General features: G+C 39.3%; 1 protein-coding gene across 3 annotated transcripts; it reads right to left on the bottom strand.

The window, feature by feature from the left end:
• Window positions 1–44652: 44652 nt before the first annotated feature.
• Window positions 44653–120323, bottom strand: TMEM245 (transmembrane protein 245). Of its 3 annotated transcripts, XM_061344281.1 has the most exons (18): window positions 119598–120323; window positions 110065–110182; window positions 108722–108823; window positions 107723–107830; window positions 103598–103810; window positions 98757–98926; window positions 93840–93863; window positions 87018–87122; window positions 85602–85684; window positions 84362–84452; window positions 83482–83580; window positions 80027–80158; window positions 73179–73301; window positions 65203–65348; window positions 51005–51105; window positions 49455–49629; window positions 46721–46915; window positions 44653–45772 (listed from the first exon to the last, which is right to left on the bottom strand). In XM_061344281.1, the coding sequence occupies exons 1-18, from the start codon at window positions 120219–120221 to the stop codon at window positions 45727–45729; spliced, it is 2655 nt and encodes an 884-aa protein (XP_061200265.1). In that variant the 5' UTR covers window positions 120222–120323; the 3' UTR covers window positions 44653–45726. The 3 variants fall into 3 exon arrangements, with proteins under 3 accessions (XP_061200265.1, XP_061200266.1, XP_061200267.1); XM_061344282.1 differs by lacking the exon at window positions 83482–83580; XM_061344283.1 differs by lacking the exons at window positions 87018–87122; window positions 93840–93863.
• Between the last annotated feature and the right edge of the window lie 6990 nt (window positions 120324–127313).

A 127313-nucleotide genomic window follows, 5' to 3' on the forward strand; every position in this document is an offset into this window, starting at 1 on the left:
TCCCCCCTTTAGCTATGGAAAGTAAAATAAAACTGAATTTGGCTTAGTAGCCAACTGAGGATCGAGCGAGGCCAGATAAAAACAAACTGGGTTGAATGGAGTGATCGATTTACACAACTCAAACACAGGCCAGGCAGACAGAACAACTGGAAATTACCAGTAAAATTTTCAAAAGCACTTTCGGAGCAGACACATATTCTTCAGTCATTTGCATGCTCTTGTGGCCTGAATACAAAGCAGCAACTTTAGCTAGAGACAGAAGCAGCACAAGCCAAAGATTCTGACACATCACATATAATAAAGGCAATACACAAGCTAGTCTACTTTTTCTTTAGAGTAGGCAGATTTTTATGCAGTGTGCTGAAGGAAGTGCTGTAGGACCTGAATTAACCAGGTACAAGAGAGTTTTCAATCAATGTGCTCTCTCTGAATCTTCCAAAGAAAACTGCAGGGACACTTTTTAATGTGTTCTTCTGATGTCAAAGGAAAGAAAAACCCCAGAAGACTTAAACTGAGGCTACACAAATGAGAGAAATAAAGCAGAGTACCTCTTCCTACAACATGTAAAATCTCTATAAAACCAAACTGCTGATGACTGGAAATAAGACCAAGACAGTAACTGTGAGTCTGTAGAGTGCTGCATTGCCTAGCAAACACACAGAAACATTGTAAGACAGCAGGATTCCTGGGGGCCTGAAGAGCACTGCAGCATTTACAGTGTTCAAGCAGCAAGGCACACCTTTGGAGACACAGGCACAGTGACATCTTCGAACAAATTTACCCTCAGCTGGCCACAATTAGCCTCTCAGTCAGAGAAATGGCTAAGGATAGAAAATGTTGACAAGGAGGAAAACAGTTTGGAACTTAAGACAGAAAAGCTGTACACATCAACAGTCTGAAGGCTGGATCTGATAACAGGTTTGGGAGTGCATGTACTGTAAGTTACAATCTCTAACTTCTAGCACCTGGTTCTCAAATTGGGAATGAGAGCTGGACTGAGATTTGACAATGCATTTACAGACCACAGTGTTGCAAAATGGCCTGCCCCTCTACCACCCTTCCAGAGGTTCTCCTCTATACAATCACGTGTTCGCTATTTCTACCTGATCTCACAACAGAATTAATAAATCTGTGATCACAGTCCAATAAAAATCCATTCCTACCACCATCTCCCATTTGATTTCCTATCAAAACAAGGAGACAACACTAATCCTCACACATTAATATCACTAACTATATTAATAGAAGGAGCAAAAACCTACCTGAACAGAAGAGTCAGGGAGCAGCAAAGGCTGACAGGTGACCCCTGCACAGGCAGCATCCTCACCAGCCATGGCCACATTCCCACAGCATCTGAACACAGCAAGCAGAGAGCCAGGTTCTGAACAGATTCCCCTGACAGCCCCAGACACACTGAGGGAGCAAACTGGGTGTAAAGCCTGTGTAGGGATCCAGACAAAACCCAAAAGATGAGGCACAGTCAGGTACACCTACAACATAGCTTAAAACAAGCGTAAAAGCCCAGGCCTGAGCTTAAATGGAGTGTTGGGTGGAGGTCCCAGGTAAGGCAGGTGAGGGTAATTAATGCCTGGTGATGTCCTGAAGGCCCTGATAAGGACTTGTACAGCAAAGTCTAAACACCTGTACTGCATCTTGCTAGCAAGACTTTGATAGAGGGAATGCAGAGGTAGCCTCTATCGAAAGATGTCAGGAGCTGCCCTTGTGCTGAACACAGCCAGCTCTGCCATAGCCTCACTCCTGGCCAAAGCTGAGCCTACCAGCTGCATTTGTGGTGCTGGGAAAACATATTTAAGTAAAGGTAGAAAACATCAGGCAGGCAGCACAGCAAAAACAAGCCAACAAAATAAAAGTGAGAAAGAAGAGGGGGAGCACCAAGGTCAGAAAAGGAGGGGGAATAGGCGCTTCATGGTGCTGGAGCAAGTACCATGACATCTGTGGAGGACAGCCCACCAGCACAGGCGTCCACACTGCAGACCATAGGGGACTCCACATCAGAGCAGGTGGATACTTCCTGAAGGAAATTTACACCTGGAGATAGCCCATGCTGGAGCAGGTTTTCCTTGAAGGACTTCAGCCCATGGAAAAACCAGTGCTCGAACAGGTGAACAGTGTGAGGAGGAAGGAATATTAGAGACAAAGTGTTATGCGTTGAACGCAACCCCCACACTCATACACCCTGCACTGATCAGGGTGGAGGGAACAGGAGTTGGAAATGAAAGACTGAAGTCAAGCCTGTGAAAAGGAGGGGGAAGGTGTTGTTTTAATATTTGTTTCTTGTTTTTCACTACCCAAATCTCTTTTAAGGGGAATGAATTAATGTTCCCCAAGTTCAGTCTGATTTGCCTGCAACTGTAACTGGTAGGTAGTCTACCTGTCTTTAGCTCTACCCGTTAGCTTTCTCATCTTATTTTCTCCTACAGCCTGCTGAGGAGGGGCAGTGAGTGAGCAGCTGGCAGACATTTCACTAAGACACCACAACACCAGAAATCTATTGTCTCTTCATCCCCAAATGCTTTCCAAACTTACCAGCCCTCTTCCCCAAAACCTACAGTTTGTGCAAAGAACTAAAAAGAGCTAGTTTACATGTAATGGTGAGCAAAACAATTACTCCCTGGGAAATCGAAATAAAATGTAATTAATTGAAATAATTAGATAGTACCATTTAATGTGTTAATGAGAATAAAATTAGGCAACAGGATTAAGAGCTCTGAGCAACCATCTCCCTCCTCAATCTAGAGTCCCAAATCCTCTCCTGCAAATGATATATAGCTACAATTTGAGAAAAGAAAAAAGAACACTGAGCAAAGCTCGCTGGTTTCTTTGGAGAAACAAGAGAGAAAGGTGTCACAGTGGGCTTTAATTGCCTCCTGAAAACAGTAAGGCAGCAAATAGGTGATCTGAGGTCAATGCTTCACTGAGCCCAATGGGATTCAGATTGATGTGTTCTGCCTCCTCAAGGCAAATCTTACCCACTTGATTAGTATAGCTAAATGGGGGAAACTGTCCAGGCACTCTAGGCCACAGTGCAGAGCAGAAAGAAATAATCAGCCTCTTATGTCCTGCTGGTGACCATGAGCTCTGCTTCTTCCTCCTGCGAAGTCACTGAAGCAAAGAGAATCATAGTCCAAAGCACAGAGTTTAGTATTTTTCTCTCAACTGTATGCCCCAGTCACTACAGGAATGTTCCCCTTGTGTTCTCTCTTCTCATCTAAGTCTTTACATTCTCATTTATATACTAGCCTTGTTTATGGGAAGGCAGCCTGATTCAGGCTGGGAAAACAGCTTCGACTCAGCACTTCCTCTGCTCTGGCAGGAGAGTAACAAAAGTTAAAACTTCTCCAGAGTGAGGAAGGAATTTATCCTGGTCATGCACTCTCTCAGTATGTGTTCTAGCCTGTTAGGCTGTAATAAAAAAGATGCGTAGCTGGACTGCCACAGCACTCTTGCAGCTTTGGAAAGGATGTTTTCAAATCTGCTTCTTGTGAAAGATTCTCTGTAAGCAGGCATTAACTGAAATCTGCTTGATTTCATTAGGCTCCTGAAAGTTGGAAGAATGACTGCCCATTTTCTGAATCTTTGTTACACATAAGGGACCTTGGTGCTAGCAGATTCAGGTTGCTGACAGCAAAGTTCAGAAACAACTCTGTGTCCCTGAAAGTGGCACATCAATGGGGAGCTACCTGTAGGGAAATATGCCTAAACGCTTAGCTCTGGTGGGCTGTGCTTTTGAGAAGGAACTGGCCCTTATGATCCATGCTTCTGTACCACTGATCTGGATGATCCTGTTCAGTTTTCAATCTGAAAAACACAGCCTAAACTCTTTGACTGGTCTATAAACCAACTTGCTTGCAGCTTTATCCAAGTATAGAGATAGTTTATCAGCTTTCTTGTCTGTCATGTGCTAACCTTTCTGCCAGGCAGCTTGACATTCAAAGCTCTTTAAAAAATGCATAGTCCTAATTCAGAAATTAAATTATACTATGTGAGCATTCATGATAAGCAGTATACCCACCCGCATGAAAAAAACATCCCAGGGTTAAACAAACAGCTCTTTAAATCAAAGAAAAGAGCAAAGAGTGGAAACTCAGAATGTCCAAATAATGAACGAGATACTTCAGCAGCAGGCCTGACCCTGGCCATTCCCTCAACATCTGTTGAGGGAAGTTGCTGCTAGGCCAGTATTAGTAGTTCATTAAAAGTCTTCTCTTTATTATACCCCATTGACCAGGCTTGAAAGAGTCTAATTGCAGGCAGCCCTTTCCCTTGATACAGGGGAAGACCACGCTTTTTAAGTATTCTACTTATGCCAGCAGAAGCAATCACATCTCTGATATTGACCAAGAAGTCCCTTGTATGCAGAATGTTCTTAATGATGATGGTATAGGCAGAAGGCTCAAGGTCTTCATAGTAATACCAGTCTCTTCAGGCCATTCTCCACTTGAATCAGAGTCCTTTCACTTCTTCATATGCCTGTGACTTCTAAATGGTTGATTGTCCCTGAACTGTGGGAGAGGTGCATTCCTTTGATATTTCCAGCAGTTTTTGCTTTCCACAGCTACATTCTCTGCCCATATCCACATAGCACATCAGGATGAGACCAGGATGCACATGCTTTCCTCTAGTTCCCTGGTAACCCTTGAAGAAACTCGAGGGCATAAACCAGGAAGGAGCCATGTGCACTCAAAGAACTCTCACTTGATCGCCCATAGGGTGTTTAGGGATCTGTGTTCAACCATAAGTGCACTGCAGAAGACAGTCCAGGACAGTACATCTAACGTGCCTACTGGCTGTCAAAGCATCTTCATCCCATCATCTCAGCCTGTGGCACAAGGGAGGAGCTCTCCACTTGGGTATGTAAAGAAATCCTAGGCTTCCAGCAACCTTACCTTCTAAATTAAAGTTTGAACAAGACTGTCCCAACTATCTAAATCTACTAGAATCCTAAAGGACATCTAATACACTCCCTCTGCTCCCCAAGCTGCTTCTTCATCTGTGTTCATCTGAAAATGTCACTACTTCTTGTCCATACTCACTATCAAATCTCAATGTTGAATTCCCCAGTTTTTTCCCACCTGTATTTTAGAGGAACATCATAGCCCAGTCAAAATTTGCTGAGGGTCTGTTGCCCATGTATTTGTCATGATTTTACTTGGAATAGCTGCTGTTCTCTGCATAAGTATTTAGCTTAAACTAGCCAGTAGGTTCACATATGACCAGAGTCTAACAATTAAAAGCCAAGCTGCTTGTGAGCTAAACTGCTAATTCATTATTAAAATTAGGATGAATGATGGGGAAGTTTAGATTGGATATAAGGAGGAAATTCTTTCCTGTTAGGGTGGTGAGGCACTGGAATGGGCTGCCCAGGGAGGTTGTGAATGCTCCATCCCTGGCAGTGTTCAAGGCCATGTTGGACGAAGCCTTGAGTGAGATGGTTTAGTGTAAGGTGTCCCTGCCCATAGCAGGGGGGGTTGGAACTAGATGATCTTAAGGTTCTTTCCAACCCTAACTATTCTATGATTCTGTGATTGTTCCTGCCTCACTTCAGGTTATCTTTTCATACAATTGCATCAATTCAGGAAGTAGTATATGGATAATCAAAGAGAGCAGTAATACCTGCAGAGCCTGAGTACTGTGAAAGACAGAAGAGAACATGGTGCAGGCACCATGGTGGCTGTATGCAAAGCCAGCATGGGTTCATCAGAATTCGTCTGTCTGCACTATGCACTGACCCTCTCACACCTGGTGTATCTCTGCAAGCCACAGTGTTGCCTCTGCCCCAGACTACTGAATTTCTCCATATTCTAGCAAGATCCATTAGCTTATGCATGGCACTGGATGAGCACCTTAGCTAACAGGCAAACCAGACAGTGTATGCAGAAAGAATGAAGAGCTCCCTTTTGCGCTAGTAGGCAAGCAATTATGGTAACCAAAGAGTTAACCTGGACAGTAACTTGCTGAAATTTTAGGCTGCTTCCAGACAGCTAAAGAGGAATATGCTGGCTTATTTCTGTTTTCTCAAGCTTCCTCTTTTTAATAAATAATTCACTGCTTGGACAGTGTTCAGCAGAAATTAGTCTTTAATTAGGATTTAACAAAATACATTCCTTATACTGGCTGGCCAGCCTTCCCTAAACAGTCTCATTATCCTTCCTTGATGGAGTAAACAGCACAGTACAATTTACAGGAGCAATTTCATATTTTTGATTTTACTACTAAAGGTGCCTTCATGTTCATTTCCTAGCTTAAAATCAGTGCCTGCACCACAAAGACAATGCAACTTTCCTGTAATAAGGTTAGTTGTCCCTGTGATGAATTACTTTTGGCCCTTAATGATTCTCAGCATGGTGTTTCTTTTCCTCCTGCTTCACTGCTTGGAACATTTGAATAGGGCTTTTTTTTCCCGTTTCAACTGATGTCAAAGATCACTGCTTTGGATCTTAATTAAAGCACTTAATTGTTGAGCTGATTTTGTTCCTTGCTAAGGTGGGACAAGGCAATGTTGGCCTGTTATTATTTCTGTCTTTCTTTTTCTTTTTTTTTCTCTATCTTTTCCCTTTTAAGAACTTTTGTGTTGCAAACTTTTAACTGGCTTTTTGTCTACTGGGGGTGGTTGTTATCACATACTCTTTTCAATCCTTCCACATATATTGTCTCTAATCTGCCATTTGGCATGTCTCAATCCTCTGTTTGAATCACTTCAAAAAGGATTCCAAGCAGAATATTCAATTAGAATGACATGACTGAAAAATAAAAATGAAAGTTTAATGGTCTACTTATAGCCCATGTCTAGCTCAGCTAGGCTATCTTTAGTCCTCCTTTTTTGAGCCCAACTGTATTCAGGCATTTGGGCCACAAGCTACTCTTGGTATGATCAGTTCATTATTTTAAAAATAGAAATAAACAAGAGAGAATAAAGAAAATAAGAAGCAAGACGTCTGATCACTAATCTAGAAAAAGCTGTCCTGTTGAAGCAGCACATCCAGTCATAAGAAATGACAGCAACATGGGGAAGGGGTTTTGCATTGATCAGTGTTTACGAGACTATACGGGCTCTTTTAAATCAGCACAAATGAATCGCTCAATAGTCCCTGTCCTAGCACATGACACAAGTCACTGCATGGATTCTAATTATGCTTAAGAAAGGAGAGAACTGAAACACTGCTCACCAAAATTAAAGTAGATGGACCCCTTCTTACAGATTAGTTCTTTTTTGTAACTTGCAACCTCAAATGATGCAGTACACAGACACCCTGACCTGCTTATCATACAGACAGTTGACTTTCATCTTACAAGGTGGTTATGATTATCTACCAGATTATACTCTGGCAAGAAACCAGGATTACCCATCCCCGGAAGTGTTCAAGGCCAGATTTTGAGCAACCTGATCTAGTGGAAGGTGTCCCTGCCCACGGCAGGGTAATTCAAAATAGATGATGTTTAAGGTCCCTTCCAAGCCAAACCATTCTATGATTCTATGACAGTGCAGAGCTGCTCACTTACAGGGCTTCTGGCAACAGTTTGCAACAGGATCACCAGAAAGAACAGAAGCACACAGAAATACAAGAGGACTTTCTCCCATGACTAACAGCACATCTTACAAATATCCAGCCATCATTAGAAGCTATAAGCATGACTACTCAAAACAAAAGCAGAAATGTTCAACGTAAACCAGAAAAAAACCCTATCTGTTCAATGTGTTGGTAGTTACAGAATAGACCAAATCACAGCAAATTAAATATTGGGTAAGAGAAAATTCATTAAGTGCCTAAGACAGGCGTATCATCAAGTCTGTGCTGTGCTCCTGAGCTTTCCTGAATAAGGTGGAAAAATCTCAGCTAAAATAAAAGTACCACCAGGGTTTCTTGCCAAATATAACAAACAGTGAAGGCAACAGTGGGAAAATCACTCTTCAACAACAGGATACGTGCAAAATGTTCAGGGCATGATACCAAAAAAGCTGTACGCAACCAGGAAAACCACAGCAAAAACAATCTACCTTGTTAGAAAATGTTAAAATGTCAGCCTTGACAGAAACTTGACAGAGAATAATTATTATTAAGGACACAAGAAATTGCTTGACACCATCTTTCCCACTGCACAAGAAAAATACCTAGCCTAGCCTTGTTTCTGACTTTAATGCACATTGGTTATTCACAGAAAACTGGTTAAAGTGTTAATCAGGACATTGCACAGGTAGGGGTTCAAGTGATGGGACATGGGTATGTATGCCAAGTCAAAAAAAAAGCGGTGGTGTTGCCCGAAGGGATGTGGGACCAGAGTGAGGAGTGAGTAGCACTGAAGACTGAGACAAGGGGGGGGCATTTTCTCCGAATCAAGACATAGTAGGTAAGGAGAAAGTACAAGTGTATGTCATAGGCATTAGCAACTCTCGATACAACTCTGTTTGATGTAAGCTCACATGGGCTCCCAAAGAATTTACATCGAGGAGGTGAAACTCAGGACTGAAGGAAGAATTGGATGATAAGGCTATAGTAAGCAAGAACTTCCTGGAAATCTTTCATTTTAGCACTACAGTGGCAGAACATATCATACATGCTATGGCAGAATCAGTTTATAAGCTCAGGAACTTAATGGGATGAAAGTAAGAAGAACCTGCAACAAAATAAATCACAAAACATTATTCTGCTGAGTGGCTTTTATTACAGACATTTGTGTACATGAACAGAGGACAGCAACATCACTAAAGTGGAGGAAAGGAAATAAGAAAGAACTTGAAGGCCCTGGCATTCAGTCATTCGAGATCAACTACATGTTTCTGCCAGAATATAATCCATGTTGCAGTCAATACAGAAATTTATACCATCTGATTCAACAGCCAGACACTGACCGGGGCAATTCACCATCAGTTTCAGGCTGCACTATGAAAAAGTACTTAGTATGCATTTGTCTTTTTTTGCTATACAGATTTTGTCCTTTTGGGGTTTTTTTAACTCCAAAAGTGCAGTTTAGAAGAGGGGAGCAAAATAATTTTAAGGAACTCCTGCTAAACATGGGAACAGTTTTGGCAGGGAGAGGGGCAGAAGCACATTCTGAGCTCAGTTTCTGTAGCAACTTTAAGAAATCACAGCACAGACAGACTTGTTCAGAATGGATCTAGTTTTGCCTCCCAGCAAGTTTTGTGTTTTCCCCTTTACTGACACTCTGAAATCAGTTGTGCCTTCAGAAATGAGCCTTTGTCCTGTTAAGACCTTGCCTACTTCTATTTCTTTTAAAATGCAAGATTTTAAATACACATTTGACTTCTCTGGCTGTAAATTCTGTTCTTGGCAACTTCTTTCACATTGCTGCAGAGCATAAGAAGCTCTAAGCCTGAGTGGCAAAATATCTCTATTTTCCCTAATCCTTGCATTCAGAGGGGATAGGTCACACTGTAATGATGCAAATGTGCTGATATGTAGGAAGCCAGCTATGCTAGAGTTAAATTAGAATTCATGCTCATCCTCTCTGGAGCAGCCTGACAGCTTCTTTTCTCCTTCATTAGCAGAAAGACACTGAAAAAGGAATGTAAGTATGCAACAATAGAATTTAAACAGCAAATTCGAAGAGGAAGGAAAGTGATAAACAAAAGTAACCATTATAAAATGTGATCATATTAAAAATGCCAGCATGCAGCTGTTTCATAGAACAGCTGAAGTATTCCAGCATTAGCTTTCAAATTTCACACTGTCTGCACCTAGGGGAAACCTGAAAAAAATAATAGCAGACTTCTTCCTGTCTAAATCACCTACTTAGAAACCAAGATATACAGCAAGGGACGTCTAGGGAACACAACCGCACACAATATTTATACATCATCTGTTAATGAGAACTTATCTTTAAGGAAAAGGGCACATTTCTAGATCATATTTTATTGTGAACTTTTGGCATCTCTGATCCCTTACAGTGTATGAAAGGTTGTTTGCTGGGAATACAGAAGATTGCCTTCAAACAGAGAAAAATGATTTTGCGCACAGATCTGAACATAAAATGGTGAAGCCCAGCATGGAACATATCCTGAAGAAATTCTTGGAAGTCTATTAAGAAGCCAACACACCTGGCCTGTTCAAAACCCTCTCCTTTTCCTTGATCTCTGTAGGAAACCCAGAAGTCTGCTGGTAAATACCTCTGAAGGCCATACTACCAAGTGTCACAGTTGGCAGCTGTGGGCTTCCTACAGGTCCATTAGAATTTGAGCCCAAGCTTGCTAGATGCTGCATAAAAGGCCATTATCATCTGTCTGACCAGCACGTGGGTCACAGGGCTTCTCACCTGGAAAACAAAAGAACAAAATTACATTTTTAAATGTGATCTGCCACAGGCTTTTGGAGTAACAGCTTCTCTGATGTGCGAAGCAGAACTAACAGGATAGCCCTCATATGCTCTTTTCCTGTTGCATTTGTTCAGTGAGAAGACAGATCTATGTCTTGTGAGAGGAAGAGGGAGAGCTCTGTAAAGTATCACTGTATTCCCATCTGTCACTAGTTTTCAACACCAGTGCCCTGGGTTAACCAGAGGGAGGAACTACTTAATAAGGGATATTTACATACAGTTTTCAGGTACGAGTATGCATCATTTCCCACTGGAAGGATGAATACTTCCTTCAGAAACGTCATGAATGCAGCAAATTGAAACCTCTTAAGTAAGAGCTGAATAGCCCTTTTGTGTGTTCTCCCTTTTCACACATACATATATATATATCACAGAATGGTTTGAGTTGGAAGGGACCTTAAAGGTCATCCAGTTCCAACCCTCCTGCCATGGGCAGGGACACTTTCCACTAGACCAGGTTGCTCCAAGCCCCATCGAATATGGCCTTGAACACTTCCAGGGATGGGGCAGCCACAGCTTTTCTGGGCAACCTGTGCCAGTGCCTTACCACTCTCACAGGGAAGATTTTTCTTTGCTAATATCTAATGTAAAACTTTCCTCTTTCCATTTAAAGCCATTCCCCTTTGTCCTGTCACTCCATGCCCTTGTAAAAAATCCCTCTCCAGATTTCTTGTAGGCCTCCTTCAGGTATTGAATGACTATATATGCACTATATATATGTTATATGTGTTTTTAAAGCATACATGTATGTGTGTGTATATATATATGTTGCTTTGTTGTTGAACTACTACAGTTGATTTAGTCCCATAGTACTTCTTGGACAAGAGACAGGATCATTATCTGTATTTCACAGGCAAGCTAAGCATCTGCCCAAGGTCATGCACAAAGTCAGGGCTAAAAACTCAAGCTGGGCATAAAAATAACCTTTGCCTGTTGAGGGAAACCCCAAAACATTCATTTTCTACCTCTTAGTGAAGAACAGGTGTTTCACTAATGTAGATTTGATAGAGCAATCTATGCCAGGAATTACAAGAAGACTCAGATCCAGGCCAGGACAAATCATGTCCTGCTTACAGTTGTCAAGGTAACAGTAGCCTTAGGCATTCTAGCCACAGAGGAGCATTGATAACTCCAAATTCTTCCCTTGAGGATTTACTTCTTGGCTGGTTTACTCTCACTGTCCAAGGTGAACGGCTGTGTGGTATTTAGCTGCCAGCTGGGGTTAAATCACAACAGTCACACACTGACCCTGCTCTGAAGACACTAAGTATGTTCAGTACTCCAAAGAAAAGCAGCTCTGTTGGAAAACAGCTCACAGAACCTACAGCATAACTCAAATATCCTGAAGTGGAGAGTTACATGTACATTTCAGAAGCAGCACAAATGAGTTCTGAAACCTCAGAGTGGAGAAAGCTCTCCGAGCCCTAGCGCTGCCCTGTGTTTCGTTCCTCGTCCCATGACACAGACTCAGCAGGACACAGATCAAACAGCAGCTAGGACAGAGCCAGGCTACAGCACTGCTATTAACCCTGCAGCAAGATAAAACAAGACCAGGGCTGACTGTGGGATGATGATGCTCATGCATAACATATTGCTCATCCAAACCACATGGAGTATGGGAGAGGTCTACACCACAGATAGGGCAGGAAAGGTTTTATTCAGAAACTGCCATACCCCACATTCCCTGACACCCATACAGTGAGACAGGACAGTGATGCTACTGGAGAAGAGCAGTGGTTTTCTAGGTCTGTTACTCTCCAATGGGTAGTATTTTCTTATTTTTCTTTTCTTTTAAATTATCATTATTTTTTTACTTTTAAACTCACTGCATTCATCAGACACAGAAAATTAATTTCACTTCTGTTTCCACCTACAGTCAGCTCCCTCTGTGCTTTGGGATTTGGGTTTTCACACCATCCAGGGACATGCCTGCGTATTTTGTTTATTTTTGAATGAGAAGATTATTTTGTCCCACCATCAGGCTTAATATTTTTTACAGCTTATTTATACAAGATGTTAATGATGGGTGAGATCTAAACTGACAATGTCTCCTTAAGTTAAGGCCAGTTAATTCTACAGTCTAATAAACTTCAGCATTCCTATAAATATACGAACTTCTCCTTCATGCCAAGACTACCTTGACTTTGACAGTCTTTGAGAGAAGGTCATCAAGTCCCTTCACAAAGCTGATACAGGAATGAAGAGCCATACAAAAGCTGGACCATACTTTGAAGAGGATTTCACTAATATGATGAAAAGGAGCTGCTTTCAACTCACATTAGCATGAATGTCTCCTCCTCTCTTGCCAACACAATGGTAGTAATGCTAGCAATAACGTTCTTTAAATGGACATAGCTCAGCAGACCAACAGGGAAACAATGCTGAAACAAAACTGGCTTAAGATCTAGCAAGATGATGACTGATTAGGCATACAGTTACTAAGATAGAGCTGCTGTTTAAATATGCCTAAGACAAACTTTCTGAGAAATACCTTTATACTGCTTTCTGTTAACAGACTCTTAGTTTACTAAAATCATCACTAGCAATGGCATTATTGCGTTCATCCTTCATTCATGCACATTTGACAGAGTTAGAAACTGAGACAGATGGTTCATGCAAGGCCAGCATCAGCAATATAACCCTAAGTACCTTGTGTCTTCACTCTGTTCTCCATCTGCCTGGTACACTCTATGCCTCAGGTAAGAGCAAATAGGAGCCTGAGCAGGGTGGAGGGTGAATTGCCTTTCTTTGCATCCAGTCACAAAGAGCAGAAAAGCTACCAGGCAAATATCAAGATGCTCTCCTTGGTTATTTGGGCATAAACTCTTCAGGTGACAGTGCTCTTTGGCTGAGACCTGATGTTTTTGCATTCATACTTGTCATTCCAGTCTAAATCTTATGTGCAGCTGCCTACTTCAGAATGAATGGTGTATTTTAACTTTCCAAAAATAAGTATTCACATCCTTTAAAAACACCTAAGTTGTTTGCCCTGCCAAGGACTTTCCCTGTCTCCTTGACATGTCTTCCTGCATTGGGATGCAAGATGAAATTCTCTGCTCCTTAGAAAGGGTTGGAAAGAGCTAAAATGCAAGGAGAGGAAAGGGAGTTTCATCTTGTTGCTTTAAAGGAGTGCCCCCCAAGTGTCTGTAATTTGTCCTCTGGTCTGTCCTTGCTCTTTGCTTCCAGTCCCCTTTGGTTTTAGCAGAGCTCTGCTGGAGAGCTTCCAATCATTTACAGGAATGAGAAGTTTAAAAAAAAAATAGGAGCTTTGATCAAGAAAGAAGTTCAGCTAGGGAGGAAAAAGGTAAATACAAGCACTGACAGCTCAGGCAGAAAGCAAAGCAAATGCAGGTTCATTATGAGCTGAGAGACATTTCTATGCCTGCTTGCAAAGCCAAAACCTTCCCTGCTGCTCATTCTGCTTCAAAATGCTCTGCATTAACAGTGAAAAAGTAAGTTTTGTTTTCACCTCTGGCTTTCCTATATGTGCCAGCATTCTTTGCTTTTTTCCTAATGGAAAATATTGTTTTGCAGGAGCTGCCAACTGTACCGAACTCTGTGTATGTGCATGCACATGTATGTGTATACACACGTGCACTACAAGCATCAGTTCTTCAATTTCTGTTTATTCGTAGCCAACTCTCCCCCCCCTCTCCTCCATATATTTATGTCTTGGTTTGCAACATCCATACAAGCTGCTGCTAATGAAGATACCTCCTCACTGTTTTTCTATTACAAAGGAGGTAACAAAGCCAACATGAGAAGCTAGAGTACGAGCCTCCTCCCAAGTTTTTCATGATACACGCAACCTAGCACATTTTGGATGACAAATTCTAAACACCCAAAGCAACACACCTCCAAGCATCTTGTCTGTGTTATAGAAAAAGACTGAAAGAGGCTGCTCGATACATGCAGTCTGCATCATTCATGACCTCCAGAAAAAACAACCAGTGGGCAGGGTATAACATCACTGCCACGTCAATTAAAAGGACAAGTGAATCAGAGGAATATTTTCCACAAAGTCCTAAAACTACAGGGCTCACGTGACAAATTCTTTTTTTCTTTTTTTCTTTTTTTTTTCTTTTTTGTAACACTAGAAATTGTTTTTTGATATTGAAAGGCAAAAAGCACACATAATCCAAAATGAACCCAGTGCCTTTCAGAATCCTGGTCTTGAGACCCTGGAAGGGGGCCCTTTCTTCAACTTCAAACAGATGATTTGAACTTTGATTAATTTTATGCTTAGCTTTGGGTTTTTTTACATTGCAATGAGAAATTTAAGTTACAGGAAAGCAAAACTATGGCAAAAATATCAAAGAAAGCAACTACAGATGCTGGAAGCAGGTGCTTTTGAGCAAAGCCACATTTCCATTTTGACAATTACCTTTATACCCCAAAGCAAACTCTCGTTACTCCATATGTAAATTAAGTCAAAAATTACATGTGCCTGCTTTTTTGGGGAAAAAAATGTTAATTATTGTGGAAGTATAATCTATTTATATAGTTCAATATTTGCTATTTTAAAATCACTGCATGCATACATATGGATGAAGGGACCTCTCATGGGCACAGAGCTCTGTGTTTTAAAAGCAGAAATGGCCACTAGATCATTCACTTCTATCTGCTATACAATAAGAATCCATCAAGCCTGCTTCAACCCAACCACTTACATTCTGCTATGATATATCTTGCAACAAGGCATCACATTCTTTCCTGAAAACTCCAAGAGCCTGTCAGTTTATCCCAGCAGTTAATCACTCTCTCTGTTAAAAACATGTGCATTGTTTCCCAAACTCAGCCGGTTCTCTCTAGAGCAGAGTTTATTTGGCTTTAACTTCCAGCTTCTTGTTATGCTTCTCTCTGCAAGATTAAAGGGCCTTTTAAGAATCCAGCATTTTCTTCTCGTAAAAGTGCTTGTGAAATTCACTCATCTAGTCAGTTCTCTGTGCAATAAAGCTAAGTGAATGGAGCTCTGAAAGTCCTTCACCAGAAGATGTATCTTATAGTTTTCCCTTTGTGCTTTCTCCACTTTCTTAACGTCATTCATGAAGTGTACACAGAAGAACCAAGCATGCCATAACAATCATCTTAGTATTAAGCCATTATAACTGTCCATATGTCAATACAATCCCACCTATTCTAAAAGTGAAAAAACGAAGTCACTGTACAGGGTTGGCTCAACTCTTCAGCGCAAGTATTAGAATCAGGATAAGAATAATCTGCTCACAGACCTAATTTTCATGCTTTTTATATATCTAAAACTCATGTGTCTTCTACAGCAGCTACCAGGTAATCAGGTACAGTAGTGCTTTCCAGCATTTCATGGGTCTGTATTATGGACAGTAGCAAAGCATTCACAGAAATAGGGATTGAATGACTTTCCCTCCTTACTAAGCTGCTCAACAGAGAAATGAGAGACCACCTACATTCACTTGGAGTTCAGGAGCAGTTAAAACAGGCAGTTAAAACCAGCACTTTATTTCATCCTCCAGCAGGTGCCAGTCTCCAGCCTTCCCCTTCTTGTGCACTGCTGATGAGATCCTCAGCACCTCCAACTTCCTGCTCCCCCAAAGCAGGATAAGGCACACCACCCTGTCACATTCATCTTCGTGCCTGGACCCCACCAGATTTAGTCACCTATATCTAATCAAGAGACAACCTCAAAACACAATGAAAGCAAGCCACTTTCAAGGAGATTTGAATGGCAGTCATTCAAATCTCACCCTTATCTCAATTTTTCACACAGTACAGAGGAAGTTTTCCTAATAAAAACACAACTAAATGACTTATAATTCAAATATCAGAAAAATACCAAGTAGGAGGGAGGAAATTGTGAATGGGAAAACTCCAGCCTAAGTAAGTATCCATTATAGATAAAAGGGAGGGAGTCGCAAAACACATCACAGACTGTCATTAGGCTCAACTCTATTGTGTCTAATTAAGGTAACACGGAAACTCCATATGTGTAGACAGTTGCAGGCAATCCTGCTTACTGCCTGTGTGTGACTATCCAAGGCCTGGTTACATTCACATGCTGTTTCTGTTTGGATCTGGTGGCTTCCACAGGAGACTGGAGGTCTGCTAGAGGAAGCTTTCCCAGCTGAAGGACACTACCCAGCACCTGCACAGTGTTATGTAGGGTCACTAATGCAGCATGTCAGATTCCTAGGGCAATAACGCTTGATTTTTCATGTCTTTCCTTCAGCAGAAAATGATAATCAAAGGTAACAGTGCTCTGGTGCAGGAATAGCCAGTACATCCACCCACTGCACTGGTGCTTTCATTTGCCAACAGAAGTGATCACACCAAACAGAAATTAATTGCTAACCAAGTATATGCTTGCTGGCTACAATGTTTTAATTCCTCAAGCTGAGCAGCCCTAATACTGATGGGGTTGCTTGGTGTTTGGGTTTAAAAACAAACAAACAAATGAAAAAAACCCACACTTGGCCAAGTTTTCGTTCCATAACCAATAACACAAGAATGTACATAATATTCTCACTACCTTTTTGCTACAGGCACTCACAGTCTGCGTTGGTATTTGTGGCTGTAGTCCAGAAATTGCTCCTACAGCCTAACCATCCAACTCCACAGAGAGCTGATATTCAATTTACTTTCAGCTCACCCTGGAGGATTCTTTACTTATAGCTATAGTAATTGCTGTGCAAAAGCTAGAATGGACCTTTGCCTCCCTAGATGTCTACTCCACTCTTCACACACACACCTCCACACCCCCCCCACACTCCCCCATCTCTCTGGCACATAGAGAACATGGATGAATCAATTTAGAAAATGTTATGACATGGTCTGTAGGTTTTGGGGTGTTTTTTGTGGAAGTGCATCTGAGTGGTGGATATAAAGGCATTTAGAAGACCATTAGCTTCCTCTTCCTTTTAGAAGTCACAGAGTCATAGGAAAGAGTCTTGGGAATTCACTACTTGCAACCCTGTGATGGGACCAGCACTCCAGGATAGTGATAAAAATATTTGTAAGGCAGTACAAGCCATGAAAATCCAACCTTCTGTCAAACTATGTGTGAGAAATATTTTCTTAGGGGTCTTCAGAGAAGAAAATAAAGCATGAAGCAGAATATGCCACTGCAACATGCTATTCAGCCTCTGAGAAGCAAAAGACGACCCATTAAAAAGAATGTCATGACCATAATGATGTTTCAGTTGAAAGTTCACCATTTAAGACCTATCCCTGGATGTTCTGGCCTCATTGGTACTTGTTCACAGGGTTCAGTAGTCATAATACTCGATGGAAGAAAACAGAATCCTTCAGATGTGTTTGAAATTACCTCCCCATATAACTACCTCTAGCCTAGGGAGGAAGCCATGTATTCATTCCCAGTGTACACTACAGACATGTATAAAGGCCTCTGCACAGCTCATGGCACTTACACAAATAAAGGCTTCTATCTGTAGGCCAAGCCTACAGACCTGCATATGCTACTAGTCTGTGTGTGTGCCCTGCTCCAGCCACCACACTACACCTCACCAGAAACTGAAGCTATTTTTTATGTTACAGTGTTCAAAAATATGCTGGCCATCAGAATCCCTAAACTTAGAACCTAAGTTTAGAGATACATCCTCCATGGGCACCCCACATATGACAGAGAAACCCTGACCTGCTACCATAGTTATGTCAGCTCAAGCGATAGAAACCTAGGACAGCTATACAGTGGAAAACCATGGCATATTCTCCTAAAACCAAGGGCTGTGACTATGCAAGTTGATCCATGTTGGAGTAAAGATTTACAAGTAACATTTCCTCTTGCATTCGCAGTGTTCAACTATAAAATTTCAATGTTCTTTGAAAAGTTATGGTGTCCTGAGGACACAGTTGTCACCTCAGAGTCAAGTGTCTATGCTTCACCTATTGGATTAAATTGTATTTCCATTTAGGCCAGGTAGTGGCATATGGATGCAGTATATTTTCTCTGTCTCAAAACTAGCTCATCCTTGCACTTTGCAGCAATTAGCACACTCAGCAGAAGAGACCAGACCTACATGGACCATGAAGATTAAACTAATTAGTGCTCCTAAGAAAATTCTGTAATCTTTCTCTTCCCAAAAGGCATGCGTACACATTTGTGGCTGAGAGAAACTCTTCTAGTTAATCTTTTTCCACAGCGCTATCAAGAGGACAGCTCTCAACAGCATTGCATCCATACTGTTAAATAAAAAGGGACAAGTGGTGGTGTGTGCAAGAATTGTCATCAGTGCAAGAAGAATATTATCTTCTCATTTTTAAACCATATAACAAACAGCTGCACAGGAGCTGGCAACCAAATTACTCAAGGAGTATTATTTTGGAGCTTGAAGTTACATAAAGAAGTTCCCAAAAGTTCTGGAGGTGTCCTAGAGCAGCTTCAGAGACATTCCAATGAGATCTGATTAGCCAGAATCAAAAAAGAGAGACCATTACAGGATATAACCATCACAAAATACATTGACTAGGAGAGATATATGCCAATGTTGCAGGTTCGCCTTATTTTTAAATTCACTGCAGAAAGCTTTTTAAAAAAAGAAAGTTTTGCCCACCAAAAACATCTGACTGTTGTCAGGCCTTGTTTCTTCTGTAAGATCAACAAAAGACAAATCATAGAATCATAGATTAGTTAGGGTTGGAAAGGACCTTAAGATCATCAAGTTCCAACCCCCCCTCCCCACGGGCAGGGACACCTCACACTAAACCATGCCACCCAAAGCTTTGTCCAACCTGGCCTTGAACACTGCCAGGGATGGAGCATTCACAACTTCCCTGGGCAACCCATTCTAGTGCCTCACCACCCTAACAGGAAAGAACTTCCTCCTTATATCCAATCTAAACTTCCCCTGTTTAGGTTTTAATCTGTTACCAATTGTCCTATCACTACAGTCCTTAATGAAGAGTCCCTCCCCAGCATCCTTGTAGGCCCCCTTCAGAGCCTTGAAGGTTGCTGTGAGGTCTCCACGCAGCCTTCTCTTCTCCAGGATGAACAGCCCCAACTTTCTCAGCCTATCTTCATATGGGAGGTGCTCCAGTCCCCTGATCATTCTCGTGGCCCTCCTCTGGACTTGTTCCAACAGATCCATGTCCTTTTTATGTTGAGGACACCAGAACTGCACACAATACTCCAAGTGAGGTCTCACAAGAGCAGAGTAGAGGGGCAGGATCACCTCCTTTGACCTGCTGGTCACGCTCCTTTTGATGCAGCCCAGGATACGGTTGGCTTTCTGGGCTGCAAGCACACACTGATGCTGGCTCATGTTCATTTTCTCATCGACCAACACCCCCAAGTCCTTCTCCACAGGGCTGCTCTGAATCTCTTCTCTGCCCAGCCTGTAGCTGTGTCTGGGATTGCTCCGACCCAGGTGTAGGACCTTGCACTTGGCATGGTTAAACTTCATGATGTTGGCATCAGCCCACCTCACAAGCGTGTCAAGGTCCCTCTGGATGGCATTCCTTCTCTCCAGCGTATCAACCGAACCACATAGCTTGGTGTCATCGGCGAACTTGCTGAAGGTGCACTCAATCCCACTGTCCATGTCACTGGCAAAGATGTTAAACAAAACCGGTCCCAACATCGATCCCTGAGGGACACCACTCGTTACTGGTCTCCAGCTGGATGTTGAGCCATTGACCACAATTGTGTGCAGCCATCCAGCCAGTTTCGTAGCCCCATCATAGAAGGCCACCAAATTGGTCAGGCAAGATTTCCCCTTAGTGAAGCCATGCTGGCTGTCACCAAGCACCTTGTTGTTTTTCATGTGCCTTAACATGCCTTCCAGGAGAATCTGCTCTAAGATTTTGCCAGGCACAGAGGTGACTACTCTGTAATTCCCTGGGTCATTCATTTTCCCCTTCTTGAAAATGGGGGTTATATGTCCCTTTTTCCAGTCATCGGGAACTTCACTTGACTGCCATGATTTCTCAAATATGATGGCCAAGAGCTTAGCAACTTCATTCATCAGCTAAGTATATTAGCTGAATAAATATATTCAGCTTTCTTTCCAGAAAGTTAGCTGTAATTAAAAAAAACAAACAAAATCCACCACTGTAGATGAACTGCCATGTTTTAACCTAATTTATTTCTATGGTCCCTAACAGTAAGTTAGACTATCTTCCATCCCACCACTGATCTTTTTCAGCCTGAAGTACCCCAAAGCCTTCAGGAATATCTGGCTGTTATTTTGTATTTAGTTTTAAATCTATTGTTTAAGTTGCAAGGTGGCAGTGAAAACAGAGAAGTTACATTTCTACTTACAGGTACAAATTGCTTAATGATGTCGCAACATTTCCAATACATTCATAACTGCTCTGAGGTAGACATGATTTAGACATGAAGTTCATTATCTCACTTCCATTCAACTAAAAGTATGAGAGAAAAATCAGCATACTTCAATGGAAGATTGGTGAGTGGTTCACTAAGGGTTGTTGCAGTTAAACTGCAAAAGCGCCAACCTAGATTTACACATGACAATTCAGAAAGTAAACAATATTGATTTTAGCTCAGTATCTTCTTTCCATCAAAGGACAGAGAGAAGTGAGACTTGAAAGATTCTGACCAAATCAATTCAATGCAATTAGCCTTGAAACATCTCTTTGCCGTCACAACTGTGTCACGATCGTGGGAAAATAAGACTGTAAACCAAAAGGGCATTAGAGGAAAAGATGGTCATGAAATACAGATACTTCCATCACAAGCAGATACAGCACTCGAGTATGCACTTTTAAACAGCCACACAGTTATCTACCTGTCAGTCCTCTCCAGAATAGTCACAAACACCTTTGGAGACAGTGCAAAAATATCTGCAGAGTGTTTGCAAAAATTGATGCTTCACCCACCAAATTTGCCAAATGTTGGAAATAATTACTGCTGCACACCTCTTTAAAAATGTATGATAATAATCTATGTCCCTCATTCTGACCTTGCTGTAAGAATAATGCTCTAGACTGCAATAGAAAGTGAGGGGGGACAAAAAAGGATTTATTTTTATTTAGCTCTAATTTAAGTATGTTAAGACCAAACTAATACACGAGTCCAAATACACGTGCATGATAAACTGAGAATTCATTTGTCTTCATTAGAAAAGTCTGTCACTGATCACTTGTCTTCCCCTCCACTTGCTAATATTGCTTTCCTTAGCATGCATTTCAATCATGCATGTCATCCCAGTATCCAAGTGTAAATGCTACATGCAAAGAACCTAATCCTAATGGCCAGTGTCGCAGAAACTGGGTTGCTGAAGGAGGAAACTTAAGGCCAAATCTGTCCATAATGATTCTTAACTTTTGCCACCTATCTTCAGAGCAGCAGCAGGCTTGACATTCAGATGTGAAGGTATGGGGACACTGGAAGAACCTGGCACACAGCTCCTGCTGTTGAGCATGTTGCTGTCTGCAGAGCCCCACTCTAACTCAGTGGCCTCACTGCCCCACTCGCAGAGGCAGAGCCCTTCTGAACAGACAGACATTACAGCCATGTGTTCACACAGGGCAAACATGCCCATTGCTCCCAGCTGAGCTTCTGAAGCTGAATTTGCAGTCACAGAGGGACAGTAGCAGCTTTTTTCCTGTCAAGGGCAGGATCACCCTGATGACAGCACTGCTTGCAGACTCCAAGGGAGGTACTCAAAGACACAACTGATGACAGAGATCGCTGTTTGGTTAAATATTCTCTTTCTTCACATTCACTGCAGTGCAAAATCACTCCCCCTTGCCTTAAGCTCTTTTATCAAGTGTTTCCCTAGGAAATATTTCTAATTTCCCAGATCAATATCTACTGAAGTGGATTTAAGAACTTTAAAGGCCTTGATGTTTGCTATTAACAACAACTTCGATGGCTACTCTGTTAAACGCATATGCTTTCAGCAATGATGCATTTGCAAGAGTCTGTGTGACCTGGCTAGTGAATTTATTTTCCATCAGAATATTCTGTACCAGCTTCTAGAAGGTGTCACTGAATTGTCACTGTCTGTGGCAGAGAATTGTTTTCTTAGTATCTAAAATGTTTGCCTGAAAGCATTAGGCTTCTTTCACCTACCCTCTACCATCACCCTGAGACTCCTATCTACTTTTGAGATGGTGGCATAAGCAAATCATTGACACTGCCTACTGGATCATCATGAAGCATTGAGAATAAAGAAGAAGGTCACAAACATTTTACATAAGGTAAATATCACATCTTTCTACATTTCAAATGAAGAAATACCTCAGAGACCTCTGAAAATGTATACTTCTTTCTTTGTAAGCTTCTGTTTACCTGACAAACTGGATTTGTGCCTATATTTTCTAAAAAAAACCCGAACATTTTAAAGAATGTACACCCAAAACCAGTATGCCTATTAACTCTGCAAACTTACGCTAATAATACACAACACGACTAATACCTAACTCTAAAGTCATTTCCCATCAGATGCATGCTGTGTTCACACATTTGTGCATCTTTCTTTCTTCATCAATGAAAAGACCTAGCCACAGAGGGCTTGACCTAAAATCTGAACACTCCTGGCTGCTACTGAACTCCCACGATTGCAGTGCTCAGTGTTTCACAGAACTGAGATCTACATCTGTATCAATGGTTTTAACAAAACAAATGCATCTGTGACAAGGCATCAAGGACTAGCTATATACAGGCAAGCACACACTGAGGCCATTCTATAGCTAGGAAAACTGTATTAAGCTATATACATGAATAAATACTACTTAAAGTGTATATTAAGAGATTTTTTTGTTGCTTCTGACTGTACTGTGCCCTTTTCTCCTGCCATCAAAGGTAATAAAGCAGGCTGGATGACAGGTCACCCTCTTAGTTACAAAAGGACTACCATGCCCATTTACCTCTGCATCACGTATCCCAGGCAAAGGTGTCTCTGCAGAAAGAAGCTCATTACTGAACCAAGGCAGTTTTCCTTTTTTACCGGTTTCATAATATAATCTCTAGTGAAGGGATATTTATAACTTACACATAAGAGACTCTCAAAGCTAAAATCTTTAAGTAGAAAAATCTCAACACAAATGTCATTACCTAGATGGAACTTCAATAACTTAAAATCAGGAGCAAAACATTGTTCTTCAATTGCATTGATCTGCTCCTTCAGTTCAAAACCTGTTCTAAATGAAGAGTTGGGCTACCCAGTAAACAGGTTAAAAGAAAATAACAAAGATCCTGACTGCAAAAACACAATTTCTTATATCAACAGTGAGCTCCCAAGAGAAAGAAAAATCTGGAGTGATTGTGGGATGATTCACACACCACCCCCTGGAGAAGGAGCCAAGATTGAAGTACCTCTCAGTTGACATTTTGTCAGGCAGCGTGTAACTTGGTTAGTCCTACAACCACAAACCGCATTCTTATACTCCAAAAACCTAAGCTCTTCAATATACTGATTCAGAGGGATGATTACAAATAAGCAGTTATAGGTCCCAGCTGCATTCACTGAAATGGAAAATATTGCATATGTTTGATAAACACACAGATGTAGTTATCACTTCAGATTTTTCAGCTAAACCTGAAGAAATTCTTTACTCTCTCTGCAATGCAGGCACAGATACACAATAGCTCTGATATTCCTCGGACGCTGTCCTCTGTTTGCTCATCTAATACAAAAAATTACTTTATTATTTTGAATAAACATACTTGATAGTTAAGAAATGTTTTCTCATTTATTTCACTGCAAATAATGCAAAAAAGAATAATCCAATCTGTGCTGTTCTTAGATTTCTTCTAGTACCATAACAAGGCAAGAGGAAAACAAAGCGAATTAACATATATTTCAATTGAGTTCACTTTTGTTCCACACCTCAGAACACCTCTTCACTGAAGTACAGGCTGAATTCTATGTTTTCTGAAAGCATTACTGAGACCTCAAGATTACCATACACAAAGGACATATGTTAGCAGCAAAAAGCCAACTTTCACATACAGTTATAAGCATACACGTACAGCATACCACACAGCTCTCAAATAACAGCACTAGGACTTCATGGGGAACATTGCAAGCAGTATTTAGAAAAGTCAAAGATTTTAAACTTTCACACTTTTAAAACCTAACTATTACAAAGCAAATCCAGTGGTTTCTTAACTTTTCCTCTTTATTCTTGTTAAAACAGAAATTATAATGCAAAGTTACTGCCTAAAGCATCTATATTTCTGTGCTTTGCTATCCCTGCAAAATATACTTTCCCTCTGTCTTTTCCAAAGGTAACACCTTAGGGCTCAAACATGCAACCAAATTACCATGGGTCCTATAAGCACTAAAAGAGCTGATGGGCATGCTCTAATACAAGGGAATATGCAAGGTAAAGAAACTGCTGAAACACCTTTATTAAATCAACTTCACTTGCATTTGCCCAGGGCTAAAAGCACACATGGAGACATACAAAAATGTCATAAATTGGTCCTAACCCTGAATGCTTGGCCTTGACGGTGTGACTATCAAACAGCACCATGTTAACTGGAATCAGAGACTGAGAATAAAAGGCATATATCTCTGTTCCTGCCCTCCACCAACAACCCCATCAGCAAACAGGCTGAGGTCTCTGTATTTCTCTACTGCTTAAATTAATTGTTGGACAAAAAAGCCAAAATCTGTAGCCTGTGTCTAAAGCAGAGAAGGACCACAGTACCTGCCTGCACAAAAAATTCTCCCATACTGTTAGGCTCAAGCACACAGTAGGACTCTGCTCAGGGTTAGGAGAAGCAGTGGTTGAAGAGCACTTCCCTTTTCTCTAGTGGATCTTTCTGTAAGGATACATCTAAACATGCAGACAATGTTATCTTTTATATTTCCTTGTTATAAATCCAATTAAATCACATTTAGACATGTACAATCTTGCTCTCACTTACTTTCCTGAGAGGGCCATCTATAGCTTCTGGAATCCTAACTTGTCTTCCTCAGGACACAGCTAAGCTCTCCAAAGGTCATCCCAGATAGTATACTGTTCAAAAGAAATTTCTCTGTATCCTTTCAAAACCACCTACCAAGCAGTTCATGTCTTCTCTCCTTTCTTCTGGCCAAAGACAAGACAGACAGCATAAAACAGAGCAGTAAAAAGTTGCAGCAACACCCAAAATTCCAATGAGAACTTCAACAGTTAAGCAACCTTTCTTTGACAGACTTAATGAAACTGGCAACAGTGTCACATTTTCTATGAAAAATGTGCAACTTGGGGCAGAAATGTTCAGCTGCCAAGGGAATATATGTGTCTGCATGAAAAGCTGTACAAGAGTAGACTGAACAGCTGCCAGCTCCATTATGTACGTGAAAGCCATAGGTTAGACTTTTAAAATACTTTTATTAAGACAAGAAATAAAAAATTACTCAAATGCACACCAGCATTATCTGTGAAATGCTAAAGCTTTCCAGTGACCTTTACTTTTAGACGTTCATTATGCACCAGAAAACACAGGCTCCCAAGTTTCTGCTAAGACAAAGCAAATCAATACTGATACTTCCCCCAAGAATAACAGCCTTACTTTACACCAGTGTAAGTTTGCTGACAGCACTGCATACTAAATTCTGAAATAATCCACTGGAAGTAGCAGTTTCTCCAACACTGTTGGCTTAAGAGTTAGCCAGTAATTGAACCTGATGAGGGTAGCATACTCAGCTGTTCCCAGGAGGAAACTACTTGCTGACACTGAGGATCATGAGATTATTAGTAGTATTTATCAAGTGGCAGTAAGATAGAACTGTAATATATGCAAATACAACGCATCTCCCCCGAGGTATTTACAGTACGTGTTAGAAAGATAATACCACAGCGAATAAATAGATAAACTCACTTCAAATCAGGATCTTTTCCTGGGGAGTCACTGTTTGTTCTAAAAATGCAGACACCAGTCTTGCAAACCACACTTCTCCTGAACCAAAGGAACTACCTTTATTTTCTAAGGTCACTTACAGAAGTATACTAAATAAATAGTAGACTTGGAAATTCCTAGCTTGGTAGACTACTACAACAAAGACTATATTCAAATTGTTTCTTGTTTTTTTTCCAAATAATCTATTTGTCAGCTAAGGATAAGATCAATAATAGCAATACCTTTACGCAAAAATAAACCTCTGTTTACAAAGTTCAAAGCCTATTTGTTGCTTTGCTGATCCAGTATCTTTTCGCTTCCAAGATTATATTGGTTTCCCCTGCAGCACAGTTCTGTTTAGGAGAAAAATATACCACAACTGCAAACTAAGGTAGCTTTTGATTTATGTTATCAGAAAGTGATAATACTGACTGGCAGTAAGGACTGTGCATGTGAAACACAAGCCTTAAGAGGATTCTTACAACATCACTTGTATCTGGTTTTATTTACTGAAGTCTGTGCATATTTCTCAATATACATTTCTATAATCAATTACGTTACATACACTATTTCATATCAAATATTCAGTTCTTAAAAGGGGCCTATAGAAAAGATGGGGAAAGTCTTTTTACAGAACCTGTTGAAACAGGACAAGGGGTGATGGTTTTAAACTAAAAGAGGGGAGATTCAGGCTGGATGCAAGGAAGAGGTTTTTTTGCAATGAGGGTGGTAAACTACTGGTACAGGTTGCCCAGAGAGGTGGTGGAGGCACCATCCCTGAGAACACTCAAGGCCAGGCTGGATGTGGTTCTGGGCAACCTGATCTAGCTGAAGAAGTCCCTGCTCATTGCAGGGGGGTTGGACCAGATGATCTTTGAATGTCCCTTCCAACCCATTCTATTCCATTTTATTCTATTCCTTGCACTAATCATATGCTGTACTTACAACCTTTGCTTACAAGAAACTCCACCTAACACACATAACTATTCATACTTAATTTGTAATTAATTTATTTTAACAGTTCACCTAAATACTTCTTTTAGCCTCTGTTCCAGGCTGGTCTGGAAAGGAAGGCAGTCTTGAATGAATTTGCTGATTTATAAGCATATTTTAATTCTTTCTTTGCTTGACCATACAGTCTTGGCCTAGGTCAAAATTATCAAGGTGGAGTAAAGCAGGTACAGAGTCTTGAAATTTCCTTCTTTCTTCAGAGTCTGCTTTAGATTGTCATTTAAGTATGAAGCTGCATGCAGAGCATCTCTCACATGGTCAACAGCCACTATAGCAACACACAGTACCTCTGCCTAGTGCTGGCAATGGTACTCTTCCTCTGCCTTAGAGGAATACTCCTCTAATTGAGTCATCTTAAGGACACACATAGTAGTCTGAAGATAAACAGACCCAGAATAATCCCTAGGATCTTCCTTACCACAAAGGACAGGAGAATCAATGAGAGGTTTGACTTTCTGCTTCATGAAAGAAGCAGCATACTAAGAAACTCTCTTCCACATCTGAAGGGGGCCTACAAGGATGCTGGAGAGGGACTCTTCACAAGGGACTGAAGTGATAGGACAAGGTGTAATGGGTTAAAACTTAAACAGGGGAAGTTCAGGGTAGATATAAGGAAGAAGTTCTTTACTGCAAGGGTGGTGAGGCACTGGAATAGGTTGCCCAAGGAAGCTGTGAAAATTATCCTCTAAGAAACTTCTTAACTGTTGTAACTGTTTGGGTTTTCCCCCCTCCCCAACAGGAACATGAGAATTGCCAGTAAACATTTCAGATACCTGGTGAGGAATATTCAAGTGATAATTATGGGTTCAACGCAAATATAACTTCAATATTCAGCTTGAAGAAAAAAAAATAATTCCAAAAATCAACGACAGATGAAAGCAACTTTAAATCTAGTTTTCAGGAAAAACACATTTTTGTTTTGCCATTTCTGGTGGAAAATGTTTGCATTTTCACTTTGTTCTGTTTTCCTTTGGTTTCACTTCCTGTTTCAATTAAAACATCTTGAAACATCTAAATTCTTTGCAAAAGCATCATTTATTCTAAAGAACTGCAGTTCCTAGAAAGAGCACAGTCATCAGCACAGCTGCAAAAAGCACCATTAGAACCTGCTAAACACAAAGGTCTTGACAAGTTTTTGCTACAGAAGTTGCCAAGCAAATCTTCATTAGGAATTTAATCTTTAGCTGTGCAGCCTCACCCCACTATAAGATGTTTTAGATGTTTAAATAGGGTATGCTGCACAGCCACAGCTACCATGCCATTGCTCTTTTGGAGAGACGGCTATTATTTGAAGAGCAGCATCTGTTTTTCATGAGGTTTTATCCCATTCAGGAACCTACTAAGCAGATGTTCTGGAAATGAAAAGTTAAATGGACAAGTGCAGATTTCAGAATCACACCCTTAAGGGCTTTTTATTCCATTCTCCTCCAACACAGACAGATACCCTGAGCACTACCTACTGGACATTCATGGCAAAGATATGTTTTGCATCTATTTTCACTGGTGCTTAAGCACCCTTGCTTGGCACCACTGGGGCAACAATATTTGGTTTAGGATTAAAAGCTTGGGACTTTCACCTAAAACCTCATTTCTGATGGAGACCAGCAAGGAATAACTCTTTTCTTCTCAAGCAGCCAAAATGAAGAGGGTTGTATCCAGCCCCCTTTTACCCAACTGCCAAGGTTTTGAAGACCCGGCTGAGAGGGTTCAGTACTGTTTTCTGCCTGAGACTAAAATGTTACTCTTTCCTCCTCATTGCCTTCTCCATCTAGAACTGTGAAGGCTGAAGTTGTTCTGTTGCAAACTGAATATTTAAATAGCAATTAAATCAGAGCAAGCAGCAGCCTCTAACCTAGGTATAAAAATAAGCTCACTTACTTCATGTGAAGTTGCTACCAGAGCAGCAGCAAGCAATTAGGATCCTCTTCCACACAGGCTGCTCTCAGGAAGACGTGTAAGGTGAACTTGCATCCCCAGTGAATATGTAGGCCACCGGGCTAATTTACAAGCCAAAAAAATCCTGTATCTAACGCTGATATGGGCTGAGCTTTACAATACTATGGTAGCTATTTCTCTCCCGGACCAGGAGCCCAAACCCAGATATGGAGAGTAGGTCTGCTGACAATAGGTGCCCTTAACAGATGCAGAGGAGCAACACGTAGCTACAGGTTCAGGAGAGCTCAGATACACCTCTGTTTCTGAGACGGGTTTCTAGGCTCATCCCAAGAACACTGTAATAAATCCTACAGACTCTAGCTACCCAGAGGATTAAAATGAACTGAACAGTTCAGAATAGTAATTATGATATCTGGCATATAAATCCCAGCTCCCTTTCCAGAGCTGACCTTTAGCCTGTGCCTCCATTCTGTGTCTCTGTGTGAGTTGTGTGTATCAACACACAAATAACAGCTTCCAACACACAGATCGCAGCTTCCCTTACTAGTCAGTGTTTTATACTTGTTGGCACTCAAACAAGAAGGGTTGCCTGGAAAGAGTAATGAAACTGAAAATATAATTAACACCATCAGTGGTCAGAATGGGTGCCCAAAATTTCCAGCAGCTGAAGAAACCCTGATGCAGCAACAGGACTGCCAGCACTGTCAGCACAGCCATCATTACATTTTAGCCTTTCAGTGGGGAAAAGGCAGCTGCAAATGCAATCTGCAGTGGGCAGCAAAGGATATTCAGTAGTTTACAACCAACGTGAACTTTTAACAAGCCCAGAGAAGTTACAAGGCCGCCCACTGAGCCAAGAGATTAATCCAGACCAAACACAGGAGGGGGATATCTGCTTCCTGCAGGCTGCTCCTACTCCACAGAGCAGAATGCCACAGGGGGGCAAGCAGACAGTGAAGAGGAGGCAGCCTGGTACCCTTCATCACCCACTGGGACCACTCTCCCCTCAGCTACACACCCTACACAATGATAACACCTCAGGCCCTGGTGCCCTCACTAAACCTGAAAAGGCTTTAGTCCAAATAATCCAACTGAAAACTAATTAGAAAGTTAACTAGCCATTAGTTGAAGCAGTGCAAGCTTCCAGGAGGGCAAGGCAGGACCCCAGGGCCCCGTGGCCCTCAGGGCAGAGGGAGGGCATGGGAAACACCTCCAGCCACACACACCTCAGGGGAACAGCAAACATTGCTCAGGGACATGGAGGTGGCTGGGCTTGAGACAGAGGCTTCATCCTGTTACAGCTGGTGGGCTCCTACACCCCCAGCAACACCAACATCACTCAGCTTCACCTTCACGCAAAGCCACACTGTTGGAGAGGTAACGTCCCAAAGGATGTTTTAGATAGGGCAGCTTTGGTGGTAGCAGGTACACACAGGTGTAGCAGACACATGATGGACCCTATTTACAGGTAGAGCACATGGGGAAACAGAATCCTTGATCCCTTTTACTGGCTTTCTCGTTCTTCAGTGCAAACCATTCAGGGTGAGGGGTTTCAGAATCACTTGGTACGTTGGTTTGACTTGGTTGCCACTAAGTATACAGTTAAACTCCCACTGTTTGTAGTGAAAGCACAGCTAGATCAGCTCTGTTTATCCCACCCAGGATTTCCCACCACCTCGCTTTATCTGTGAATAATAAACAAGCAATTATCAACAGTCTCCCAGTTCTCAGTAGGCTGAGATCTGTTAACAAGTTACCCAAACAACCTCCTTTGGAAAGAAGCAAAAGAACCATCTGGCAGTAGGAATAGCCATCATTTTTCATTAAGAACTCCATCCATCAGCAAAAATATTCATTTGTATATACACATATATATAAAATACTGGGATTATGAGGGGAAAAATGTTTTTAAATATTAAAAATTACTCATGAGCAAACAGGACATGAAAAGTCAATCTGCTTAAAAACATAGCACCAATGCCTTGGTATCACTTAACTATGGTAAAGAGACTGCAGCCAGCAACAGTTCACCCAGTTCCTCTTCTGAACTGGATTTCATAGGGATAGAAACACCAAAGCCAACAACAAAAAAAGCAGTCTGTGCCAGTGGGACTTTCCTGTACTTTCACCTATTCAGCAAAGCTGCAGGTCATTCTTGAGCACCCTAGGGCATTATGGATTAGCTTGCTCCTCGACTAAAGAGCAATTAATACTCAGAGGATAAGCGGGCACTGCATGCCATTCCAGAAAATGTACCGACTCTGGAACAAAATGAAGAAGCACTAAACAAGAAAACTTGTCAGCATTTTCCAGCCCCAAACGTTACAGTTAAGAGAGATCAAGGCCAGGCATCGTTTTGTTAAAAGCAAGGCAAAAAAAGCAGGATGTTTTTTCACTCAGCTTCACAGATACTCATTTGGAAAACGTCAGTCAACAAACTAACATCAAAGTAAAAGCACACAGGGCAGAAAAATTCATCCGGCTTCAGCATGGCTCGTGAACCCATTTCCACTGCTACATCCCCAGTAAAATGCCTTTTTGCAACCATCACTTCTGTGTTATAGTAAAAAGACACATTAAAGGACAAAGATCAGTAGAATGCAAGGAACACAAAATGTCAGGTGCTGGTCTCACAGCTGGCAAGACAGCAGGTGTTGCTTATCTTTGCAGACAACTACAAATGCTTTAACTACATGAAGGGGTTCAACAGAATGAAACGTTTCCTATTTCAAGTATTCAGAGAATTTTGTGACAAAGGGATTGTTCTACCCTGTATTTTCCATCCTACACAAGAGAGGCCATTGGATTCTTTCATTCAGAAACTCAGCTGCCCTAGGCAGTGCAATGAATTATTTTAAATCCTCAAGGATGGTTAATACCTTCGAAGGTGAGAGTCTTCCAGTGGTTAATTAGTGTTACAGCATGTACCTTAAGTATAGAGCACATTTGTTTAGAATCAACTTCCAGCCATCCGATCCTGACAGTTTTTCCTACTTGAAAGGAGAAGCCTTTGATTTTTAAATTTGCTTTCCTTGGTTTGATCAATCCACCATCAATAACCTCGTTCTTGGCTAAAATCCAAAGATGGAGTTTCTTTAATCTCTCATTAGAAGGAAGATTCGTCAGGCCTGAATCACCCTTTTATCTCATTTCAGAACTTCTTCTACTATCCAAAATCCTTTTCCTTGAGCCTCAGGACTAGCCTGATTATTTTATCAGTTCTTGTATTTATGTCACCCACATATACCTGGTGCTCTTTTTACACATCCCACAATCATATTTGCTTTAACCCTCATCCAACAGCAGGGATTTTCATCGTGTCACATATCTAAGCTAAACCATAAATGCTTTAAGGAACATTATAATCCTCCTAGCAGATGTGTAATTCTGAATGCATCACCTTGCATTTGGCTGTATTAACATATACATTGTTAAAATGAGACCAGTTTGACAAATAACCAAGATTTCTGAGCATTTCCTACTTGTCATTGCAAGTGCTGAGACTTATTACATTTAACCTTCAAATAATTACAATTTTTCTTCCCGTCTTGATATACATCAGCAATACTGTGACAGACCAAGAACAGTTTTTCACAGGAACATACTGCAATGCTGTCTAGAACCAGTATTCTCATTTATGCTTTCTGCAGGCACTTGACTAGTTTATAACCTAAGTTTTCACCTGTGTGTGTTACCAATTTCTCAATCTTGATGTTATTTTGACAGCTCTCACAGGAGCCTACCAGATCAACAAAATTCTTCATGGTCCATATAAATGGAAGTATTTCCTTTGCTAAGACCTGCTGTGTGCATGCCTACCCAGAACCCAGGAATCCCCTTTATCAAGGGAATGTTTCTGTTTAGCTAGGGAATGACTTTTCATGTCTAATTCTTAAGAACATTCAGAACTCTTCTAATTCGAAGGATAGGCTGCGTGGAGACCTCATAGCAGCCTTCCAGTATCTGAAGGGGGCCTATAGGGATGCTGGGGACTGACTCTTCATTGGGGACTGTAGTGGTAGGACAAGGGGTAATGGGTTAAAACTTAAACAGGGGAAGTTTAGATTGGATATAAGGAGTAAATTGTTTCCTGTTAGGGTGGTGAGGCACTGGAATAGGTTGCCCATGGAGGTTGTGAATGCTCCATCCCTGGCAGTGTTCAAGACCAGGTTGGATGAGGCCTTGGGTAATATGGTTTAGAGCAAGGTGTCCCTGCCCATGGCAGGGGGGTTGGAACTCGATGATCTTAAGGTCCTTTCCAACCCTAACTATTCTATGATTCTATGATTCTATAACTGTAGAAATAAGCTGCTGTATCTAGGAAGAAGCGAGTGTCTTTGCTCTGTGGCCACAGATATGAAGGGTTTTTCCCAGCTGGGAGAACTTAACCTTAAACAATTTTCCTCAAGTGTTTATTCCTGAGAGATAAAGAGAGTAACATTTGAAAGTGCACTGAGAAGTCTCTGTTTAGCTGCTTAATAACTACCAGTGCAAGGTAGCTCACTCTGACCAGAAAATTAGATATATTGGAAGACTGTCACCACAGGACATTCATTTGCTCTCATAAGAGAGAAGTGCTTTGAAGGCAAGCTTTCTAATGCTTGTAAACCAGTGGCGAAGGCAGGCAGAGGTCAGATTAATTGCCATCTCCACAGTTTTATTAGGAACCCATACAATTCATGCTTTCTCAGATAAATTTGGCTAGGAGAATTTATAGGGCTTCATCAATTTGCAATAATTGGCAATAGTCAAAAGAGAAAAAACAAATCTATTTCATCCTTGAGACAAAAAAAATCTGTAGTTTAAATCTCCACAAAGAAATTGACTTTACAGCATAGAGGTATCTTACAATTTGTCAGGATGTATCAAAAACTGGGGGTAGAATAACCACCACTAAAATGATTGCAATAGTACAGCAATGAGAGCCTATCTAACAACTATCTGCTAACTGTATTTCATAAAGCAAAGAAATAACTTATTACACGTCAGTTACAGATCACCGAGAAGCATACAAGAAAATACTTGACATTCCTAGTGTGTAAGCTTCTGAATTCCCCTGCCACTGTCTCAGGTCTTGAAAGGCTACAGCAAAACCAGCATCTGATGAAAGCCAGCAGCCTTGCTCTTCACCAAACAGAATTTCTTTCAAAAACTCTGTAGATTATTAAGCTGAAAGGAAAAAAAAAAATCTATCTAAAGAAATTCTGACATTGCTGCCTCCTGGCGGGGATGGATTCTGCTTATAGGCTTTTACTCAGACATTTGAGCAGGAAGCCGTGATTTTTACCTGGTTGAATTGAAATGAGTAGAACTGAATGCCATGACTAAGAAAAAGTTCCAGAACACCTCAGGGAAAGATGACTTTTTATAGACCTCTTCTTTGACAGGGATCTAAGCAACTATTTCCTTTGATAATCAGATCTAGATTCCCTTTCTGAATTGTACAAGCTGGTCTTTTGAAATGCACCACATTTAAGCAGAATCTGATAACAGTAACACAATTCTCTTGGAACATCATACTGTTCTCACTGCAAGACCAATACCCCTCTTGTCACAAAGTACTGCAGCAAACTCCCAAACAGCTAACATAAGATGAAGTTACCCTTTAACTATCAGTCAGCATGACTTAAATCTTTCGTCCTATTTTTGGAAATCCATAGACTCATAACCTGTATGTGGACACTATTTGGAAAATGCTAAGCCTTGGACACGTTATCTTGACACTTAGCCTATAAAGTCTTCCTGTCATCAGTCCTATACCAACATCCCTGGGACGGTTCTGGCTGCCAGGGCTGCCATCTTCTGGCTTTGCCACCATTAATTTCAGCTCTAAAGCTACTAAGGGTAGGTCAGCTCTTGAAAACAGTCCTAGTTTGATAAACTGACCTGGATAAAGTCTCCCTTAAATAGTAATTATACACATAAACATCATTACATCTCATTGACTATGATATCTTAGAAAAGATTAATGATTTTAACTACAACAGGCCAGTTACCTGTGTTGGTAAAACAGAGGCAGTAGAGAATTATATGGAAATACTTCTTTGCCACGGTGCTTCTTGTTAATCAGGTGATTATTAACCTGTTTGTGCCATTTGGTACTCATCCATTTCTAACACAAATTGAAGATTCAATTATCAGTCTTCGTATCAGATGCTCTTAGCCTTTCAATCTGTAATCCCAGACTGGGGACAGCAAGTTTAATTCACCAGCATAAGGGTGAATGCCCTAAGAAACTGCTAAAGTTCAAGCAAGCCCAAATTACCCATGTATGTCTTTTCTAAAGAAGCCCAGCTACATTCACAGCCATTACAATGAATCTTTTTCTTCTGAAAACTAGAAATACAGATTAAGACACAGAATTTGCAACCGAACCTCTCTCCAGTTCTTAGCGCAATCAGCTTGTGGTCAGCAACGGCAGTGCTTCAAAAAGGATGCGCTCTGAAGGCCATGCAAAGATTTTACATTCAACTTTTTCTCCCATTAAAAAAAGAAAAAAGGCCTTAATCCAAGCCAGCCAAGGCTATGTGTGAGCTTCCCTAAAACCTGCCAGACAACTTCATGTGAAAGATACTTACCAACAGATTATGAAAGCATCAAAGGTTAAGTTTTATCACAATGGTCTTTTCTCTGTTGTTTATCTTCTGAAGCAAACAAAAGCAGGTGTTTGCCCAAGATAATTTGGTTTTAACTATTCCAAAAAAAAAAAAGGCTTCTGGTAAGAAAGGCAAAATGAAAGCAAACAGGCTGTTTTAGTTATCTAAGTCATAAAAATCAGATTCCTTATGCAAGAATGCAAGTGTGTGCACTGTTCTCTGTCTACAAGAAAGAAAACCCCACGAACCCTACCCCACACAGTTACGGCTTTGCCTGCTTAAGGCAGTTGCCTGTTTAAGACAGTTTCAGCCCTAAATGAGTCTGTGCAGCCCACGGCCACCAGTAAATGAGTAACCCTTGTGGCTGGGTGTAACTTTCAGAAATACACCCCTCCTGTGTTGAGCAGAGCCATGAATTCACTGTTTCCTACCACTAGGCACCTGTTAAATGCATTTCTTGTGTCTTCTTTAAGCCATCTTGCACACACCAGCCTGACCAAAATGCTTCCGAGTGAGCATGCTCAGATCATCAGGAGAGCGGAACGAGTTCCTCGAAGAAGCTGTTAAGATCTATCACAGCACAAATGGCAGCATTAATACAGTAATTTCAAAGATTACCTCATATAAAGGAAAAAAAAGAAAGGAACTACATGCTATGTGGGAAATGTGAACTTCCTTGTGAAAAGTGATTCGCTTGGCACAGCCCTGATATAGGATGGTGGAAGAAAGCTATTAATTATTTCATACAAAGCCATGTCAAAGGATTTCAATATCCCACAGTCAAAGGTAAGAATAAACTTAATGTTTCATTTGGAAGCTCAATTCATTTTACATTTGATATGTTAGGATTACGTTATGTATTTCAATCACAGCATGAAATTCTATACTGCAGCATGAGATACCATCTCAGTGTTCTTCTGAACTGCTTTCATTCTTCATACTACTTTCTTTGATATCATTCACTGTGTGCTCAGATTTCTGTCAACTAGATACACTTGAATGTCTAGGGTATTTTTTTTTTCTCAAAAAGCCAATTGCTATTTTTGTAAGTGGCAAAGCCAAAAGACTGCAATTGCCTTGTGAACAAGGCACTTTACTGATCATGAGAGTAAAAAAAATAAATGATCTTACCAAATATTACTTTTCAGATCTGTTTAACTACAAAGCAAAACTGAATGGTATCACTACAGTCTTCTGAAGCAGTAAGAATACAAACAATTGAAAGGAATCTTTGGGAAATGTGCCAGTTTCAGTGAAAATTTCTGGTTTTTCCAGACAGAAGGCATTGGCTGTATGTAGTCACTGCCGAGGAAGATACTCAACCTTACAAAGCAGACATCTACACAGCTAACTGTCCAGGCCTGGAGCTTCATAAAACTGTATCTTACCATCATCAATCTACTCAAAGTAAATGCACCTGAACTATATACTTCTGACTGTACATACACATAAATATCCATAAGCATACAAGAGAGTGCATTTTGATATAGGCACGCATGGCATTTGCTACAGCAGTTGTTGGCTTTGGCCTCACTCAACGGGTAGAGGGAAGTCATGCGTTACTGCTCATCTGGAGAATTTTAAAAAGATCATAAACCAAACTAAAATAAAACTTTGTTCCAATTTATAACACATACAACAATAATAATTTCCGAATAGGTGAAGAAATGCAATCTATGGTAAAGACTACTCTTCCAGTTTTAGTTTCTACCAGTTCCAAAAACCTGACAGATTTATCTTGCAAGTAGAAACCAGCCACTTGCCACAGATTTCTCTTCACATTTTAAATGTTAACAGCTGAAACCATCTGATGGAGGGGCTTTCACCACCCTTTCCCCAGCAGGATTTCTTAACATGCTAAAGAAATTGCAACAAGCAGAACTGAGGAGGGAATGGAAGTGTAAGGCCTTCAGAGTCTTACATATATTCAGTGACAAAGTGACTCCTCAAAAGCGACAAAGGAGTTTAACAAACACAGCAGCCCCGAGTAGTTAAAGCTGACTCTGCTCTGAGGCTAAAGGAGAGTTGTAAGGTTTATTTCTTTTTAAAAGAAGGCCATCAGGAAGATAAAGAAATTAATCTCCAAAAAAATTTACTACAGAATATGTATCTGTACCAGAAACACCTTTGCTTAGATTAACAAGTCAAATGAATTCCCCAAAGAATAAATCTGTAGTCTGGAAGTCATGATACCTTCCAATGAAACAATTATCTTTTAAATTAGATCTCTCATCACGCTCAAAATACATAGGTAGTGTAATTCTTTCAGTGCATTTTTTGCCTATGTATCTCCCAGTAACTCTTTTGTACTCTCTACCCTTCCACCCCCTAAGTATTAATGATCTACATTGTAAATGCAACCTCCTGAACTGCTCTGAAGGAATAGTTGAGACTTAGCAAATTGGCTTCACTGGCGCTACATCCTTATAAAGCTTTACCTGCTGTGGGTGCTGAACAACTACTCATTTTCTATTAATAAAAACACTCTATCTGCACATTAAAACCACTAAACCACCCAAATGAGAGCAAAGGAGTTCTCATAGAAGCACAGGTGCTTTGATCTGTCTGATTACAAATGCATTTACTTTGGTTCCAACTTTAGAGGAATTCTGTGCATCTTGGAAGACCAAGATTGCCCCAATTTAAAAATAAAAAAAATATTATGTTACTGGCATTAATTGCTGAACCTCCCCCAGCACGGATGAGCTAAGCAAGGTTTGATCCCTTTGGAGAATGAAAGCTAAGATTGACTGTGCTGTATGAATCACTTCAAGGCGATGATCCTGGTCACAGAACAGTGAGAGGGAGGAAAAGTTGAACATCAGCCATTTATCTCTCAAAAGGTGTGAGCACTCATGCAGGGAAGATTTGATCACTTTTGCTTTATAGTCAATAGAATGATCTAAAATTATGCTCACACACTAAACAAGCATTTCCATTTCAGAGAGTAAGCCATAACGGAAGTAACTTGAATTACCTACAGCTGCCTCATGTAAGCTTTTGCAGGGTATGGATGCATGGCTGTGGTCCTGGCAGGCAGTGTAGCCAGTAGCCAGATGTCAGCTGAACCATAATTACTGTTGAGGCCCATGCCCTTCCTTACCCAGTGGGAAATAGCTTCTCTCAGTGAAGTTACACACAGGGTCTGCAGATCCACTGCCACGTTTGTACTTCGTCTGCAGCAAACCTGTTATTTCACCAGATTAGCTGCAGCCTTTGTGGTTCACTCCAAAGATCCCATCATTCAAATTAAAGCCAGTTTGCTTTACGTTAACAGCATTTTATTTCAAAATATATTAAACATTCTGTGCTTACAAAGGACTGCCGTGTGAATACAATGTTAAGTTAAAAGCTTCTCAAACCTGCTACAAAAAAACACATTTTTATTAGGAAGAGGACTCTGCATACAATCAAAATCATTTAGTTTAAATACCTCTGCAGTCCATACAAGCACCTCTCAATTTTAACTCACACGTCTTGTCCTGCCACAGATAGACAACAGGGGTTATATGTTCAGTATTTTACATGCAAAACCAGGTACCATACCAAAACCAATTATAATAACACCAATTTTGAACATAGTTCCACTCTGAAGATATATCACATGTACAATTAAAAACAAAATTTGTGTTAACCAACAGCGGAAGTTATTGCTCCAGATTCCCACAGGTCCTGGGTCGGAATGCACGCTTTAGAACAACCCGTGCTCCATAATGCAAAAGATCTGCTGCTGGGTTTGAGTAGGGTCTACCCAATCTTAGGACATGGTGTCAAAGCTTTCTTTGGATTCGGTTTGGTGAGATTTACCAAAGGGAAAAAACCCTTCCCTATTATTATGAACAAAACATCAGACACCAGTTAACATATATATATATATATATATGTATCTGTATAGGTAAACACCTAACTATTAGTATAAAAAGTTGGTTTCTAACAATCATTGAAGCATAGAAAACTTGTTTTAAAGGTAACAAATCTGAATAAATTTTATGCTTGCAGAACATACCAGTGATGACAGATGTTAAAAACTGAAAACATTGACCTACACAGCAAGGAAGTTACAAACAACACAAAAATATTTTTTACTGATACTTCTTGAAAAAGCTTCAGTTTTCCAGCAGAGACTGGCAGAAAGGGGCCCAAAATGTGGATTTTGATTCCCCCCAACCCCTACCCTTATGGCCTGGATGTCAAGTTTTTAAGCTTTGTAAACTTTTGTTCTGTGGCTACTTTTTGGCTTTGTGATTCCTCTTACATTTGATCTACCCCAATATCATAAAAAGTTACTCTGACTTTAGGTCCTCATTGGATCATTGTATGTAACAGTCAAGTGACAAAAAGTGAGTCTAGGAAAAGAAATTATCATTTTTGCTTCATACTATCACGATGAAAATTCTTCTGATATATGTGGATTTTAGAACACTCACTCTGTCTTTATGAGCTTACAAATGCTTCCTGCTGCAAGCAGATACACTTTGCTTCTAACCCAACTCTAGCTTTCGTATCATCAGTGCTGTATTCAAAGAATAATCTCTAATTCAATGCAACATGAATTATGTTTATCCAAGTCCATCAAAGATGCATTTACTTGCCAATTAGCAATTCCTTCCTGAACTGGACATACCATTTCAGTACAGACTTTCAAAGCATGCTTTTCAGGTCCTGGAATCCATCCCAACAGAAGATGAAGCAATACTCTCATGTACTTGTATTAAAACAGATTTGAAACAGAATACTAGACAAGGTGCAGAAGAGCTTAAAAGAATAATGAAGACATTATTTCATGACCCATAATTTTTGGCAGCTCTTTAGTAGATGTGTGCAAATACTTCCAGGAAGAGTAATTACTTAGCAATGTACTACTACATGTAACAACGTCTTTTCCCAACTTTGTATTAACTACAACTAAACAGTTCAAGTCACCCTACCAGTATTTGCTTGGCCTTCCCCCAACCTTTATCACGTATCCATTTAGAGGAAAATGTTGCTTATTTTCACTATATACAGGAACTATTTTGTTCTCAGATATCTTAAAAAAAAAGACAAAATTTCAGTTGTCCGAATAGGCTAGAGATTGCTCGTATTTATGTAATGCTGTATATCAATATATACATATACAAACCCAATGTAGAATCCCTGGATATGCTCATCACTTCTGACTGTTTGTTAACAGTCAATTCTAGTTTTGTATAAATAGAAATGAGAATTGCCAAAGTACACTTTACAAAAAGTGTAAGAAATAATGGTATGGGGAAACCCTTTGAAATACAAGCCAAGACAGTTCATAAAAATGATGCATCCATGGATTTATGAGATGTCAGCTGTCACTCAATAAACGTTATTCAACTGGGAAATCAATTTTCTCTTGTAAAACTGAAAACTTCAAGGCAAACAACTGTATCTCTAGAAGAATGCTACCTCCACTATTGGACATAATGAATACTAATGCCAATTCTAACACCTTTCAGCACCTTCTAAAGGAAGTTGTGGCTGTTTTCAGATGTAGTGTCCACAAAGGTGGTGCTCTCTGCAATGACAAACTTAAGCACGGTAACATGAACACAATGTGTGAATAAAGGCAGTTGTGGGATCATCTTCTACCACTGATACAAAGCTACGAAGTCAGTAGAATAATGGTATTTTCCCATCCTTAATCTATCCGGTCCATAAGGGAAGGCAGCAGTCTGCAATATTCTGTCACCAGTATAGAGGTTAGCAGCACAACAATTCTGCTGCTGCTTTCACTGGGGAACAATTTTACCCACTTTTGTATTTTTAGGCTTTCTGAAAATAAACATTTAACGTGGCAGCCATACCCCTGTTTCAGAAGTTACACTGATACCCACAAAGTACAATACTGGAGACAGCATCCAACTTTCCTACACCATGATTATTATTTTAATTAAACAGATTAAGGATTTCCTAATCTCGTAATCACTGACAAATTATACATAACCTTCTTCCCCAAAGTTTTCAAGAGAAGCCACATAGGCCATGAAATCATCAAGCCTACATGTACCCTAGGTGAGCTGCAAATACATACCATTGTACATGAAAGTATCTGGGTGTTGTCTCTGTTATTACATATGTGGGTATCAATTTATGAAAAATGTGTGTTGTATGCATAACATTAAACTTTATTTTTTTAAAAAAAGCAGTCTTCAAAATAAGCCATTACTGCTCCCAAGTGGTCGTGGAGCATCTGTGCTGAAAGTTACCATACTGCAGTTACGCTGGCAAAAATAACATGTGCCAGATTCTCACCCATTATAGTTTGTTGCTTCATGTATTCAATTAAGCCAGTATTTGCAGTGACCCAAAGTTAACATGCTGAGCTGTAAACTGGCACACATGCACTTCTGCTAGTTCTGCTATAGCACAGGAACATTCAGCTAAAGTACAGGAAGGGGGGGAAGGGTGAACTTTGACTCAGCACAAGAAGCAGTTACCACTTGCCCTTTGGCACTCCACTACTTGCAAGAAGACTGATTTGATAAAAGAGAATGGTAAAAACCATCACAGTTGTATTTCACAGTACCATAAAACCACATTGTCTTGGTTTACTACAGGCATTCCCTTCTGAATTCTAATTGGTTTTGTTCAAATTAGCTTTGTTCAAACGGAGTGCTAAATATACTAAATACACTAAATACAAGTAAATACCTGCTCCTGGAATGATTCTTTACAGTAAAGCTGAAGGCCACCAACTTCTTGCCTTTAAGCATTATGACAAGATGGTCTCTCCTAAGAAAACTGTACTTTAATGCCACTGCAGAAAAGGGGGTATGAGGAGTTTCCCATCTTTTTTCTTTTTTTTTTTTAAACCCACAAGCCATCCACCAAAAGCTTATGCCGCAGAGCTGCTGGTTGCTTTTGCAGATGGAGCCATATAACCAGGAACTGGCATGTTACAGTGACCGCAAGTCAAAACGACCAGTTTGATTATTTTCAAATTAATCTGAGATTGATCGATTGATCTAAACTGTTCTTAAAGAGGCTAAGTCTTTTCAGAAAAGAATACAGATTGTTAAATATGCAAGGACAAGTTCTTCCATTTCTACTGGTAATTACAGACTTAAACCCTTTAAATAATCAAGGTATGCTTTTTCATAAGGTAGGATTTTGTGGGGTTTGGGGTTTTTTTGTTGTTTTGGGTTTTTTTTTAAAGCATGGCAAAATCCAATGAATATTTCATATTCTAAGAAGGTATTATTGGTGGTTTTGTTTCTTCTTTAGGACAGTATACTGTTAATGTACCACCACTGAACTATACAATTGGTTTCTCCACCAGGCATGGCACATGGCATGAGCTCCTTAAGCTACATTTACTGAGAAAGATTGTACTATGGATGGCTCTTCATGGCAAGACTTAGAAGAATTTGAAACAGAAAGTGTCAATACGAAGCCTCACGGCAAAGGAGGGAAAACGAACATGACTACATCAGATACAAATTCTCCATACAAAATGGTTTCTCTTTATGTTGGGAAAGGCACATTTCATAACAAGAACATATCTTCTCAGCTGATTTTACTGATTTGCCATTACTGAAACTAACTGTGTCTGAAATGCCATTTTAAGTTTTCGCAGCAGAGACCCTTCTTTGATTTAAGGAGGTCAAGTGAAGTGGGAGGGGCAAGAAGAAAATTTAAACACAAACAAAAGAATGCTTTAAGATGACATTCTTAACTTACTATATTGAGCACTATAACAATCTGAAAGATTGTCTCAGATATAACTAGGATAGCAAACGTGGACAATACAAATGTCCTGACCAGTGAGTAAAGCGGAGCAATGGAAAACTGGAAATACATTAAAGATGCCTATTTCTTGCTAGTAGTCTTCCTTAAATGCTGTCTACAAGAAGCTATAGTGAGAACACAACATTTCAGTGCAAAACTGTGAACTACAAAGAAGTAATATAACAAAGAAGTTTCCCAAGTATCACATATTCAAGCTGGCTAGAATGTTGCAGAAATACTTAGGGACACCCTCAGGCTCTTTGTCATCCTTCATCCTAGCCAGCAGCAATCATAAGAATGCATTTCATTGAAGATTCTACATAAGCCACAAAACCAAGGAAATAAATAAGCACCAGACAGTTACTTAGTTCAAGCAATAAATCCTTCCTATTCAGTTAGTTGGAATTGATGTGTACGTCTTTCAGAATTTAAAATATTAAATGGTATGTTTCCATATATCAATGACTTGAGTCAAACCACTAAATTAAGCCCGAGTCTGTCATCCAAACGCACACCTGCAAGTTTGCAGGTGTAAAATCATCATACTCAAAACCCCTCATTTAAACATAAAATTTCATCAGCGAAACTGCAGCAACTAATTTTGAGAACTGTAGGAGTTGGCTATTTGTGTCTTAATAGGCAGCCTGTTTACTGCAAACCTACAGCAGCCCTTCCTTGCTTAGGAAGTATCAGAGTACTGTCCAATTCCTTTCTATGGCAATGCATTTTCAGAAACAATGAAAAATACATGTAATGTAATTAAAATAACAGCCTTCCAGATCTATCAGCACTTCTGCAACTCAATTAAAACAAACACCCACATTACCAAGAGCTGTTTGTACACAAATCTTAAGACATTCTTATCCCTAGATGACAGATTTTTGCTCCAACAGTTGCATTACCACCAACAATAAATGCAAGACTTGCCTGGATCTTGTATAACTCTTTATCAGTCAAACTCTGACATAAATTGAAGAGACATTACTAAAACTGGAAGGGAGTTCTTTGGTTAAGCATGTGTGTCTGCTACTTTGTACCCATGGCCCTCACTGGATTTGTGGAAAAGCTGTTCAAGTATGAAATTTCTACCAACCCCCCTACTTCCTATTCATAGGAAGCACACATTTATAAAGATCCATTGTGTCAAAGTATTTCAACAATCAATACAACAGGCCTTAAATGTCACTGAAACTGCAATTTAAGCAAAATTACATATGGAAGAAAAGCACTAGAGGAGTTTGATGCTGTGACCTAGGTAACACACCATTTCAGAACTTTAAGAACTCCATTTATTATTGAGATTTGTCTTAATATATAAGATATATCTTATTATGATATTTGGCCAGGGGCCTACAGGGGAAAAAAAAACCAACTCAAACTAAACTAAACCAAAATTCATGCTCTTTCCCCTTCCTCTTTGGAAATAAATTTGAAAAGTTTGACCTCTGCCACAGAACTTCAAAAACAACATTCAACAATCCCCATTCAACTTCTTCCTACTATTGGAAGCAGATGTGACTTCCAGATGAACAGATGAGGTACATTACCCCTGCCTGAAACATTTAAGGTCTTTAAGTTTAGTTGACCCGATGACTCCACTGGGATGGTGGGTAAACAGCAAAATACTAACAGATTTCACTGCAAATAAGGAAAAGATTCAAACTATTTAAATAAGTCTTCCTATTGCAATATGAGGAAAACTCACATTTAACAATTTGCATGTCTACTCATTTCAGGAAAATATTAGAAATATCAGCCTCTAACAACATTAAATTTCAGTGCGTATAGTGTTATTATGAGTTACAGATGATGGTCAAAGCCTCTAAAGAGAGGAGCAGCAAATAATTATACTCTCATTTATCAATAGTGGTTTACACCTTTTTTTTGCCACCAGATTAACTGAAAATAAATTACTTTGGAATTAGCTTTCTTTAAAGCTACTACAATTTAATAACACAAATAGCCCAATAAATAAAAGCCAAGTTAGTCATTTTTGCAGACAAGATTACTACTCCAGTGGATATACCTGTCCTCTTTAACTATTCTTTTTATGAAGACAAAAGTCTTCAAGGCGTTCAACAAGGCAGCTGAACTGTGTGTTGGTATGCAAAGCCATGGGAAGTAGACATTCTCTCCTGAGAAGGCAAAGTGCACAATAACGTAAGGCCAGCTCAAGAAGTTTAAGAAGTACTTTCTGTTAAAACCCAAGCTATGCTGCTGTGCTTCCTTGTGAGCTGCCCCTAGGCACAGCTGGAAAGGGACAGAAGGCCATGACTGTTGGAACTCCAGACAGAAGACAGTGATTCACTCATGCTGATGAGATGCAGCACAGCACCTTCATCACTCTGCAGCCATTTTAATCTCTTCAGGACTCTCTCTAGATGAGCTGGGGGGGAGGGAGGATAAAGAAAAAAGAAAAAATCTGTTCAGTGATCTGATCTAGTTTCCTACGAATTAAACAGGAATCAAATACACACGCAATTTTTTCTACGTACTTTGGGAAGCTCTATCTACGCCATCTTGGAACATAAATTCTACAAGTCAGAGACTACAGATAGTTCCAATTAGTATTCTTCCTCTTAAGTTACCCGTATGAGAGATGGCAACATTATTCATGTGAATAAAGCAAAGGATCATTTTTGACAAGCACAGAAACCTCTTTAAGATGTATGTATAATGAGCTAACCTATGTAATTGAACAAGACAGTAGAGACACTAAAATGGCTACTGTCGTTAATAACTTCATGATATGAATTCCAACTATAATTATTCAACTAGGAGTTTATTCAGCACATTCCTTAACTGTAGTTTAAAGATATACATCTGTATTCCACATTTGGTAATTTCAATAAAGGGGCTAATCAAGACCATACTTTTAATAGAATAATGCAATATAATATCTCATTTGTTAAATTCAAGTATGCTTATTTAGATTTTACAGTATTGTACAGTAACACAGAAATGCAGTATTTATAGGCAGACCTCTTAATAATAACAATGAGTACTGACTACTAGATAGCCATTCAGAACAGTTTTACACAGAAAAAAGGATGTTCTGTTATCTCCTGAACTTTTTGGAAGAGCGTTCCATAAGAAGCTGAGTGACATTAAACAAACATTTCAAGTTTACAAGTTCCAGTGAGTATTTTACTTTACCATAATTTTTATTTCTAGAATATGAGATAGCTGAATCCTCTCCAAATACTTCAACAGGCATGTACATGTATATGCACGCTTTTATACAAAACTCAGGCATACACTCTCTTTACCTATATGTACACATGCTGATCTATGTAAAAACGTAACATATACATGTAACACATTTATAACTTACCGGTAAATCTGTAATGGCCATGGTGATTGTGATGGAGTGGGCACTGAATTTGTTGGGCTCACCAACATGGCACTATATATGTTGGAAGCAACCACAAGTATACAAAGTAGAATTGGTCCTATAATGGCTCCTTCCAGCCCCAGGTAGTATGCTCCACCAGCTACTGCAAGACCCGTCAGGTAAGGATGGCCACCTCTGGAATGATGGCACAAAAAGAACAGAATTAAATTAAGAACAACAAACAATACTCTCAATTATGAAATGTGAATTAATCACAAAGTTTTACTGAGCTTAGAAAACTACATAGCTAGCTATAGATACCATAGTTTCACTTATCTGCTGTTTGACTAACAGCACAAATATTCCAAGCTGTAGTCTGTGTTCTATTTGCACAACAGATCAAACAGTGTATTGTAGCACATAATGCTGGTAAATATCCACAATGGAGCAGCTACTTTATAGACATCTGCTGAAGAATGTCTGAAGGAGTTAATGGCAAAAATATTTCCATTTTGAAAATGGAAAGATGATGATTACAAAGACTGTTCATGCCTTATGGTCAAGAATTGTTAAATTTTTAAGACAACTAGAAACATGCACTATGAATGCCCTGAGAAAACACACTAATTTACACTATGATAGCAACTTGCATTGCACCTTTCAAAGAACAGCATACATTATTTAAATACACAGTCATGTCTTCTCATTTTGTTATAAAACACCCTCTCAGACTGAGTGCTTGTTATCATTAGGCTTTTAATGTTTTCAGATGAAAAACAGACCCAGATTTTTATGAATATATTTACTGGAAAGTTGAGGCCAATGGAGCTTTTGGTATAAGCTATTATGGCAGCAAGTAAGCCATGCACTGTTCTTTTCCATGTTATCAGTTCGGGTGAGTCACATGAATCCTATCAAGAGCAGTTACACAAAACCTGCTTATCATGCTTAATCTTTATAGTTAAAATAATTATGCTAATATGGAATTACATAAGAAAAGGTACAGTTGAAACTTAGCACCCAATTTTCAGGAACTTACTCTAAATTCTGAGCGTAAGGGAGTGAAAATACCAGCTAGTATAGACCTACAGCAGTCTCAGCCAGATTTCTACTATGGTCCTGACTTCTATTCAACTCCCACACTGGCAGTCTTTGCCTTCATTGCAATTGTGTGTGGAATGAGACCTGTAACATCATATACACCTCAATCATATCTTACCTAGATCCAATCTAACCTACTGGTAATGCCAGATTGTTTTTCTGAGGGAACTGATTTCTTCAGCAGTAGACACATGATTCATTTCTAAACTTTATCCAGCCTCTGCATCAGTTTAAACATTCTTCTGGCTAGTTTGCTAAATTAAACAACAGATCATTCGATGAAATAGGACTACAGTATAAGTTTAATGCATTTGGAAAACCCTGCATAACCTAATTATAGCTATTTAAAATATATTTAATCTAATCTACAAGACAGCATGATGCTTACTGTTCTATTTAATGAGAAAAATACAATTTTGCTCCACTGTCAGAAAATCTATTCCTGCCACATGTATTTTCTGGACAGTAAACAGAGCCTGCATCCCCTACAGTCAAAAAATGTATTCTAATAATAAGAAGAATTATTGTCTGGTTAAATAGCTACTAGCCTTAAATGTACCTACAATTTATTGTTGGAAAAAAGTCCTAATTTGATTATACTTCACCCATTAGCTTTAATTCATGCAAAAGAACTAGTGTCACAGTCAATGAAAATTAGTATTAATATTGTACATATCATTAGGTCTATCTGTTCACTGTAATCATATCTTGTGAACAAAAATATTAGTTTCAAACAACACAGAACTGAAGCACTTAGTGTCCTTATTCTACATTAACTCTACTGTAATAAAAATCATCACAAATGAAGGACTAGTACTGGCATATAACTAAGTCTGGACCACGAAATCCTCAATTCAGTTTACCAGAATTGTTTCTGATGATCAAGACAGTAAACTAGAGGAGTACAACTTTCCATCTGTTCTGTACATGGCTGTGAACATGTCTTGCTTTGCACAGTCTGGAGTTCGTTTTTCTGTGTACAATCTCAAAGCTGAAACTAGGAGACATTTAATGCCAATAGAGGCAGTCAAACACCTAGCAAGATTTTTTCAAGCAATCTGTGCCTACATCCCACAACAGGAAAACAGCACTGGCTTCTGGCTCTGCAGAAGCCTGTCTCTGGTTTTGCAATTTTATCTGTCTCAACACATTTAAATATCAATCCATAATCAATAGCCTCTTACACTGGGGTGCGGTGACACAACACAAAGGCTGGTTTCAAACAAATCCTCACATTTCTCACAATCCAGTCTGAAAAACTGAAGTGTTTTTTCTCAGGTCCCTAACTAGCTCATGGATTTCTTGTTTGTTCTGCAGCATCACCTGGCTATAGGTGAGGTAAAGGAAATACTGCACACCTTTAGTCAATGACTAATTTCGAAGGCATTCTTAGAATTACTTTGCCAACCAAAGCAGTTGATTTTGCTGACTTTGAGAACAAGTTCACAACTTCAAGTGACAAAGTCCACAGAAAAGAGGCCTGGCAAAGTAAAGGCACTTAGGAAGAAGGACTTCTTACTATAAGGTGATTCCTATGCTTGGAGACACCGTCTGCATGCTTCAGAAATTAAAGTGTCAATCACCATTAATCATTTTTACAACGCTAACTTTAAAAAGCCTCCAATGTACTTACCCTGATATATCTGAATAAATTGCTGTGTCTACAAAGTAGGTTGGCAAGAGGTGAAAAACCAAGAGCAAAATGGCTTTGCACCCCTGTCCTTGCACAAGCCACAAATCTAGGACTGCAGGGATGGCTGCCCAGTATGTCCCCAGAAACGGCACTGCTCCAAGGATTGCTGCTAATGCTAGAGCACACAGAAGCAAAGGTGAGAAAAAAACAGAGAAATGTATTTCACAAATACATTTACAGTTAAATTCTGATGCTTCTGCCACACCAGTAGTCCCACTTCTATCAACTGTTGTAAATAAGATACTGAAGAAGTGCTACATAAATCTCTTGGTATTTTATAGCTGTTGTTTAAGGAAAAAAAAGAAAATTATGCTATTCCCCATACCAAAAAGCTTCACCAACTGCCAGTCATAAGGAGTTACTTCCAAAAGAGGCACCAATTCAGAAAAAATGACAGCTATACCAGTCATACATATTTCAAACTTTTATACAGTTACAAATTATCAACTGTGTGCAAGAAAACATACAAGCAGAAGTCTCTTTATACTTACCACATCCCCTGCATTAAACCATAACAATGCAGCTAGGACTGGGAAAAACCACACAAATCTAAAATCCATGACACGTATTTCTGTATACACATGTACACACAGGAGTATGCCCTTCTAAACATACAAATTATACAAATACCTGTTGAAATCTAAAGTGATGCTGTACTGCTGCCATTCTAATTTAATGCAACAGGAATGAACACAACATGAATAATTAAGAGGTTTTTTTTCTCATTTTTGGTTTCATTAACCAGAAAGCAAAAACTTTTAAGATTCATATGTAGCTGAAAGAAAAAGAACAGCTGCCTTCTAAGTAGGTGTAACAACAACCAGTGCCTTTAAGTAGTTGCACTTTCTAACAGAGCCATTTCTTATTATCCTGGGTTTTGTTGCTTTATGACTTTCCTTCTTGTTCCCTTGTACATGAAATTTCAGCATTTCAAATTTACTATTATTAGATTATTTTTAGTGGAAGAGAAGCAAAAGAGGAACAGAGGAGAAGATTTTCCAGTGAAAACTGTTCAGCCACTTCTAAACCTAAGATTAAAGAACAAAGGAAAACCAGAGGCTGGTAATATAGTCAGGCAACAATACTGAGAACAAGCATCACGCCTCCATCATGCATTTTCATGATACCATGTCTTCCTGAATTTAGGCATCTTGAAAAATCAGCACCTGTCAACTACAGAAGAAACAAAAAACAAGGCACGCAGAATGAAGTTAAAACCTGGAAAGACTTGGACTGAACAGAAGGGAGAATTATATCCTACAAAAGGAACAGACAGGAGAAGTAAAATAGCTGGTAGGGGACGTGCTGTGAAAACAGAAAAAGGCAAGGCACAGGGGTAGGATAGCAATCAGTGACTTCACTCTGCACACGGCCACTCCTAAAAATAACTTCAAGACTAATCTTATCAGCAGTATTTAATCACACTTATCTTGTACAATATGTATGTAATCATATTATCTAAAAATAATTGTAATTGTTCAAATTCTTACCAGATGGTATGAAGACTATGTTAATCCCAAATATAGTGTGAGTCAGCCAAGTGTAGAGTCCATAGAACCCAGCCATTTTGAGAGAAGCATCAAACACACCTCTAAAACAATTAAAGAAACTCTGTTAAATTTTATGGGCAATAAGATCCTAGGAACTATAAAGATACACACAAGCTGTTTTTGAAAACTGCAAAGCCATTAATGCCACAAATAACACAGCTGAAAACATAACTTCTGCTGCACTAAAGACACATTTGTTCTCACTAAACCCTTATGCTTTTGTCAAGCCAACTTCCATTGTCTTGTTGGTCTCTTAGATCTTAGACCTGTCCCACAGAAATCCCTTTGCACTATAAAGAAGGTATCTCAACTTCTGAAACTCGTCATTGTTGACACCAAGTTTTCAACATTTTAATGCGACTTGTCAGGTCCTTTCAAAACAAAACCAAAAAGAGAAAAAAAACCAAGCATATCCAGAACAACTTGTTAGAAAGAAGAATTAAATCTACATTTTTGAGTAAATCTTTTCCCTATCAAAAAACCAGGAACTGTGGCACAAATACATCTCAGTTGTCAGAAATATATAAACATATCCTTTTATGTTGTATCCTTAAAATATATAAACCTGTCCTTAAGTATCTCCTTGTATTTCCCATAAAGGTGTTTTCTCTACTGCAGTTAAATTAACAGGGTCTTAACAACTTCTGTGAGAATGCCCCAAAAATACACATCAGCATACACGAGGTGAAACAGGCCTCTGGCTTGAGGCAGGTAAATGAAGCATCAGCTTCACCTGAAATTAAAATATGTATCTACAATCACAGGAAAGACTTACTTTTAATCGGTTATTTTAGATTTTCCCCCAGAGACTATAAAAGAAGGGAAGACAGTCTCATTATTGTAACCAAAAGGAAGACAGCAACCCAAAAAAAAAAGACCAACAGCCAGAGAAAACTGCTGTGAATTTAACTCTGTTAGGGTATAACTGCAAAACTGTTTCTCATTCATAAGAAAACATCCAAAATTGACTAATTTACAGTTTTCACATTTCATTTCTGACAAGCATTATTTTTTTTTACCCTTAGCTGGATTCTAGTCAAATTTAAATTCAAGTTCTGCCATGTCTTTTGCTGCTGTAGTCATGCAGCTTTGTAAGAAAATTTTACACTGTTAAGACCATTACTCATTACAGATGCACTAAGTGAGCAACAAAAAAATTCATCACGAACCATCAGGGATGGCTTGGTTTGATGTCATTCTGCAAGTTGATACATAAAATATTTCACTAGCAAAAAAGCATGTACCTCTGAAAGACGTAGAACAGTACAGCATCTCTCTAGCTCCTTGCATCTAGCACAAACAACTAGCAAGCTGGAAGGAGAAGGCATTACACAGCACTGAGCAGCTGTGAGGTGCCAGTTGTCAAGCAGAAGCGAAGGGGCTATACCTAATTTCATTTTCCTCCTCTCTTCACCTTTGTTCCAGCTAGCCAGAAAAAAAAAGCACAGGGGATCCTAATTTGTGGCGAGTGTGGCCCAAGAGAACTCCCTTAAGTCTCTCAAGACTCACATTTGTTACTTCTGTAGGAAAAAAATTAAGAATCATCCCTTAAAGTCTATAGACTGAAAACACTAACCAGAACTTTCATCAACAGCATGCCTCCGCTACTCTACATCTTCAAAATGATGTAGTATGCTAGTGCAAATGCTAAATGAATTTATTACCCTCTGTAAAATGGAGACCTTCCTGGGGCAATTATGACAGTAAATTCATTCCATCTCTTAATACATTATTGGCATACATGCAGCTTCCTTTTATATACAAGAGTAATTGTATGTTCCAGAAATCAGAAAATCCAATTGCTGCTCACGTCTCACTTTGGCACTGTATCTGGATGAACCACTTTACCTGCAGGAACTGTCATCTGCAAATGTGTAATTTATGAGCACTTTGGTGTAAGGCATACTTACACATACATATTCCATTTTACTAAGCTTTGAAAAGCATATAAATAAAATAATAAAACAACAAAAGAGGACAAGGGTCATACTTCACACTATTCAGATTAAAAATTAAGAAACTTCTGTAAAATTGCCAAATGTTTCTGCATAGCTCGCCTAAGTATTTTTTGTTGTTAAATTTCTTTCTACTTCACTAAGGAGCTAGGGAATTTTCTTGTGGATTTCAAAAGGGAAAGCAACACCTCTTCATTTTATGGGTTTTGTGAGTTTTAGTGGATTTTTTTTCCCCTCTTTTACTGATATCCCATAAAAAGTCTACAGCTTCCCCTCTGCTTCTACTGAAGTTTACATTCATCTGTGTCCGCCTGAATTCAGGTTCACTTCACAGAGCCTGCAGGCAAGGTCTGTTCACACTCAGCAAAACACAGTGAAATTCCCAAAATTGCAACCTAATGCTGCAAGAAGCCCAGGTGAAAAGAGCTCTTCAACTCACAGTATTCATTTTTTGACCTCAGAGTTAATCTGATTTTCTGCATCTCTCTGCTCTCTAGAGCAATGGAGAAAAGCAAAGCATATGGGCTTAAACGATGAGAATTGGAGTTTCCAGAAAGATTAGAGTAAGCATATAATAAGTTCAGAAGAGAGTTACTGGTTACGATGCAAAATTTATAATGAAGGCATATTGACCCTGGCTGCTGAATACGCATTAGAGTAAAAACTAGTCAAAAGCAGTATTTGTCTTTGGAAATGTTTGCAAGAATTAACGTTTCCCTAAATACCCTACAAAACACTTCACAAGCCACACAGCAGTTTGCAATTCAATTAAAAGACAAGTCTGGTAACAGGAACACTCTAGGCCAAAAATACTATAAAAAAAAAGACAATTTCACTTTTTTGTCACCTTCTTTACACAAGTCATGTTTGTTATTCTCCCATGTTCTCTAAGTAGACATTACAAGGGTTGTACCGTATCTTTGTTGCAAAGTTTTCCTGTATATGGAGCTAACCAATTTGAATTGATGCTGTAAGCAACTCCATTCAACTTCTTTTGAAAATCATAAAATCACAGAATCCTATAGCAGGGAATCATCATAGTTAGGGTTGAAAAGGACCTTAAGATCATCTAGAATAAAACCCTTACATCTTAAAAGTAGAGGGCTCAAGGTATAAGGGCAAATACAGTGCGTTCCAAACTTCACAGCACAGTTTCACAATTTATTTCAAATCAGGTTAATTCAAAGCTGCCACAAGAAAAGAGCCCTCCCATTCCCCTGTTCTTGAGCATTCATTTCTGCCTCAGATCACCCTTCCTTTGTGACCTGACACCATGATCTCTTTTACGTGCCATGAAGTTATTTACAACGAATTCACCTGATAATTGTTTTTTGCTGGGTTAGTTTTAACTAACCAGCTCAGCTCTCTACTACCCATCCAACTCCTAGAGCAATGGCATAAATAGCTGTGCTCCCACCAGGAAAGAAGCCGGCACATTTGCGGCTGGAGGGCAGGGACTCATCCTTGGACAATAGCATTACCTTATCCTAACTGAAACTAACAGCCTCTGCCACCATAACTTCAAAACCAAGTAACTCATTTTCTTCCTTCAAACACCACCAAAATCCACTGCAAAGATGAGCTGCCACTGACAATCAAAGGACAGCTATTATCTCAAAAAGGACTGAAGTATTCCTCTACAACGATCCCCCAAGTCTCAAGCAATCACTGGGAGAATGCTGACAAATTAAATGACTCAAAGGAGTCCTGTTGCAAAAAAACCCTTAAGCTGTTGATTCTCTTTAAGGGTTCTGTTCTTTCAGGAATAAAAAAGACCCTCATTATTTTTTAGTTTCAAACTATACAGGAAAACAAACAAAGGGCACTAAGATATATTCCAGCTACGAATAAAGCAGAAGTAACAGTAAGTGTTTCTTGACAGAGCAAGATCATCTCAGGAGCAATATAAATATGCAAATCATCCTCAGAGATTACTCCATGACAAGATTTCAACAGTTTTGCTGTTGAAATTAATTTCTCCTTAGGAACAATACAACTGAACAAAGACAGGTAACAGCTCCAACATACAGAGGCCAGCAATGACACTAATCAGATCAAGTGATACAGTCTTGAACAGAGCACAGGTCCTTGAGATGCTGTAAATGATGCAAATATTGCACCTCTCAAGGAAAGACAGGGCTCCAGCAAATGTACAAAAACTTTAGACCTTTGTCCTTTGGCTAGTCCAAAGGACACAGCAGCAAACAGGCTTGCTTCTCTAACAGAGAAACATCTATATCCTCTGAAAAAGAACAATTAACATTTAGTCCAAATTGTAAGAAATTCTACATTTGATTATTTTTTTGCAATTCAATTGCATTTGATTTTTTTTTTACTCATAATATCTGTAATTATTTTTAATGACTATTTGGGCTCATTGCAGTCACACAGACCACATAAACTTACAATTATTCTTCTGAGGAGCATGTTTGAAAGCATTAGTTATTTGTGAATCAACTGTTTCTAACATTTCCAGTTTGTTACCATGAGGAGACCATAATGCTTACTAAGTGCGACACCTAACTGTTCTTAAAATGGTTCTTGGAACATAACGTATGAAAAACCAAACTAGTTCAGACCAATGGTCTGTCTAGCCAGCATTCCATCTTTAGTAGAGATCAGAAGTGGACATTAAGGCAACAGAAGAAATAGGACAAACATATTGAACAATCCCTCTGAACATTTTCCCGACTCTTATTTCCACCTTAGGGGATATCATAAACCCTATGCAGGCTGTCTGAATCATAGAATCATAGAATAGTTAGGGCTGGAAAGGACCTTGGGATCATCTAGTTCCATCACCCCTGCCATAGGCAGGGACACCTAACGCTAAGCCATGTCACTCAAGGCTCTGTCCAGCCTGGCCTTGAACACTGCCAGGGATGGAGCATTATTCTTAGCCCTGTCCAATTCTGCAAGTTACTGCAACTTCAACATTCTTTGGCAGGACCTCCCCATGTCAACTGCCTGTTGCATGAACCAACACACTTTTCTGATTTTTTTAAACCTTGCTTTTAATGATCCCAAGATTTTATGCTGGAACAGACCATGAGGAATCATCCTTTTCATCCTTTCATTCTCAGTCATCCTTTTCACACTGGTTCTGATCTTGCAAACCTCATTTATGTAACATCCTTTTTCCAGGCTGAAGAGTCCTAATCAGCTCAGTCATTCCTCACACTTAAACTGATGGTTAACTTCATTCTTCTAATCAGTTATGTTACACTCTTAAGCTTTCTGAGATGCAAGAATCAGAATGGCATGCAGTAATCCAGGGGACAGGCAAACCACAGATTCACACAATGAAAGTAATATTGTGTATTTCTGTTGTCTGAGTCTGTTGTAACAAAGCTTAATGATTAATATACCTGCAGAGGTCTTTTAAGTATAACCAAGCATTGAGCCAGCATGCCTACCTGAAAATACAGCTCCCAAGTGGTAACAAGACAGCACAGAGGCCATCCGTTTATGTGTGAAGTTAGGCTTGGTTTTCACGCTCATGCATCACTTTCATCTACATGGTATTTCATAAGTCATTTTATCCCCCAGCAGAAGACACTGCTGTCTTCTAACTGAATTTATCTATAATCCTGCTGCAATTCCACAATCAGCCCTTATCTTTACTAGCTCAAACTAGTTTACCAGCATCAGTGAGGCATCCCTTGCTACTTCTTTCCCAAGGCAATTATGAATAGATGCAATATCAGAGGCCCTTACCTCAAAACCATCATTTACTGCTGTCCTCTGTTTCTTATATTTTAAATGATTATTTATCCCTGAAGAAACCTTCCATGTTATCTCATCACTACTTAATTTCCTTGAAAGTCTTTGGAAAGAGATGCTGTAAAATGCCTTTATGAAACTTCAGTAGAACATAGTAGACAGATCAACTTATGAGTGGCCTTGCTTGCTGAACTCTTAAAAAAACATGAAGAGTAAGGCAGACCTCTCTCTGTGGAAACTCCAACTAAATCATATTCACCAGGTGCTGGTATGTCCTTTACTGCTTACTAAGTTGCACTGTACTGATGTTCAGCTGACATGTCTGTACTTAACGGGCAGAAAAAGAACATTGCTTTTCTTAATTTTGGCCCTGAGTTTAGCTGGGTGAGTCAGTCTCATCCCCTCTCAGTAATTTCCTATTGCTCATTTTCTGTCTGTTTCTTCTATAACCTCTTACACAGCCACTTTAATTTCTGATCCTGCTGCAGCTGGCCATAAGAAGGCCTTTACAATGTGACTCCCTCCACTCACCTTCACAGCAACAAACAACACAGCATCCATTTACCCCCCTGCCCCGCAACAGGCTGCAACAGCCTGCAACAGCCCTGTGGTTGCTGAGTATTCTTGTCATCCCTCAGCCCCCCCGAGTGCTTCTGGCTCCTGCTGCATATGGAAAAAGGTGTTTTGGTTTAATAACATTTTGTGGAGCTTTCAGCAACTGAATCACCTCCCCCCTGCCCTCAGCCTATTTTTATTTGCTAAAGTTGATGATCCATTTTCTTCATTTAGCTAAAATGGCAGCTTTTGAAAGGGTAGCTTCTCATTTCCTTGGCCTTTGTTACTCTGCTGCTCAGCTATACAGTCCGTCTTCCCCTCTTGCCTTGCTCAAGCCTTTCTTAGCTTTCAGCATGCAGTGGGCACAGTACATTGAACATTTATTATTCTCCACACTGCTTGTAAGGATGCAATTCTTTTAGATCCCCATTTTAGCCTGAAAAGTGCATGAATGAGAGAAACAGCTACCTGGACTCAATAAAGCTCGAGATCCATTTCAGTCTTATCCTAAGAAACTACCAGTCTGTTCAGATTTTTGCTATTATAAGATTATGAATCACAGGCATAGAGAAGAGGGCATTCTGATTGCTTACGCTGGTGGAGTGAATAAATAATGGATTGACCTTATAATTTGTCATAATATGACAAAAAAGTAAAAAAATTAAAGCTGTGATGTTAAATCTTTAAAATGTCAGGAAATCCTGCAGCTTTATACTGGCCTCCATGCTGCTTTATTACATTACAATAAATCTGTATTTTAAATAGCAGAAACCTAACCAAGTTTATAATAATATATACTCCAATCTTACATATACACAAAAAGAGTTATTTGATACACGAGCATAGAATCCTGCAATACGTTATACTAAAAAGAAATCTCATAGCATCCCTTTATTGTTAGAAAGGCCAGGTAGAAGACCTCTTCCCTATACATGTAACAATTATTTCAGCAACCTTTGTCTTTCCATCCCTCCCAGTTACATTCTAGGCCTGCCTTAGAAGCAAAGAGAGAAACTAACCGGCTCAACCGAATCTGAGATGCAAATTAATTGTCACTGGTTTTACTGATAGAGTCTGTGTCACACCAACTAAACTTTAATTTAAATACAGACTGTAAGTTCTGACATACAAATAACTGTTTTAAAAAGTTGGTGTTGTAGAAGCAGCAGCATACATATTTAATTCGTAAGTGCAACATGTAATTAGAGGACTAGTATCTAAGACACTGTAGTTACGTTATTTGTAAAGAGTGTGGGCAAATGTGCGCATACACAGCCAACCCACATCCTCTATGTGTTTACAGACACCTTCAGTCTTAAACAAACTGGACAGTCACAGAATTACGAATTACAAAAATGCACTGACAGAAACTGCTGTTAGAATATACAGAATGCGCCATCTGCAATATGAAAGAAGCAAACAGCAGAATATTGGCACTGCCTCATATAAAATAAGGAAGCCCTCAATATCCTGTCAATGTGTTTGAAAATACACTTGCTATATACAATGTGCATGGCACAGAGAACAGACTGTTACAGCATCTGATTATGCACTTACATAATCTCATGAATCAAGAGTAGTAAACTGTAAAATTCCTACAGACTCTGTGATATCCTTGACTCAAATTATGTGTGTACAATAATGAACATTTTTTCACAGTTTCAGGTAAATTCGGAAAAAAAGAGTGAAGATTAAGCATGAGCAAATCCATTATTTTCTGAAGTATTCTTTGAATTATTCTTTAACTTTTAAAAATCATTTGTATGTAAAGCAATACACATACAGATGTGTTTAGTAAGAACAATTCAGTATAAAAGAAAAAGGAAATACTGGTAAAGGCAAATCCTTTTTCTGCAGAGGACAATATTTAAGACTAATACAGTGCTACAAGCGAGTCATATGGTTATTGGGTTATTGCTACTAAAACATTCAGCCGATAAATACTACTATCTGTCCCACTAGGATAATCAGGTTACAGTTACTCTCCGTTTGGTTCTGCAAATGTACTGAAATATTGCAGCATTTCCTCTAGATTTATACACTACACTACCTTTTTTTTTCTCTCCAGTAGCTCAGTTGAAGCTTTCCTTTCCTCCACGTAATTAAAAAGTACATGCAATTCCCAGTTTTACACTAGAAAATTATTTCATTAAAGCAGAATAATTTTCATTTCTATTCCCATCTCGTAACATATGTGATAAGTAGAGCTTATAAAATTTCAGGAAGGTCCTGTTAAATGCATTCCTGTGACAAAGGAGATTTCTGCAAGAGATACTCTTGCTGCTAAAGAACATACACTGCATGCAAAAGCTCAGTCAAAAAATCCAGTCAGTTAACAGTCATCTTGGAAAAATTAAGCTGAAAGACATTATTACTCTTGCAGTAAAACAAACAAAATCACACATTTTGCTTTTTTTAAGCATTAGCTTAACATGCTGGAAGATTATTGTTTTCTGTGGGAATTGTATCACCATCTCATTTTCTCCACCACTACTGCTGGGGTGCCGGAGCAAACCAGCTAGATGCTTCAACAGCTTTTTTGTTTATTTGCATGGTAGCTCATTTTAGATCTCTTTAAATATTAATACATAAAAGTTGGAAATGCATTAAGAACCTATTTCAGCCATCAAGGCACCATAGGTTTTCTTCATAATGAATCTCTCTTTGACTTTCTGGAAAATTTCAGTTAAGAATATGAATACTGTGTCCTCTTTAGAAACACCCAATATTTGAAATTACTTTTATATAACCAATGAAGAATCTAATCAAGTTTGAGGTGTATGTGGCAAATGAAGAAAATGAAGCAAATAATGATAACCCTTCTCAAACTGAAAACAAACAGTACTCATCTTCCTGGCATTACAGAACAAACTTCCACTAACACATGTTTCAAGACACCACTCAAAATACTGCTCTCGGTTTAAGACTATTTCACAATGTAACTAGGCCCCACCAAAACTGAAAGCTGCAGTAACTTTAAGCCACAGCCATACCCGTGTGCATGCACTCATGTGAAAGTATCGCACACACTAAATTGCACCGAAGCCGTGAGAACATGCAACTTAGTAATGTGCAATATCTCCACCAGAGCAAGCAGAATGGGAGCTTCAGGGAAGAAGGGTATGGTGCATTCAGGAAGCGAACGACATGCTGCTTGGGGAAAGGAAAATGGTTCAGGCAAAGGTGTGCATGCCACTACGTTGGAGACCTGTGAATCGGAGGTTTATAGTGGTTCATACATTCGGGGAGAGAGGGAGGAATCCAGACAGGGGCACCACCTCCCTATTCCAGGGGTAAAGGACAACAATTTGCCTTCTTATGAAGTGAGGTAGGTGATTTATGAACTAACTTGATTTTACAGAACCTTTCTGAACAAAGCAAATCTCACACTGATATGCCCAGGTAACAGCTCTCTCCTGACCCTCAAAATACTCATTATTCATGCAATAATGAGTATTTTATACCCTCAAATACATACTCAAAATACTACATTATTCATGCAATTATAATTACCATGAAAATTTTCACTAACGAGTACTGAAACTAAAATCATCTAAATAAAGTAAACCTGTCCAAGTGCTTCTCACATTTCTAAAGGAAGTCATCTTCCTCACCCTGACTGAGTGCTGCTGTAAAAAATTCCTGCAACCTACTCTAGGATAACCTTTCTGCGACAGTAACCAGTCCCCTTTCCAACAAAGGGATTTCCTTCCAAATTATCAGCCTCCCTTCAGTGCCAGGTAAAATTAGGGAGGTCATTCTGGGAGTTATTAAAAAATACCTGAGAGACAATGCAGTCATTCGTTGTTGCCAGCACAGGTTCACAAGGGGAAAGTCCTGTTTAATTGAAAACAAACCCTATGGACTTCCCACAATGCTGGGTGTTCACTAAAGTCACCTGGTCCTTTAAGGGCCTCCAAGTGATCTGTCTGTCATTCACTGCTCTGCCCTTGCACCATTAAGCTACCCAAGCAAGCCCTCAGGTCAGGCATGGCATGATTTGCCCTTGCCAAACACCTGTTGGTTTTTACTACCTGACATGTGCTGCAGGCATTTTGCCTTCCCCTGTCCTGGATGAACAGCTTTCCTATCAAAGGTATTTCATACGAGGGCATTTCATCCCATGGCTTGAAGCAGGTATTCTCCTATTCCTGAACTTCTTTAAAACTCCTGCAGTATCATCACATAGTATTACCTTTTTTTCTCCCTCTACTCAAGCACAAATTAACATCTGAGGTACTGTGACAAAAAGAGTCAGAGTCGACACCTGGCCCAAAATAGGCTGGAAATCTGTTCTTACCACAGTACAGCTTGTAAATCAATCCACGTGCACAGATAACAGTCACTGTCTTTGAAAACTCATCATCAAGGGAATTAGAAAAATATTCATAACATCTATAGCTACTTACAGTCCAACACAATAAAAATCACAACAAAGCTGCAATGACAGAAACTGCAACAGGAAAAGGTCTTGGCTTGATTAGGTACTTGCTGGATAATAGCTTTAAGTTAAAGAATTTCTTGTGTTACAGAAACAGTTTGCTGATTGCCCTTCTCTTCTTCTCCCTCTCCATTCTCCTCACAGGTAGAACCATAGAATAGTTAGGGTTGGAAAGGACCTTAAGATCATCAAGTTCCAACCCCCCTGCCATGGGCAGGGACACCTCACACTAAACCATCTCACCCAATGCTCTGTCCAACCTGGCCTTGAACACTGCCAGGGATGGAGCATTCACAGCTTCCCTGGGCAACCCATTCCAGTGCCTCACCACCCTTACAGGAAAGGACTTCTTTCCTGTATCTAACCTGAACTTCCCCTGTTTAGGTTTTAATCGATTACCAATTGCCCTATCACTACAGTCCCTAATGAAGAGTTCCTCTTCAGCACCCTTGCAGACCTCCTTCAGAGCCTAGAAGGTTGCTGTGAGGTCTCCACGCAGCCTTCTCTTCTCCAGGCTGAACAGCCCCAACTTTCTCAGCCTGTCTTCATACAGGAGGTGCTCCAGTCCCCTGATCATCCTTGTGGCCCTCCTCTGGACTTGTTCCAACAGTTTCATGTCCTTTTTATGTTGAGGACACCAGAACTGCACACAATACTCCAGGTGAGGTCTCACAAGAGCAGAGTAGAGGGGTAGGACCACCTCCTTCGACCTGCTGGTCATGCTTCTTTTGATGCAGCCCAGGATATGGTTGGCTTTCTGGGCTGCGAGCACACACTGGTACTGGCTCATGTTCATTTTCTCATCAACCAACACCCCCAAGTCCTTCTCCACAGGGCTGCTCTGAATCTATTCTCTGCCCAACCTGTAGCTGTGCCTGGGATTGCTCTGACCCAGGTGTAGGACCTTGCACTTGGCATGGTTAAACTTCATGAGGTTGGCATCAGCCCACCTCACAAGCGTGTCAAGGTCCCTCTGGATGGCATTCCTTCCCTCCAGCATATCAACCAAACCACACAGCTTGGTGTCATCGGCAAACTTGCTGAGGGCGCACTCAATCCCACTGTCCATGTCACAAAGTAAGTAGCAAAAGACACAAAGAACAGACTCCCCTGACTGTATCCAAGTTGCCCAATGCTTGCCATGAACCCATTTTAAGTAAAAGAGCAAGAGAAGTAATTGACGACATGGAAGAAGAGTGTTTTCATGTCATATGGTCCCTAAAAAAATAGAGATGTAACTGCATCTCTTGTCAGAAGGATCCTGTGCTCTGGAGAGGACTAGCTGTCCTAGAAGTAGGACTAATAGCCTTAGCCTTGTGCACATGCTATGTCCTGCTGAAGAGTGATGGGAACTGGAAAACAGCTGGTGACTTTCAGCATTTATAACCTGGTCTTTCTATACTTTTGGCCAATTTGGATGCATCAGTGTTTTGGGGCTGGATTCAGGTTGTGCAATTATGCAACAGTCTAATGATAAAATTGACTACAGAAGGTTCATTATTTGATAATACATGAAGAAACAGATGGCGCCTCTTCCTCCCATCACACCACCAAGCATTAACATCCATTTTGCATACCTTTTATCGATGAGGTGAACAAGACATTTTTAGGTTCCTGCCCCTCTAGCAACAACTTATCTTCAAAAACAAAGGATAGCTGTTGCTTTGTGACAAAAACTATGGCTTGCAGTGGCAATTGTTTTTCATATGGCACCAAATTCTAATTAGGCACCAAATACAGGCTAACACCAAACAAGTAAGAATGAGCGATTCAGGCTACCTTAGTGAACACAGACTGAGTTCTCTTGTATATGACAAGTAGCTTCACATTCCACATTCTCCAGACATTTGCTTTTTCTCATAGTGCCTGCAGTTGCTGATGCCTGCTGGCTCTTTCCTACTCATTTTCCTGTGGCTTCTCTAACATCTTTTTCTTTTCTTTCCATCATTTGAAAGTCTAACAAATATCTTGGGTCACTTGTGGCCCAGACCTATAAACTTAAAATTGCATTTAATACAATCTTCCTTGCAGAGTACCTGCATCCACAGAAGCCATGTCCTATTTCTGCCACTGTCCTCCTCTACCAAGGTTAAAAAGAACAATTTTTCAGACAGTTTTAGTTTCTAGATCTGCTTGCATTCTCCAGAAGAGACAGAACTGAGATATTAACCATGTAATCAATAAAAACTCAACAGCAGTCACTCAAGTGAAGGGTTATTAACATTTTGGCAGATTTCCAAATCTGTTGCTTTGTACCTGGATTGCCCCTTCAATTCAACTCACTACAGCAGTTACCACTGTTATTCAAGATCTTTCACAGCATGATATAACCTTCTCATTGTCAAAACATACCCAGAAATAGCTTAATTCCAGTAACTGATAACACCACTTTCTTGTAAAGCGTAGCCAAGAACAACGGCGAACATTTGGCCATGAGTTTGGGAAGCAATACATTGTTGGTTTAAAGTCTATTCTTGTTGTGCATGTATGTGCAAGAAGACACAGAAAGCAGCAGTGTGAGACAACGGCTGCACAGAATTTAGTATGGAGTCTGCTGTCTTTGCCCAGTCCATCAACTTTTTCAAAGAAGTGACTGATGACTTAAACACCGCATTTAAAATCCATTTATCACGTTACCAACATGTTAGTCTCAAGCTTCTAACAGGTGAAAGCTGACGGTTCATTCATCTGTGATGAACGAAATACATTACTGTACCACCCCAAAAATTGCTTTATTGTGAAATCTCAGTGAACCATACTTAAACACGCACACACAAAAATCCTCCTTCAATTACTGTAGTAGTTTAGAGGTGAAACATAATAGAAACTAAGCATGAAACACTGTGGATGCACTCTGGAGGTGTAGTACAGCACTGCTGTAAGGGGGATAAGGAGAGCACTCCCCTGTTGCTCCCTTTGGTGTAATTTGGTTCATGGAGATCATGAACTGGATTTCTTTCAGATGAAACGAACCTGGAAAATGCACTCCAGGACCATATTTAATACACTTCAGCTGCAAATGGGTACTTAGTCCCCAAGATTAGACTAAAATTAGTTCAAACTAAGTAACTCTGAAATGTGTACACCACAGATGTCAGGTCTCCATTTCAACCATTTTGCTGTATGAATTTGCTGCTACTGAGCTGCGTTAGTTGTTAATACCACACAGCTGCAAACACACTGTAGTTAGGGATATCATGAAATACTAGCATTCACTAGTACTAGTTTTATGAAATACTAGTATTCACTACAGCACAGACCTCGGAATTTTTTTTAAGCAAGTCCAATCAAATTGCTCTTTTAACAACCAAGGGGTAAAATAACCAACACTAGGTTCTTGAAAATCTGTCAAGATTGGCAACTCATCTGTGAAACACAAGTTGTTGCGATTGCTAAGTATTTATAGGCAAACTTCAAATTTAAAAAACCAATTTTCTGGAAAGGGCAAGAAATCAACAACATACCTTATTGCTTCCTCCACTGATTGACCCACTATATTTGAGGAGGGACCTGGCTGAGACAAAGGTGTCAGGCTAATCACCCACTTTACTGGCTTGTAGTACTCATCACTGGAACTCAACAGGTAGAACAATGTGGTCAGAAAAATCACCTGCAAAAACAAATTGGAGTTTTAAGTTAAAAGGCAATAAACACTTTCCAGAACTACAGTATGCAGCTATGCTTCAGATACTGGACATCATTTGAAAGCCACAAAATACTATACCACAAAGTTGGATTTGGAAAAACACACAACAGTTAGAAGAATAATTTTCTCCCTTACTCCACAAAGGACTTAACAGCTATAACTAAACATTATAAAACTTCCGGCCCTGTTCAGGCTCTTCCCAAAGTCACATGAAGATCAAACAAGTAGAATGCTGTATTGTCTATTATTTTTCCCCAGCATGTTTAGCAGATTGAAGAATTGCTGAATAGTAACAACAAAAAAAAAATAATAACCCCAAAACCCAAACCAACACAATTAAAACCACTGCTATCACTGCAAAGCCAAATAAATCAGAGTTGTCTCAAGAATCATTACGCAGCTGGGTATCAAGATATGAATTAAACACAAACTCACAAACAGAAAATCTGTAGTATTTATTAGGCTGGCAATCCTGAATGTATTCCTCTGAGTCTGAAAATGAGTCTCAGCAGCAGTGATGGCAGTTCCACTGTTTCCATTTAAACACCAAAAAAAATACAATCAGATTTTATTAGCTTCCTGTATGTTGCAGTCCACTATATTGTCCTTATTTTTCTCTTAGTGGCCTCAGCAGTTTATGGGGCTGAGCCTACATCAATGCGTCCATCCTGAAACAGAATACCTCAAACAAGGAAAATCCATTCCATATGCTCTAGTAGTAAACTATGGCTTGTATTTGGTTCATCTGCAAGCTTTAGATTTTCCTTCTTCCCAAGATTAAAAAGAATTCTTTCACTTGCCCTACTTCCAACCTACTTGTATGCTACAAACCACATCTTAATCTTTTGATAAGCCAAACAACCTGGCCTCCATAAATCTTAACCTTCAAGCTTTTTATCCAGTCTGCAGACACTTCATGCCCTTTTTCTCTCTGAACACACTCAGGAAAAAAAACCATGCAAACACCACAGCATGCAGTATTCCACCACCAGTCTCAAGAATGTCATCAATTTGTGTCTGTCCCCGATTCCTTTCTATTGAGTAAAATGTTATTACTTCTTCCCACCATGCTTCCAGCCTTTAACTTGGAAGTCTCACACTGTTGTTTACCTATTGTGACCTCTTTCCAAAATGTCCACAGTCCAAATGTGACTGTATTCCATCTTCCCAGGTGTGTAACTTCTGCCTTGGGTGATAAACCAATCTATGCACTAAAACAAGTCACATGCTACAGATATTACTTCCTACTGAATGTTTGGATGGAAGACATATTTTTCAAAATGAAGACTCTGAACAAAGTGTCCATTATTTCTATGCTTTAAAGCACATATTTTTAAACCATTTATCAAGTCAAAATTCACCGTTTTAATTTTTATTCAAGATGACTAGAACTGGGCTGAAATGAAATCAGCTGAAAAGCTAACCACTTCAAAAATTATCTTGTTGGCAAATTTAAATTAGTTTGTGATGCTTTTAGCTAGTAAAAACCTCTTCTGAAGCAACTTAAGAATCCTACAAAACAAAAAATGCAAGAGTACAATTAAAGCTGGAGCAGTGCTTTCTTTTAAACATGGCTCTATCTAGACAGAATTTAAACAAGCTCCTTCTGTTTCACATTTAGAAAAAAAAAATAAATCCTTCCTGAGGTAGCCCATTATCTTTTTTAAGAAGAAAGATGTGACATTTTCAAGAGAGTCAGCTTTCTCAGCTGACACTGCTGGCTGGACCACAGCAACACACAAAATGTGCTCAAACGCTGCCTACCTAGCTTTAGGGTTGTCTATTCAAAATGTAAAAATTCCATTCCAAACCTCCATTAAAATACAGGGAGATGGGTAAGGATATTAGGCCAGGCGGCAGCCAAAGATGCAGCAATTAAACTAGATCAAAAACTCTGAAACTATTTGCTTTCACATTCCAAATTAACTCTATACAAAAGCTTTTCTCCTTACCGGAGAACAGTGACAGTTCTCCCAAGGAAACTGTAAACTTCTTAAATTAGGACTTTTCAAAAAGAGAACTTAAAGAAAAAATGGACTGTTAAAGATACCCATCTTTGGAAATCAAATTATTGAGAAAACATCTCAATGCAGCAAAAGACCTAAGTATGCTTTGAGACCCCAGAAGAACAAGAACTGTTAAGGTCACTTCTGGCCTTCTCCTCCTGACTTGAAGGATGCTTTTCTTCAGCCCCAAAGGAAGGAACGTGAATAGCAGGTAAATCTAACAATGACACAATACCAAATGGGATTCGGTAACAACGCACATCACAATTTAAGAAAGCTGCAGTGATTTATCCTAGGGTCACATCTGGATTTTCTTGGCTTATTACATTAAGCTGTTGCAACAGGTTAAGCGAAAAAAAGCCCCAAGGAAAAATTACGAAGCAGTTATATTATTTCTACATGGACTTCATGACAGTTCAGTTAAGCTAACCTAAAAAGTACTTTTAAGATTCAACCAACCAAATTCTCACAGTAACTAGCACTTTTATTTACTTATTACCCCAAATAACAGACTGCATTATCTTAATTTAGTGCAGGCTATTCACGGAATGTCCTAAATTTACGTCCTTTCAGTCATAAGCTGATAACAAACACAAGCTAAACACCATTGAAACAACTTCCATCAATTTACCTTTTTGTGTATTAAGAAAATCTGTTCAGATTTTGTAGCAAGATACTTTGAAAAAGACTTTCATAAAGATAAGAAACCATGCCTCTGAATGGACACAACAGCCTATGAAATACATAGTGCAAACAGGACTAAGTTATAGCACCTATAATAAATAAATGCTCGGAGCAATGCAGAGATATTCCGGCTGCTCCAGCCAGTGAGCCGGCTTCATTTGGAGCTCGGCTCAGACGCCTCTATACAAATGCCCGTAGCATGGGGAACAAATAAGAGGAATTAGAGATGTGTGCTCGTCTATGGGGGTATGATATTATAGGCATCACAGAAACATGGTGGGATGTCTCCTATGACTGGAGTGTTGGAATGGAAGGTTACAGACTCTTTAGAAAAGACAGGCCTGGCAGGCGCAGAGGGGGAGTTGCCCTTTATGTTAGGGATAGGCTAGAGAGTATGGAACTCTGTCTAGGGACTGGTGATCAGTTAACAGACAGCTTGTGGGTCAGGGTTAAAGGGAAAACAGTGATGGGAGACATTACTGTGGGGATCTGTTATAGACCACCTGATCAAGAGGAATCTGTGGATGAAGCACTCTATAGGCAGATAGGAAAAGCCTCACATTCACAGGCCCTCGTTCTCACGGGTGACTTCAACCACCCTGACATCTGTTGGAATGACGGTACAGCCCGGCACAAGCAATCCAGGAGGTTCCTCAATTGTGTGGAAGACAACTTCCTTCTGCAAGTAATAGAGGAACAGACAAGGAGAGGTGCCATGCTTGACCTTGTGCTCACAATCAGGGAAGGGCTCGTTGGAAATGTGGCACTCCAGGGCAGCCTCGGATGCAGCGACCACGAGATGGTTGAATTTGAGATCCTTAGGACAGTGAGAAGAGCATGCAGCAAGCTCACTGCCCTAGACTTCAACAGAGCAGACTTTGGCCTCTTCAGGAACCTGCTTAGTAAGGTTCCATGGGATATAGCCCTAGAGGGCAGGGGGGCTCAAGACTCTTGGTTGGTCTTCAAAGATCACCTGCTAAAAGCTCAGGAGTGTTGCATCCCAACTAGAAGGAAGTGCAGCAGGAGGGCCAGGAGACCTCCTTGGATGGATAAGGAGCTGCTGAGGAAAATTCAAATGAAAAAAGAGGCTTATAGAAAGTGGAAGCAAGGACAACAGGCAGCTTGGGAAGAGTGCAGGGATGTTGTCCAGGAAGCTAGGGACCAGGTCAGGAAAGCTAAGGCCCAGTTAGAATTAAACTTGGCTAGGGATATTAAGGATAACAGGAAGGGATTCTACAGGTACATAGCAAATAAAAAACAGAGAGAACGTAGGCCCCCTCAGGAAGCTATCGGGAGAACTGGCTACCCTGGATTTGGAGAAGGCTGAGGTTCCGAATGACTTCTTTGCCTCGGTCTTCTCTAGCAAAGGCTCTGACCGCACCACCCAAGTCTTGGAAGGCAGATGCAGGGACTGTGAGAATGAAGACCTTGGGCCCACTGTAGGAGAGGATTTGGTTTGAGACCATCTTAAAAATCTGAATGTGCACAAGTCCATGGGTCCTGATGAAATCCATCCGTGGGTCCTGAAGGAGCTGGCAAATGAAGTTGCTAAGCCACTGGCCATCATATTTGAAAAATATTTGATGGACGGAACACTCGGTGGATAAAGAACTGGCTGGATGGCCGCACACAAAGAGTTGTGGTCAATGGCTCAATGTCCGGCTGGAGACCAGTAACGAGTGGTGTCCCTCAGGGATCGGTCTTGTTTAACATCTTTGTTGGTGACATGGACAGTGGGATTGAGTGCGCCCTCAGCAAGTTTGCCGATGACACCAAGCTGTGTGGTTCGGTTGATACACTGGAGGGAAGGAATGCCATCCAGAGGGACCTTGACACGCTTGTGAGGTGGGCTGATGCCAACCTCATGAAGTTTAACCATGCCAAGTGCAAGGTCCTACACCTGGGTCGGAGCAATCCCAGACACAGCTACAGGCTGGGCAGAGAAGAGATTCAGAGCAGCCCTGCGGAGAAGGATTTGGGGGTGCTGGTCTATGAGAAAATGAACATGAGCCGGCTTCAGTGTGTGCTTGCAGCCCAGAAAGCCAACCGTACCCTGAGCTGCATCAAAAGGAGCTTGAGCAGCAGGTCAAAGGAGGTGATCCTGCCCCTCTACTTTGCTCTTGCGAGACCTCACCTGGAGTACTGTGTGCAGTTCTGCTCAACATAAAAAGGACATGGATCTGTTGGAACAAGTCCAGAGAAGGGCCACGAGAATGATCAGGGGACTGGAGCACCTCCCATATGAAGATAGGCTGAGAAAGTTGGGGCTGTTCAGCCTGGAGAAGAGAAGGCTGCGTGGAGACCTCATAGCAGCCTTCCAGTATCTGAAGGGGGCCTATAGGGATGCTGGGGAAGGACTCTTCATTAGGGACTGTAGTGATAGGACAAGGGGTAATGAGTTAAAACTTAAACAGGGGAAGTTTAGATTGGATAGAAGGAGGAAATTCTCTCCTGTTAGGGTGCTGAGGCACTGGAATAGGTTGCCCAAGGAGCTTGTGAATGCTCTGTCCCTGGCAGTGTTCAAGGCCAGGTTGGACAGAGCCTTGGGTGGCATGGTTTAGTGTGAGGTGTCCCTGCCCATGGCAGGGGGCTTGGAACTTGATGATCTTAAGGTCCTTCCCAATCCTAACTATTCTATGATTCTATGATTCTATAGTGCTCTCCCACAATATTTAACAGTATTAATAATTACTACTCCAATTCAAATTTTAAATGTTTTCAAAAAAGGTACCTCGTACAGTTACAAGAACACCAATACTTAAGAGATTACATTTTCTGTGCACAGAAATGGAAGGCAAGCATATCCCATTACCTTGGTGCATTTCAAGTATAGTACAATACAGGACAAACACGTTCAGTATTCCTAATTTATTAGTTCTGCTGTTTGCATTTCAAAGACTACCATTATGAAGAATCTACAGAAAGAACCTGAAAATGTATTAAAACAAATATTTCCTATATATATAAGATCACTTTCATACTCTGCCCAAAAGGAGTTCAAAATGGAAGTCATGGTCAAATCCAAGAGACCAAGAGTACAGGACTGTCATGTTTTGGTAGAGAAAGCTTTACATGATCATTTTAAATAACATGTTCAACCTACAGTAGAAGTAGAGGAAACACATTAGCCTTTAGGGCGTCTAATCTTTAAAAGGATTCAAACACAGCGATATACCAACTAGCTCTGCTAAACCAGCTGGCTGCACAGTGCCCCAGCAAGTGGCAGAACCCTGCCGACAGACAAAAAGGCAGGATCATGCATCACAAACAGCATGTAATGAACTTGGTGTAAATCATTAGGCATCTAGGGCTAAATTTTGTGGCTGAACAATTAAATGCATTCAAATCATCCACATTTATTATCCAAACTTGTCATTTTTAATGTCTTCAATGTGTCATCATGGGTGAAGTTGTGGACTAAGGAAGAAATTAAATATTCCCATGCAATCTTTATTAACTGAAAGATAACTAGAGAACTACAAAATTAAATGGCAGTGATTTTCTTCAGCTCAAGACAGATGTTCCATTAAGTCTTATTGTGAACTGCTTGTTCTTAAGTATTGAAGACAATCCACACAGCTGCCTTGAAATGTTAAACATGATTTCAATTTTGCAGTTTGGTCTAAAAAGACCTCCCTCCTGAGCAGGCATCAGTGAAGGCAATGAAGTCAAACTGGCAAAACACTTTGTTCTCTAAGAAATGTTTTTGGATCCTGAATTAAAAACCAGGATGTAGATTTCAGTCAAGCTTCCAAGATTAGTATTTGTTTAGTTAAAACAGGAAGAAGTCACAGGCCAATGTTTTAGATTTTAAGTAGTAGCTGCCACAGTGAATTAGATGAAAGAAGCTACCTCCACCATTATAAATTATTCCAGACAAGCTGTGGCATTTAGAAACAAAAGAAACTATAAACTATGTAGCTCCCATAATACACTAAAAAGAGACTCATAGAATAGTTTGGATTGGAAAAGACCTTAAGATCATCTAGTTCCAACAGCCCTGTCATGGGCAGGGATGCCTCACACTAGACCATGATGCCCAAGGCCCTGTCCAGCCTGGCCTTGAACACTACTAGGGATGGAGCATTTACCGCTTCTTTGGGCAACCTGTTCCAGTGCTTCAACACTCTCACAGTAAAAAATTTCTTCCTTGTATCCAACCTAAATCTCCCCTGTTCAAATTGGAACCCATTACCCATTGTCCTATCACTACACTCCCTGATGAAGAGTCCTTCAGCATCCTTGTAGGCTCCCTTCAGCTATTGGAAGGCTGCTATGAGGTCTCCATGCAGCCTTCTCTTCTCCAGGCTGAACAGTCCCAACTTTCTCAGCCTATCTTCATACGGGAGGTGCTCCAGCCCCCTGATCATCCTCATGGCCCTCCTCTGGGATTGCTCCAACAACTCCATGTCCTTCTTATGTTGAGGACATCAGAAAAGTGTCTGAACCCCAAGTGTGGCCTCAGTAATAACACCCTTTAAAGAAAGCACCTTTAAGAAAAAGGTTTCAGAGCTACTCTGTGGGCAATAACATTAATAAGAACTTTGTGTATGAAGCATTCTGTTATTAAGAGCTCATAGCAGTTAAATGAAAACAACCCAACAACCCTTTTATACAGATTTGCTAAAGACACATCACTAAAAATGGGAATATAAGGAAATCCTTGTAAAACAAATACTTCTGCTGACATTTCCCAGTAACAATTTTTTCCATCTTCTGAGAGTACTGGCTTGATTATGAAGACATGCCATAAGATTTCAGTGGCTGTGTAGGCTATTGTTGTGGTTTAAATTCCCAGCAACTAAGTACCACACAGCTACTCAGTTACAGCTCAGTATCTTCAAGGCCAGAAACAAGAGTTTTCCATGAACAGAATGGTAGGAAGGCTGCAGCTCCTTAACATGGAAGTTAAGGACACAAATCTTGTCCTTTGCCTAGAATGCCCCTCAAAGCACAGATTTTAAAGTTTCAGAATATTAAAAGAATTTTGGTGTTAGATAAGATTAGGAGATCTTTTCAATGCTTAAGGTTTGATTTGTTACAATACGCACAATTGGGTTCCTTCAGTAAAATGGACCATGTAAACCGATGACATACTACTTACCACTGAAAGCACAAAATTGAGAAGAGCTGTCCCACTATAGAAGAGGATTGTCACTAATGTTGTAACTGTAGTAAACAAGAGGCTCACGTTGCGACTCATCACTATCCACAAAGACTCCAGGATCTGGAAAAGGAAGGGAAGTGAAGACAAAGTCAGATACCACTGGTCTTACGAGGAACGGCTGAGGGAGCTGGGGCTGCTGTCTGGAGAAGAGAAGGCTCAGGGGCATCTTATCACTCTCTACAGCTACCTGAAAGGAGGTTGTAGTGAGGAGGGGGTCAGTCCCAAGTAACAAGTTACAGGACCCAAGCTAATGGCCTCAAGCTGCACTAGGGGAGGTTTAGATTGGATATTAGGAAAAATGTCTTCACCAAGAGGGTGCTCAGGCACTGGAACAGGCTGCCCAGGGAAGTGGTGGAATCACCATCCCTGGATGTGTTCAAAAACCGTGTAGATGAGGCCCTCAGTGACATGGTTTAGTGGTGGTCTTGGTAGTCCTGGGGTAATGGCTGGACTTGATCTTAAAGGTCTTTTCCAACCTAGCTGATTCTACGAGTTTATGGTACTAACTAGGACAAAAAAAAAAATGCTTACAGAGTGATGCATCTCCATCAAGCCAAATCACAGCAGGTAGTATCAAGTGAAAATGTCCATTTTACCAGAGACAAGTTTCTAGGCAGACAGTTACAAGGGTTTAGACTTTTTCTCCCAATCACTTCATTATGCAAAATCACAAAAAAATCTAGATGTGGTGACACTTGTTCATTGTGATTAACATTGGCATCAAGTGAAAGCAGATCTTGGGAGAGAAAACTCATCTTTTCAAAAGCAGAAATGCTAAAACACAAAGAACAAGGAGTAACATCATAAGGTAGAAATAAATCTGAAAACAGCTTCAAATCAAATACTAGAATTATTCCTTTAATAAATGTTTTTAAAACGTTTAATGGTAATGAGATATATAATTTTTATGATGCCTGCAGACAACTATACAAGTGGTGATTTGGAGCAGTGATGCATCAGTTAGAGAATTATGGAAGACAAACAATGCTAGACAATCTATTAAATTTTGTACTGGCTTAGGGAGCTGATTGCTTATTAGTTACAGACAGTAAAGAGCAGGTCTGAGACATGTCTTTAAATACAGAATAGCCACTGCAGCCAAATTAGTTTATGTATGGATGTAGGCACATCAATCTGAATAGGGCAGCAACTTCACGAGACATTAAGGACATAAAGGCATGGCACAGTATGCCACATGAAGGCATCCTAAAAGCAATGCACAGTTGTTTCATAACAAATACTTCATTCAGAAGGAAAACAGTAAGAATGTATTAGCCAAATTGATTCAAACATATAAAAAAGCAAGGTTACAGACAAAAAGCCATACCTTCTTTCAGACAAACTAATTGGAAAAACTAAAAGTTCTGAGACAAAAGCCTTTTCTCCAGGTTTTAAGCTGTAAGTAAAGACTTCAAAACTAGCAACAGTTACTCCTGATTTAATGAATATCTTAAGCTGAATTAAATAAAAAAAGAAAAAAAACAAACCAAAAACCAACTAACAACATCCCCTTCCAATAGCTGGCATATATAAAGGGGAATAAGTGCTGGAATAAGTGAATTAAAACATACAGTAAAACCAGAAAGGCCTACTCAGTTCATGCTTCTCACTATTTAACGGGAATCATTAATTTTAAGACTCATATTTTGAACAGATTTTATTAGCGTCTCTTGAGTTTTCAAGTGAGGTTAGCAGCGAAGAGGATGTTCCTCCACTGGTACGTGTTCCCTTCTTCTATGGATTAAGAACTAATCCTGAGGGTACAGCAGTGGTATAAATTCACACAGCCACCAGGTAACTCCATTGAATGTACAGTACACTATGAGCACTGTAAACACAGAGAACAGTGATTTTGGGGGGGAACAGTCTGCAGTTAAAGCAGAGCCCTTTCAGTTAGTACTCAGTAAAAACAGTACACAGTAACAGGCCATAAGCTGCAGGCTAACTGCAAGGCTCCAGTCCTAGATGTTTAAGCCTGCTACTAGAACTTGGCACATGAACAGGAGCTTGGGGTTATAGGTCTCCTGATATGATGTGGAGTTTAATCAGAGAACAACAGCAAAAGCCTTGAAAATATGGACACAGATCAAAAACAAAGGCCCCTGAAACACAAGCAGTTCCTTGAGGAAGAAAGCATTGAAGACGTACAATCTTAAGAGCTAGGAAAGAAAATGCTTTTCATTTAAGAAAACGCAGCAGCAACTAAGGAAGGTGGGAAGGGAGTAGCAACAAAAGCAGGCAAGCAACAGGACTAGGCACCTGCCATGACCCGTAAAAGTAGTGGCTCTCCAAGTGTCACACAGCATGTAGCCCAGGGTAGAGGTCAAAGGGTGGGAGCTGTCCAGAAACAAACAAAAATATAAAAGGACAAGCTCCTTCATTTGAGCAAAGATGTCCATTCCTGTTCCAGCTCTCCAGATTTAAAAGCTCATGCATCTGATCACTTTGACTTCTGTGACTCAGACCATCAAGGATAGCAGCTACTACTGGTGCCAACTATTCAGCATCAGCATGATTATAGTCTATCCCCACAGTCCATGTATGATTGTTAAGGACTGACCACTTTGATAATAATTACTGGACTGTAAAACAAACAACTAGCATGAAGTATGTTGTTAATGAAAGTTGGTCTAGTAAGGTGTTTTTTTAAAGATTTAAAATAGGCTGATTTATCAGTCTTCTGAATACTAATCATAGCAATCATTAATGCCCTCCCTTGCACACCATCACTTGCAAGGCATCAGCTGAGCAAATGATACTGGTCACAAGGAGAGGGACTTGTTCTATCTGTTACAAGAGACTGTACATTGACTTGGGGGTGTTGCTCGATGAGAAAATGAACATGAGCCAGCTTCAGTGTGTGCTCACAGCCCAGAAAGCCAACCATATTGTGGGCTGCATCAAAAGGAGTATGACCAGTAGGTCGAAGGAGGTGATCCTGCCCCTCTACTCTGCTCTTGTGAGACCTCACTTGGAGTACTGTGTGCAGTTCTGGTGTCCTCAACATAAAAAGGACATGGAGCTGTTGGAACAAGTCCAGAGGAGGGCCACAAGGATGATCAGGGGACTGGAGCACCTCCCGTATGAAGACAGGCTGAGAAAGTTGAGGATGTTCAGCCTGGAGAAGAAAAGGCTGCGTGGAGACCTCATAGCAGCCTTCCAGTAATGGGTTTAAACTTAAACGAAGAGTTCAGGTTAGATACAAAGAAGAAATTCTTTACTGTAAGGGTGGTGAGGCGCTGGAATGGGTTGCCCAGGGAAGTGGTAAATGCTCCATCCCTGGCAGTGTTTAAGGCCAGGTTGTACAGAGTCTTAGGTGGCATGGCCTGGTGTGAGGCACTCCTGCCTATGGCAGGGAGGCTGGAACTGGATGGTCTTAAGGTCCTTTCCAACCCAAACCATTCTATTATTCAGGCTGGGAAAGTTTCCTTCAAAACAGTACATTCCTCCAGTATAGGTTGTATTTAGTATAGGTTGTATTTGTTTTACATTTTCCCTAGAAGTTTTAGCCTCAGGAGCTGATAAACCAAGAATATACAACAGCAGTTAGTTTGAATGCAGTTACCAAGTGTCTCAATCAGCATCAGGTTCTCCTAGAAGAACACCCTTGTTAGGCAGAGTCATATATCTGTTGAACTAGTTATCACTAGCATTTGCTTTCAAGTACATCTCTGAATGATTACCTTACTAGGGAAAAAAAAAAGAAAAAAAAGGGATGGTAGTTGAATTGTTACTGAAGAATGGACTGTATGAGCCATAAACTTAGGAGATTACTTGAAAAAATCCTCAGGAAAAAGAAAACATTAGGAGATGTGGTAACTCAGTGAAATATTTGAGAAATTGACTTGATTTGGAACACATAACTCAATCCGGCTAAAGGCACAGACAGAGAAACCAAACTGAGCTGAAGGTCTCTGTATATGTCTTAATGGGAAGTCTTCTGTCTTTGTGTCTGGGATGTCTCTGAATGAGATCTAGCTGCTGGTGGAATGATGAATATTCTTGTGCAACAAGTGAAAAGATCAATTTAAGGAGACATTAGCAAGGGAGTTCTGAGTCATCATTCACAGATTTAGCCAGCAGTAATTTACTTCTCAAGGTTTCAAGCCTTCAAGAAATGGAGGAAAGTGTATGAATGGAAAAACATGTGAGTGGGGAAGGAATGAGGTTTTACTTTTCAGAAATTAAATCCCACTAGTCCAGCTATGTATTGCATATTTCAGTCATCAGAAAAACTACCTTGGAGTAAAGCATGGGGTGCAAAATTTGAGGCATGAGTGAGAATCAATTCTAGTCCTCTCCCCAAACTAAGAATAGGATGAAATGAATCCCACTTCAGAAATACATCACTGAATAACCTGTTTCATAACACCACTGCTTCTAAAGAATACTGGAAAACTCTTAAGCTGAAAGGCAGCAGTATTACTAACACCAAAGCTTTTAGGAAAAGAAAACAAAAAGACAAAACCAAATTGATGATTTAGAAAAGCTCCCCCACAATCCCCACCATACAGAATATACTCAACAAAAAAAAAAAAAAAAATCCCCAAGTCCCACAAAACATAAAAAAGCAAACAAAACCCAGAACAAGTCCCTCAAAGGCACCCACATAATTTAAATTTTAATTTTTAATTTCTGTATTTATATTTTAAATTTTTAAATTTAATTTTTGTTGACCTTTTCCAATTCAGTATGTCATTCTAATAACCCATTGTTCTTCAAAATACCAAGATAAAGACTTTCATGCTCTGATAAAAGCATAAATCCCAAACAAAGTAAGGTTCCATTGTATCCTAAGGTAGGCAAGCAGTTCTGAAACACCAGACTTAAGTAAAAATTATTCTTATTTTAGAATCATAGAATAGTTAGGGTTGGAAAGGACCTTAAGATCATCAAGTTCCAAACCCCCTGCCATGGGCAGGGACACCTCACATTAAAACATGCCACCCAAGGCTCTGTCCAACCTGGCCTTGAACACTGCCAGGGATGCAGCATTCACAACTTCCCTGGGCAACCTATTCCAGTGCCTCACCACCCTTACAGCAAAGAATTTCTTCCTTATATCCAATCTAAACTTCCTCTGTTTAAGTTTGAACCCGTTACCCCTTGCCCTATCACTACAGTCACTAATGAAGAGTTCCTTCCCAGCATCCATAAGGACCCCTTCAGATACAGATGATTTTCACCATCTCCAAGTTTTAATGACCTAAACAGGCACAGAAACCAGATTTTCATCAGTTTTAATTTGACATATCAGTGTCAGATTTATGCAAAGCATCGTAGATGAGCAAGCCAGCAGAGAAAATGCTACCTGATGAGGATGTGAAATCAGGATTCAGAGGTATGCTGACTGGTTTAGAGTCTGTCACTAAGGACATGAGGGTATGGACAAATAGGACAGGTGTTTCCCCACAGCTGATGAGTAATGAGTTCATGGAAATAAACAGGAAAGCAAGTCAACTGCTGGCACTTTTCTTCCTTAACTTCTAAACCAGATTTCAGCAGTAAAGCAAAGCATGCTAGCTAGATGGAAATTTTAATATTAATGCATTTGTCTGAAATATTTATTCTCTTTACCATATTTCCTGCATTATTCTAGCCTATTTAGATTACAGAAGCACACTCACCACAGTTTCTAAGCACTGTGCGGCAATGCTGTAAATTACACTGCTAGCACCTATCGTGTAGTTTCTCTTCCTTCTCTCTCTTGCCTAGAAGAAAACTCTGTATTTATTTTAACTGGTGATGTGCTGTGTATTGTTATAACTCTGCCTCAAGCATGCACAGTCAACTTCAAGAAAGTATTAAGCAAATTTCACCATTAACAGAAAAAAGGTTCAGCACAATAAGAAGTTTTAACTTTTTCTTGACTCACATCTTCTGTGATAGAGACTGTAAGCATTTGAGCAGCAGTTAAGAGAGGACAGGAAAAGCACACATGCCCATCAGCCTAAACGAAGAACTGCCTTGAGACAAACAGTAGCTTTAATTGCATCCATAGAAATGTTATGTTGTGAATCAGGCATAAATAATGTTTTTCCAAAACAGATAAATAGTAACCTGAAAATACTTCTAGTTTATGCTACCAGCTCAAGTCAAGAGATGAACTGTATCAGGGACTGACTCTGTGTATATTAAGCAATTCAGACTTAACATCATTTTTTTTAGGGAAATGTAGTTGCTTCAGTTTGGATTGCTTTCAATGCTTTTTCTCCTCATGAGCTGAAAGGTCCAGTGTATTAATTCAGGAACTCATACAGTGTAAAATATTAATTTGATTCTCCACAGAACTTTAATAAAAGAAGAGGGAAATAGACTGCTTTCAGTGCAATGAATAATAATTTGAGGGAAGAAAATGCAAGGCTAACAATAAAATTTTGTTTTCACAAGCTCTTGGTCAATAGTTTCCTCAATTATAACCTACACAAATTGGTCTCTATTTTAAAAGAAAAAGACTACATGATATAAATCATTTAAAACCAGCTTGCTGGAAAACCTACAGGTAATCCTACAGTAACAGCCTCTCTCAGGAAGCAGTATGGGAAGATAGTATTAATGAAGGTGCTGAAATCTGGGGGTTTTCTTCATCATAACCAGTTCTGTTTGTATCCAAAGCAGGACACAAACATCCTAAGCAGGCTTACAATAATTGCTAAGGTAATTCTAAGTAACACTGTTTCCGTAATTTCCCATGTACTTGAATCCAAAACCTTAGTGGTACTTCAAAGAAGAATTGTTATCAGTTAAAAATGAGACTGATTCCGTAATAAGGGCAAAAAATATACCGAAAGAAATGTTTCGATGTTTTCATGAACAAATGATGCAACATCTTGCCAGTCCAGGATATCACCAAGCCAGCTGTTTTGACGGTTTATGTGCCATTTGTGTCCTTTGTGTCTTCCAGAATGTGTTACATTCTTAAAAAGAGAAACAAAGATGTAAAGAAAACAGACATTTGAATAACTTACAGATGTGAGAAAGCCGAAGACTAATGTTTTCTTAATGAGGAACAGATCTAACATGCATCTGAATACTTAGACCTGTTTTAATTGGCATCCTCAAAAATACCTCAATGTACTCTGTACACTGGAAAAATTGAAATCTGACAGAAAACCATAGTTAATTACCCCATATAATTACAGTTCTGTATATTGTACTGATTCACCTCAGTTAAACATTAGCTTTCCTGCTTGACTGATACAGTGGTAGCTATCTTGCTTTTTATGAAAGCACACAAGAAAGAGGTAATTTATTTGAGTTACTGCCTATATAATTTACTGTTTGCAACCTACAACTTTTCCTAGTACAACCCACAAAGGAAAATGCAAGCAGAAGCCAAAACAAGTAGTTCTCTCACAATTAGTGTCTACTGCTCCACTGGCAATGTTCAGTCATGCAAAAGCTAAAAGCTAACCTGAAAGTATGGAGGGTTTCTTCTGACTAAATAGCTTTGCAACTGCAGCACAGCCAGACAACAGGAAATGGACATTACCATAATAGCCAAGTCCTTGAATGGCTTCCCCCTTATGAAGTTGACTATTGTCCGACTGAATCCCACTTGATTACTGTCTAGCATGAGGACTGTGTACAGTCAGCCTGGGACTGTGACAAGTGTTTCAAAGGATGACAAAATTCTACTGTAAAGAAATCTAAACAAACCCACTGACTACAACAGATCTCACCTTAACCTTTGACAGTAACAGACTTCAAGTTCTCAACGTTGATGTTTACATAAGCATCCTGCTACTCCTGTTAGAATTTTCCAAAAGCTTTTAACTGTAACAGCCTGCATTCAAAATTACAGTACCTCTTTTGTCATACATGGCAAGTAGTATTCCAAGTGAAGTCCCTGCACCAGTTTATCTAAGAGCATTACATTTTCTGCTTATTACCAGTTTTCCCTAGATGCACTGTTATACTTTGTCATACACAATTAGCAATGCTCTTTAACAATTCACAGCAACACAGGCATATTGCTCCTGTGCTGGCAATTTATTTAGAGCAGAAACATTACAAGTAGTCAAAAATGTCTCTACAATACACCTTTTGTATTTGTAAACCATATCAAGAACCTATTTTGTGTTCATCTAGTTCTATTTTCAAAGGCAGGTCTCAGAATTAACTAGCAGAATTCGTTAGCATTTGCAAATTTTGTTAACATTTGTTACTCATACACATTTTAAGTTCATCGATATTCAGCAATTGTACTGTGGTAGCACCTAAGGCCTCAGGTAATGATAAATAAGGGATATGAATGGTCAACTGGCTTCTCTTCAAAAAATTCACTAGATCTTAAAAACAAATCCCCACACCTACATTGACTAGGAAGAGGAGATTCTTGTTCTCAGAAAAGACACCTTGATTGCAGAGCTATACCATCATCTTCCAAGTTGTTTATTATCCTGTTACTGTTTTACTTTACTGGATACATAGATGCAATGTATGTGCATCTATGTTGTTGTGCACATATCTACCGCAACATCTCTAGAACCTATCAAAATGTACACCACTTGCTACCTACTGATCCTCTCAGAAAGCAGTAGTTAAACATTGAATCCAGATTTCACCAGGAATTCTTCCTCAATTCTACAGCTTTCGTGGAAGCAATTCACCTGAGCCTGGGCTCTTCAGTCACCTACAGACTGAAGCAAAACCATACAGGCCTCAAAATGAAGTGTGATTATTATGCTCATACAGCTGAAATAGCGAGGAGCATGAAAGCTGTACTGCAAGAGTCAGATACAGATGTCTTCCACACCACACTATCATCTAGTTTACTAATTTTCAGATACACTGAAGGATCACACAAGGCTATTGCAATATTACAGAAAGAAATAGCCAGGTGGAAAGCACCAAGATATTTATGTGGATATGGAGTGCAGCAGAAGGGCAAGACTAGAAATAGACTCTGGAAGCGTTACCTGCAACTGGCAGGTAACTGGTTGCAGCCCAGCATGCCAGTGGTAACACAGAGTGTCTAGTATGCAAACAACAGTCAGCGAAACAGATTTGAAGATTGTAGGCAACGAGCATCGGTGCATTCCTGAAGCTCTTCCTGCCATTCTGACAGTCAGAAAAGCTGTTTCTTGCCCTACCAGAAGAGCATCTACAGGAATAAGCCTCACAGTATTCCCTCCAATAACAGATGCAGGAAAGAAATCACATAATGCAATGAACACAGAGGGAAATTGTGCTGCATACTGCAGCAACAAAAGTACTTGTAAAACACATGCAGTAACACAGGCCCCTACTGAATGATACAGTGCTACCGACCATCTCACACACAGGTTATATTGGTAAAAACAACAGGTTTATCAGTGTAACTGTATCAAAAGTAAGTGCTTTTCTTGGTCAAATATTTAACACTGACTATTCCCAAGTGCTTAAGGCCAGAAAATTCTATTGCAGATACAGCTTTAATTTCTTACTAGTAGTCCCACACTCCTCAAAAGCACCGTGTTATCTCTCTACATCCTCTTCTACAGCACTCTCCTGTCAGAAAAAGAAACTGATTCTTTCCCCTTCTATTTTGATTACTATACTGAAACTCTTCTTTTAATGGAGATCTTCTTGGAACATTAGAGGTACTTTAAAAATAATAGTATGAAGAAAAATGTTAAACGACTATAATTGCAATAACTTAAACACACAGAAGTATGTCAGGGGTATGACTTCTGGATTTTGGTATTTCCATTGCATGATGGCTAATGAATTGCTTTTTTCCTTAAAAGGCAAACAGCACTGGCAGCATAAAAATTATTTAACTCTTACAAACTTTTCACAACTCAGTGTGCAGAACCCATTATAGGAAGGCTAGTACAGCTGGCAAAAATGCATGGTAAGAAACATAGTGAAAGGACAAGTCCTTTCTCAAAATTTCAAATTACTCAAAGTTACACAAATCATGCAGAATACTAGTTTCTTTTTCCTAGCCCCTCAAAATGACAAAATCTGAGTGAAAAGCTCTGAACTATGAAACACTAAATAGAAGCAACAAGGAAAGAATAAATTAAATGTCATACATATACGCATACATAACTAAAGTGAAGGATGTAGCTCTGTCTGTACTCACACTGTGACAGCAGAACCATCTTATACACTTGAAATTATTACCAACTTTTTATTATTATGAGCTTTATTCAGCTATTTGCTTATCTCCTTCTCAGAAGCGCATGCTTAGCATAATTATCTCAAAGCACAAAATAACAATTTACATAAATGCCATTTAAATGTTACTCACCTTCACAAACCAAGAGTGATAAAGCCTGTCCCAGAGCTCTAGCACTTGTTTTTCAATCACAGCAGTGTTATTCACTTTTTCTCCTAAAATCTTATGCAGCTAAAACAAATAGAAATCTTTTATTGTACAGGACAGAATGAAGCTGGCATCTACTCACTAACCCCAAGCTAGATGAATCACATAAGACTGTCAGTAAAGGATGGCTCAAACCCAAATGAAAAGCTGAGTATCAGTATCAAATGCACATTTCAGACAACATGGCTCACAACATGAGCATGTCTGCAGAAAAACATTCTGTTTGCTGCACTAAGCTGAGGACTTCCTTCTGCACTGAAAAACAAATGTTACCTCTAAAATTATTAATCCACATCCCTTGATCATCCTTAGGGTAAATATTTCAAAGAATTCGAGATGTGGACTAGGTATCAAATGAATCTTGCCAAATTCTCCTGAAGAAAGTCAACTTAAATAATTATTAAAAAAAAAAAAAATCCCATCTACCACACAGCCCACACAGAAATGAGAACGCTGGTGGGGAAAAAAAGTTAAAAATAAATAAAGTCTTCATTGTCTACAATTGAGGAGCTAAAGCTAGATGAAAAAATTAAGTCATATTTATCTGATGTGTTTTCACTGGCAATCTTATTAAAAGCGATGACAGATTTTTCAGTTCTTAAAAATGAACATTCCTCTGAGCAGAAAAGACTACTGAAATAATTCCCACCCTTCCTTCAACCCCAAACTAGAGAGTGAAAAGAATAGATCTGTCAACAAAACAGTTAACCACACAGAAAAGAATTGCTGACAAACGTATTTTTCTTTCTCCTTACTTTTATGAAACACAAGAATTGAAAAAGTTAAAAATGTTGGGGGAACTCACCTTATGTGTAATCCATTCTCGGCCATATTGGTATACATTATTAACTGCTGAATTGAGTGCCTTCTGAATAACCTGGGCTTCTGGAAGCCAGCTGATTTTTTGTTTTCAAAGAAGGAAAACAAAGTTAAATGCTCTGTAGTTTACTTGTCTCATTACACCCACAACACATTACAAATTAACATTCTGAAACAACAAAAGCATTTAAGCTACATATAAACTGATTACAACTAGAATATTTTCTCTTACATATGAGAAAAGCTGTTCCTTGATAAGCAAATCACAATTAAATCTAAGGCATGTCACTGCATTTGGAATTCTCCAAAGTTCCTGAAACCTTAGTTAAATTGGTATCTCAACCTTTTCAAAGAGATCTGCTCTTTAATCTGTATGCATGTTATTCACACCACATTCTTAGAAATTGTCCTAGTGTTCTAGTTCTGAAAATACTATGTGAAGCAGTCTCATTTTAGCTGCAAACACAACCTTCTGAATTATGAGCTGAATGTAAACTGTTAACATAGTTTCCCTGAAAAAGCGACCAGATGAAGCAACATGTTTTAAGTCATTTTAAGTCAATTTTCTCTACATGCACTTCTCAAAATCTTCTCAACCCTTAATAGCTTCCTCGGTGTTTGCTTTAATCGTTAGATAGACTGCAACTTAGAAACTTCCCACACTATACAGATAAGATTCACTTAACAGGAACAGCCCTTCCCAGCTGATTAATACCAAACTCTCCCCATCCACCATTCTTCTTTCCAGCCGTGAACTGTTCTTCAGTTCACTCCAAAATCATTTTCTTCAGCTCCTATTTCCTCAAAGGAATTCTGCAGCCAGCTCTCCTCATTAACAAAATACCTCAGCTCTCATCTTGCAACCTCCTATAGATAGCTAATTTGCCATTACTTTACTTTCACAGGTAAAAGGGAAAATAATGTTGATCCCTCTGCTCTCTGCACTATGTTAAGTTTCCCCTCCAAAACTGAAACTAGAGAAGTTTATACAGCTGTACTTCGTCACCAAAGTCCAACTAGTCCTCAAATGAGATACCACACTGACAGTCCTCCACAGTAATCCATAAACACTACTGCTGCCTGTGAGTTTACCTTTTACATCTGCCTGTAACTGTCACTCCCATTTTTGTTCACCTAAGGGATCTTTATATTAAAAATTATGCATAAGAGCACCTGGAAACTTGTTCACCCACCCTATACTATTCGCTTAACTTCAGCATTCTTACTTTGCCCATTCTGGGTGACTGGCTACTGTCTCATTGATCAAGCTGCTTGTGACTTGAATCATGTGAACACTCTCTTGATGTACCTAAATTAAATATAGAAAGGAGAAATGTTACATAATGCAAACAGGAACTCTTCCTACATTCAGAGAGGCTTCTTTTTTTTTTCCCCCCCTTTTTTTCCTGAAGGAGGGGAGGGTGGGAGGGAGGAACACCACCAGTTTCAGGAAGAATTCTTCCAACGCAGAATTGGAAGTTCGGTTAACCCAATGAAAGATTAGGTGCCATTAACCCCAATAAAGCAGCCAATACCATAACCATCACTCTGTTCTGACAATTTTGGTCACACACTGTGTGACTAGCAATAGCAAATGGAAATTTAAATTTTATCAGTGGAAAAAAAATTAATAATACAGCAGCACGGTCAAGGGAAGCACTAAAAAAATACAAAGCACAGTTTCAGATATATCTTTTTAAGCCATGGATCAAAGAAATGTAAAAGTTAATAAATGCTCAGCTCTAACATGACCGATCATACTGTGAAGTGCTTCACCAAATTAATTCTTCAATAAGAATGATGAAAGACACCTTTTATAAATACATTAATGGTCCTTTTATGAATATAAAGAAGCTTTAGGCAGGAATGTTTGCACAACTTTTAAAGCTTTCAATTTTAAGTACTCAACATTATACAAGCCTACATTTTGGAAAAAGGAGGCTGCATTAGAACCCACTGATCTTTTGTTCTGCAACCGTATTCAAGTCAAACATTCAATCTCCACTCTTCATTGACTGTTTCAAGTATGAAACAGCCCCATTAAAAAAACAAAACAAAACACAAGGAGGAAAAAAAAAGTACATGAGTGACCTCTTCTGGTGAGCAAAAAAAAAAAACCCACCACCCAAAACCCAACCACAAACCAAAAATCAACTTCAGAGAGTATGCGATCATGAACCTCAGCACATTTAAATTCAGAACAGGATACTATGAGGTTATTACAGGCAATTACACAAACAAACTGATAAATAAACCTTAAGCATTTTGCAAAGATGTTCATGATCAAGGTAAATTAAAAAGAAAAAAATCTAAGTAACTCTTTTGTTGACATGGAAAGTGTAACAGGATGCAAACCAAATCTGTTCCTATAACATATAAGCTAGTATTTCTTTTGCTAGAATAAATTTCATATTTCCAAATGCCTATATACTTGTTTTGCCATATATCTAAATAAACATATAAATACAATATACAGATCTTTATATGTAAGAAATCTTGGAATGGTAACACCTTAAACTACAAAGCATTTAGTTGCTAAATCACAAAAAAGTCCTCAAGCTACAAAATTCTGCATAAACATCAGTAACCTCCATTCAGCATTTAAAATGAACTCTATGATTATGTTACTTAGCACACAGTACCTTTGCAGTAAGGAGCAGGGCTAGCAGAAGGGTTCCTATTACTAGCAAAAATATTATGAAAATGCTGATTATTTTATCTAGCATTTTCTCCAACCACACGATCATCTGTGCAGAAAAAAGAAAAACCAAATCATAGCATATAAATCAATCTTTCATGAAAGCAATGCCATATGCTACATGACAGTATTGTTACCTTTATTTACAATCACAGTGCAAAATCAAGCTCTAAACAAACCGCATTTATGCCCAAGCTTGGAGATGAACAATTAACAAGCGATGTTAGCATGATTAAGGTCATGGTGTGACATGTGATTTTGCAAACGACATTTACACATTACCACAAGACATAGCAAGCTCTCTGCAAAGCAAGCAATAATTCAACATCTACTTACTAGGCCTAAAGAAACTAGCATTCATGTCAGCTATGAACTTAGAAACTTGTCTTTGTTTCTTGTCCTTCAGCAACTTGGAAACTCACGGACACTATCCGCACAGGACTTGAAATCTATCAAGGTATGCTGTAAAGTACAACTTTGACTTTCAAATCTGACTAGCTTACATGTATCTAAACAAAATAAATGGGTATTTCTACAAGTAACCAATTTTTTAAAGCTGCCTATTACCTTCTGAACTGGAAGGGGGCTAGAGGTTTTCTACATTACTGAACATCAGGCCGATTATTCAGCACCAACTATTTCTATCCACTTTTACTCTCAAAAGGATGCTCAGCATTGAACATGCCTCAGCTAAACCTACTGATGCAGGAAACAGGCATATATGTTGTTCCATTAGGGTATGGAAAGGCCCATTCTATATATGTCCACAAACAAATCGGTATACCACTTAAGACTGGAGAAATTCTGATAGTATTATTCAAAACAATAGACCTTCACAGCCACATGACTCTGCAGAGTGCTTTGGAACAGTGCAAGACGAGCTTCATCTTGTACACAAACTTGCTATTTACATAAAAAAAAAAAATCTGTGAAAGCCCAAGCAAGTATCATCAAATACAATTTTCTAGCTTCTATGGTTCAAATACCAAACCTCTTTCTACTCCATCTGACATTACTGCAGGAAAAAGCAGCAGGACAGATGTAAAGTTTGTGCTTTAAGAGAACTGAGGTCAAAGCCAGTGTGCAGTAGATGAAAGTATTTTCAAGTGACTACAAGTCCTATATTCAGTGATCAGGCTAGTAACTTTCTAGTTAGAGATCTTACAAAACTATTAACACACTTGAAGATGGTTTACACTGGTCCTTTCTTATCTACCCTCTCTGGACATGTGTAATTGCCCCAGGAACTTCTGCAGACTGCTGTAAAAGAGTTGAGCTAGCTAACAATGAAGTTCTATCCCCTATTTGGAAAAAAATAAAAGGCAAGGATTTGTTTTTTGGTGCTCATCCTGTAGCATCTCAGCAGTTAATATATATTAAGCAATTATTTTCAAACTTCAAGTTCTTTAACAACTAGCTTCTTGTTGATCCAAATTAACATGAAGAGTATATTCAGCATTTTAGAACTGCTGTTCAATTCGAAGAAAGCTGGAAGAAAACAAAATCCTTTTAAAAGAAACAAGGTGTTGAGCCAGCAAATTTCTGTAACAAAATCTGCACTGTGTTGTGACCTGCAGAAAGGAATTCAGAGAACCTGAAAGAATCTGCAAAATCTTTTCTTTGATATTTGGCACTGCTGAAATATTTCAGCCATCAGAAATGCCCTGCCAGTGCTAGAGGGAGCTTACCTGCCTACAGCAGTACTACAGCTTTCTGAAAAACTCTGAGTAGCCTCTACATGCAGCACTTTAGAAATAAGACTGTAAACAGGATTTGCTGTGCCCTTCCAAGCCCCACATCCATCTAAGGATTATGCAAGAGAAGCAAGAAATAAAAGGCCCTGCTTTAAAGGTCAGAAATCAAAAATATCACTCAAAAACACTGGGTGGCCTAGGGATGGAAATTTTATAGCATGGACTTCAAAATGAAGCTATAAAAAATTAAAGCTGCCCCTGTTATTTCCTAGTTAACAAAGTTCAAACTAATTGCAATTTATCTTCTAAGTTAGAGAGAAAAGAAATCCACTAGCTAGTCTTGCATATAGCATCTTAATCAGACTCACTGAATGCAAGAAATGGAGGTAGTGTCAGAGATTTCAAACAATGCTAGCCTCAACGTTTGTGTGAATAGTATGCAACAGCTGAAATCCCACTACAGCTAAAGCTGTATGGCTTAGGTGTTTCACCATGGTAGCAACTACTAGAAGATCAGCACCAGAAGATTAGGATGAGGACTCTCTCTGAACTAGAGCATGATGAACAGCAGATCTTTCCTTGACACACCTTACTGTGGGCTGGAGTATGCCTACACTGCTATTGAGGTGCAGCTGCAGCACATGTGAAGCCCAAATTACCTTTAAACTAGTTAGTAAAGTAATGGTAGCTCTGATGTACCAGAAAAAGCAGCAGCCTCAGCCATGCAGGCACACCTTGAGTTTATTTACTTGGGCAGGTAGCCCAAGGAAGCCAGACAAAAGCCAGCTCTGGTATGCCTACAGGTACTGCAATTACATCTCTCACCACAGTCCTAAGGAGATCCAGGTTACATGACTGGTACATACATATCAAAGAACACTGAACTGGACCGAGTATTGTATAAGCAGATGCACAATATTCACTTAGGGCTATATTTACCATTCCTTTAATTTGTTTGCTATTAAGCCTCCCTTCCTTCCCCTACACTTACCCACAATACTTTCTTCAGAAGAACTCACCTTTGCACACTCATACTAAATACTGTATAGGTGCTATGTTACTGCAGGTAAGCTAGTCTGTTAAATCCCTGTGTGCTTGTACTTACCACTGAAGCAGGTCCGGACTTCGTTCTTACCCCAAACCTGCCAGACCTCCCTTTACATCCTCCCTGTAAACCATGGGCATGCACACAAAGACAAACATATACTGACTAAGCACCAGTCATTAGCCAAAGATCATGATGTTTTAAATTCAGTTCCAAGCTTCTAATCTAAAGGTTAGTCAACAACAGAAAGCTGATGTTGCCGTATCATCCAAAATAACACAAAGGTAAAGGAAAGCCAGGCTCCTAAGCTACAGAAGGTCACACTTGTAAAACCAACTGAAATGTTACTTATTTGTGAAGTCCACAAAAAAAACTATCCTTAATTGTCACAGTTTTGAAGGGAAAGGTAACAATTTTTAATTATTTTTTTTTTAATTAAGCTCACTGTAAAAAAATGCTTTTAGGTTGAGTTGCACTCCATTAAAATGCTTCTCAATAATTTGCAAATACTCCCTCTTTCAGCTTTTAGGTGATGATACAAAATCATATGTAATACAACTGACTATAATACAATTACAGTTCATGCTTAACAATCGGAAATCCTACTATCTAGACAGATTCTCCATGTTACATGTATAAGAATTCATTTTTTCATCTTTCACGCTGCATAGCCATCAGAGCACTAGTTTTTCTAGTATGTTTTATTTACTGCATTGCCCACACGATGAAGCATACCTAGACATCTACTTCATTTTCAATTAAATCTACATAAAACTGCCAAAATACACTATTTTCTTTCTTCAGACAGCTTCACTAACTATCAGGATATCTATCTAAGACATTTCTTAGACTTGCTGACATTTCCTTTTAGCCCAGTTAATATTTGAAGGTATCATCTTATTAATATCATCTGATGAGAATAAGGGGAGGCCTGTAACCAGGACACATCTCAGGGTTCTGTGGAAATGAGTCACATTAGTAGGTAAATTAAAAAAGATAGAGAACAGGCTATATAAGGTCTCGGTCTACTTACACCAGTGTCCCCCCAACAGCTACAGCAGAATTTGGCAGTTCTCTCCAAGGACTTGAGCCATAGACAATGTTATAAGGAACAAATCATGCTAGCCCAAACGAATCTATTCTATGTTTTGGGCTACATATACCTTGCTAAACTATTTGAGCATATGCTATTCTTGTTTGCCAGAAGAATAATAATAATTAAAAATAAAAAATTTTTAGCAAGTCTGACAGAAGCTCTTAGAACAGGAAGAAAAGAAAGGGTTTCTCACTATCGATCATAATCATTCCAGCCGTCATTCCAAGCTGAGGTCTCTAGGTGGTGTATTTTTACTTTCTTGGTAGAGTAACACAAATTTATCTCGGTGTTCTCACAATACTTCCCTTCAGAGACCAGCAAGAAGGAAAAAGGTACAAAGGAATCAACCTTTTAACTGCATCCAGTGTTCTGTATTACAAATCTTCTTTCTTTGCCTCTGGCAAAGTATGATTGCTTTTTTTTTTTTAATTTAATCTAGGTTGTTTGGTGTTTGGTTTGTTGTTTTTTTTTTAAGAAAGAAAGAACAAAACAAACTCATAAGAACCTGATACAGTCTGCTTACCATTTTTTTGCCTTTTTTTGGGGGGGGGTGTTTTGGGATTTTTGTTGGGGTTTTTTTCCTCCATCTTGATTATAATATTATTACTACTTGCTCATGCAACAGAAGTCAGCACTGCATGTAACACTATAGGATTTTCAGGATCTCTTCCTATGATATAACATAGAACAACAGTTTTGAAAAATAGCTCCTAGGAATCAAGAAATAACTCTGGTAAGAAACTGTACCTGCAGTTTTGCCCAGTAATGAAAATCTCAGCTCAAAATTCAGACATTTTAGACTTTAAAGCAATTACAGTGAAATTATTTTTGCAATCTATCAATATTAATTAAAAAAATTAAAAGCCACATGCATGAATTTTCAAACAAGAAGATTACAAACTCAGAGCCAGAAAAAAAGGAGTTGAGACTCAAGTTTCACCTGCGGCTCACTGAACTCAGCTCTTCGCCTAACTGCGCTAACAAACCAATACCTAATAAAAAAATTTTATGTAGGGTTATGGTTGCACATATTTGCTAATTGTAAGTCACTCCCATAACACAAACACTTCCAAGTCAGGAAATAAAAATGTCATCTTAAAACAACAAAACATTCAAAAAATCCCCTCTTAATAGACAGATACAACTGCATCATGAACTGAATTCACTATTTAAATACAACTCAATGATGAAGTGAGCAACTCTACATTCTTGTTCAGAAACACAGAAAGCTCTCCCCTTCCCCCTCCCATCACATAATGCTGAATTTACTCATCAAATTCACTGAGTTTAATGAAGATCAAACCTTCTAAGTTCATTATAGCTGCTCAGCCTGGACACTACAGGCCGCATTCTTGCCCATCTGCCACCCACAGCAGATAACAGCTGTGCAGCCCCATTTCATTGTTCTCAAGAAACTTTTAGAGAGTTGTGCCAATGGCCCCATGCTCTACTCTGTTCCTCTTCAACACTGTTCAGAGTGACAGTATTTTTGGTATCTTCCACCACATGCAAGGCAGATCTATAGTTTCTATTGTACTGGCTACTGAATGGCAAGGATGGGTTGTTGCTTATAAAACCATAGCAACTATGCTGACTTTCCCACTAATACTGAAGTGGTGAGGATAAAAGTTGGTGCTGGAAACGTAACTCATTTCCAGATACTGTATTTGATTTTTTCTCTTTCACTTAATTACTTTGTTTCCATATATTTTATCACATCCTAGTCTTTTCACCTTTAAAACTCTGAGGTCTTACAAATGCACATGTTGCAGGCATGGTTCCCCAGCTCTGTGCTTGCTTGAAGCAATGACACTGCCGAAGTCCCCGGGAAATATCACTGCATTGAGTTGTCCAGATTTCAATTACATGTGAGGCCAAACATGGACTGAATGAGTTTTAACTTCTCTTTGAGATGAGAGAGGAGAGATTTAGATTAGATATTAAAAAAAAATTCTTCACTGTGAGGGTGGTGAGGCCCTGGAACAGGTTGTCCAGGGAAGTTGCGGCTGCCTCATCCCTGGCAGTGTTCAAGGCCAGGCTGGACAGGGCTTTGAGTAACCTGGTCTAGTGGAAAGGTGTCCCTGCCCACGGCAGTGGGGTTGGAACTGGATGAGCTATAAAGTCCCTTCCAACCCAAACCATTCTATGATTCTATGTCAGCTCTCAAAAATAAAGTAGGTAACCCTAGTTGGCTCAGGTAAACCATGGGAACCAAGGAGTGTATTTCTTATAAAACACATCACACTTTTAAAGCCACACAAAAGAAAAAAAAAATATTTTACCTGTACCAAGTCCTTTAATTTTATTTTTTTTCTTTGCTAGCCCTCACTTCCCTTAGGACTGTCCTCAGATTCAAAAGTTCTGAGACCGTTCGTATTCTCATTTTGCTCCTGCTACACTGAATACCACTGAGTATACAGGCCAGCTTGACACTTCAAAAGTGAAAAATTAACAGCACTGACTGAAGCTAGCCAGTGCACTATTGTGATCACTTACACTCACTGCTTTACAGCTGCACTTCACCTTCATCACTCCCACGTAAATTCAGTTAACTGATGCTTTCTCTGAGTAGCGGACAGCTCTCCAGTCCAGGAGGGAACTGGATTTGTCATGCATACAAGTGGGGAGCAGGTGGGGATCAACTGTTCTTAAATAAAAGCGCCGCTAAATCAAACTGCTCCTTGAAATGCTAATGCAATATTCTGCTGTACAAAACGTTTAGCTATGTGCATTCATTTACAAGTCAAGAGATCAGGTAGAATTATGACCTTCAGTAGCTTATATCAAGAGCTGGATGAGACACTTGGGAGAGAAAACTAAGAAGCAAGGCATGTTAAGTAGTGTTCATGCTGCAAAAACACCAAAAAGCCAAAGAACTCCCCAAAACCACAGAATCCATTAGTTGGAATCACAAGTTTTCTGTTTATTTACCTTCTTATTAAGCCAGTGCCACAGCTTGTCAGTGGCAGGGGGAGACGGAAGAAAAAGAAAAAAAAAAAAAAAGAAAAAGACAAGAACACAGTGGAAAATTATTGAAAAATGCAGTAATAGAAAAGGGGGAAAAAAGCAATGAGAGGCAGGCAAAGTCATTGACAATGAAAATGAAATTGTTCCAGACACAAAAGGTAAACTGCAATAGGAAGAAAAGATCACAACTTCTAATGCAAGATACGAGACTTTACTATTAACATGCACTATTTGAAACAAAGAGGGATAGAACAAATAACAATTCATATTTAATGGTATTAACAGAGCCATCAGCATAATCTGGGCAATTCCAGTTTAATTATACTAAGAGCTAACATTTCAAATTTCAGAGCAGGACCTGTAAACATACTCTGAGAAGGGCACTTTAGCAAAACATGAAGACTTAACATGAGATACTTGTTTATTTCATTAGTGCTCCCATTCAGGCTCTTTCCTCTGTATTTCAAAACACTCCTATTATGTCATCTACAATTAGACAAATTTTGGCTGGCTTTTTTAGTACCACATTTATTACAACATTCACATTCAATGACAACTTCAAATATGTAATTAAATCTGACATACACAGCACATTCTAGATCAAATAAATGTATGGATTTCACCTAACTTTACTGGTCGTGCAGAAGGCTCTTTGCACTTCTCAAGAGTCAGTTTCTCCTTTTGTACTACAGTTATTTTTCTTCACTAATTCTTACCCATATTGCTCAAGTACACTCGTTTTAAGAACTAGTTTATGTAGGGCTATACTGTTAATTCTAGCTATTAGTAATCAGCAGCAAAATCAAAACTGTGAAAAGCTTTAATATTGTTAATCATCTGTGTTAGAGGTTAAGATCAAGCAAGCGAAATTTGTTTCTCCCTGAAAAACAAGATCATTGAATGCTCAGTAAATCTAGTGCTTTCATCAGTTGCCAGAAATGACATTACCTCCCAATGAAAACAAAATGTAGGAACATTTAAAATTAAAAGAAACCCAGAAAGTTAATTAAGTTATTATCAGAAGCAAGAAGCAGATTTACAAAGAAACATGAACATCAGGAAACATGAGAATAAAATGTTACAAAGCACCTACTTTCATTAGCTTTTACTACTCATGGAAAGAATCAGTCATGGAAAGCAATGACAAAGCTTCAAAAGCTTTAAACTGACACTGCAGAATTTGTTTCTATTTTACCTCTTCACCTATGGAATAATTTATCAATGAAAAAAAGGTGAATTTTTTTGCCAATTCAATAATCTACTTTTGCCTTTAACTTTACTCCTGTGTATTAAAAAACACTATACATTAGGTTCATTTTGGTAAAAATGTAAATCTCATAGCCAAATATCTCCATTTTGAAAGTCCAATGCAAGAAAAGCTACAGCTCTGTTGTTAGCCTGAGATTTTAGCAGAATATAAATGGAAATCTTCGACAGTTTTCTAGAATTTCAGGCTCCTCAAATCAGATGATAAATACAGTAACTACAAAACAGCATTATATGTCAAAAATATTCTTTTATTAATGTTTAAGACAATATCTGGGAGGCTCTACCTGCCTGCTATCTTACCAGTACTGGTGTTTACGTAGTTCTAGAAATGTAATCAATTTACACTTAAAAAGGGGCTACAGTTTAATTATAACCTTCAGGTCATCCAAAATTAATAAGGCTACAGCCACTTTTCCAGTATTCTGTTGGAAAGGTGCTTATGTAAGTTCTTACATGCTTACGGGAGTATTTCCTAAACTAATGTATGAACTGGTAGAGATTGTGCCCGCTTTCGGTGATTGGTTTAACTATGTGCTAAATTTGGTACCAGAAGCACCAAACCTTGACTTTCCCCAAAGTCTAAACAATCTATTCCAGTCCTCCACACATAAAATTCCAGTACACTATACCAAGAAAAAGCATATAATAATTACAAGATTCGCTGAAGTCTAGCAGAAAGCATGCATGCAAAATACTAGCACATTCTAATTAATAAAATGTCTAGTGCTTGCACTTGAGCAAGTGCCTACGCTGAACTCCCTCACAATCCCTAATCAAAATAAAGCTACTGTCACCATATGAAAAGCCTTCTTTAAAAAAAAATAAAAAAATAGTGAAGCAAATTATTTGCTCCTGACTTTTGTAAGAACATGCATGATGCCATATCTATTAACTTTTAAGATGAGTGATGGATGACAACAGAAACCTCTCTACTCTTTCCCCAGGAAGTCTCTCGTATCTGAACTGCTCTGTCTGCTGGCTCCATGGCTCTAATGAACCACTAGGGACTAAAGAACATCCTATTTCCATACTCTGTATTTAAAGCAGGCTTGCACATATAGGCAGGCACAGCTTGACGCACTGTCTATACAGGAAATTAAAAGCAATTCCCTACTTTCTTTCCTCTTGATCAGAACTTCTCTTCAGTTCAAATTTTTCTGCATTTCCAAGATACCCATAGGTTGGTAAGTAGTGGGAAAGAACATTCTTTTCTTCCTCCTTTTATTTAAGAAACATAACCAGCAAAACTCAAATACTGGCATGCATGAGCAGTACTCTCCCACTTCTCACAATGGATTATTTTCCAGACCATCTACACTAGCTTCCTAAGCTTCGAGGAAGACATGCTACTCTAAGAGGTCTTCTTCATTCTCACTACCTTTTACTCAAAACCAGAGCTATTTCTTAATCAGGCATACAACTTTAGAAAGACCAAGTAATACCACCAAATATGTGTGTGACACAGACCTTTGTCAATGCCTTGTTGTACTTAGCTAAAAGCCCCATACCTTCTGATGCTGAGATTCAACCTCCAGTCAACTCAGTATACAAAGACCAAAACCAAAAGGAGACTCAGCTCAGGAAAAAAAACCACAAATATATAGATATATATATATATATACATAAAAAATAAATATCCAATTGTAAAGGAAATAATCTTTCAATCTTGGTTTCTCTCATGCACAAGCACAAAATGTAAGCTGTAACAATTTACTCCATGGATTTCTACTTTGTGTTTGTATATTTTTACTGCTTCTTTAACAGTGCCTAGTGAAGCTAAAACGTTTGGTAATCCAACTTCAATACAGCTCCTCCTAAAAAACTTCCTAAAAAGACCTGCAAGGATGTTACTTTCTTTCCTCTCCTTTCCCTGTCCCTGCAAATATCAGAACTGACAATATCCCATGGCATTGCTTCCCAAATTCTCACAAGGTAAGATTCATCCATGATCCTACAATGCACAGAACAAGCATATCCAATAGAACTTTGAAGATACAAAAGCATTAGTGTAATAAGCATTGGAAGACCATATATAATTCCAGCCACCCATGATAAAGCCAGGTGAACTGTAATTAGAATAGGCACAAGCAAGTAGAATCATGCAGACTAGCAAATGTCTTTATAATGGCTAGAAGAGCTTCAGTTGCTTTAATACACACAGCACAGACTCAGAAGGCGTATATGACTATCATCTAAAAAATGGGGAGGGGGTATATGGAGAATTGAGTTGTGCCAACATTGTTCTTTTGCTCAGACAGGAACAACATGAATATAAACTGACCTTAAATACATTTAAGCTGAAGAGTGGAAAGTTCTGTTGCACAGTATGACAAAAGCCCTACCTTCTTTAAGGAGAAAAGACTTAGTGATATTAGGAAGGATATGGCATTGCTTAATTATGCAATACAAGGATACTAAACAACTAATGAAATACATATAATATTGTGTCTCGAAATTCTTATTACTTACAAAACATTTTCATGAAAAGCTTTGTATAATGTAAGGCGTTATCCCCACGTTAATAATTTCCACTACCTTTGGAAACCCCCTTTTATCTTGTTCATAGCCACATTGAAAGGCTTTTTCAAATTCTTCTTCAATGAACGCTGTGAGATTGTTACTTATTTCCTACAGCCATTTTAACACTTTTGTTGACCTTTTGACATCCATTTACCCATTAGATTTGGGCTTAAACTCTTCTTTTTCTTATAGGAATTCAAAGCTATAATCTGCTGATGGATCTGCCAAGATACAGATGCTCTGACAAATGCACTTCTAGGGTTCAGCTCTTCAGTTATAGAAACTCTGAGGTAACAGCTTTTTCTAAAGCAGAGAATACTTCAACACACAGTGACAGAAAGCACATTCTTGCACACTGACATAGCTATTACAAACAAAATAATATATCAAGTAAAGGCAAAGCTCACAATCCTAAATGAAGGAGTGTTCTTAAATTGTGTGGAGCTTTCCAGCTCTGCAATTTACAGTGCAAATGTGGGTGCATTTTGACCGGGGGAGAGGGGAAGGGAGAACCTAAGCTTTATTCTATGGTACTTCCCAAATACCTTATGCTACATATTTCTTCTTTTACAAAGGAAAGCCTTCCTTCTGTATCAACATGCCACCGTGTTCAACAAGTATAATTCTACACAGTACAAAAGTGTTTTATCTAGCTCAGGCCCTACTTACAGAATAAAATGGCTTGGTTTTTAGATTACACTTTCACAACAGAATTAGGAACATCTCATCCTCCAGATTAAAGCTCATCAAACTTAACTTCATTATTTTTGTAATCAGGTAAGATGTCTGAACCACAAGAAGTTTGCCTTGCTCAGATATGAAATCTCCTAAAGCTAGCTCAACCTTTAAAAAGTGATTTCTGTCAAGCTTTGCATGTAGTCATTGAACAAATTTTAAACGTGTACTTTAAGAGTGAATAGTGACAGAAGAGACATGGTTTAAAACACACCATAAAACAGATACAGTTTCACATGAGAGACGTGTCCATTAGTGACAGACATTTATTTTTAGAATTAAAATATCTCAGCATAGACTGAACAGAGAAAAAAAATAAATAAAAATCAAGTTGCTTAAGGAAGTAAGTGGAAATACCTTACTGTCAAGCTTTAACATGACTCTTCCAAGCCCTCTGATGGGCCGTGGAGCAAGAGCTTCCTGACGTTCCTTCACAAAGTTTTCAACAAGTTGCCACCAACTTTTGCAATGGCTTGCCATGAAGTTCAAAACTCCAAAATGAACCACGAGCTTTTTAAGTGCCCAAACTGTAACCACAAGAAGGAAATTAAGTATTAGAGATTTCAGAGGAGCACATCACAAGGCCTATAAAAAGAAAAAAGGATTCTTGAGTTTTAGTTCCCATTAGGAACCACTTTCAAAATTTTCAAGTGGTTTTAGTACTACTCTCTTCATTCACTTTACAACCATGCTTGTCCATATGCAATGTGGATGGCAGCAGAAGAAAGATGCCTGCACACTACCTATTATACAGCTAACCCATTTGAGCAAGGCCTGGGATAAGCAGGTACCATGCCATGATTCCAGTACAGTGGATTTATGCATCTTCACATATACAACACCTCAGATGACTACATATAAAATACCACATCCAGAACTTAATGGTTTATTATACATATAATAAAATTTTCAGACTCAATTCTTACATTCTAGGCCTTCTATAGAGCTAAAGCTGTATCTTTCCTTTAAGAACTGACAGAGGATTATGTGTCATTTCACAGTAGTGTTCATTTAAACCTTCAACTACTGAAATACAATTACTGATTAATTTTGCTTTTAAAGATCAAAAATATTATTTTGAGATCAGCCTTTTATCTTGGCTTGAAGATGATCACACAAAGCTTCAGAAAAAATCCACAATGATCCTCAAAAACAGACAAATACAAGAAATATTTACAACTTCTCCGCAAAAAGAAGAATTTTGTTACCAGAAAGAGCTTTTCTCCAACACTTCTAACAAATCCACTCGAAAATAGCTTCTCAACAACACTAGAAATGTCTAGCCTTATATTTACAGAAATACACAGCTCATGTCTGCTTAGCTGTCATGAAATAAAGCCCAGAGACTTTTGCATAAGGCTTGTGATTCCAATTTTGCAGTGGCACTGTGCTCGCTTGCTTACTGAGCGTATGTGCAAAAGTTGTGAATCATCACAATCAGGAATGTAAAAGCAGAACAGCATGATACATATGAAACTTCCCTTGGAAGCTAATAGACCTTTAACAGTCATGAAATATTTGCCATATTCTTTTTTTATTTAACAAAATGCTACACCTCTCAAATTATCCACCTTTTCATCACTGAGAAGAAAACAGTAATCTTCCAAAGCTACTAGCATATTTAACATCAGAACACAGGAGTTAATTCACATGATAAACAAAGATTTGTATTACAGCTGATTTCACTGAAAAATTACAAGATACATAAAGGATTACGATTATTTTATGTAGCAGTAACAGACCGGAAAGTCTCTCACAACCCAGTCCTGCTATCAACTGATACACAAATCTTTAAGCAAAATTATACCACATCCCCAAATACTGAAAACAATTGTTCTAAAGGAAAACAAAGTGAAATTACTAGCCACAGAATCACGTAATTCTCCAAATTTCTCCCCATTTTTTCTTAAACCAGAATTTAGTAACAGTGCATTTATTAAAGCTCCACACAAGCCTATTATCTGTAAGCCACTTGCACAATATTTCACCTTCTTGTTCATAGAGAGCTCATGCAACAATTCGCGAATGTGTGGTTTACTTACCCTCTGGCACCACCATGTGGCAAATACGGGATTTATTCTTTTGAAGAAATACTATATTATAATCACCTTTCTACTAAAGATCATGTTGCAAACGTACAAAATAGAAGAAAATAATAATGAGTGCCAGCACCTAACTTACAGGTTGACGTTTCATATGATGAAATGCAACTCATGGTAAATACACAAACTGCTGCTCACCAAAACAGGGCAAGCTTGCATTTTACAAGGTGAACAACATTCCTTAAATGGCTTTCTAACCTTCTGCTATTGTTTAAAAGTTTAAATAATATCTTCTAAAATAACTGAGTGTACACTCATTGTAAAGGTAACGTCAGGAGGAGCACCAATGAGTCACACAGTCATAATTACATTAGGTTAGAAAGGGGAAGAGTGAAAAAGCTAAAGGAGGACTGTTATTACAAGGTTGTGAGCAAAAGAGGAAGGCTGCATAAGACATTCCAAACGTTTCCAGGAAGCAGAAAATTACCTGAAGACAAACAGAATTAACAGTATGATGCAACAGAACAAGCAAAGTAGTAAATGAAAGCTCTTAAAAAGAGAGAGTACCAGGATTCCCAACCTCGCACCACTGAACAAAATACTACAAATGTTCCACAACCTAGCTTATTGCTTAATTTTTTGAATTCAAAAGTCATTGTTTCACCATTTCATTTTATGATATAATTATGGTATACTTTTTCCACCCTCTACATAAAGCCATTTTGAAAGAGCTTCTAATTCTACCAAAGTACAAATGCATTAAAGGAAAATTCTTAATGCTACCAAGATATTTCTAATAATCTAAATTCTACTTCATATAAGTCCTGTCTACAGACATAAGGAATTCTGGTGAAACGAATACTTTTTTATTTAAGGTTTTAGGGAGTTATTTTATTTACATTCAAGAAGTGTTACCCTTAATGTCTCAGAAGTGCTTAAAGTTACTAGTGTCCTTTAAAACTTGAACAGCTGCAAGGAAACTTGCTTTATAAGCTTTCCTATTTTCTGCTATTAAGTATTTTTAATGCCACCTCTCTTTTAACAATCCAGCTTATCATCATTTCATTCACCTTCTGACACTTAATGTGTTCCCTCTTCTAAATCTGTATTCATCATTATACTGCCTTTTAATACTATTTTTGTGATGATCTAGCTATATTCAGTTATATGCCAAGAAAAAGCACTTAATGATCCAGTTTCACTGTTACGACAACAACTCCTAAATATTTTCATAATCAATTTCTATACTGGCTTAATTTTATTGTTTGCGTAGCTATTTTAGACCTAATGAATGGCACAACAGTATTCATCCATTTCAGTTACAGATGTGCATTTTCATCTATACTCGTCTGGCTCAAGCTTAAAACCATTCACTGTTGTCTGCTTAAATGCAAAACTATTGCATCAATTTTTTTCTCCCACCCAAGTAGGTGTTTTCAAACAGTGGCAGGTCACCCCTTGACATTTCAATAAATTAAGTCACATAAGCTCTGCTTCTAGAAGGACTAAAAACTTATTTTCTAATCCATTTATCATTTTATGATTTATTTATGAGCTACATCCAACCTGCCATCACAATTTCCCATGATGCTCAAACAGCAAAACCAGGCAGTTTCTTCTGTAGCAACTACACTGGAATGAAATAAAGCTCAAACCCCTCTCCTCTTGCCTGTATTCAGTCATTTATATGCCTAACCATCATACTACCCTTTAGCTGCTGCTACAGTGCGACAGCCAAACACGCAGTTGTTCCTTTCACCATGCCTCTTAAGAGTTAACAGCCCCTCAAACCTGTAAGCATGGCCCCACAGAAATTATTTCCATATGCACAACTAAACAATAATGTCTTTGTGTATTGGGTGTAAATCACAAGGTTTTGGTAGCAGGATGGCCACTGAGGTGGCCTCTATGGGGAAAGACCAGGGGCTGTCTTGTGCCAGACATAACTAGTCCAGATGGCTCCACAATGGGCCCACCACAGGCCAAAGCTGAGTCCATCAGGCACAGAAGCGGTGGGTCTGCGAAAATACATTTAAGAAAGGGCAGAAAACAGTAGAGCAGGAAAAGAGGACAGAACACAGAAAGAACAAGTGAGTAGAGACCAAAAAGGAACAGAAGGAATAAAGAGGCCAGGGGAGTAGAAATGCTCTATGGTGGATCACGTACACCCCTCAGAGGAACTGTGTCCTATGGAGGAGCCATGCTGGAGCAGGCACACCTCTCAAAGGGACTGCGTCTTAGGGATGAGGAGGCACCCAAGCTGGTACCTCCTCAAAGGAGGTGCAGTCATGGAAGAAGTCCACACCAGAAGACAGGAAAAGACTGTCTGGGTCTGCAGGTACTTGGCTGCTAGCTGGGGACAGCCCTTGGTAAAACAGAAGATATCTACATTTAATGTTAAATACATTTAAAATGCTGAAAATCAGCATTTTAACTGAAGCTTAGAGAAAATCCAAGCAAATTAGGAAACTCATTTTGTTTACAGGAGTGGGAAAGGAGAAAATGCCTTCAGAGTCTTATTAGCTTATGTGTATTTCCAGAGTTCCCATCTTCTCTATTCATCCTCCAAAATAGTATTGGGAAAAGTGGCATTCAGTTTTAAAATAACATTTTTAGATAACTACCATAACTATTACATTCTTGCTTGATATATAAAAGAACAGATGCATGTAGATGTGAAGCAAATAAGCTAATTAACCTCAGAGCTAGAATTAGAATCAAATTTATCTCATGATTTGTCCACAGAGCCTAGCAACCCATTGTTAATGAAAATTAAAAGTTAGCATGAGCTGTACTTCACTACTAAATAACAGCCATAATAGTCTCCGTCCATAGGTGCAAAGCCGTGAAAGACATGACGTCAAGTGCAAGAAAACCAAAGCACTCTAAACCAAATTACTCTTATAATGTACGTCACTAAGTTATTCCAGGTAATTACAACAGTCAACACACAAAGCATTTTACAGAGTTGTCCTCCAGATGGTAGCACAGTGCACATCCATCTTCCTGCTTGAAGCATCTTAACAAAAAATTGTGGAAACATTTTAAATTAAAACTCATAAGCTTACAAGCCTTTCCTTCTACCTTATTTAACACAAAGACTAAGGCTATCCAAAGTCATCATTAAACATACATTTCTAATAACTGAATTATTACCTGCAAAAGGCACCGGCAATAGCTGCACAATCCAGAAGTTTAGCCAGATCTGGACAATGACAATGGCCCACACAAGTGTAACAAAGTAAATATCACTAGTTTTCTTTTTTCTAAGAAAAGATCCAATCTCAGCTCTTTGTCTGCTCCCAGAAGAGGATGAAGAGGAGGAGACAGATGATGAAGCTTGTGGAGGCTGATCACCTTCTGTCGTTCCTAAAATGAACAAATGCAAACAAAGAAGTGGAAATGATCACATTAATGTTCACCACAGGACAGAATATGCTCCCTAGTGGCAAATCAACCTCTTTTTTTTTTTCTTCTTTTTTGGTTGGGTTTTGGAGTTTCTTTTGGCAATTTATTTAAAAGGTAGGGACAACCTGGGCACTGATCTCAATTTTGAAAAGCTAGTATTGGGCTGTGTAAGTTCTCCCATATCATTCAACACCATATCAAGCAATGCTGGGAGGAGAAAAAAAGATGCTACAGCCTCTAAGAGGCCTCCTGTCACTGCAAATAAATTACAAGCCAAATATTTTATCAAAGATACATAAAACCCTGAAAATAATACTACTAAATGAAATCTTAAGTCTTGAAAGAAATCCTTGATTTCTTTACTTCAAATACTCAAAAGAAATCTTAGATTTGCTCAAAGTTCATTTAAACAAAACATATAGCATACATTGACAAATTTCTTACTATGCTTTTCAGTTTCCTGAACACTCCCATTACAAACATAACACACTGTGATTTTAGTAACAAGAGGAAGCATAAATTAGTGGGTAACAAATCTCATTCTGTGATTTGTAAGTTAGTGAACATTAAATTCAATTCAAGAATGTGAACTGATGCGTTAAAGTCATTTATAAATAAATAATAAAGAGTCATTTCAGGCAAAAACATTATGTCCAAATTGAAGTTCTTGTATGATAACATAGCAGTTTATTTATTTAATTTTTTAGTTGGTAAATCCATCTAGTATGGGTTGCACCTAATCCATTTTCAGTTGCCTTATGCAGAATCTCTTCCTAAGAACACTGGTGTTAATGTTACTGAGGCCCCATGCTGGTGGCAAAACGCACACACTTCCCACACACCATTACTTGCGAAAAATTTGCAGCCATGGTGAAAGAACTCACACACAACAAAATCTGAAAAGTTTTCAGGCTGATGAAAGAATATGCTGAAGAATAAAAGGCAGTTTGTCATGTTGGTACATACTGCAGCAATAAAAACAACTCTTCTTCTGGACTTGTGTCACATCAACACCAACCACCTTCCTCCCACAAAGGAAAACTGCTTTAAAAACTGTATTACAATATACTACATGCATATCACTCATGTCCCACACTTGTGATTTTAGCTACCGTGTGTCGCTAAAGCCATTCCTACCCTAAAGCAAGGCAGCTAGAATGTACAGAAAGACAAAACATATTTGTCATACGTGTACAGTCGTGGTAAGTGACAAAGTCTGCAGCTTCACACACTGGATGAACACTCTTCTTTTGTTGTAGAAGTCTGCACTGGTGTTCTACAAGTAAGTGGAACTATTTTTAGAGCTTATAAACTTGTCCCCCACCACACTAGTACAATAATGCAGAACTACTGATTAACCCAATTGATAGACACTGAGATGACACAGAAACATCAGCTTGTTGCTGGTAAGATTGTCTGGCGGAACTTCAGAATACCTCCAAAGGAATTCGAGCATGCATCTTGAAAGAAGAGCTCTGCAAGCAGCTAAACACAACAGACGCTTCAGGTGGAATGCTTCTTGGTAAATCAGTTCATGTCTCAAAGGGATAAAAGGCCAGCCCTATCATACAAACTAAACTTTGAAAAAATAACTCGTATCTTTTCTTCATAAGGGGAGATAAAGTTACCTGCAAACAAAAGTTTTCCTAAAGAATAAAGTGGTTTTGTCATAATAGAGGTCCTATCATTCCCCTGTACTGCTCAGTCTATTTTTAAACAAAGTAGAAGAGTACTAATAGAAACAAATGGATCCAGCTTACAGTGTGCTAAAGGAACACAAATTTGAAAGCAGTATATAGTGACTTCAGGTTCTGTAAAACCCCATGTAGTGTGCTTTATGATATTTTTAGAGATTGACATCTAAAAAAACCTGTGTTCCAAATAATGAAAGTATGACAGTCTTTCTCAAATGGCTAACACAATAACTTGTAAAGAATTCTAGCAAAATCAATATGTATGGTACTTATTCAAACATCATAACAACAAAAAAAAGATTATTTTCCAGGCCATCTTAAGACATCTTTTTTTCTTTATATATTATGTTCTCTATCAAGTCAATTTCTTGCTGGAATAGCATTCTGAATTATTCTCCTCCCCTTTTTTAATTAAAAGAAGGAACAACAGCATAAGCAGGGTTGCAAGTGTCTGCATCTCTGTGGAGAAGGTGTAAGAATAAAATCTTCAGAGTTAGATGAAACAGGGATCTTATCATTATTAATTAAAAAGTCCTTCAGAACACCAGGATGAAAGTACACCCTTCACAAATAATCATCTTTCTCTAATTTCAATATTAAAAGTGGATTTTTTAGAAAAAGAAAAAAAACATCCAAAAATCACTGCAAAGGAAAACCAAGAGCTGTAGTTTCTTAACCAGGCAGGTAAAATCTTTTCTGTACAAGAATAATGTTTCATTACCATTCACACCGTTCAAAACCAAAGATGACCAAAAGGATACTTCACACATATCACAGAATAAAATGCTAATTCCTAACAGATTCTTGGAAAATCATTTAAACTATTGGCTGGAGTAAGCAGGAAACTCCATATTTGTTCTTTTCCTGCTGTGAAACAAAGCAACAGAATTTGCAAGACAAAAAAGCCATCTAGTTGACAGTCTCAAGAAAATAAATCAAAACCACTTTCACTACAAAAGACACCTTTGTAAAACCACTGAAGTTTTCTTTTGGCCTATAAAAGTTAGGACATGAAAACAGGAAAAATAAAATGAAGAAAAAAAAATGTAACTAAGTAAAAAAGACAAAAAAAAGGGGGGCAACAAACAAGAACACAACCACTAACAGCACATTTGTGGAAGAGTGCTGCTTGACCTCATGTTCAAAAATCCAGCTAAAATAATAATCTTAATAATAATAATAATAATCCAAAATTAGAGACAGTGATGTAAGAGAACTGTCACCATGATGCTCCGTTCTCACATTTCAGGACATACATCCATAGGGTTTTATATTTCCTTTGATGATAGTCAAAAATTTTACATTGATATGTTAAAATGTAGCAACAAAGATATGAAAAGAATAAGTTGTCTAAAGCTGCCTTTTTTATACTTAAAAACTAATTTTTGTAAGTTCACATTCCGTCAAATTTAATGACCTGTTTTGTCTACTTGCGGGAAACTGATAAAATCTTTCAATTTCCAGATATCTCCATAATAGCTTATTTTTCTAGTGTAGAATTCCATCAAAGGCCTACCCAGAAAAATGATGATAGCATACAAATCCAGTGATGGCCACCAAAATGACTTTTTATCAACTCTTTCTAGCCATTTCTTACAGGCTTCTAGTTGTGTTACTGCAAGTGAAGGTATTGTGATTCAAGCTACAGTGTCAAATAAACTCACTACAAGAAAGACTTTTGAGCATGCCGTAGCTGAACAAAGAGGGGCTTTGTCACTGTGATGTACACAAAAATCATTCCAGTCTGTCTGTACCCAGTCCAGAAGTCAAGTTATGTCTTTTAACTGCCAACAAATAAAAAAGACTAGGAAAAATAAAAACACTAACAAAAAAAAAAAGATACTCTCATTCTAACAAGAAAAACAACAACAACAAACCACCACAAACAAACCAATGACCAGCAAATCTCAAACCAAAACAATGAAACATAAAAAATCCTTCTAATCAGGCCTTCTAAATGTACAGGCAGCCATGTAAACTATCATTTGCAAGACAGCTTTTCTATTACTGTCATCTTAACATTTTAAAAACAGATAAACCTGTTTCACAAGGTAAGTATACGTGTGCTGTTTTGGACAGGAAGAATAGAATAGGAACTAATTTGAGATTTGTTCTTAATTCCCTCCAATTTAATGCCTTTAGAGCAAATTCAAATGTTTCTTACAGAGTATTCAGTCACCTGAGGGTTTTGAGGAATGTTCACTACTGGACACGTCTTCTGTCATTGAAATAGCCATGGCAATTGTTGAAGCAGCAATGGAAATCATCTGACCAGGAAGCTCTGCCCCTGTAAAATACACACATGTACGCAAAAAAAGAAAAACTTAAGTCTCAAAATGAATCCACTTAAACTGTCAAGCAACAGAATTATATGGATAAACACTGTCAGTTTTTAACATATATGATACATAGTCAATATAATCAAACAGGAAAGAGTGTTACTTACTATTACAATATGCCAGGAGCCAAAACCAACAAAACCCATTATTTACTTAGCACTTTCCTTGATAATGGACTACTACTAGCCAAGTCACTCACAGTTGCTGGCAGTCTGATTAATCTAAAAACCTCTATACCAGATAATCACTTTTACTAAACAAGAATATGATGATTTTCAAGAAAACTAAAACAGCAAGACAGGAAGCTTCCCAAAATAACCATACAAGTAGTACTCAAAAGGAACACCTGACATTTGTTTTTATGTAAAACTGACTCACAACAGGCAAAACATGTTATTCTCAAAGTCTAAACATAAATCGTAATTTTAAAAAGTGGTATTTTAAGAAAAAATGACTGGATACAAGAAACTTGCTGGATACAGTTGTCTCGGTTTCTCTCATACTCAGTCTTATGGGAACTACTAAACCCATATTGCTCATTTCTGATTTCAAATTCCTTGGGCTTGCTTTAAGCTTGAAACTACATGCAGGATTCTGTAAACTTAAACTATGGAGCTTGACAATGAGAGTCACTACTTTGTTATGGAAAAGAAACATCAGTCCATTGCAACAAATTTCTGTAGAGTCAAAAGCTTCACTTCAACATGAGAAACATACTACAACTCTTATCACCAATTCTTGCAATCAGTATGATATTGAATTTATGGTCTGGAATTTTTTATTTGACTTTACAAAACTTTTGCCTCCAACAATAAAAGAAACAGTGACTCATTCCTTACCAGACGACTCCTTTCCATTCTGTTGTTCATACAACATGCCTACAGTCATCAGAAAAACTATAACCAGAAACACAGGAATTCTCCAGGAACCTGCCACAGAAGCTGAAAGACACAGGTTGGGTTTTGTTTAGGTTTTTGGTTAGTTTTTTTTTTTTAAAGAAAAATTATGCTGTTAATAAACTCTAAATGGCAAAACCAAGAAAGGCACCACATCAACCACATCAAGAACAATCTGGACAGAAACTGTCATAAAGCAAACAAGTTTTTACATTCACAGAAAGGAAGACTAGAAAATACAGGTGAACAAGTTTCTCAATTAATACACCAAGCTGTTACCATTCCTAACTTCAGTGACTTTAAACCATGCTGATCTAAAGAACAATTTTTAAATCCACATGCAAAACTACATGAAAATACACAGAAAATAAAAGCATTTAAACGTGTCAGATATCAGAGGCAAATCAAGTTCCCACCTCCAACAATCTACATTTATGTTAAATGTCCACAGACTGGCATCAAGCAGTGACTTCCTGAGTTCTGCCTTTCCAGCTAGTACTTCCAGCCAAGACTGCCAAAATGTAAGCAAATGCAAAACCAGTATGTGTAGCTTAAAACCTCAGGAAAGCATTGCCACACGGTCAGAAAAACCCTTGAAACCTGCTGCTAAAGCAAAGTTAACCATGAAGTATACTGTGAAACCTTTTACCATGATGTTCTTCTATTATTTGCATCATACTTCCACCACAAACTGATATGATAATATAATCTGACAATTCCATATTAAATACTTAATATTACTAACTATAACCTTATTTTTTTATTCACAGATCATACAGATTACTGGCAAATTTATTTGATTGCTGATATCACACTGTATGCTTGTTAACTACTGACAGAAACTTTTTTTTCTTCTGTTACTACTATTAAATATATTTTACAGCTTCAGCCTCGATTAATGGAAGGCTCTCAAAAAATAATAATACTAAAAATCACCACAAGTCTAAATCCACCCACATGTGACCCTAGCCCTTCTTTACTGCTAGTAAGTACGAGGTCTATGAGCCAAATAAGGGAAAGCCATGGGAAGTACAAACTGGGCAGGAGCAGTGGAAGACACATGCTGCTTTCTTAATGCTTTTCCATTCCCTGCTCCAACACTCTCTGATGGACACATGCAGTCAGAATTACTCAGCAGAGAAAACAGCCTGCAGATCCCAGCTGCAAAAAACAGCTCAGGTAAGAGTCCATTATGAAGATTTAGCAGAAAAGCACGGGAATAGCTTTGTCTGCAAGATAAAAGAATCCCAGTAGACATATTAGGGTAATAACTTTGTGTTACTCACCTAAGTGAAAGAGAAGCATAATCCAGACAGGGACAGAGACTGCTTTTAAGTAACGTTCAGTGCTTATATTCCACTTGAATGAAACCATCAGCAGGTAACCAACCACCAAGGTCCATATCTTTAAGAAAACGATACACACAGGTATGGATACATGGCATGAGTACAACAGAACTATATTTTGGCCAGTGTGTATATGCATGCACCCCAAGCTGCCATATCAAGAAAACTGAAGTCGGGTTCTAATTCTTTAAGAAGCCCACATTTCAAAACTGTCAATTCTGAAACAGGAGGTTTTGCTCCATGTAAAAGAAACATTAAATCTGCCCAAAGTCTAAGGACAGGCTACATGTAACTCCGGTATGGTTCTCATGTGAAACAGGACTGTACATGCTCTGATGGACACAAACCCTAAACGCAGATGGTTTTGCACCTGAGACCAAGCAAGTACTCTGGAACTATTACCAGAAGGTGAGAACCTAAACAAAATAGAGCCACCAGTGGGGCCACAGGGAGACAGCGCCAGCAAGGCACCACTTATTCAGCACAGAGCAGCTTGTCAGCTCCTGTGTTCCAGCCCAAAGAGACAAAAAGGGCGGTGGGGGGGGGGGTAAATCAAAGATAGCCATTAGGATGCACAACAAAAACTGATTGATGTTCCTCAGCAGTGTTGGACCACAAAACAGTCATGTCTTTAAATGCCTTGTGACATACAATTTTATCAAATATTTACCTAAAACCATTACAGAGACAGAAAAATGTCTGTGACAACATACCAAGAGGCAGATGTGGTCCTTTTGGTTTTGCTGCTAACTGCTTTCTACAGCCCTGCTCATCAGATAAACCACAACACAGAATTCTAATTAAGAATATTGAGATGAAGAATTTGAGCTTGAAAATGCTGAAAAGCAAGCAGAAACCAGAAGAGGCAACAGCAGGTGACAAGCTGCTACTCAGTAGAAGATGTGAAATAAAAGAGGAATGAAGACCTGTTAACTGTGCTGAATCTTTAAAATAAAAATATTAATAAATCAATAAATATATTTCTGGCCCAAATTCAACAAACATTCTCTGTCCATAACCAGTTACAGGCACCTTCAAATTTACACTTACAAACCCATAAATCCCAATGAACTTTAAACATAACTTCTATTACAAACGTTTACTGAATCAGATGTCACTGTAACAAGAAAGAGTCCACCGGCAGAGACACAGAACAAGTGATTGAACAGGACACACCAAAAGGGCTTTCACCTCTTTGCGCTATATGACCCAGGCTGAAGAAGCAACAGTCCCTGTGAAAAGCAGGTTGTGTGTCTATTTTCACGTACCTATTTGGTGCAGAAAAAATCTTAATTGCACTGAATTCAGCAGACAAGCACTAATGGACCCTGTCAGCTTCAGAGGGAATGCTCATACACACAAGGCAATTTAAAAAATGCCTAAGAAATGGCAACAAATGCATAGATACCCTTTTCATACTCATCTTTCTTATCAAAACTGATCAGTCCAATTTTTCACTGCTATTTACCTCCAGTTTTGCATCAACAGGGCTTGCTTATCCCCATATGTGGTCTCAAGACAAATCTCTAACACAACCCTTAGATATTAAAACCCTTCTTAAGTCATCAACGGATAAACAAAAAATTATCTGAAAGGCATGGCAACACTTCTTGAACAGCATAGGTTTGTAACTAATTCGCTCACAAGGCATATTACAACACAACTGTAACTGCAAGAGATAACTCAGCATGAAGATGCTATCCTACTTGCTAAGATCAGCTACACAGCATATTCTTTATGATAAATGTCCCAGCATCAAGCCAATTTCACTCTTTTGCTTTTGAATTTAATGGTAAATTACAAACTCAATAAATTAAACTTTCTGATTCGAAATATGACAAAAGTAGGACGCTAACAAGACCATAGACCTATGTTTGCCAGCCAACAAAGCAAAACTTGTTGCACTGCTTTCAACCATGCATGTAACCGAACTAATAGCTAGCATTTCAGGGTTAAGGTATTCAATATTTTTTGTGTGTTGCAAGTTAAAACAACTCATCAATTCCCATTTCTAAAGCTTAGCAAATTACCCAAGTAAAAGTATTTCTTATTTCTACTGAATGGAGAGAAATAACTAATTTTAAAATAAACAAGCCAACCACAGTTACAGACATAACAAATCCCACATAGCGCAATTTTAGGATGGTTTAATCCTGTACTTCCCTCCTTCTTCCTTGCCTCGCTTATCTTGTCTGAACAGACAGCAAAGAGCTAACCCTCACAAATTGAAAATGCGGGTTTCCCTTTAGACATATAACTTAAAACTGCCCTTAATAAATAGCTGTAAGAGTGCAGTGCAACTTCATGGATTTCAGTATCCTCTTTTGGGTTACAGTAGCCAGATCTAGATTTATCTAGACTTCAGTTTTCTTTAACTTACCATCTGGAGGCAAAATTACAGCATAGAAAGACGCAGCTTTTATGTTAAACTTAAAAGCATCTGCTTCAGTGTTTTTTCTTTTACATTTCAGTGTTGGAAAGTCCAGGATTTATCAGCATGACAGTATCACCAATGTTACTGAAAGTCTGTTTCCAGTTCCAGTTAAAAGTTGAGAGAAACTGAAAATCTGAAACACTTTTTTATTTTCTATTTTTGAGAATGAACTCTTTCTTACTATTGAAGTCTTAGTGACATTTGTATTGACTTCTACTGAAGAGCAAAATTCCTTATTTGCACAGTTCACATCCTTTATTTCCTATCAGCAAGCTGATCTCTAAGGGAGAGGTTTTATAAATTAACTCATTTAATAGGTCACTGCTTCTAAGAGTCGTAGTTGATTCTCTCCCACTGCCAGTGAGGCAGTCCCACCTCTTCTGCACACCAGCTTCAACGTTCACCCAGCAAGGAGAAGCTCCCTAAACTGACAAAAAACTATCCAGAAAAAATCCCACAGTAGTTTATTTATAATCTAATTCCGTTACAGCTGAACAGGCTCACAGAGATAAGAAGACAGGCACCAACAACAGGGCAACTAAAGCATGTATGTGGAGTAAGTAGTAAGAGCTCCTCACCAATAGTAAAGCTCTCAGAACAACTCAGCCTTCCTTGGCATGTTGCTCCTACGACTACACATCCAGCAGTAAACACATTTCCTACCATGTAAACCACCCCATTTTATACACAACAGTGAAGACTGAGCAGAATAACTACTTCTATTGATATATGCCCTGCCAGCCTTCCAAAAGTTTACAGTTTTTGACAAGTCAGGATCTACCAAATGGTACATTTCAACTCTTTCATCTTCTAGTTGTCGATCTACTCTCTCCCTTTGCTATTGTAAAGTGTTGTTTTTTCCCAGGCTGCTCTCTTCAACTTGGAAATCACACAGAAAAGGTGATTTGGGTTTTGTTTGTTTGTTCTCTCTGTTTTGTTTCTCTGGAGTTTTTGTTTGTCTGGAGCTTTTTAGTTTTATTTGAAAAATGAAGGGACACAAAGCATCAAACGTATCACTTAAAAGCCAAACGCTGTTTGCCATCATGAACGCCACAATGCTTTCTTTATGTATTCGTTAATTTGAAAGTGGATTTCTAAGCAGTAAAAGAAGATAATAAGGAGGCAGGTGAGGAATTATGAAAATGTCAATCTGATTCCAGTTTTCCAAACTGAAATGAATTCCACATGGTTTTACTGTATACTCCTAAGTGTACAAGAGGAAGAAAAGTCCCACAATATGCAGAGTTTGGCAGAACAATGAAAGTGTAACTGCCCTTCAGTTAGCATGGAGACAGTCTTGGTCAAATAGACACAAAACCAAATCAAAAATACACACACACACACACACACACACACACAAAAACAAACAACAAAAACCAAACCCAAAACCAAACCAAACAAACAAACAAAACCACACACAGAAAAACCAACAAACCAACTGAGCACACCTGTAATACTACTGCTCATCTCAGAGCAAACTCAACCCCCTCTTGCCTTCATTAAGGAAGCCATCATTTACCCAGGCAGGTAAATGACATCCTGATTTCTTTCCTAAGTGAATACAAGTAAGCATAAACCTGACAGACTGGGTTATTCCTTGTACTAAGTCCAAACGGCTAGAACAGTACCTAGCTGCTTCTTCTACAATCCCCAGCAGTGACACATATCAATATGCTTGGCATTAACATAGATTGCTAAATAACACGAAACAGAAATCTAGTGTTTAGTAAGCCTTTCTTTTGAAGGGACAATAGTACAAACTTGTAACTAGAATCCTGGGGCAGGGGAGAACTGACCATCAAAATCAATACTGTCACACGCAGGTTAAAAGTATTTTCAATGTGTCCTGAAACACTTCCTGTGCTGTGAAGTTAAGGAAATCCATAAACCTCAGCTATCCAGACTGCAGCTATGGATGTTGAAGATTACCCTCCTTTAGTTCACTCTTCCTGTCTTAAAACAAGTTATTTATGAGAAACTCAGTTAATAAAAATGCTATTCAGAAATCAAACTTTTCAAGATTCACTTGTGAAAAGAGGTTTCTTTCAGAGAACATCAAGTTTTCTCCCTGCATACAGAGTACCATTCCTCTGACATGCTTCATAGTGACTTTCAGAAGAAAGGGCTCCTCAACATACACAGCTTCTTCACCTTCTTGCTTTATTATACAGACCACAGCTAAAATTTTGCTGGACAGTTCCGTAACAGCCACTCATTTCAGAGGTGGTAGGAAAAAGAGTATCACTGCATTCAAATAATACATATAAATACAAAAATTAAATAACATTATGTAGGGTCCCATTTCATTCACCTCAAGGCTAGCTGTCAGCCTAGTGCCTGGGGCTGCAGTTCTTGCATGTGAATCTAAACAAGCTCCTAAGCCTTTTCAAGAAAGGTACCTCACAGCAGGATCTGCCAAAAATGAGCATGGGTGTGGAAGGGAAAAGCAAAGGTGGAAAAGAAAACACTATCAACACCTCAGACTTTCCCTGCCCCTTCCCATCATGTTCTTAAATAGGCCACAGTGAGTGCCTACAGAGTTGACCTCTACCAAGATGTGAAAACAAACCAAAGCCTGTGGTTTTGGCAAGATGCGTTTACAGTCAGTACCTGTCTGTGAGATTTGTAAACCATGATACCAAATAATGAAAGGATTATTATAAACAGCAGGGAGAACGCTTAAGGGCTTATTTAGGTGGTAGGGGTTGGGGGTGGGGTGTTGTTTTAGTTTGGTTTTGTTTGGCTTTTGGGGGTTATGCTGGGCAAGTTTTAGAAACCTGCAAGCCTACTCTAAGAAGAAAGGGAAAAAAATAAACCTCAAAAAAAGAGAAATTATATGAACCTCAAAAATCATAACTGTGTTTTGTTCATTTACAGTTATTCCCACTTTATAATCAAACTTAACCTTTTCCTTTGCTAAAACAGAATTGCCCCATCAGATGAACCTTGTACAGTGAATAGGACTGTGGAATCCAAGCTTCTTGGAGCCTGTGACCCAAAATATTTGCCAAGAAGCCTGTTTCAGAATTTCAGTCTGCAAGAGTTACTTCAGGGACTGCTGCCATGTAGTGCCACCGCAAATGGAAGTTTCCCTCCTGGATGTCTTTGAGAGCTTCCCTGGCAGGAAGCTAACAGCTAAGCAGCTAAAACAGGAAATACCTACTTTGACAATATTCCAATGCAGCTCACAGCAAACGGTGTTTCCAAATTTGCCCAGCATTGCAAAGAGGAAAGGACCGATCAGGTCTTCCAACTACATGCTAACGAGTAGAACAACATGAGTTGTACATACTACAGAGATATACACACTGGCACACACAAAGTTCTGACCCTGACCAGTAACTTGTGGCAAACCAAGGAAGAAAGACTGGCCATCTGAGAACAACTGATAACCCTGTAAGCAAGTTAAGTTTAGAGAATTCTGCCAATTATATCAGATTTAATTTACTAACATGAACTTCAGAGTCAATGTAGAGCAGCTGTATAATCAATTTCATCTGTCAGGATCTACAAACTAACAATTTTCTAAATAAATATGACCATATGAACCCTGCTGAACAAAAACAATAAAAACCACAACCAACCGCTGACATTTCCTGTATATTGCTGCAAGTGTAAAATGTCAGGCTAAAGTAGTCTGAACTCATGTTGAAAAGAAAGAATTTCCCATACCTTTGATACAGTCCTGGATAGAAGCATATTTCTGTATGTCTAAAACTAGGACAACAAGGCAATCCAAGATTAATCTTCAGCACGTATGCTAACCATGCTGAAATTGATGACACATATAAGGGTATATTCAATCTGCTATAGGACAAACTCCTCTCCAAGAAAAAAAGTACAGAAGAACATTCCCCTTCCCTATTACACACCACTGAAGTTCATGTAGAGTGTATGTCCTCGGTGATACACTTCTGCAAACAACCCATAGAGAAGTCTGGAGTCAGACCAAAGAACTCATTTGGAATATATAACCAGCTCCTATGTTTGCTGCGCAAGTTTCTTCAAAGATGATGCAGAAACTGTAAAGCACGAAGGAAAAGGAGACCATGGGAGCAAGATGCTTGTAGACTACCCTGAGGTCTTGGACTTATCCCTCAAATGCAGTTTTTTGCCATCACCTGTCACAAGGTCCTAACATGGAGGTATCTAGGATTCCTAATTCCTAAATTGCAGGTGTGACTTAAGAACCGCTGACAGGAACATAACCATTTCCAAATTTTCACTCATCAACTCCAGGAATGGCTTTCCCAGACTTGAGGACAGGAAAGCTCTCTAACATACTGGTGCCAAGACACGGCTTCCTATGTCACCATCATATGCAACTGCTGCATTTGGAGAACATTTCTGGATCAGAAGAGAATTGCTGTCTCTTTATCATGGCTATGTGGATACCAAAAACTACCTTTAGTTACCTTTAGAGAACACCAAATTGATGTCCCAAAAAGCCATCATGGTTCTCACTCAAATTCCCCGCTTCTCTAGTACAGCAGAGGGAACCAAAAACAGAGAAGACAACCATGCATGTTCTTCTTCTCTGCAAGCAGCAGCACCATCTAGGTGAGGCAAAGTTCCAAATAAAAATAAATGCACCATACACCTTTGCAGCCCAAGGCAGGTTCAGTGGCTGGGGCACAGATATTCATAGTTCACAAGATGAAAATTACCATAAACAAATGTACTATGCTACTCAGATACTAGTCTCACACTTGAAACACACCATGCTTGTTCATCTCTTTTATGCTTTTAATGAATTATTTATATACCTGCCATGTTCTTGGCAAGAAAGTATTCCTTGCTGTCTAATGGGAAAATTTACTTATGTTAATTAAATTTTTCCGTATCAAAATATTTCAACACAAAAATCTAGACTGGCTTAGTGGACTGCTAAAAGAAACTGTGCAAGAAATGTAATCACCATTCCTGTTGCTTATCAAACAGAGTATCTACAAACAAAACCAGCTGTAATTTTCATGCAACATACAGAAGGAAGTTGTAAGAGTCAGGTCCCAGAGAAGAACAGTACAATGGAGCAAGCTGACTTGTAATAACTCCTGTGCAGCTAGCAGGCATAATTTACACATGCAAACAGCCTTGCAATATAACGTGGCAATTAAATAGCTTTAAAATGCATAACTGAAGTTAGATACTATTAACTGATCTAGCTCAAGGCTCCTCAAAAACATGAATAAAATTAAGTTATCCTGCTACATATCCGAGAGAACACAAATCAAGTTCACAGCAAAATTTGGAAAACTGGAATAGGAAAACACTGTAAAGCATTATAGATGATGCCATGCTGAGTTGAGCATATTTACAAAGGAATGATTACCGTTTATTTCTCACATAGGGCCCCAGAAAGAGGCACAAGCGGTTTGCTGAGAAAGCTACAGCAACATGGAAGCCCATGGTCAGTTATTCTGACACAAAGCCAAGTATCTTGTCAAGGAACACAAGTTAGAAGAGTTCTGGGAGCTTAATGCCTTTAGCCCAGTTAAAAACCTACAGAACTTCAGTGAACACAAGTGCTGTATCAGAAACACTGGTGCAAAACAAGTGTCAAACACTGCTAAACAAAACTGCACTGAGCATGCACAGACATCCAGCAGTGCATTACAACCATAGTTAGGAGGTCAAACCAGTGCAGCTTCCTTTAGCACTACTTACACAGTGTAATGAATTCTGAATAAAGGACTGGACTTAGCCAAATCAGCCAGTGTAGCGATATTGCCGACTTGTTAAAATGAAAACAGGTAAGCCAATGCAAGGAGAAGTCTTAAAATGATCAAATAAATTGTGTGGCAAGAAATCTCAATTTCCCATCAGTACCAAGCCAATGCTTAGATTCCTTCCCCACTCAGTTGAAGGGAAAGATGGTTGCATCGTGCCTCTTTATAAAAATACAGTGTCTCTATCTACTCGGTCTTAATTACACTTCTGAGACAGAACAGAAAGAGATCTGCCCCAACATTTTTCAGTATATAACACTTCAGACTAGAAAGACAATAAAATCTCTTCTTCCGGTGTTTACTTTCAAGAGACAAACACACTCTCCAGTCCCCCCTATTCAAGCTAGAAATAGCTCACAACATCCTTGGTCAGCACATTCAGAAGAACTATTACTTTTTTGTTTCTGGTATACACCTCCAAAGTTGTGTTTGAGATACCAGCATTCACCAGCTCCACCAAAGGAATAAAACTAGTATACAAAATCAGAAGCCTGGACAAGCTTTTTAGAGTTTCAACGGTGGTGGTTTTGGTTTCTTGACCATGTACGATCAGTTTCAAGTAGTTCTTCAGTTTTATCTCCACGTGTATCTCCATTAAATCAACTGTGAATGTAATCTTCCCACTAAGAGGGGAGCGGTGCCGTTTTGTTAAAAAAACTAGAACAGCTTAAAAAAAGTCTTTGGCAGCAAACAATCTAAGAATGCCAACCACACATCAGATTTAACAAAAGTATAACTTACTGATCTTCTGTGTTTTCATACATGCATTCACTTCACATCTCTAGCATCTTTTTGTACTTTCAATTACCACTGACAAAATGAAAATGAGTTATGCCAGAAGTTTGACCTAGTCTCCACACACTGAAGACAACATAAGGAAAAGCAGTCTCCAGTCTCTTTATTACTGTAAGTAACATTTGTAAGCTTTCCCCAGAGGTCACCTGGGGAACTCAGCTGCTACTTTACAGCACTTCACACACACTTTACAGTTCCACAAGAGCCGATGTTTGCGCAAGACCTCGCTTGAGACGCTGTTAAGCCAGAGGTAATTCAAACCTGGAGCATGGCTAAGCTACCTATAGTAAATACCAACCGAGGAAGCGTGTCCGCTCCTCCCCGCCCCGCCAGCCCCCTGCCGCCGTGCAACAAGTGAGATGGCGGCCGCCCCCCGGGGTAACCCAAAGCCACATCCCCTCCCCTCCGGTGGAACGCCGAGGCAGGGCGGGGGAAGCTGGCGCCCGCTGCCCCGCTTACCCCCCAGGGGAGCCCGGCCACCCGCGGAGCCCGTTCCCGCCGAGGCAGGCGCTCACCCACTGGCTGCTGAAGTAGTCCAGCCCTTGGCAGATGAGGCGGCCGGCCTGGGCCAGCAGCACCTGCACGCCCAGGGAGCTGCCCAGGCAGTAGAGTCCGTAGAGCAGGGGGCCCCCGGCGCCCAGGAGCAGCAGGAGCCGCCGCCGCCGCAGCACCTGCTCACCCAGCGCCTCCACGCCGTAGTTGGCGAAGCAGATGGGGAGGAGGAGGGCGGCCAGCAGGACGGGCGTGCGGGAGCGCTGCAGGCGGCCGAGCCAGCGGCGGCCCAACGCCGTCAGCGAGCTCTTGAAGGGGTGCAGGAAGGTGCCGCAGAGCACAGCCCAGAGCAGCGGCCGCAGGAAGGCCTCCAAGATAAAGTAGACCAGGACGGCGGCGCCGCAGCACAGCCCCGCGAACAGCAGCGCCCCGGTGTTGTAGAAGGCCTGTTTGATCGGCTTCTCCAGCCGCGGCAGCGACATCCCCGCCGCCCCGCCAGGGCTGCCTAACGGTAGCCGCGGCATGGCCGCCGCGCCCTCCGCCCCGGCGGTACCCGCGCTGGGGGAGCCCTCCGGCCGCCGCTCCTGCGCCGGCGAGCCCTGAGGGGCCACGGCCGGAGCCTCCGAGGGCTTTCCGCTGTCAGCCATGGCGACCCCCGCCCCCGCCGCGCAGCGCCGGGCTCGGCCGCCGCTGACACCGGGCGACGCGCAGCTACCACTGCCGCCGCCACAGGCGAGGGCGCGGAGGGGTGGCCCAGACTGCCGGGCGCTGTAGTGCCGCCCCGCGGCTCCGGGTGCGGGCGTAGGCCCAGCCTGGCGGGGAAGGGGAGGTGCCGGTGGGGAAGGGTGCTGGGAAATGTAGTTCCGCTCTGGGGTAGCCGGCGGCCGCTCCCCACAGCCGGTGTACGGAGTGTCCCGGGGGTCCCTTATTCGACCCCTCCGGCTTCGGTTGCCGCCGAGTTCGGGCTGAGGCTCCCCACCGCTGTCCTTGCGTCTCCTCCATAAGGCTGCCAAAGGCTGGAGGTTGAAAGCCCAGCAGCTTGCTTCATGTCCTCGCCCCCATCCCAGCAGCGCAGCCCTGTCGCTGCTCTCCCGTCCCTACTGTAGTCTCCGGAGGCAGAAAACACTCTGAAATTGCAGTGTCATTGTAAGGAGGAGAGCAACACTGGTTAAACCGGCTGCAGAATTTTGTCTTGTCTGAACGTGTTCTGGCATCGAGTTATTTAACAAGGAAGGAAGGAACAAGGAAACATCTGTGCTTTTACTGGGAATTTGAAGTAATTTTCTCTGGGTTTTTAGACCTGACACTTCTAACACTATGTCGCATGAAATGTTTTCCACAAACAACCTAGTGAGGAACTAATTTCTTGCGTCTGCCATCCATGCCTGAGGGTGACAGCTAACATTTTACAGATGATCCACATGCCTCTATAATAAATAGGCTTGGACTGAGCAAGTTTTGAGAGCTGGAATCCACAACATTTGAACTAGCTCAGTGCTGGCAGTACGCTGCTAAAACCAGTTTCCTTTCCACAGCCGAACACAGCCCTTCAGTACTAAAGCTATTGTAATGCCACCATAAAACCACAAGAGGTTCTTCCTCTTCCGAAAGAGGCGCAGAATAGCCTCCAGAACTTACTACAGAGGTTGCATACCAGTAAACATGTAAAAAGTGCAGAGGTAGGGGATTTTTTTCTTTATTTTAGGATTTACATGCAAGTTTGAAATTTAGCATTATGTGACGTCATGGTAGATTTCTGACCAGCAGGACTTTGGTGGAGCATTTCTTGCACAATGCAGATGTCTAAAGTTGAAATTCCCCTGAACTGAATTGTTTTTAACTTGTAAAGTGGGAACACAACTGTTCATAAACCAGATTTTAAGGCAGAACAATACAAAGACAACAGACTATAGCAGAGACCTATCCCTATCATCATCCCAAGGAGGAAAGGTAGAGATTTCTCTACGTGCTTCCTGTAACCCACACTGCATTCTACCCATCCAGTTTCCTAGAGTTTTTGTGCACAGTCCCAACTTGTCGGTGCTGCAAAACTTTTCCTGCCTGTTACACACACGTTCATGCTTATAAAGGTCACTCTTGGGTCCTGCAACTCCTTATTTTCCTCTGCTGAACAGGTCCCGTGTAGGTTTGACAGAGTACTTCCCTTTCTTGCAGTGAAGGCATTTATAGACCTACAGGTACCTCGTTTGATCCTGGTGGTGATGAGGCATTACAAGCAGTTATCTGTATGAGAAGCTTTTATTACACCTTAAAATGATGCTGCCACTCAATGCTCTTTGATCAGATCTATCTGCCTCCTGGCAGGGTGCTGAAATAGGTAACAAGGGCACATCACTACTTGAACCTTTTCAGTTTCTGCGGAATGGAGGAAGCATGCCAAAGAGCTTCTAATGGCTCATTATAATACATTTACCGCATTAAAGTTCAATTAGGAAGTGTCAGTTAAGATTTACACAGGGGGGAGTTAAATAAACAGATGCCAGCAAATCAAACCTTCAAAGCACACCGTTATTCCTTGCATTTTTCTTAACAGACTCTGGCAGTCATGTTCGTCAGGAATAGAAATTAATGGCACCTCTTTGACTTGAGTGATGTTATTTACATAAGCTAAAGATTTGGTCCCTGCTGTAGAAAACCTTTCCAGTTCTGTGGTTTACTCTTCATTATAAATAACTAAACATATCAGAAATAAAATAATAAAACAAACAAAACCAAAACCACAATGCAATGAAATAAAGATTTCTAACTCATGTACGACCACAACATGAACCCTTAAGAACAGGGACGTGACCATAAACATCAGAAAACAAGCTCTGAGGTGACTGTTGAGGGACAATGCATGGTTTTCACAAGGCACACCTCAAGCTCTGAAAACTTATTTCCACAACAGATTTCAAACAACTGCATCCTTAACAGCTGGTTTTATTCAAGATTTGAAGCATTATGTGATTTTAGATTAGATGCCCATCTAGGGGTAAATTGAACTGATAAATCATGGTTTAGATGTTTCATGGCCATAGATAAGAAGTACACTCCAGGGTCCTATACTGCCAGAAATCCTCAGTCCTTTTGGATGTGTTTTTGCTATTGGTAATGCTTCAATAGCAAAGAGGGCAGCAAAGGAATGCTTTTGTGTCACTGCAGAAAACACATACGTGCCTTAAAGTACACATATGGTAAATAATGGTAGTCTTCAGTGTTCTTCTGTGGAAAGGGAAATATAAAATGAGGTATTAGCTAGTAAGAGAAAAGCTTGTAACTTCTGTCTGCTGCTGCTGCATTAGGACCCATGATTTTCTGCACTGAACTGAAGCTTTCCAAGTCCCCTTCAAGAAAAAACAGACACTCCTAGTTCTTATTCATATTTTGTGCAGTTAACACAGCATAAAGTTACAACCTGTCTTACACATGATAGTAAAATACTGGGTACTGAGGTAGCTGTGAAGTGAAGAATACAACACTGGCAACAGCAAGTTAATCATGATTTATACCCGAAATAACCACATGAAACTGTGAAATAACTCAATAATAATATAAAATAAACCACAAGGTGTCAGCACTGGCCTGTGTAGTTAGAAAACAACTCTTTATCCCTTGTTTGTTACAACCTCTTACTGAACGTTTGTGAATGTTCAGTTGAGGTGAATTAATGAAATGAAATTAACCTCAGTTTAATGACAAAATAATATCCTCTTCAGAAAATGCCTTAACAATCTGCCAAATGTCACATAGTACAAGACAATATAATTCCAGACCCTCTTTTGAGTATATTTAAGGCATCTATTGATCATGGTCACTCGGATAGTGCACAAGTAGCTGACACACCAGAGCCATCTTTTCTTGCAGCCTGCAGCTACAGGATAGCAATACTACAAACACAATAAATGGAGTACATGGTGTAAAAGCAATACATTTTTTGATCCCTTGAGCTAGCTCTTCTGCTCAGTCCACCAGCAAGGAGTTAAAATACCCACTCAGACCTGTGAGATCTCCAAAATTGAAGCATCTCTGAGACTTCTGCAGGTGCTTTTGCTTGCTGAGTGTCACAGGACTTCCTTCTCTGTTGCCGATCTCTAACCATTTGATTTCTTTACTGCAGAAGTCGGTTCTCACTGCTTCAGGAGCTGCTCTGTCTGGCCAAGCAATAGGGCAGTGAAGAAAGTAAATAAAGAACACCCAAATTTCTAATATTGGCAACTTTATAGTTGCATCAAATACATTACAAAAACACAGCATAGAGATCACCACAGAAACCTCTATATTCCTCTTACTTATAGAAAGTGACAATAGGGTTTATTCTTTGTTAAAATGCAGATGACTACACTTATTTGCAGCTTCATTGTGATTCTGATGGTAAAAGAAAAATGTAGTCCCCCACATCTGTTAATTTGCTACTGTGATCAGCCTCACTGACTTTAATGCAATTACTGAGAGCAATAAATCCAAGCCCACGGCACAGAAAGGAATTTTTTAACACAAGGCAGCAGCAAAGACTTCTTTAGCCTCACACAGACTTTTTCTTCCCCTTTTATAAAAGGCATACCACACATTTTCTTAGACTAAAAAGGCATTTATTATAACAGGTTTATAAATGTTTTTGTCTGTCACCGTCAAATAACTAACAAGGCTCACTCGAACACGAACATTTAGTATAAAACAGATGTTACAAAGCAGTATTTTAGGGCATGCACTGATTGTAAAGTAGTCCCATAGGTCACCATAATTTCATTATATATTCATTCAGTGTTATTTTTCTGAAAAGACTAGTGCTTAAATACAGAGAAGTTTGATGGTTACTTCTGGACTGGAAAACCACAGGTCTGCACTCCTACCCAACCAGATGCTCATTCACTTCACATGGATGCTAGGTACTGGCATACAGAACTGAGCCTCGCATAAAGCATGTAGAACACCACTTAACACGATAGTTACAAGTTGCCTATTTGTATGTTTTATCTATGGATTAGTCTTGAGAATGCTAACAAATAGATAAAGATAGAGATGACATTTCAGGTTCAACCATGAAATTTATTGTAATACAAAACAAGTGGCAAGAGTTAACATAGTTATGACAGTCTGCTTACTTGCAAAGAAGTTAAAGCAAACTCAGAATATATTAATCAGAAATATCAAGGCATACCAGGCATCTGTTTTAACCTAAACAGAACTCATGATGCTTCAAATATTCTAACAAGTGTATTTGCCTATGTAAAGCATGGGGACATCACACACAAGTATCAGGGTCCCACCATTTCATTTTTCTAATGAGCTAATCAGTTTAGAATTTCATCTTCGGCTCTCTGTGTCAAGACTTGAATGACAGATACTTCCAGCTTTAGAGAAGATCTATTGTGCCAGTTTTTTCTATTTCAGTGTTTATCACTTGTTTCACATCTCTGAAAACAACTAAAAAGAAATCACTGTTTTATACATGAGTAGTCCAGTATTTCAGAAACAGATACCATATTTTGGGTTCCAATACTAAAATATTTTTCCACCTAGATTTAAATATGACATATGTGCTTCCTTTCCTATTATACTAATACTCTACATGGCAATATTTTCTTGACTTACCAAACATCCTTTTTTCATCTTGTTTGGGGAAAAAATTAGAAAATAATACTGTAAAAAGACTAATGTGAGGCTACATTTTGTACCCAAGAAGGTGACAGGTCAGCATATAAAACCCACAAACATAACACTGTAGCAGGTAACTTCTCAGCTTTCTATATATTCATTCTGCCTCCCCAAAATCAGCTAGGAGTCAGGGAACATGTAGATTTGTGTTTTGTCTTCTCGTTTCCAAAGCAGAGTCTATCCTTTTGGTTTTAAACTCTCTTGTATAATTCTCAGAGATACACACACATAAATACCTTCAGAAAAACTGCATTACCCACATATTAATTCTGGGAAGTATATTTTTTATTAAACTTTGCAGATTACTTCTATGAGAAATCAGCAAGAATATTTTTATTCCTTGGCATACAACTCAAGTTCCTTTATTTAGTCTTCTACTAATACCATCTTATGAAATTGAGCTGAATGATGTCAAGCTTAGAGGGGAGACATGAAACTAAATCAGGCAAAGCGCTGCAATCACTAGTTGGCATAAAATATTCACTGCCCTGTGCAGGCATTGGAGCCATAAAAGATTTGCACCTGCCTGGCACTTTTGAAAATCCAATTACTTGTTGAAAAGTGTAAACAGATTTGAGTAAATATCATTTAGAAACAGCTCAGAGAAGAGCTGCTACCAAGTAATTCTGCAACTCTCTAAAGAGCACAACTTTGCAGAAAGTTTATGAGCACCACATGAAAGTTCACCTTGTAAGGACATTCCTAAACAGCCTCTAATTGCAGATCAAAACAAGCCTACACAGAGCAGCAGCTGTTCTAAAATACAGGCTGTGAAGGCCGGCACGTATCCCAACCTCACATCCGTTTAAAAGAACATTGCTATTTAGATAAGAACCACAGAAGTAGGGTGAAAGCAACAGTTGTGAATGACTGTGCAGCTGGTCAGGGAAAGTTCCAATTGGCCATTAGGAAAAGATTCTTCACTGAGAGGGTGGTTGGTCACTAGCACAGGCTCCCCAGGAAAGTGGTCACACCACCAAGCCTGTCAGAGTTCAAGGAGTGTCAATGATGCTCTTAATCATATGGGTTAGTTTTAGGCAGTACTGCATGGAGCAGGGAGTGGGACTCAATGATTGTTATGGGTCCCTTCAAGCCTGAGATAATCTGTAAGTGCAATTCAAACTATTTGGCAATCCAAGAGGAAAAAAAATCTGTCCCTTTCCTTACAGCAGATTCGTTGCTATTGCCAAGTCAAGTCACAGATTTTCAAAGCAAGTAATGTCTTTTAAGTCTGCTTTTTCACACCTATCAACTCCACAAGCTGCACACATCCTCCCTGACATTTCAAAATTGCACTGGTTTTGCCTCACTATCTGAGCCCAGATTAGATAAGTTAAATAACCAAGTTCAAGCATACATAATTTTACCAAACCTATTGTAAAAATCAAAGGAATAAAATGAAAAATACCAAAGTGATTATTTCATACTAATAAGATAGGTTTAGAAAAGGAAGGTTTAGCTAGAATTTACTCTCTATCTGCAAAAAATCAGATACTTTGACATATAAATTCCACAGAAATAGCTACAGAAAAACTAAAATTAAAAAAAAAAAGTGAAAAGTTGACATATGGTTAAAAAAAATATGTATTTTTTAATTAATTTTTTTACTCAGGAAATTGAGATCTTCTCTAAAACCTTCCAGTTTGATCCATGTCTGTGCTGGGCAGGTTGTGGGAGTGCTGTACTAGATCCTAACACACTGCTACAGAAATAGCAATAATGAAAATTTAACTAGAGAAGATAGATACTGAACAACAACAGCTGTTAAGAAAAAGATTTATAGCTCCCATCTTTTGATACTCAGACTGCTGTGAGAAGTGTGTAAAATAGCCAGTGAGCAGGTACTTTCCACAGCACCTGACTGCCACTACTGCCTATGGGTTCTGGGCAGGTTTTTTTTACCTCTGGAGGCAAGATCAAGCCTCTAGCTCTTACCTTGGAGTTTGATAGGAGCCATCTTGCATCATAGTTTTACCTCGTGCCTACACCAGCCCTGACACAGCTAGGACCTGCATAACAGCTTAATTCTCATTAAAGACAGACTGTTCCTTCTATTGACATAAAATAATATTTGCTTATGA

Source organism: Neopsephotus bourkii, unplaced genomic scaffold, assembly GCF_033783945.1.
Source record: "Neopsephotus bourkii isolate Nb327-2 ecotype Australia unplaced genomic scaffold, CSIRO-AGI_Nbou_v1 NB_207, whole genome shotgun sequence".
Classification (NCBI taxonomy): domain Eukaryota; kingdom Metazoa; phylum Chordata; class Aves; order Psittaciformes; family Psittacidae; genus Neopsephotus; species Neopsephotus bourkii.

Excerpts from the sequence above, each read along its gene's own strand:
- TMEM245 (XM_061344281.1), bottom strand. The coding sequence starts at position 120,221 with ATGGCTGACAGCGGAAAGCCCTCGGAGGCTCCGGCCGTGGCCCCTCAG. Across the intron at positions 103,811-107,722 it reads ACATTCCTCAAAACCCTCAG|GAACGACAGAAGGTGATCAG; the intron begins GTGACTGAATAC and ends TGTTCATTTTAG. Across the intron at positions 85,685-87,017 it reads CCCTGCTCCTTACTGCAAAG|GTACATCAAGAGAGTGTTCA; the intron begins GTACTGTGTGCT and ends TATTTAATTTAG.